Raw genomic sequence first — 105207 nt, 5'->3', positions numbered from 1 at the left:
AACAAAATGTAATGGTTTCGAGCAGTTTTGTGGTTGAAATTGTAAAAAGTAACAAATCCTTCCCTCGCGGGTCAATTTGACCCCCTTAGGAATGAATGGAATGCGAGGAATGCTTTAGTACACAAAATTATTTTATTATGTCTACACGTGTGTATATATATATATATATATATATATATATATATATATATATATATATATATATATATATTATTATTTTTTATTTTTTATTTTTACAGTTTATGATCTGAATGCATACTGAAATAACTGACTTTAGGACCCAGCGGAACAGCTCAGCTCATTTGCTCCATAGAGCATCTAGTGGCTAGAGTCATGAAATATCATGTTAGATTATTTTTTCTGCCACAAGAGACCGGCAAAGACACCCAATGTAAGATAATTTGAGCTGAATTAAAAGGGTTATGCATGAAATTGTGAGTTATTTTGAATTTAAGTTGAAAGAATCTGAGGAATGTGCTTAAATTACTATTCATTTATTATTTATTGATCAAATCTAGAAATTTAAAGGTAAATTAAATTAAAAAAATGCCAAGAAAATCTCCCAAAAAAATTACTTTAAAATATATAGAGAAAAAAAATGAAATAAAATAAGCTTTCTAAAAAAAAGAATAATAATAATAATAATTTTAGGACTTAGGGTCATTTTGACCCGCGAGGGAAAGATGCGTTACAAAAAGCGAGGGAAGGAAGAGGGTTAATCATATAAAAAAAATATATATAAAAAAAAAAAAAACATTGCGGTACTATATGGTTATCCGGACCACACCTGACCACACGTGACCACAACCGCTCTTGGTTGGTCGTAACCCCAGTGAGGGGTAGGTTTAGGGGCGGGGTTGGGGTGGGTCATCTCATGTGGTCCGGATAACTGTATAGTACCCTAATTGCTCTCACCTCATGTGTTTTATGTGGAATAGTACATTTTATTCTTAAAAAATAATCACATTATTTCTTAAAATGTTTTTTTTTTTTTTTTTTTACATATTGTTTTTTTCATGGTCTTGTGGAGAGTCACATGATGTATAGCCTATATGAATATAAAAATAAAAAAAAGATTTTGAATTGTTTTATGTGGTTAGGAGATTCATAAAGATAATGCAATGAATGTATGAAATACTCAAATGGTGAAACATTGTTTCAGCATCGTGTACATTACAGTAAAATAAGCAGAAGACAACATGATGTGATTTTATTCAGAAGCAGTTTTATCAGTGTTATCCTGGACATGTGGCTGTTTATATTCATATTAAACACACATCAATCAGCTAGTGTGCACACACAGCTCAGCACATCTCGTGTACAACCTCAGGAAATACTGGAAAATAATGACACAGCTCCAAAGCAAACAAATCAATGAGCATCAGTAGCAACATTATGAAACATGTATATCCACAGAAGGGCATGGACGTAAGGCTTCCACATCAGGACATTTCAGTGACGTGGACGGTTTCCAAACAAATACAAAATAATGGATGGTTGGAACCGAGTATCCTTCAGATTTTACACACATATGCTGTCCATTAATAACTTCATCTGCTGGTTTTACTTCTTATGTAGCAAATACAGGAGACTGGGGCTAGTTGTCACCAGTGTTTGGGTAACGCATTACAAGTAACAAGGTATGTAATCAGATTACTTTTTTCAAGTAACTAGCAAAACTTTTAAATTACAACAAGTAACTCAAGTTACTTTGTTTTCCCATGTATTGATTGACACCTCTTCTGACCCCATGATGGCATGTACTCATCTCATTTGCACAAAAATAAAATCTGTTTTTCTCGAAAAAGAATAAAAACAGTGAAATGCAAACTCAGAAATTCTTTATGTATTTAATCTCACTTTATTGACCAAAGTCTTTGCTGCTGACCTTTGACGATCCAATTCAACCATACTAACAAAAATGACTTTAGATAAAGATCACATTTGTTTAATTTTCTTTTTTAGTTTATATTGCTGAAATTTCTTCTGTGATTCAGAATGTCAGCACAGCTGAAAGGTTTGTTTGCGCTGCGCCCTCTACTGTACAGGAGTGAATTTGCATTTCCTTCATTTCACTTTTGGTGTGAAAGGGCCTTTACATTAGTCAAAAACAAACTTTTTTTGTTGTTGTTATTAAAAATCAAACAAGCAAGCCCAGCCCAGGTGAGAAAAAGTAACGTAACACATTACTTTACATAAAAGTAACTAAGTAACGCAATTAGTAGTAACTTTCCCAACACTGGTTGTCACATATCGTCACCTTCCTAAAATAATTGCCCAAGTCATTTTTTCAGGTTTCTCAGAAAACACAAAAAACTGAACCAATAATTGAGAGGTTGAGTAGATTTTCGTTCTTCTTGATGCAGCTGTCAATTTTTGTCATTTTTGTCAAAAAATGAAATAGGCAATTATTTTAGGAAGGTGACGATATTGAAAAAGTGGTAAAAAAAATAAAATAAAAAATAAACTGTTTAAAATGCTCTGAAGTCCAATGTAAATGAATGCCCAACTAAAATTTACTATTCAAATTTTGTAATGCACATTGAACAAGCGAACTCAATAAAAGCGCCATTACACTCATCTTACATTTTCACCGCTTTTTTTTAAACTGCTTTACAGTTTGAATTATCTCGAAAAGGCATATAACAGCCTATAATATTTGCATTGCATTTATTGCATTGCATTGTCCGAAATTTTTGCACGTTAAAAAATAAATACGACCTCACATTGTGTCAATCACGTTTCAATAAAAAATTAAAAAGTGACAACTAGCCCAGATTTAATCTAATGGACCTGTCTTGACTATAAGCAGCACACATTCATCATCACATTCATGTTGTTTTCACAGATTATTTTTATCTGCTTGTTATTATATGTAAACACAAACTCTTCTTCCAAAATTTGTCACAATGCAATTGCGAGTGCGTTCTCAGCTGTGCCGCAAGGGGCTCTATAGGACATTAGCATGAATGCTCGATTTTTCCTTCAAACCAATAAAGTAAGATGAAATAAAGCAGCAGTCCTGTGAATGAACTCAACTTATAAAGATCTCGCAGGCTTACTGTAATGCACACGGCACAGACTGTAGCCGATTAAAAGCACTTCATTGATACCGCAGTAAACACACTTTTATGCTGCCGTGAAGTCGGTTGAAGTGTACAAACATCTTGAAAATATCTGATTCACAAAAAATTCACAATCATAAACTGATGAATCTCAGTATATAACATCAGACAGGACACGTTTTAGAGACGTATGGCAGATGGAAACTAACACACGCTGAGCTTGTGTGCTGTCAGGGTGGTAAAAAAGGCAAAATATCAGCAGATAATTCTCTGAACACGAGCCTGAGTCAGACATGTTGTTTGCCGATAGAGAATAACAACTCATGACACCGCAGCAGCAACTACACTATCTTTTACAAATAATGAAGAAAATGATTAAGTTTGTTAATTAAGCCTGCAATCGAGTGCATAAGTCTGTTAGTGTGCTGTGATGCCATTTAAATAACCATCTCTAATGTGTCAATGAAGTGTTCACTTTGGCCTCTCATTACGTATTATTGCCAGTCCGATGAATGAAGATCCCTGTTTATTACACTGTTCACATCTGCAGTGAGAATGAACACATTTCCAACTACTTCACAACACACAACAACTGTGTCGACACAGAGACTGAAACCTTGAATCCAGAGAGAGAGAGAGAGAGAGAGAGAGAGATTGCTGATATAATGAGAGCTAGATAATTAGACACACATATATAGAGAAATATAGACTGTTAGAGAGACAGAGAAAGAAAAAAAAATATATATATAGACTGATTGTTAGATATAGGCAGACTTACATAGATTGTTAGACAGACAGGCAAATTATATATAGAGAGAGACAAACAGATATAAAGAGATTCAGACAAATTGTTAGATGGATATATAAACAGATTGTTAAATAGATTGTCAGACAGACAGAAGATTGACAGATATAGATCGAGGGATATAGATTGTTCGATAAACAGTTTTTAGACAGAGATAAAGACAAATTATTAGACGAAGCATTGACAGAAAGAATGATTGTAGAGATGAAAAGAGAGAGAGAGAAAGATAGAGGCATAAGGTCAACAGATAGGTAAACAAACCAATATATTGATACTCAGAGTCAGATGTTAGAAAAGGTAGCAAAGAGACAGGCTGGCAAATGGTTAAACAGTCAGAATGAAAGATAGGTTGACAGATGGAGAGACCGATTCAAGGCTTTAATCTGAAGTGCATCAGTGTTGTTGTCCATTTTTAATAAGTAACAACAGACATCATTTATTCTAGAAGTTTCCATTTGCTGAATCTGCTTGCCTTCTCACAAAAGTGACTTGGAATCAACAGTTTAATTCTCAGCACTGGTGTCAAACACCTCTGATAAAAGTCTCGTCAGATCCCTGAATGAATGGATGATCACAAGCCGTGCCTCCTAATAACCCTGCGTTCTCAGTTCCACTGAACGCATCCGTAAAGGTGCTGTCACACAGAGCTCCAGGATCAGCTCGTGGCAGTTATTGTTTCGGTTTCTTGGACAATGTGCTCGGCTAGCTGTTGTTATCCACTGTCATGTATTTGAGCGCGGCGAAACCGTAGCGCCGAGACATGTTCTGCTGAAACTCTTCCTTCAGCGTCTTCAGACAAGCACGGTACTGTTTGTTTGAGCGAAACTTGGTGATGTCAAAACTGGGAGCGTGCGGCATGTGGATCATGTAGGCGTTGGGCAGAACCACAAACTCGTACTCCTGAAAATACACAACAAACAACATCACATGCTGAAAGATCTATTTATTCTCAGAAAATAAGATTACAGTTATAAATATAGCTGATATTATCGAGGTCCAAGTGGTTTAAGGCCTTTAAGCACATGCATAAAAAGATATGTTTTATTTATCAAGCCTGTTGGAAATGACCATTTTCAGCCAATACAGGAAATTTACCATAGGAAATATATGGATTTAAAGTTTTTTAACAGTAATTCATTGGCCGATGGCAGACATGTTTTTTGATAGCATTGTTGACGCATAGACAGCCTTAGACTTAGACGGCCTTAAAATCTTCGAAAGTCAAGTTAATAAACAGATCACTGAATATTTTGAATGCCATCGTATTTTCTCTGCTAATGCAATCTGGTTTTCGAGTTGGTCATGGATGTACTTCAGCTACGCTCAAGGTACTTAACGATATCATAACCTCTATCGATAGAAGACATTATTGTGCAGCCGTCTTCATCGATCTTGCCAAGGCTTTCGACTCTGTCAATCATCGTATTCTTATTGGCAGACTCAACAGCCTTGGTTTCTCAAGTGACTGCCTCGCTTGGTTCTCCAACTACTTCTTAGACAGAGTTCAGTGTGTAAAATCGGAGGGCCTGCTGTCCAGTCCTCTGGCAGTCTCTATGGGGGTGCCCCAGGGTTCAATTCTTGGGCCAACCCTATTCTCTATATACATCAATGATGTTGCTAGTGCTGCTGGTGATTCGCTGATCCATTTGTATGCAGACGACACCATTTTATATACATCCGGCCCCTCTTTGGACTCTGTGTTAATTAACCTTCAAACTAGTTTCAATGCCATACAACACGCCTTCTGTGGTCTCCAACTGCTTTTAAATGCTTGTAAGATTAAATGCATGCTTTTTAATCGAACACTGCCCACAGCTGCCAACCAGACTACCATCACTACTCTTGACAGGACTGATTTAGAATATGTGGACTCTTACAAATACCTAGGTGTCTGGTTAGACTGTAAACTCAATTTCCAGATTCACATTAACTATCTCCAATCCAAAATTAAATCTAGAATCGGCTTCCTATTTCGCAACAAAGCCTCCTTCACTTATGCTGCCAGATATGCCCTTGTAAAACTTACCATCCTACCGATCCTTGATTTTGGCGATGTTACTTACAAAATAGCCTCCAAAACTCTACTTAGTAAACTGGATGTAATTTATCATAGTGCTATCCGTTTTGTTACCAAAGCCCCATACACTGCTCATCACTACGATCTTTATTCTCTCATTGGCTGGCCCTCACTACATATTCGTCGCCAAACCTATTGGCTCCAGGTCATCTATAAGTCTTTATTAGGCATATCCCCGCCTTATCTCAGCTCGCTGGTCACCGTAGCAACATCCACCCGTAGTATGCACTCGAGCAGGTATATTTCACTGGCCATCCCCAAAGCCAACACCTCTTTTGGTCGCCATTCCTTCCAGTTCTCTGCTGCCAATGACTGGAATGAAGTGCAAAGAAGCTAGAGGTTCCTATTTCCCTCACTAACTTTAAGCATTAGCTGTCAAAGCTGTTTATCGATCACTGTACCTGTTAATAGCCCTTTTATTTCCGTTTATTGTGCACTCCAGTATTTTTATTTGCACTTCATTATTTGCATTTTCATTTTTCCAGTGTCAATTTAGTGTAAATGTGTAATTTATTTCGCCACTATGGCCTATCTATTGTCCTATTTTCTTAATTATATTGTATTTTGCACTACACTTGTACTTTGTATATGGATTGGTTTATTGTTTGTATGTTTATTTATTTCTATGTGTAATTCTGTGTTGTTGTTTTTGTCGCACTGTTTTGCTTTGTCTTGGCCAGGTCGCAGTTGTAAATGAGAACTTGTTCTCATCTGATTTACCTGGTTAAACAAAGGTGAAATAAAAATAAATAAAAAAGACACCTTTCCTATGTGATTACGTAATGCGCGGTGCATTGCAGTGCTAGTGCAAGATGATCATTTGTGGTATAAAAGTATATATATTTTTAGGTTTTTTAGAAAATGACAGATGGTTTGTCTAGATAAGACCCGTATTCCTTCGGCTGGGATCGTGTAGAGTCTTTTAAGCTGCATTGAAACTGCAATTTGGACCTTCAAACCGTTGATTCACGTTGAAGTCCACTATATGGAGAAAAATCCTGGAATGTTTTCCTCAAAAATCTTAATTTCTTTTTGACTGAAGACAGAAAGACATGAACATCTTGGATGACATGAGGGTGAGTAAATTATCAGGAAATTTTAATTCTGTAGTGAACTAATCCTTTAAAATGATGGGTTCTGCTATTTAAAAAAAAATACTAATCTGTCACACCATCCGTCTAGTCAGAGACTATTATGAAATCCAAAAAAGCTTTTTAATGAAATTTAAATAGTATTAATGCATACAAGTGTTACCTGAGCGTCCAGCTCCATGATGTGAGCTACTTTATTCCACCCAAACCCCACAAAGCGCCGGTCGTACTCGGGGCTTTCTCGTCTGACCATCACATACGGCTCAAAGTCGGCCTCCCACTGAACTCGGTATGGTGTTGTAGCGGTTCTCCATTTGGCAAAGTCTGTGGGAGCATGACCTTTTGTCCAGACATGATATCTGTGGACAAGTAAATGATTATTATTTTTTATAAAGTCATCGTAAAACGGTCAAGAAAGTGCAAAAACTTAAAAAATAGCAATAATAAATATAGCTAAATATATAATATTCAGATAAGTTTGGTTGGTTAAATCGATTAACTGAAATGAATTGATTCAAAAGAATCATGAAAGATTCAGTCACAAATCTAAGAAAATATCATCTGCCATAAATTTAGAAAATTTCTGAGAATTTTTTAAGTATTGTTTTTACCTGAATGTGAACAGAGTGCCCATATCGAGCTGTGACAAGAGCTCTGCTTTAGATTTGGGAAAGGACAGCCGATAGCGCAGTGTTTCAAACGCCGGAACCACAAGAGCCTTTTTAGTGTTCGCCATATCAAGCTGAACAACTGATTTCCTAAAACAGAAACAAGATGGATTACTTGTGGAACAGATCACTTGTACAAATCACATTCACAACCTGAGAACATTTTGCTGACACCAATAATGGAAAACATGATTTAATGTACATGGGTTGGCACTCTTGTATTTCTTATTTTATTTGTTTTTTCTTACATCATATCATCATATTTTAACAAAGTGACATCAAAAATGTTTATGAGCACATGGTTTAATCTAAGGCAAATTTCTCTTACAGTCTTTATCAGTATTTCCTTAACAAATGTTCAACAGATTTTTTATAAAGAAGTGCAAGAATGTTGACAGTATATAATGTGTTGATACAAAAGTATCAACACCTGCTTGCACTTGCCAAATAACCCCGAAACATTTTGAGAGTACCAGGGTTGGCAAAACATTTTAAAAGACAACTGTCATGTTTTTTGTTTTTTTGTGTTTTATTATAATGCATTATTGCATAGCACACCAAAACGGGGTGACAGTACCAGAATGGACCCTTTTCACTACGGATGTCTTGATCAAGTTTTTTGTGCTCCCAATCCGATTCGAGGAATTGAATTTTGAGTATCTGCTGATACCGAGTCCCAATCCGATACTCCGGTACATTAAAGTTACCGAGATCCAGAGCTGAAATCTAAAAGGGCCATCTATCACTACGTAGTATTATAACAATTACCTGAGTAACCCATATCAACGTGTTATGACAACGATGTCTCAGTCTGATAGGTAAACTTTCGAGTTATTCATTACAAAACTGTGCATCAAATATGCACGAAGGCTTGAACGTCACCCAGACAGCAACATAGTTTAGGCCCAGATCCGGCCCACATCTAGTACGTGTGGAATCAATATTATTTCATTTATTAATTAATTGTTTTAATTATTTCGTTAATTCCTTTTTTTTCTATTAGTGACAGTAGGCTAGCCTAATAAATAAAACACAACGCCATTTTAACAAGGCCTTTATTTATTTGTTACATTATCTGCAATGATAACGGAAACCTGTGCAGCACAACTATCAATTTATTTATATATTCAGTTTAATTTTCTTTTGATTAGATAGAACTATATACTATATACTTTATTTATTCAAATTAAACTGCACGTTTCCATTGATTGTGAAGTTAAACATCAAAAATGGAAGATCAATCTTAATCGTCTGTCATTTTCTTCTTGTTATGAATTGTATTCTATTTTCTGTTATTACAGTTAACTACGCGAAGTGATATGGAACTGTAATGCGGTCAAGACCTGCCTGGAACTACTTTACCCGTGCGTTTCCCTGAAAATAATTGCACACCTTAGAACGTTCGTCAACCAATCAGATTCAAGCATTCAACAGCCCCGTAGTATAAAAAGAAACGTAATCGGCCCCAATACAGATCCTTGAGATCGGCTCGGGACATCCCTACTTTTCACATTTCCGGGGTTCTCAGAAGCAGAAGTCATCATAGTTGTGTAAACTTCTATAGCGATGAACGGGAGACGACACCAAATATAATTGTTGCATTTGCATTTAATCTAAAAGAAAAAGAAAAATCTGCATTTCCACAACTTACTTTCTTTTTCTTTTCTTTTTTGAGAAATTGATTACAGATGTCAAATTTGCCATCGCTCCCTCAGCTGTTGCATTAGAAACACCCTCACAGCAGTGTTAATTAGTTTTTGTCATTTACTGACAAGGTAATATAACACAAAGTATAGCATTATAAATGTATTACGTTTAAAAAAAAAATATATATATATATATATATTTAAAACTTTATTAGATTTGCGATGTTGATAACTGTGGAAACACATCATCACAGTCTTTGAAAAGGCTCCATTTACACAGTTTCCTACTCAAATTATAAGTATATGAATTTAAAATATACTGTTACGGGGTTAAATAAAGTAGCACATGGGGTTAGTTTTAGAGTTTTTAATGATAAGTAATAACAATCTGTAACCACATATTTAGGTTTGTGGTCAACAGTTGAGATGAGACCAAACCAAAATGGACCAATGTTGTTTTACCATTCCATATTTAGGTTTTGTCTTACCTGAGATACTCATAGAGTCCATACATGGGCAAGAAGTCAATATCCGACAGGAACATGTAGGGTGTGTTGACCTGCCCCAAAGCAACATTACGCAGCAGGTTAACAGGGTAGAACTGGCCTTCTTTATAGACTATGTGGTATCCCACGTTGCTCCTGCTCATCAGAACCTCCGAGCCCTGAGCATATCGCAGAAACTGCTGGGCTTCGGCATCGGAGAGGTAGAGGGCCAGACTGATGGGCCCTTCCCAGTGTTTACAGATGGCCTCTAGCATCTGCAGCCTGGAACAAAGAAACACTCCAGTAACTGACCAAAAACATAACAACATACAATCTGATTCAGTGGGTCCATTTATTTTATTTTATTTAAATAGAAATTTTCCCCAGCGTGATTTAATAATGATTCAAAGAGCATAATGTGCTTCAATGGAAGCAAGGACAAGGTTCCCACCCCTTCTGACCAATTCATTTCCATTGTTTTCTTTCCAGACGTTTGTAATGACAACATTTAATAAAAATAATTTAAATGGGGCACCGATTGAACGGCCACTGATCTCTATTCAGTTTTTGGTGACTGGCATGGAGAGCTGGAGGGCAAAACATCCATAGAACTGCAGCACAGGCCTGTCAATTTTTCAACCCTGTTCCTGGAGGCAGACCAACAGTGCACATTTTGGATGTCTACATTATCTGACCCATATATGTCTGGTCTTAGAGTCTCTACTAAGGAGCTGATGAGTTGAATCAGGTGTGTTTGATTAGGAAGAGTTTGAAAAAGGATACACTGGACTAAACGTTAATAGCAGGGTTTCAGTCATGTGATTATGATGATGCGCGAAGGCGGCGCGATTTTAGACGGAGGGCAGGAAGTAAACATGGAGAATACGTCTATGGAGGAAACCGTTGCGGAAAGTCCGTATTGTACGGATTTAGATCCAGTTTCAAGACATAGATACAAGGAGTTAATTAACAGATATGTTGGACATAACCCGTACCTCATGAAGATGAATGAGTTTTCGGTACAACTTAATGATTTGCCGACAGTCGAGGCTGTTGACATCACCAACTATAGTTGTATAAAACTTCGTTTTTTGGTAAATGACGTTGGCCCAGTCTACTGACTCAACGTCACCCAAAGCGCTAGGGCAGCCTAAAAAATCCCAATGAAGTCCATTTTAGACTACCGATAACTTAATAATCATTACTAGGTAAATGAGCATTTAACGAGAAGAGGTTTAGTCGACCAAATTTTAATTAGTCTGTTAGTCGCAGAAAAGAAAGAAAAAAACTCCACAGGAAGTGGCGAAGTCATGCTGCCCTGACGGACAGATTGTTAACACGTCTGGTCTCTGTGGAAATTACACTATGTCCGGCAGGAAATCCAAATGTTCATCTTATCATTTGAAACATGTAAGGAGTAGCCTTACGTTAGCTACTTTACATGGCCGCTCGCTCTAATGTTAAGCTAGATAAATGTGTGTTATTATTTGGCGCATATCTAAGTGTTCATGTGAAGCTTGCATTTTTTCCTGATAACAGCGAAAAAAAGTAAAGATTCTGACTTTGTTCTTGAAATCGCAATTTTATATCTTCCAATTCGGACTTCATAACTCGCAATTGGCAGTCTACGTCAATTCAGAGGAAAAAAAGAAGAACTGTGGGATATAAACTCGCAATTCTGAGGAAAAAAGGCAGAATATAAAAAAAAAATGTTTGTGGCAAAACATAATGAAATGCAATAGAATGGTGCAGTGTGACATCACTTTGTAGGCCAACCGGCAGTTAGCATCACACTGGTTTATCACACTGAATTATCTCTAAAAACAAGCTCTGTGATCAACAAAAGTTTATACTTGCACTTTTTGTCCATCAAAATAATTATCACAGATAAACACAACTTCTATGAATTTTGAAGCATAAATGCAGTTGCTGGAAGTAAAAAGCTAAAGATAGGCTATAAACAAACTACACCACGGTCCCACGACTTCAACGTCACCACCACTAAGATTCCGACAACTCTTTCAGTTTTTATCTGAAAACATTTTCCCAGAACGTTGGAGCTAGAATTGTTTATAAGAGCAGAATTATAAGTATAATGAGGATGTAAAAGGGGACTAAGTTTACTTGTTCGGTGTGATGACGCTTAATCTCCTCAACAGCCTCTGTAGTCCCATTTAACCTCTTGTTAGCAAAAACAGGAGTGGGGTAATACTGATGTATTTTATGTTGTAGAATAAAACGTGAAAGTGTCTTGAGCTTGTGTTCACCACAGATCTTATTTCAGCCATTTAACAAAAAAACTCATTCAAAAAACCCATTGACTTCGGGACGATGGAACCAGAAGTGCTAAAATGCAACTCGCTTTCGTGTTTTGGCCTACAAAGGGAAGTCATACCTGCACCACTCTCTACAATGGTGATTAAGAGATGAGCAAACAAATGTTCCTCAACAGCCCAATACTCAAATTTTAACATGATTTTTCTAAGTACAGTAAAGCATTCATCTTAAATATTACTAACAATATTAAAATGTTATTCTTACATTTACTTTATAAAAATCAGCAAATCAAGATTAAATGATTAAATTAGCTAGTTAGATTAATTAGTAAAAAAAAACTGAAGGGGGATGCTTTTAGAATTATACTAAAAGGCCTTTTACTTGCAAAAAAGAAAATCTACTAAATATAAACCATTATAAACTATCAATTAAACAAGAGAAAGCATGTAGCAAATTGTGCACATTTTTTTGATCATGTTGATAATTTATAGGCTTTTAGGCTTTATAGGGTTAATAATTAGTGGTTTGCATTACAACAAAATACCAAGACGGGAAACAAACCACTGATAATAATGATTAGTTTAGTTTTTAGAGTAGTTTTAGAGCTTGTACTGGATATATTCTCTTATTTTTTTGCGTATTACTGATGTGTGTGATCTCATGATGTTTACACAGTATATCACAATGATCTTTGATGGTTAAAAAAAAAAAAAAAAAAAAAACGAATCAAATCAGCTTTTAATTGTATTATTTCACAAAATATAAATCCTCAGAAATTTTAGAGTGTGGTACATTTTAATGCAGCATGTTAACTTGAAAAAGTGTGGCACGAGGCACTTTAAAAATAAATATTGGTGATCTCAAATATCCTTATCTACTAATAATTACACTACTAATTACTTTTACAGAGCACTCACATTTTTATTAATTTCTAGTCAAATAACTACTTTATAACTGAGCATAACAATAAACAAAATAATAAATCACTATAGATTTTACAGACCTAAATATACTCTGATATTTCAAAGACTATGGGAACCCTGAATATTTTAATCTGTACAAGAAGATATATATATACACACTAAAAGTCAAAACTGCTTACTGATTAGTAACCAAGAAAGTGCATTGTGTAAAAATTCCATTAAAAAAACAAAACAAAAACATTTTCAATATATCAATGGTTGAATTATAAACACCTAAGTATACACAAACAGCATGACGTACTAAACGGACTGCACTTCTATCCCTCAAAACACTTTCATTCAAGTCGAACTAGATGTGGCATCTACTCTGACAACCTTATTGCTCTTGAGTGCTATACTTGGCCGTCAAAGAGGTCATTCCCTCCAAGATGACAGCGGATTGCATCCGTCACTGTTGACAAGAACGATAACCCTCCGCCACTGGTACTGACTGATGAGTTGTCTGAAGTAGCCCGAACATGCCTGACTAAACAGAGCCATCCCTCATTACACTGATCACAAAAGCCGTGAAGCTTTGACTCAAAACATTCCAATGCGGTTCTTTCCAGAAGCAGTTTGCTAGTTAATGTCATCAGGATGATGAATGATGACAAGGCAAATCATTTTAATTGAGTTCAGGCCAAAGCGTGAATGCCATTGCATATGATCATGAGTAGAGTATTAGGATACAGTGCGGTTCAATTAGCAGGAAACTCATTTCAGTGTTCATTTACAACATTAAAGGGGTCCTATAATGCCCTTTTCACAAGATGTAAAATTAGTCTCTGATGTCTCCAGAGTGTGTATGTGAAGTTTTAGCTCAAAATACCCCACAGATATTTTTTATAGCATGTTAAAATTGCCACTTTTTGGGGGTGAGCAAAAGCGCACCGTTTTTGTGTGTATGCAACCGTCCTTTAAATGCAAATGAGCTGCTGCTCCCGACACAGAGGGCGGAGCTTCAAGAGCGTGTGTGTATGTGTGTGTGTGTTTGTGTGTGTGTTAGCAGCTCCGATTACCTCACACAGACAAGCACTAAAATGGCAGAAACTGTTCTTCCTTTTATGTTTAAACTGCATATAATGGAGAGACTTAACAAGAAGTGACAATATATAGAATACAACAGGACGTTTCTGAATTCTTAGTTGATGAATTTATGTTGCTGATGTGTAGTTAACTATCTTCAATTAACATATTCTGTTATGATAATCTAAAAAATTGGTTGTGTAGGAACTGTTGTAAGATGCCTACAGAGTGACATGCTATTGCATTTGTGTTACGTACTGTATTGCATGTGAAAATGCACATATATAAGGCCATATATAAGGCCACTCTAAAATGTATAGTTTTACTGTATTGGGGGGGTCCGGGGGGTCCGAAAACCAGTCAGTCTAAGGCACACCTGTGCAATAATCACGCTGTCTAATCAGCATCTTGATATGCCACACCTGTGAGATGGATGGATTATCTCGGCAAAGGAGAAGTGCTCACTAACACAGATTTAGACAGATTTGTGAACAATATTTGAGAGAAATAGGCCTTTTGTGTACATAGAAAAAGTCTTAGATCTTTGAGTTCAGCTCATGAAAAATGGGGGCAAAAACAAAAGTGTATCGTTTATAATTTTGTTCAGTGTAGATATATATTGTTCAGTGTAACTAATTTAATTTTGTTCAGTGTAACTAATTTATCATCAAAAATATGATTGCAGTTCATTATTTATTTGAAATATTTATTGTAGTATAGTTGTATTTATGCATAAATAACTAATTGATTTCTTTTTTCAGAAAATGAATACAGCAATATTTTATTGGAAAGGGCAATAGGAAGAGTGAAGAGTTAGCTCTATGTGATGAGAGTGAGGATGAGTTAGCCAAATGATAGGGATCTACTTATTTTTGGTTTGCAAAGAGTTCCAAGTATATAAATCTATCAATTTCAAAAAGAATTGTGCAATTAAATAGAAAATAAAATCATAATTTTATAGAAATTTGACCATTTTCCATTGTGGATATGATCCACTTTTTTTTTTTTTTTTTTTTTTTTTTTTTTTGATTTGTATGATTGAAGCTATTTCAAGTAATTAAAAACTTATTTGAATAATATTTCATGGCTAGAACATAATGCATATCATAGAGGGTTAAATGGCATCATCCATTAATGTGCCTTATATTGGCATGATGTATTAAACATCTGTTGGTGAGGGGGTGTTGTAAGTGGGCCTATGTTTTCTTACCTGTCCATAGAAAGCTGGGCCACCAGCGTCACGTCTGTGTTATCTAAGGTTGGTTCATACTCATAGTGCAGGAAATAGACGTGTGTGCGGTGCACAGTAAAGCGCTCCCGACGAAACTCGTAACATGGATCATCTTCATCCAGCTCGGATAGGGTCTTTTGGAGCTGCAGGAATATTAGGAAAACAAGTGTTATTCTTTCATGCTGCCTGAACAAAGAAATCATTGCAGACCTTTACAACTTTAAAAGTTGCAGTTGAAGTTGCCAACATGAAGCACAGTGAAAAAACTCACATTCTCTGAGTTGTGGTCTGTTTCACTGGGACAGCCAAAGAGCTCGCGCCTCAGCAGATTCCCATCATACTCCAGGAACGTCAGATAGAGATTCCTGAAGAACTCCACGTGTTTGTTCTTAACACGCAGTTTCTTCGGAGAGTTCCAGTGAATCACCTGGAGTTCAGAAATGTGGGAAATTATATGAATCAACCCTTTGCTTGATTTGGTCTCTTGTTGTTTCTTTCAATATTAAGCACATACACTATATTGCCAAAAATTTTGGGACATCTGCCTTTACATGCACATGAACTTTAATGAACATTCTTAATTCGTAGGGTATAATATGTAGTTGGCCCACCCTTTGCAGCTATAACAGCTTCAACTCTTCTGGGAAGGCTTTCCACAAGTCTTTATGGACCTCACTTTGTGCACTGGTGCGCAGTCATGTTGGAACAGGAAGGGGCCATCCTCAAACTGTTCCCACAAAGTTGGGAGTATTAAATTGTCCGGAATATGTCTAGGTATTAAGAGTTCCTTTCACTGGAACTAAGGGGCCAAGCCAAACCCCTGAAAAACAACCCCACACCATAATCCCCCCTCCACCAAACTTTACACTTGGCAAAATGCAGTCAGGCAAGAACCGTTCTCCCGGCAACCGCCAAACCCAGACTAGTCCATCGGATTGCCAGACAGAGAAGCGTGATTCGTCACTCCAGAGAACACGTCTCCACTGCTCTAGAGTCCAGTGGTGGCGTGCTTTACACCACTGCATCCGACACTTTGCATTGCACTTGGTGGTGTAAGGCTTGGATGCAGCTGCTCAGCCATGGAAACCCATTCCATGAAGCTCTCTATGCACTGTTCTTGAGCTAATCTGAAGGCCACACAAAGTTTGGAGGTCTGTAGCTATTGACTCTGCAGGAAGTTGGCGACTTCTGCGCATGCGCTGACCCCGCTCTGTGATTTTAAGTGGCCTACCGCCACGGTGGCCTACCGGCTGAGTTGCTGTTCCTAATTGCTTCCACTTTGTTACAATACCACTAACAGTTGACCGTGGAATATTTAGTAGTGAGGAAAGTTCACGAATGGACTTTCACCTATCACAGTGCCACGCTTGAATTAACTGAGCTCCTGAGAGCAACCCATTCTTTCACAAATGTTTGTAGAATCAGTCTGCATGCCTATGTGCTTGATTTTATACAGCTGTGGCCATGGAAGTGATTGGAACACCTGAATTTGGAGGGGTGTCCCAATACTTTTGGCAATATAGTGTATGTAGATGAGGTGTTTATCCCGTCAGCTATCCAACTTATTTTTAACGTAAGAGATGCACGGCCTCTGTCTGACTTCCTGTGTCATCAGCTTCCCTATTTTTAGCTGTAAAAACAGCTCGTTATGCAGCTTAATATTGAAAACTTGTATGTCTTACCATATTATTTGGCGTAATTATGAACACACTGGTATAGTTTCACCATCTACTTCACTTTGTTATTCTTGTAGTTATTTACCTATAGCGGTCAATAAATGGAAGTCTCACATATTCACAGAATAAAGTGTTGCAAAATAAGGTGGATACGTGTGAAGAAATTGTGTGCTCCCCCTTGTGTCAGCTCCACAGTGATGTCACCTTGAGGTCGGACACGTCTTTGTAGCACTTCTCAGAGCGGGTGTGATCCGACAGCTGAACATTCCAGAAGCAGGGCAGCTGGTGCACCAGGAACGGGTTCTGCTTGATCACAGCGTTGAAGATGTCCTGCAGGCACAATATTGTTCATAAAATTGATATTATGTTAATCTTCTAAAGCAGCTCTACTCTAAAATAAAATTGCATCTGCATTTTGTTGTTTATGATGATAGAATTCACAGTGCAAAATTCATTCAGTGAGTACACAAAAACAAACGCCTCTGATTGGCTATTGCATTCATATACTCAACAAAAACGTGATTTGTTATGCTCAATGCTGCAAAAAACAATGTATAAAAAGAAATCTTTGAATCAACATGAGCAGATATATATGCATTTCCGCATTCAACACTTTTCATTCATTTTCACATCACTTTCATTGCGACAGTCATTGATTTGTTTAGTTGTTTATGAGCAATTTTTTGCCCCTGTATCTTAAATTTTGGGGGCATTTTGGTGCCATTTCTTGCCTCTAGTCTGTTCATTTCCGACTCTGATCTGATCTGAACTGCACTGCACTGTGCACGGCCTCTCAGCAATCCAACTGGCGTAAATCTGTTGTAGCGTCGGAGAACTTTAATCCCTGTGTACTTCTTATTTATTGATAAACAAATCAATTGAGGGTCTCCCATGTGCTTTTTATGTGAAGCGCTATTGGTATTGCTGCATGTAGCATCATACAAATGTGCATAATTGAAAATTAGTCACTTATAATGTTATACTGTCTAAGTAGACAGCAGGGCAGCTCAGGGAGGATTGAAACAGAGCCCATGTGTTTACCTGATCAGCAAGTGATGTAGACAGCATGCTCATGAGCTCTCTCTCTGCCGTCAGCCGCCACATCTGTTCCCACTTCAGCTTCCTCAAACGATCCAACAACAGCAGAATCACACCTTCAACACACACACAGCACTTATAATACAGTGGATGTTGTATAATCTAAAAAATGACTATTTCTATTTATCAGAATCTTTGGTATTTGTTCTAAAACTGGTCTTCCCTTCAAGCGTGATAATCAGAAATCTGGCTGACGTACCGGTGTTAAAGCCTCTGCCTAATGCTGGCCAAGGCCGATGGTTTTTCCACAGGTTCCCCAGGTACCAATCGCTCTGATTCTCCACTAAACCAAGAACCTGCTGACCTGAAACACACAAACACCACCACAGTGACTTAGCATCTTAATTTACATTACTGATCGGTAGCATCTGAGTTACTAAACATCACTAAGAAAAGTAGGAGAAGCCACTGTATAAAGTAATTTTCATATTTAATAAATAACTTGCTTCTCAGAGCGCACAGACGAAATGAAATAAACACGTTTCAGAGGAAGCCTGATGTTTGGCTTTGACGACAGACTTTGCTCAGGCATTTCAGAACAACCAAAACACCATTTCAGACACTGTGCAAAAAGATTGTTTTTTTGCGCTGGTTAGTCCAGTTATGTCATCCAATCGCAAAGTCACATGTTTTATTGATGTGCATAGAGGAATTTATTTAGTAAATGTGTTTCCATTGTAGTTTATGCGCATTTTTCTTATCGGATTAAAAAAATATCCGATTCAAACGAGAGCACAATTTTTTTATGCGCATTTTTAGAATGTATGCGCATCTTGGCGTTTCCATCCAGTGGAAAATTTGCAACAAAATACGTGGATAATGCTAATGATTGTGTCTTGCTCAAATGTTTGATATACATTTCTGAATTCATCATATATAAAAATTTTGCACCAAATGACATTTTACAAAATGACCTAACATAAAAAAATTATTAAAGGTCAAAATTATCAGATTTTTTGTTTGTTTTAATTGAGATTGAGTAGAGATTTATAATTTTTCTGCATGCTGGATGGATGCACTTTTACCAAATATTAATAAGCAGAAGAAAAAAAAATTTAATTATGCAGCTACTTAAGTTTTTCTTTTCAAGAATTTTAATCTTTTTTTCAGGTTTTTCTCTTCACTGTGATATCAGAACAGCTGTGTCACCCTGACATTTCTGACTCTATGCCCCCTAAAAACATGAACATGAATTTCAATACAGAAATAAAAAAAATAAAAAGTATGTGGTGTGAATTAGCATATTGAACAAAATAAATAAATAAATAAATGAGTGTCACATCATTGATTTAATTGACATGAAATCACATTTGTGTGTGGAGTAACAGACGGGTACTGAAGATCCTAACAAACGGTCAATAAGACATGCACTTCTCTAGCTTTCCTTTCATCTGTTCTTCAAGACACAATAATCAAACATATTCAACAAGAGCGTGTCGTTGTTTCTAAGCAACAGGGTTTCATGTCGAAGGTCAATCCGGTATAGGTTGCCCATCCACATCTGGCTGGTTACGTGAGTACAGTACATGCGAGTAACATGCGAATAACACTTCAGGCATGAGACGAGTCATCTGAAAGCTCACCAGCCACAAAACTTGCATTATTTCATTAAAATACATTTGTAAAGTGCAATCGACACAAAAACAGCTATCATTTCAATGAAATCTTATTCAAAAGTACCTTTGAACTTGTGGAAGACGACCCACAGCTCAGCGATGTCTGTGGCAAAGGTGATGTCAGTATCCAGGACGATGACCTTCTGTAGGTCGGAGGGCAGCGTCTTGGTCAGCACCAGCTTCATCAGGCCATAGATGCCAGAATAATGCTTGTTAGGGATCCAAGACACCTCAGACTGGAAAACACACAGAGAGCAAACAAAAAACATCAAATTAATTTAAAAACTTCAAGACTGCAAAAATGAAAAAGGCAGGAAGTATGTGTGTTATTTCAAATTATTTACTCCGTAGAGCAGCGTTGCACTGTCTAAAATAAAAATGGGGTCCTTGGTAAATTTTCGGATTGTGAAAAAAATAACTCCCAATCGAAATGCCAAATAAGGCAGCTGCAATACTTTTTGCCACTGATTTAAATGTCAGAAAGTATTACATGTTTGGACTAACCAAAATGGTGCTGATTCTAATGCTGGTGCTGGTTCAGTGGTTTGGGGTTTAGTCCCGGTTGAACTGCCCAAATGACGGCCATGTCTGTATGTGCATGGGCATTCTGATCATTGATGATGATCACTGAGCATTACAAAGCTCCAACAAAGCTTATGAAGATTACTGTTAGAAATGACTGTTATATATAAATGTTTTTTACTGCTCTGATTCAATTATTAACCGTTTTAACTGTTACTTTATTTGATTTGTATAATAACACAACATAAGACCAGAATATTATTCTCTACACTACTCCATCTCCTAAAGATTCGACAAATTGAATCGCCTTGATCACGGTTCTCTGTTCCTCTTTTAAAATGTGCTGTTGATATCTTCTATAACAGACGCGATGGCGGAATCTACACATCTCAATTCTCCAGAGGCAGTCATCAAACGAATTCAACCCAAGCGCTCTTTGGTGACGTGGATGATTACATTACTGTTGATCATCTGTCCATCATCGTATAAAGCCCGCCCTGACAATTTGATTGGTCCGAACAGCTCTGGTTCGAGCATAGTTGTTCCACAACGGATCAAGTCCAGACCGAACTTCCCGACCTAAAATGTTGTGGCTAAGTTCAGCTGGCATCCAGGCTAATGGTATACTGGAACACAATGAAAAGCATTTCATGAGTTTTAAAGGCTTTCATTGGCAAAAACTTTCAATATATGCAGAGTGTCAATATTTACAGTGTTGACCCTTCTTTACAACCACTGCAATTCGCTCTGGCATCCTGGATACCATGTTTTGGGCCAAATCCTGACAGGTGGCGATCTGTTCTTGCCTTATTAGTGCTCGGAGTTGATCACAATCTTTAGGCTTCTGCTTGTCCACTCGCCTTTTGAGAATCGATCACATGTTCTCTATGGAATTACGATCCGGGGAGTTGCCTGGCCACGGATCCAAAATTTCAATGCAATAATATCCGAGCCACTCTTGCCTTGTGACATGCTGCTCCATCATGCAGGAAAATGCATGAATCATCACCAAATTTTTCCTGGACTGTTTGGGAGAAGTTACACGTGCAGGATGTTTTGATGCATGGCAGTGTTTGATACATGGCAGTGTTTGATACATGCCAGTGTTTTGGGGCAAAAAAGTAAGAGCCCAGATCCTTGGATGAAAAGTGCAGGGCAGGGAAGGGAAGGTAACCCATACCTGGAATTTGTCCTCTACATTTAACCCATCCACATTATAAGTAGTGAGAAGTGAACACACACACCGCGAGCAGTGGGCAGCCATTCACTGCGGCGCCCAGGGAGCGACTGTGGGTTGAATGCCTTGCTCAAGAGCACCCAAGTCATTTCCTGTCGGTATTAAGAATCCAACTCGCGACTTTTGGGTTACAAGTCCAACTCTCTAACCATTAGGCCACAACTGCCCCAAAGCAACCTTACACATGGATGGTCTCAGGATGCTTCACTGTTGGCACGACAAAAGACTTGTGGTAGTATTCACCTTTTCTTCTCAGGATAATCGAATTTCCAGATGTCCCAAACAGTCGGAAGGGGGCTTCATTAGAAAAAATTACTTTGCATCAGTCTTCCATTGTCCAATCCTTGTACTTCCTGCAGAATTTTATTCTGTCCTTAATGTTTTTCTAGAAGAGAAGTGGCTTCTTTGCTGCCCTTGTTTGCACTAGGCCGTTGTCCAAAAGTCTTCGCCTCACTGTGCAGTAATGGCACTGTTTGGGAGAAGTTGCTCTTGCAGGATGTTTTGATACATGGCAGTGTTTGATATATGGCAGTTTGATAGATGGCAGTGTTTTTGGGTAAAATTGTGAGAAAGCCTAGATCCTTGAATGACAAGTGAAGGGAAGGGAAGGAAAGTGAAGTGAAAGCAAAGTATGGTAACACATACTCGGAATTTGTCCTCTACATTTAACACATCCAAGTTGGTGCACACACATTCGGAGTAATGAGTAGTGGACACCTGCTGCCAATATTGAACGAGCTCTGCACTGATCGTGACATGATTCTGTAGCTGACTACTCAGGACAAGACTGTCCTGGTGCTTGCTGGACACTCTGGGATGTCCTGAAACCTTCTTCACTGAAGTTGAACCTCTCTCCTTGAAGTTCTTGATGAATGGTTCTTTCGGGTGCAATTTTCTTTGCAGTGATTCCTTTTGAAGTAACCATTGCTAACACAAACACAATGATTGGAAGAACTTCTTCCCTTCTTTTATAGCAATCAGTCTGCTTCTATAATCCAATCAGAGTGATAGAGTGATTTCACCTGACTAGTACTCGTTCACATTTTGAAATGATTTTAGTTGGTCATTTTGTGCCAGCGCCAAAAAAGTATGAAATTTGAAGTCAATTAGAAGTCAATAGTTTTATATTGGTCTGACATTTATAACAGTATTATAATTACAAGTAGTTTACTCATTAATAAACACTGCTTTAAATCCAAGTTGTGATTAATTTTACAGCTGGGTGATTTAGTTTATGAATCAGAATCTTCATTAAAGTTTTAATCTCTAAAAAGAAAATTAATCAAGAAAAATACTTCTGGCATCAAGGCTGCTGAAAATATGCATCACCGTTGAGCTCTACTGAGCAAAGCAGTGGCCACACAAACCTTCAGCTCATCAGCGTCATAGAAGTTGACATGAACGGCCGGCACCATCCAGGTGTGAAAGAGGTCAGCCAGGATCTTCCGAGCGATGGAGTCCGTGATAATATGGAAGTGGAGTGGGTTCCGTCTGACACATAATGGGAGAACAAACATTCGTTGTCACACTCGGTTTTCAGCATTCTTACTTTTATTACTCCAAGCCTACCTTAAATAATAATAAATAGGACTAATACCTATGATAAAAAGAGTGAAAGATTGACTCGTGATTCCAGTTGGGTCACCAACATTTTTGATGCAGTTGGACACTCAAGCTCTGTTCAAAAACGTACTTCACTCTAAAAAATGCTATGTTGGCTTTAATTAACTTTTTCATGTCAACAGTTGGCTTTCATTAACTTTTTTTATGTCAACAGGTCCCACGTAACTAGGTTACGTTGGATTTATGTAACATTATTTATTTATAACAACCTAACTGAATACTGCTCACTATAAGGAGCCGTGAATATCCTCTGAATGTGGACAACCACAATGACTCTAAACTTACCTGTGAAACAGAACTGACTTGACCAAAGTGACGACATCTCTGCTCGCATTGTACCCCGCACACACGATGGCAATGTGAATGGTCTGTGATGAGAAAGACAAGTAGTGTTCGCAACAGTCTGAAGCAGCACTAATGCAATAAATAATGGTTTTAAAATATGATACTAAATCTTCAAAATCAATTTTATAAAATGTAAAAGACATAATGCTAGGTTGTTATGCAGTTTCTCAATGGCTGCTAGAGTGTTATGCTTTTGTTAGAGTGTTCTGGATGGTTTCTAGGGTGTTGCTATGTGGTTGCAAGAGTGTTTTGGGTTATTTCTATTTTCATAGCCATTTCTACTGTATGCAGTTACTTGTGTGGTCATTGGTATGTAGATGCTAGGGTTTTCTGGATGGTTACTAAAGTGTTCTGAAGTGGTTTTTAGGGCATTGCTATGCGTTTACTAAAATGTTCTGGATGGTTTCTTGGGTGCTCATATCAGCATGCACTTTCACCGCGGTTCATAAGAGATGACATCTATAATATGGTTGTGCAAAAGTCTTAGGCCACCAGATGTTTTAGTAATGGTATAATGACCTCATATATATTTATTTCTCAGTCTCTTAATTAGAATATAACCAAAAAATACAGGAAATTTGTATGTAGTATTAAAAAAAAAAAACAGGAAAAAAGCCTTCTATGGGCTAAAAAGGCATTTTTTAAGAATGGGAAAAAAACTGGAAGACAAAGAAAACTTTCAAAATCTGATGAGAAGTTTCTCATAGTTTCTTCTTTGAGAAACTGGAAGAAGCCCAGGAGGACAGGTTTTTTGCTTAAAGAAGACATTTTGTTCTGAATTTTTTTTTATCCATGATGCATCCCTGAAGTGCCAGCCTCATCAGCCCTGTGAAGGCCTCATCGACACGACCAATCTGACTTCTGACCTGTAAAGCTGCCTGGATCGTAATCATACACTGTTCGCTCGTTGGCCAGAGGAGAACTGGCCCCTGACAAGGTTTTTTTCTCCATTCTGTCACCTGATGGATTTTTGGTTCCTTGCCACTGTTGCCTTGGCTTTTGGCTTGCTTAGTTAGGGACATTTAATATTCAACAATATTATTGATCTGCCTTACTTAGGGTGGACGATGATGCAATTTTCTTCTAGAAACCAACTTTGTTGTATTATATTCATGTTATCACTGAAAGCGCAATATAAATAAAGGTGCCTTGACTTGACTTAAACAGAAAATTATGTCAATCAATGGATATGTCTTAAATCAGCGGTTCTCCACTGGTTTGAGCATGGGACCATGGGCATCGAAATTTGGCCTAATTCCTAAAAGATTATATAAATAATTGTAAAAATAATAATACATTTACTATAAAAAAAAAACTAGCAAATTTATTTCACAAAAATGGTTGACACACAAGTACCATCCCACTTTACCAACCAGTTTTTGTTAATTGGATAAAGTTAGTAAGTTGGTACCACAGTCATTTAAAAATATACTGAAGTAATTGAAAATAAAGTGTTATTTTACCATGGTAAATACACAATACTAACATGACCTGTTAATGCAACTTACAGACACTAATCCTGATTAACAGAAAGAACATAAATCCTTCACAGCGAACACACTACATATCAGTTACAAAATTTATTGGTACTTTTTGGTAATTTTATAACTTACTAATTGACAACGCATGCTCGTAATTTATTTTGCACATTATATATAGTGAAGTGATATACAGTGCGCCTCCACATTTGCCTGAGACTTTTTATTTCGTAACAAGTTACGAAAATGACAATTACATATAGCCTGACAACATCTCATCTGACCGCAGATACTGAATCAGGACAACGTGTTTTTCTCAGGCACTCTTTACTTAAACTAATCAAAAAAACGTTCACGTACGTCTTTCAAAATAAAAGTCTTGATTTAGAAACCAACCAGTTGAGAAACACTGTCTTAAATTAACATAATGTTACGTCCGAGGACGTGTGTTGTAGCCTGTGTGTACGTGTCTTGTTTGTTCTCTGCTTGCTCTGTTTTTCTCTTTTGTCACGAGACAGGTGTTGTAATCAGCTGCGTGCAATCTGGGGATCCCTGCGGTGATTGGCTAACGAGGAAGAAGCGGAGATATAAGGAATGGTGGATCTGTGGAGAGGAGAGAGACTTCTTTTTGCCAGGACTTTTCTCCCTTCCGTTCGCTCAGACTCATTGTTGTTTCTTTTTTGTTGATCTGGTGCTGAGTAAGTGAACTCAGAACTTTGTGGTACATTTAAACAGAAAGTGAATTTAACTTGCTTGATTACTTCCCTGATTTATATTAAGTATGTTTGTCTCAATATTTTCATTATTCTTTTGAAGTAAGGAAATGTAGGGGGAGGGTGCCATTTTAGTTTGTACTTTTTTTTTTTTTTGTATCTTTAAAAGATACATTTTATTTGTATCTTTGTTCTGTTGTATTTATTTGTGCTGTTTGATTATTTGTTCCTTTTTTCTTTATTTTTATTTAACAGTAGTTCTTTTTTTCACCCTTGAACATAGCACATACCGATCCGTACCAAAGCCGTGACCCTGAAACTATAAATTGAACCGTTACACAGTTGCTAGAGCATTCTGGGTGGTATCTAGGGTGTTGCCATGCAGTTGCAAGAGTATTCTTGGTTTCTAGGGCCTTTCTATGCAGGTGCTAAAGGGATCTTTCTGACCAGTTTCTGATACAAATTTGACATCACAAGCAAGTTTTAAGCAAGTTTCCATCCATCCCTCCTTCAGTGTAACTCTGTGGGATTTGTTCACTTGTTTTGCCATCCAAAATCATAAAATCGTAAGCCTGATCAATAAGTTAAGTAACAACACACCTGACCTCTCCTCAACAAAACATACTGTATGACTTGAGGACAGGATCAAGGTCAGGGTATTGATAATGTCTGAATCTGTGTAAGGTATTAATTCAGAATACTAACCTCACATTTGTTCACCACAGGCTGAGGCACACAGTCCGAGCTGTTGCCTGAGGCAACTCCTTTTTTAGCCTCGCTATCACCTGTACCCTCTTCAGTGGAATGGGTGTGCAAGTGGTTGCCTTGGCGACCGTTGCTATGATGGCTGCTATGGGTCGGGACCCTGGGCAACAGGCTAATCTCTCTCCGCAGCGCATGGTTATGTTCCTCCACGTCTCGAAGCCGCAGCTCCAAAGCCTGATGCTCGGCGGCCGCACCGATCAGCACCGATGACTGAGCATCCAACGGTGACAGAGACAGCGGTTTGACTGAGGAGGAAACAGAGACAGTCGAGGATCATTTACTAGTTTAACATCTGTCCATCAACACACACTGCTGCAATAAAGTTTGTCAAATGTCCAAATTATGAGTGCAGATGCACTTTTTCTAAGGATACACAAACATAATGCAATAAACATAACTGCTTCAAAATTCACATTTTCGGTAGGAGTGTGTGTAATTTACGTAGGAGAACAAAACAAAGTATCATCAAGTTAACCACAGCCTTTATTTGACTTGATTTAATTAATTTAAAGGAAAAACCCCAAAGGAAAATTTCAAGGGAACCACTAGTGAATTAGTCTTGTTTGACGTCATCCCTGCAGCACTCTTTTGCTCTGGGCTTTTTCTTTCTCTTTTTCTCTTTTTCTCTCTCTCTCTCTCTCTCTCTCTCTCTCACACACACACACACACACATATCCTGTACAATTAACTATATGTTTTATTAACTTTTTTGTAACCAATTTAAGTGTAACCATAACCAAATACTGTTATTAAACCCTTTCAACAATAAATAACTAGTTTTGATTCAGTATTAACATTAAAGTGCTACCTATTGGTTTTTCATCAGATATATATATTTTATTTTCTTGTTCAAGTAATTTCACTTGCATATACATCACAATAGAGAAGAAAAGACTTTATTTAAATGCCGACTTTAAAAAAAATATATTATATATAAGTTCTTTTCATGAAATACATTCAAAAAGATGTCAATACAGATGTCAATTTCAGACTGAATTAACTGTTGCATTTATTTTGAAATATTCAACTCAAATAATCAAAGTAACACTGAGAGATAATGTTTAAAAAGGTTTCAAATATGTGCTGATAACTTTTCACACAAAAAAATGTTTGCCTACAATTTGAAAGCAGCAAAACAATATATAAAATACAAGTATTATATTTGTCTTTAAAAAGGACATTTAAGCACAAACTGTGTTAACAGCTAAGATGTCCCTAGTGAAAAATAAATATATTTCAATGTATTTGAAATACGTTTATTTTATGCTAAGTATACTACAAATACATTTACATATTTATGTACTTAATATAAATACGCAGCAATTGTACTTTTAGTACACTAAATTGAAAAAACTTAAATTATATGCTACTTAAAAATATTAAATTATTTATACTGCTAAATTAAACTCATTTTGTACTTAATGTACTTTAGTTATCCATAAAGAGTGCTGAAGTTCAACTTAAGATATACTTAAGTATATTTGATTGTGCTAAAGTGTAACTATTGCAAGTATAGGCTACTTTAGGTACACTTTAAATATCTTGCATTTAAAGAGTGATATTAAACAGAGATCATACTATCCTTACTAATAGTAATATCAAAACACATTTTAGGCTTAATATTAAGACATGTGCAATAAAGTACTCCAAATAAAGTTTAATTATAATTATATAAGTAAGTCTTAAGTGATGAGTCAGTAAATAGCCTATGTTAATGGTTTGTAGTATACTTAGTATGACATAAATGTATTTTAAATACATTTTGGTATAGGTTTTTTTTTTTTTTTTTACCAGGGGTAGAATGTATTGCAAGAACACATTCACATGTCAAACTTCAACACATTATTTGAGCTGTTCAACATCAGTGAGCATGAATCAGAGCAGTAAATATTTAATTCACAGTAATAAAGTGACAGCAAAGACATTAACTTTCAGCCAAAAGTCATTAAAAGCCAGTGGAGTAAATCATCAGTTTTAGACAGGCTACAGTGACTTCATTCATTCAGCACACAGTGAAAATACACTTCACTTTGGTCAACTATAAAGTACGAGGTAGTGGAATGAACTAGAACAAGAAAATTCCGTACATGTTTATATCACTGTTACATGTCAACATTGTCAAAAATCATTTAACTCTCACATTACTCTACAAAATTATCTTTTTCAACTTTTTTCTTCATATTTTCAGATTACCCAAACTGTTTTTTGTTTTTGTTTTAAGTTCATGTCTAACAGTTGCAATTATGTAATTACGTTTTTCTTTATCAGTATATAAACGGCTTAAGCATAAACCGATCGACACAGGTAGATTTTGCCCATTTACTCAGATTTCTTCTGGCATGGAAACAACTTATCCTGCATTCTTAATGAAGTATTTATTGAATTTTTCAAATACCGCCAAACAATTGCTGCATCTATTCAATGGTCACAAAGAGCGCTATGTAGACACTTTATTTCAATAGTCCACTTTAGACATTCTAGTAACTTTGCAACTACATGTTAACTACCAGTCAATAGAGTATTAGTAGACTGCTTAATATGTGCTGTACTATATTTTGAATGGTCCCCCAACATACATTCTATGGATTATAAGTAACTTTGCAACTACATATCAACTTTTTCTACTAACCTGAACCCCAACACCTAAACTAGTCTACTAATACTCTAATGCAGTGGTCTCAAACTCAATTCCTGGAGGGCCACAGCTCTGCACAGTTTAGCTCCAACCAGCTCCAACTCACACCTGCAAGGAAGTTTCTAGTAATCCTGAAGACCTTGATTAGCTGGATCAGGTGTGTTTGATTAGGGTTGGAGCAAAACTGTGCAGAGCTGTGGCCCTCCAGGAATTGAGTTTGAGAGCATTGCTCTAATGAGAGTATCACTGACAAAATTTATTCAGACACCTTCAACATTTCTCACATTATCACAGTTTATTCGCTATAGTTAAGAAAATGGTAATAAAATATGACAAGAAGAACTCAGAGTTATCAAATCAGGTGATATTTCACTAGTTTTGGCCATCCTTCTGTTAGACTGTCTCACAAATGAATTAGGTTGAACAGCTGTCAGCTGTTCAATTCAAGTACACAATTAGATAATACCAATTTAGGTCAACCAATTACCAAGCGATGCTTAATTTTGTTCAGTCTGTGGTGTAAAAAGGTTGCATGTGTCCTGCACCCACTAGTAAAAAAAATATAAACAATTATACCTGGTGTCTGAATAATTTTTGGTTTGACTGTAGTTGCAAAGTTCCTTATAGTTAGTAAAATGTCTAAAGTAGACTACCAATATAAAGTGTAACCGGGACTCTACTAACTGCACCACCTTTTTACTAATGGTTATAACCCACATAACTAACTCACTTTAACATGGCAAATGACATGTAGAGATATATACTGTCGTGAATCAATCAATTAAAACAAACTTTAGCTGGACAATAACTTTATTCTAGAGCTGCTGTAAAGCCAAAACAATCTCTGTTACTGTAATTTCCTATTTTCACTGTAAAGCTGCTTTGAAACAACCTATATTGTTAAAGGGATAGTTCACTTTGAAATTAAATTTTGGTATGTTTTAGCTTACCTCAAGGGCATCCAAGATGTAGGTGTCTTTGTTTCCGCAGTAGTTTCAATTTTGATATTTTTAGGTCACACCGTTCTTGTCTGTCAGTCATATATTGCAGGTCTATGGTCACCACCTCAAAGAGCATGCACAGAGAAGTCCAAATTAAACAATTCCCCATCGTAAGTACACATTGATGGCCTAAGACACGAAACAAGCGTGCGCCCTCAGATCACTTGGACATGGCTGTGTACAAGAGGTAAAAACGATATAAATACTGTTCGTTTTCTCACACAAACCGCTCGTTTCGTGTCTTAGGCCATCAATGTGTACTTACGATGGGGAATTGTTTAATTTGGACTTCTCTGTGCATGCTCTTTGAGGTGGTGACCATAGACCTGTCACCTGCATTATATGACTGACAGACAAGAACGGTTTGACCTAAAAATATAAAAATTGAAACTACTGCGGAAACAAAGACACCTACATCTTGGATGCCCTTGAGGTAAACTAAAACATACCAAAATTTAATTTCAAAGTGAACTATCCCTTTAAAAGTGCTATATAAATGAGGGTGACTTGACTAGAGCCCTATGATTTCCACGATGCAAATTATATGGACGGAATCCAGTCACAAATGCAACTTACTGTATAAAGAGGAATGTTTCAGAATTTTGATATGGACTAGTGTCTGTGAATATTAAAGCTCAAAAAGACTGCTATGTAAATCTGAAGTCTGCGTGTGTCTGTGTATGAGCGCTGCAGTTTCGTCTAGTACACACACACAGAAGTACGCATGACGCTCATGGTGTTTTTAGCCTCTGCCATCTCACTATATGAGGACATGAACTTCATCTACAGAACACTTCACTGAGAGTCACTTCACCAGCATTTCAGCATTTCACCATTTAATTTGATATCATATACAAAAAGAAAATCTAAAAAAGTGGTTTAACTTGAAGAAATTATAACAGAAATATAAATTGCATAAAAGAGTGTGCTATAAATAATATTAATACAATTTATTAAAACTTTATTTTTAAGAAATATAGCATGGTTTTATGTTTTGAAAAAATAAAAGGAATGATTACATTTGAAAAGATGAACTACATTGTTAATTTTATAAATTGATGTGATTACCTCAATTTTTTAAAGTAAATTTGTATTTGATATTACTATGTTTATTTACTATACTCCTGACAGTGAAATAAGCCACTATAAAATAAACTTATGTAAATCCACTCTTAAAAAAAATAAAATACTGTGATATACCATGTAACCTCCTGAATCTTAAAAAATACAGTGATAAAGATTTTTGCTCATACCGCCCAACACTAACAATAATGGTTTCTATTTTAATTCACGTGCCCTCGTAATCTTTAATCAAAATAACTTTCCCTCCCTCTTGCAGCGACATCTCTTCCCTTCTCTGATGACGAGGGGAGGACAACCAGTCACTCACATGAGATCCACCAATAGCAAACCAAAACCATTCAATCAATTCCCCATGGACAAAACCAAGTCCAGCCCAACATTTGTTCTTGTTCAAGAAGCTGTTTCACTCAGATATAAAAATCACAATAGGGAAGAAAACACTATTCAACATGAAAACTTTCACTTAGACCACTTGGATAGCCTTCAAAATTGAGATACGCACAGAAGTATTTAAAAATGTATCTTGACCATATTTCATGGAAAAATAACTATTTCACAATTTTTTTTATAGTCCAGGTGATATGTGCAATATTTGAGGTGATATGTTAACTTTTTCATAAAAGCATGAAACTTTGTTTCATGAATCTAGTTTGGGGCCCTGAACATTTTCAGAAATGGAGCCATCGCAAAAACGCCTCGTGGTTCCCATGGCGGCCATTTTACTCTTCGCCATAACCAAATTATGTATTTTGTATCATATCTCCTGAATCAAACATGATAACACAGAAAAGATGTCTACCCCTATGTTTTGATGAGAACGGTATCATTTTCAAAACTCGTTTTCAAGAGCTTGCACTTTGAAACCTATTTCGGGGTTTGCGTTCTCGGGCCACAAGGACTCCGTTGTCGTGTGGATGAACGGCTGGAGTGCATTGAGTGTTTTCTGTTTTCAGTTGAGAACGGAGTTGTGTAAGCGTCCCCTAAATTAACACTTAATGATTTTTACAACGGAAATTAATCAATAAAAAAAACTTAATTAAGCTGGGCAATGATTTTCTCCTAAAGGTGCTGTTCGGCCAAAACAATCTTTGTTGAATGAATTTCCTATTATCACTGTAAAGCTGCTTCAATCAATCTATATTGTAAAAAGTGTTATATAAATGAAGGTGACTTGACTTGACTGCACCAGTGCATCCTTAGTTGGGGGGATTTGCTCCATTCTTCCTTCCTTTCTTTGTGAACAACTCAAGACGAGCTTGATTGATGTTGAGTTCGCTGCTGGTGCGATCGTAAAGGGAGAATTGTGAAGAGCTCCACAATGGAAATGACCTCCTCTGGAATGCTTTTTGGAGCCTTTGACAGAGCCATGAAGGCCTATGTTGCCATGCCATCTGCATTCCAGGTATCCCATACTGTCTTCTTGCCCCTGGTTGCAAATGCAGAGACTGTGTCACAGCCAGTGAATGATGGAACACAGGAAGGGCCTTGAATTTGTCAGGACCCAGATACTTGGCAATCTCATGGGCAGGTATGTGTCTGAAGTTCTTGCCAGTCCCAAATGCCACCCACAACTCCTCAATGTCCAGCTGTGACACATGTGCTATGGCTATAACCACAACAGTTGGTCCACAGTGCGCAGGTTGATCTTTTTAAATCCTTTTCTTGCAGTATCCGCCGCATGGAGTAGCATCCTTGTATCTGCCTCTTCATGTGTGCAAGGGGTGCAATCTGATCTGATTCTTGTGGGTGAGATGATTAGGTCTGCATGTCTAAACAACTTGTTTGATAGTCGACATTTCCTCATTTGCTGGCCAGAAAGTAAAAGAGCTCTGTTTTGTTTTTATCCACTCCCAGGAAGCCTTTACAGTTGGTTTGTTAACTTTTTTTACTTGTTCTTGTCCCCCTTTCTGGGAATTTAAGCTGTTAATTTCATAGCAGTCCCATACAACATCTACTCTGTTCACCCTTTCAAGTTTTTCTTTAATAAAAGGTATGAAAATCTTGCTGGAGAAGTCATTGAAGGTTTTAGCTATGCCTAATTTCAGCATGTTGATGACTGCTGACCCATCTAATATTTAGACCTCACTGTCTGGGGCACTGTTTCGTGAGGCACTGTCTGGGGCACTGCTTATACTGTTTTCTAGGCAGATTAGCCTTGTATCCCAAGCGTAGCCCACCATGAAGTGAGAGTGATGGAGGGTAGGCCTGCATTTTCTTTTTTGAAGAAGTTTTCTAGGTTCCCATCACTGGTCTGACAGGCAAAATAGAGTCTGGAAAACCATGCACAGTCAGTTTTTAGCGAGTTTTGTCTTGGACTGTCCTCTTATCGGAGCTGTTTTAAAAAGAGGGAGCTTGTTCCTCTTCAAAGGGGAAGTGATGCGTTTTGTGCCTTGCATCCTCTCTGCAACAAATTGTTTGTACTGCTCTTGGCCCATCCTCTCTGCAACCCAAACAGCCTCCACAACAGCTTGGTCTGCTAATTCTCTTGAGTTCAGCTTTGGAAGGTTGTTGCTGTCCTCTGCGAAGGGGTTTCCCATTTCCTCAATCATGTCAACCAGAAACATCCTTACTGCTGAACTCCATGGCACTGTCAAACCCATTACTTGTGCTGGGTACACACTACAAGATATTTGGGGTGATTTTGGACCAATTTCTCCCCTTCCGACATGCCAATGTCCCAATTATTTTGATGGTTCTATGGATTATCTTATCAGATTTTCCTTTGGTGTGAGGTGTGTTAAGAGTGACCGAATCTGCTCAGAAGAACTTCAGAACCACCCCCGATCTCGAATAGAATCAGAAATCCTGTTGTGTGAGGGGAACCATGAGGACAAACATGCGCACGCTCTGGAGATTATCACGTGAAACGAAACAATACCCAATCAGAAAGCGAGCTGACGGAAGACTCACCTCCAGCTCATGCTGTAACATGTAGGGCCCTATTTTAACGATCTGAAACGCAAGTGTCAAAGCGCAAAGTGCAAGTAACTTTGTGGGCGGGTCTTGGGCGCTGTTGCTATTTTCCCGGCGGGATAAATGACTCTTGCGCCTGGCGCAAATCTAAAAGGGGTTGGTCTTAAGTAGCTTCATTATTCATAGGTGTTGTTTGGGTGTAACGTGAAATCAACCAATCAGAGCGTCATCTCACATTCCCTTTAAGAGCAGGCGCGCTTGTTCTAAAGCGGATTCCTATCATAACGGCGGATTTGCCAGGCGCACGACAGGAGCGGTTCAAGGCCGAGGAGACTGACGTTCTCGTCAGGGACATTGGGGATGGAGAAACACACCTAAATTAACTTCGGTTAAACAGGCATCTGATAATTTGGGTAAATGTGTAAGCTAGATGTATGCTTTTATAATAAAATGTCTATCTATCTATCTATCTATCTATCTATCGTAATAATGTATGATTTGCAAAAATAACTGCTGCGTCTGTGTGTAGATGAGAGAATCAAGTGTATGCGCGTTGTGCACACGCTACATTGATTAAGGCCAAGCATGCGCCCTTAAAATAGCATATGAATAACATGCGCAACGCGCCACTGACTTTAAACAGTTTTTTTTTCGGTCAGTGGCGCAATTGTTTTCTAAACCTGTAAAATAGCATGAGGGAACGTTTGTGCCGGAACACGCCTCCTCTTTGCGCTGAACCGCCCCGGGGAGCGCAAGTGTATTTCTTAGTTAACCGACGTGCATCTGTGGAGGGAAAAGTCCGCTTTGCGCTGGTGCAAAATAGGAATGATACATGCGTCGGTGTACAAAGTCAATTGCGCTGGGTGCAAGATAGGGCCCGTAAAGTTCATGTTCACACAGTCTCCACGATTTCATCTAACATTTTTCTTTTTCTGTAAGGTAACGGACACACCCAACCCATGCCAAAGAACGAGCGCTGATGAAAGCCGACTGTGTTGACTAGAGCCAACGGTGTGGAACACATCGGAAAAACTAAGTCGGCCGACAATCAAAAACTGCCCAACTGCCGGCTTGGTGTGTCCCTGGCTTAAAAAGCAATCCATACACTATAAGCACCATTTCTTCTTGCCGGTCGTCCACCATGTTTGTTTACAGTAAAGTCACGTTTGATGCGAGAGATTTTGTGAGATTTCCCTTGTTCACAGGTGGGACTATGTTGTCTGTGAATGGAATTTGTTAGTGTGAGGTGTGCTTTCCTGGTCAAAACTCCACACACTGGAGGAACAAAATGGATAAATCTATTATTTTTTACCGTCATGTTTGTGGTCTCTCACATTTAAAAAATATTATAAGATTTTAAAAATCTTTTAGTGTGGCCCCAGCTTCAGATGATATTCTAAGATACTGCGATTTCATTGTAATCCTTCTCACAACGTCACTGAATTCACCATTAACTATTCACCTGAACATGTTGTATATGTGTACATTGTAATCCTTGACCATAAAAAAAAAAATCCATGTTATCATGTTTGGTTCAGGAGATATAATAGAAAATACATAATTCAGTTATGGCGGAAAGCAAAATGGCCACCATGGTTGCCACGAGGCGGTTTTGCGATGGCTCCATTTCTGAAAATGTTCAGGGCCCCAAACTGTATATGTGTAACAATTTTCATGCTTTTATGAAAAAGTGAACATAATTTTCACATATCACCTGGACTATTAAAGATTTACAGATAATGATGTTTGAAATGTCATTCGTATTGTTTATTTTTATATTATATTCAAAAGCAATTTTTTTTTCATAGCTGGACATGTTGATTAAAAGTTAATTAAATTAACCAGAAAAATCTTTAAACATTTTAAATAATACTTGTAATATTTATGTGCAACTCATAATTTTTTTTCAGCAACACTTTATAATTAGTATATAGTAATAAATTACTTAAAAATCATTTGCAAACTATTAGTTTATGATTATTTCATAGTTAATATATTGTAGTCTCTACGTTGTTAATATATTATTAGGCTATATACAAATAGTGACTTCTTCATTCATTGTCACTGTAATTAACACAATTATTATTGTTTAATTAGCTCACATGTAAAGAGTTAATGCTTTTTTATGCTTTGTTAACAACTTATTATCCATTAATAGCTTTCTGTGATAGGGAAGGTTTAGGGATAGAGTTATTATAAGGGGGTATACAGTTAGCCTATATATTATGCAACCATTATGCCAATGGAGAGTTACTGTAAACTATACATGCCAACATGTATGTGTGTGTGTGTGTGTGTGTGTGTGTGTGTGTGCTTAATATATTTGTAAACATTTTAAGGAACACTGATTATGAATGGAATTAATGTCCAATAAAAGTTGGTTTAAAGCACTTAATGATAGATTTCCCATTTTCCATGACCTAATCTTTTCCTAAAGTAAGAACTATTTACTCCTAATAACCATTCATCAATTCCTTTTCTATGACCTAATTAAACAATAAGAATTGTGTTAATTACAGTGACATGAATGAAGTATGTAGCCTATTAATACAGTATATTAACAATGTAGAGACTAGAATACACAACCTATGAGTAAAACTAATAATTTGTTAATAATTTGTAAGTACTTTATGACTGTATACTTATTATAAAGTGTTACCAACTTTTCTATAGAAATTCTCAGCGCCGTGTTTCCTATTCATGAAACACGTGTTTCCTGCTCATGATGCATGTTATCGTACCTGTGAAGTTTGCGGATGACAGATAGAGCCAGGTGAGGGCCGGGATAAAGATCAGGGCGAGGGAGGCAGCCACAAACTTCCTGCGCCCACGACACATTCCCAGCATCCTCTGCAGCCAGAGGGTGTCTGTTCAGAGACCTCTATGTGGGCATCAGCTTTTTGGATGGGGGGTGCATGGCACTGCTCAGTAAAAATACAAAATAAAAATAAAGTGTTAGCCATTGCACAAATTTATTGATGATAACAAAATGCTCATCTACCAGAATCAGTAAAACACCAAAAATGACTTCAACTGGCAACCCAAATAGATTTTAGAGTTTGAACTATCTGCATTATATTAAAGGGATAGTTTGCTAAATAATAATCTGTCATCATTTACTCACCCTCAAAATGTTCCAGGCCTGTATGAGTTTCTGTCTTCTGTTGAACACAAAATATATTCTGAAGAAAGTCTGTATCCAGACAGTTGACGGAAGTCATTGACTTCCATAGTTCGGAAAAAAAAAATACTATGGAAGTCAATGGGGACCAGAAACTGTTTGGTTACCGACATTCTTCAAAATATCTTCTTTTGTGTTCAACAGAAGAAAGAAACTCATACAGGTTTGGAACAAAATGAGGGTGAGTAAAGGATGACAGAATTAAAAAAAATTGGGTGAACAAACACTTTAATTTGACTGTTGAATCTCAGAGTGTTTGTCAAGCCAAGTGTACATAAAGTGTGTAATTTGGGACAGGGCACAGGTTCCAAATAAAAGAGAAAATAATCAAATGAGAGGAAGCACTTTTAATTTGTCAAGTAATTTATTAATTGTATTATCCAACAGCATGTATTACTACATATTTAATATACAAATCAAGTTTTAATGCATTTCCAGAAAAAAACAAATAGTTACTGTGATATAAAATGACTCATACTGTAATAAAAGCCACTCAGGTTACCTTTTATGAAATTCAAACCTAAAACCTTTCAGTCACCTGCCAAGATCTGCACCACTAACACCACAGCACCATCTCAAGTTAATGAACTAGTGAGCATGTTCAGATCTCTTACTGCAGTGCTAAAGAACAAGCTGGAACATTCATCATGAGGTTGGTTTCTCAGATTCAGCAGCTGCTATGTCAGCACAAAAGACAATATTCGAGCTGTGGCAATGCAAAGCATCTGAGAGTAAATCTGACTATGTTCAAATCTTCATATTCCCCACTTAAGAACAAAAATACAGATCAATGCTGTTACTCATGGCATCCTTCCTTCCAATGTGCCAATATACCACAAATGAACACCGGAAAGTCCTAGTGTCTATGGTAGTTTATTTACTACATTCATGATGACAATACTCAGCTTTTAACAAACTTATTTTATCAATACTTTTTAATCAAAATAATGTAAAGGGAACCTAAATTTTGTCATCTCAATTAGCATTAACAATTATTTACCTTTATTCAACAGTGTTAACAATTAGCAATTATTTACCTTTATTCAACAGTGTTATAAAGAATTACAAAAATATGTATTATTTTTGACCAAAGTATGCACTCTAGAGGGAAAATCAACCATGCATTTCAGTTTAAAAATCTATGTGCCTTATGTATTCATGGAAGAGTTAAATATCGTAGATCTTCCTGCCAAATTTCTCTAACTCCAAATTTATATAGCACAATTGTAGGCCTATATAATTAGAAGAAGCATCTTATATATTCAATCAATAAAGCAATTCCTTAGAAATACTTTAGTAAAAATCCAAGACATGGCTGGCTCCATAAAGCGCCATAGCTGACAGTTTGAAGAGCCTTTCACTCCAAACAAAACATTTACAGTGACATCCTCAGACTTCAGTGGGTAATTAAACTATCATAAAGCAATGACAATAAGCATGGATAGCGCAGGTGACTGGATTTAAAACCATCTAAAGAATTACCACGATAACCAGTGTCTGGAGATAAAAAAAATTACTAAAGTAACCATAGTTTCACCCAAAATACCACAGACACTATCACTGTTAGTGCAGTAAAGCTGTGGTAAATATTAGCACTGTAATAAACGGATGAAAACAAATATTCTGAAAACTTCTGACACTGTTAGAATAAGTCGTATGCATTACTTTTATGATGATTGGATGCTCTTTTTTGGGCTTAAAAAATCTAAATCTAAGGTAGGCCTACCATTCACTCACATTATAAAGCTTGGAAGAGCCAGGATATTTTTTAATATACTGTAAGTAACTCCGATTGTGTTTGGCTGAAAGAAGAAAGTCATACTCGTTGGATGGCTTGCTGAAGGTGAGTAAATTATGGGGTAATTCTAATTTTTGGGTGAATTTCTACTTTTGTCCAATTTTATTAAACTTTTCCCAGACAGCAACAGTGTCGGCCCACATCTGGTAGCCTACACGTGAATCCACACGTCCACACGCTCCTGGTCGCATTAAAAAAAAGGGATACTTCTGATCAAATTACTTTTACGCAGGCTATTGACTTTAGAGATCGTTGTTTCTTTCTGAAAACAGTGTTTTTAAACTGTTTTAATATTTTTGTTTCAACACACAGATTTAAATGTCCCACGCTCAGGTATGGCAGTGACATTATCTGTAGCAAAGAAGCCGGCCATTTTATTACAAAAATATTTAAAATATCAGGTAATTTGCATAATTGATGATCATTTGAGATGTGATGGAAATGGCATTTGTTCTTTACGGTTCAGGGGAAATGACGCACGTACGTCTTTGTTGAACAATATTAGTGAGCGAATAAAATTAACTAATGAGAGAATGGGGAGTGTTTTATGAGACTTTATTGAGGATTACTCCACAAAGGCCAAAGTGGCATATAAACATTGATTATGTATTACAGTTGAATACACTAGTAATTGGTCATTATTATGGTAGGAAATTGTATGGCTGTTATGCATGCCGTCTCACCTGTGATGCTGAAATCACTGTGACTGGACTAGTCCTTTACTGACAATAAAATATAAAACAACAGACGAAAAAATTATCTTCAGTATCCGTATGATATGTGCATGAATGAAGAACTGATGGCTTTAATGCCAACCGTCTTCACCAACCCAGTCAGAACCACCGTGAGGGTAATATCACAGATATGTCAGTGTCTCAGATCGCATTTGTATCCATTTCAGATCCAAGATTAGCGCGTGAAAATGCCGCATGCTGGATTTGATGAATGCGGTGAAATCTTTTTTAGAAAAGATATGCTGGAAATATCGTCTTCTGCTTCCCTGCACGCGAGTTATACATCACATTCCGCAAAACGCGCCGTTTATTCGATCAATTATCTGATATCATTGCGTATAATGTGAACACTGCGGCCTCTCTACACAACACTCCCTGTTTGTTTCCCATCCTCCTTCAGTTCTCATTCCCAACATATCCTCCAATCACTGCCTCAATCCACAATCCACAATCCAGTCCAGGCGGCTGTGTTTTCACTAAAACCCGGGAATGGATTTGATTCTGCTTTGCTTTCTAAAGCTTCACAGTACTGTACAAGAAAGCATCAAAAAATATAGCTAGCATGAGCTAAACTGTTTCTTTTGATAGCTTTGAAGTTTGCAGTTCCCCTTTGCAGTTTTGTCTTTGATGTAGACGCCCTTAGAATGTGTTGTTAGCCTCCTGATAGCATCATAAATTAATAATTAATAATTAATTAATTAAATTCATAAATTAAACTAAGCAAGTTTGCTCAAAATTACTTGTTTTCCATATGTATGGTGTTTTGAGAAGTTTAGGCTTTGTGCAGACAAGATATAGAGATATAACAGTCATAATGGGTCATACCAGTCACATGTAAAAACTATATCTCCTAAACTGTTTAATAGATCAAATTTATTTTGATAACTGGTCCACATGGTCTAGAGCTGATGTGTGCAAAGTTTGGCGAAGGACTGACAAACGTCCTATGGGAAAAAAGTTTTTTTTTTTACAAATTAGAATGAGTTCACAAGCTAATCTCTAAAACATTGAATAACAGCTAAATAACAAAAAAAAATAACAAACTGTTAATTGTAATTGTAATTGTAAAAACAAAGAACATTCACTCAATCAGTAAGGGAGTAATTACTCACTCATTCACATACTCATTAATTAACTTACTCTTGAAACTCACTGTTGAAGTCAGATGTTGAGCCTTGAGTCATCCGAGATTCTACAGCAGGTAGGGGAGAGTGGGGTAAGATGAGCCATTTTTTACTTATGTGGTCCTCGAGATAAGTGTAATGATTTATGTCTGTGTTCCTCTGTCCTGTCCCGTGTTCAGCAGTTCCCCGTTATGTTGATTAGTCTCCCCAGGTGTTTCTGATTAGCCACGCCCCCTTGTTATCTTGTTTAGCTTGTCTGTCTGTGTATTTAAGCCCTGTGTTTAGCTTAAGCCCTGTCTTAATCGTTAAAAAGGATTTATTGTGCAATGATCAGACCAGTAATAGATTATGGATGCATAGTATACAGTTCAGCATCAGCATCCAAGTTAAAGGAAATAAATGTTATTCAGTCGCAAGCATTACGAATAAGTTGTGGGGCATTCAGAACATCCCCTATCCCAGCAATGCAGGTAGAAATGGCAGAAATGCCTCTGGACGTAAGGAGGCTACAATTAAAATTGTCATATTGGAGTACACTAAAGGGACATGATGAGAATCACCCTGTGAAAAAGATCCTAGAAAAATGCTGGGAGTATGGAAAAGGAGAAATTAATAGTTTTGGATGGAATGTAGAAAAAGAAGCCCAGAACATAGAAATAAATAATATAAATATTAGTCCCACAGTGGTAATACCATCAATACCTCCATGGCTTTTCCCTAAACCTGGTGTAGATCTAACATTGCAAGACAAGTTGAAAAAAAAGGAAATAATCATAACAAAGGATACAGTTGTGAAGCAGCATCTAAGTCAAGAATATTACAATAGTATTCAAATATTCACGGATGGATCTAAGAGTCCAGATACTGGACATACAGCGGCAGCAGTTTTTATTCCTCATTTTAAATATAGTATTGAAAAGAGAATTACAGACCATGTTTCAGTATACACCACAGAAATGATTGGTATTTTAATGGCACTTCAGTGGGTGGAAGACGTTCATCCTATGGATGTAGTGATTTGCTCAGATTCATATTCAGCTTTAATGAGTATAAACAGTGGAAAGTCAGCATCCAGGCAGGACATTTTGTATGAAATACTTCAAAATCTGTACAGAATATACAGAATAGGAGTAAACATTTCATTTTTATGGGTTCCAGCACATGTGGGGGTAAAGGGTAATGAGGAGGTTGATCAGTTGGCAAAGAGATCTTTGAAACGCAATGTAATAGACATTAATGTATCACTGAGCAAAACTGAAGTTAAAGCAATAATAAAATCTGCTCTAAACAAAATGTGGCAACAGAAATGGGACAAGGAGACAAAAGGTAGACATCTGTATAAAATTCAAGATAAAGTTGGGGTTGAGAGAAGTAAATACGGAAGCAGAAAAGAAGATGCCATAATATCTAGGCTTCGAATAGGGCACACATGCCTTAATTATTCACTGTTTATCATAGGAAAAAGAGATTCTGAGAATTGTGTTAAATGTGGCTTGTCAGAAACAGTTGAACACGTGTTGATTCATTGCATAGGATACAACAGAGAAAGAATCAACTTTATAGAATCATTAAGATACATAGGTATTAATACACTGTCAGTAAAAAACATATTTCAATACGCACAGAAAGAGACAAGGGTTTATAGTGCTCTAATGAGGTATCTAAGAGAAACAGGATTGGTTAACAGAATATAGGTTATATGATTTTTTTTTTTTTTTTTTTTTTTTTTTTTTTTTTTTTTAATATAATTAGTTGATTTTTGCTTCACTCGATTAACGCTTCACACTCCTGTCCAGTTGGTGGCGGTAAATGCACCATTTAGCTGGTTTGCCAACCGCCATAAAACTCCGAAAGAAGAAAGAAGAAGAAGAAGCCCTGTCTTTGTTAGTTCTTGTATATTGTTGCACCATGGTGGTTGTTCTGTTCCTGTGTCTCAGTCCTGAGTTTGTATATGTGAAGTTTTGAGTTTATTTAATAAAAGACTACTGCACTTGGATCCTGCTTCCTCCTCTGCTTCAACTAAGACGTAACAGAAGAACTGACCAAATTATGGATCCAGCAGTACGCATCCTTCAACTCCGTCAAGGTAACCGACCACTCGAGGACCACACCCGAGATTTCCTAGACCTTTCACACCTCATTGACTTTCCAGATTACGCACTCATTGATCTTTATTGTTATGGGCTCAATAAATATTACCAGTCAAAACTTGTTTGTGATGGTCCTCGAGGCTCGCTTGCAGGATTTATTAACTTTGCCCTTTTTTGGAGCGGTTCATCAGTTACTGTGGGCTTTACAAATGAGGAGCCACGCAAGCTCACAGTATTACCTAAAACTGAGCCAATTCACGTCATGCCCACTTTAATATTGGCAACTCCAGTGCTCACACCGCTTGCCAGTGCATTCACGCCAGAGCCTCATCCTGTCATGGCCGTTGCCGAGACTGAGCCTCTTCACATCAGCCCTGCCGAGCCTGAGCCTCTTCACGTCAGTCCTGCCGAGCCTGAGCCTCTTCACGTCAGCCCTGCCGAGCCTGAGCCTCTTCACGTCAGCCCCTTCACGTCAGTCCTGCCGAGCCAGAGCTTCACGACATCACGTCTGCCAATCCAGAGACTGTTCACGTCACGTCTGCCAATCCAGAGACTGTTCACGTCACGTCTGCCGAGCCAGAGACTGTTCACGTCACGTCTGCCGAGCCAGAGACTGTTCACGTCACGTCTGCCGAGCCAGTGTCTCCGGACAAGATGGCCGCCGCCGAGCCAGTGTCTCCGGACAAGATGGCCGCCGCCACGTCGCCTGAGCCCTCAGCAGAGATGGCCGCCGCCACGCCTGAACCTGAGCCCTCAGCAGAGATGGCCGCCGCCACGTCGCCTGAATCCTCAGCAGAGATGACTGCCGCCGCCACGCCTGAACCTGAGCCCTCAGCAAAGATGGCCACTGCCACGCTGTCTGTTCCTGTTCCTGAGCCGGTGTCTGTTCCTGAGCCGGTGTCTGTTCCTGAGCCGGTGTCTGTTCCTGAGCCGGTGTCTGTTCCTGAGCCGGTGTCTGTTCCTGAGCCGGTGTCTGTTCCTGAGCCGGTGTCTGTTCCTGAGCCGGTGCCTGCTCCAGCCTTTGACCCCGTAGCTGCCCCCAAGAAAACATTTTTTGGGGGGGCAGTAGGTCCCACGATGGGACCATGGAGGCCGCACCGCCATGGTCTCCTGAACTGCCGTCTCCGCCGTGGCCGCCCGAAGGGTCTTCTCCGCCGTGGCCGCCCGAGGGGTCTTCTCCGCCGTGGCTGCCCGAAGGGTCGTCTCCACCGTGGCTGCCCGAAGGGTCGTCTCCGCCGTGGCCGCCCGAGGTGTCTTCTCCGCCCCGGTCGCCTGCACAGCCTGATCCGCCCCGGTCGCCTGCACAGCCTGATCCGCCCTGGTCGCCTGCGCTGCCTGATCCGTCCTGGCCTCCCGTCCTGCCACAGTCTCCAGGCCCTCTGCCGCTCCACGGGCCTGGCCCTCCATCCCACCCCCGGGTCCGCCTCCTCTCCACCACCCTCCTGAACTATTGTTTTTGTTTTGATGGGCGTCGGGAGCCGCCCATAGAGTGGGGGTTATGTAATGATTTATGTCTGTGTTTCTCTGTCCTGTCCCGTGTTCAGCAGTTCCCCATTATGTTGATTAGTCTCCCCAGGTGTTTCTGATTAGCCATGCCCCCTTGTTATCTTGTTTAGCTTGTCTGTCTGTGTATTTAAGCCCTGTATTTAGTTCAGTCTTTGTCAGTTCTTGTATATTGTTGCACCACATTGACCAAGGGTGAGCACCCCTGCTGGTTTTCTCAGGAGGTCTCCCATCCAGGTACTAACCAGGCTTGTTAACCTCTTACAATAACAAAGGTGTAGGTTGATGACGCATAAGCGGAATTATGGAACTTGTCGTCATGCCGAAAGATCTAATAATGTTTATGGATGAGTGAATACATTGATGTTTTTAACATGACTGTGGTATGAAGCAGGTCACGATTGCTAATGAGAGACAGATATCAGTGCCACATGCGAGTCCCGTGGATATAAAGGAATAAGGACATTTCATTCTACCGATCTACCCGCAAGTGCTGAATTAATAGTCACACATACCCCTTTTCCACCAGCATGAACCGGGTGCCAGTTCAGAGCCAGAGCTATTGCCAGTCCGGAGTTGGTTCGACTGACGAGCTCTCCCGGTTTGCCTTTCCACAAGGTCACTGTATACATCTCATGTTGCCCAGCAACGCTAGCATGGCAGCGCCAAACACAAACACACCAGGCTTGTTCGAGATGGTTCGGCTTCTCGCAGACCGATCGGCTCATGACATCAAAGCACTGCGAAAGCGATCCAAAAGCACAAGGAGTCGTATGCTCTCCAAACACTCCCGCAGCTCCGATCGGTCCGTGCCGCTCCGATGCATCTCGAACAAGCCTTCCATCAACAATGGAGGTCGTTGCATTACTATTGATGCTCATGGCTTTGCGAACCTACATCGGCATCCAAACACGGCGAATCCAACGTGTTCGTGCAGCTCGCCGTAACTTGCATAGACGGAGATTACAATCAAGCTGCTATTAGCTTGATTAGCTGCTATTTGAAAAATGGCGGTCACAAGTTTCTGTTCGTTTTGTTGGTCACGGTAACCCCGCCCCCAGCCCCTGACGCAAGCGGTTCTTACTTCTAGACCAGCAATGTTTTGGTGCTACTTAAGAACCACTTTTCCTGGTTCAGAGCTGGTGCTTTGGGTGTCAAAAAACAAAGAACCGATTTGAAACTAGGCTCTAGCTCCGAACCAGCACCAGCACTGCCTTGGTGGAAAAGGGTTAACAAGTCAGTTTATTTGGCGAATTAAACTTGTGAGGTAACGCAGCGCTGTTTCACTTGGTCTACACTATCACACTAAACTGCATTTGAGTGTCTTGAAAGTTATAATGTTATTCTATGTGTTTGTTTGTTTGTCTGTATGAGACTAGCAGTAAGCTAGATGAACATTAGAATAACATACTGATCATATTCTAACATTTCATCATGTTGAGCTATATAACATTGATTAGTTTTATGTACATTTGCTCACCTGTCTAATAAAGTACATGCAAGACGTCTCTGTCAAGTCGAAGTTTGTCACGGACTTGGAGCTCTCGGCATCTCGAAAACACCACGCCGATATTGATCCTCGTTTTAGTTCTCCTTTTGTCCCAAAGTCTGCTTGCCATGGTCCATAATGTTTGAACGAAACAACTCCATGAGCGTGCCGCTAGACGTAACAGTTGTCGCCATGGTTACTATGGCAGTACGAGCGGAAACCAGGGATAACGCGGAAATTACGTCATTGACAGGCGACAAGTGAACATGGACGAGCGAGCCATTATTTAAAATTGGAATTTCTCTGAAATTAAAAATCTTCTGGAACTTTTGGGATACTGGAAGTACACAACTGCAGGAAATATATCACACTTGTGCAAGTGATTTTTGATTATTTTATTACAAAAATCGTACACATTGTAGCTTTAAACACCTTACAAGAAAACCAACACATTTTAAAATAAAAAAAATTTGCATTTTGATTCCCTGTTAACTGTAGTAACAAACTGTCAGAATAATATACCCATTTGTTGACATTTAGCGAGAAACCTTATTTAAGAAAATAAAATCTTATGTCAGAGGTTATGTCTACCTTCAACAATAAGGGTGTCCTCCCTCGAGATGTAGCCACACCCTCCAGTGTCATATTGCATCAACCAAAACCATTTTAACATTTAAAGAAATAGTGTATCTTTAATTAAAGGCCATTGTCATGCTCTTAAAGCGTTAACCCATTGAGCACAGTAAATCAAACTAAACGACCCACTTTACCTGCATTCACCCTACATTTATTTTTTTAAGAGTGCATTTACTATTGGAAGCTATAGCCAAAAATCCTCTGAAAAGAAAAAACATGGGAATGTTCAGGTTATGAAATATACTTTAATGTAGGACACATACAAATAATACACAAGGAAAATCATGATTATCCCATTTGAATCTGCCCTTCCACCATATCCGACTCCCTCATCTTTGACTCTCAGTTCCTTCCTCCACATCTTTTCTTGGGGAGCGCTTCAGTCTTCTGCCACAGACTTGGAGTAGTAATACCAATCACACCGAAAGCAATTATCTGTCCAGCATTCCCACTGAGTTTACTCTCCTCATCTGAACCCATTCCCAGATCATCCTCCTTCTCATGAACCACCACCGCACGTCCCAGAATGGAATAAGGCCCAAAGAGCTTGGTGTCTGGAAGCGTCAGGAACTGCCTTATAACTCCTTGCTCGGAAGCAAAGTTGCCCAGGTCTCCAGGATGATGAGGGTGGTCAACGCCGTTTGGATTATAATGAGGACCAACAGTGATGCTGCCTTGACTGAGGTCTCCATACTGATGGATGTGCATGGCACGCTCTTGATGATCGATGGCAGGCAAACCACGGAGGTTGATTTTCATTTCTAAATCTCCATTGGGGAAGAGCTGCTTGAAGAGGATTTGCCCAATGATCTTTGGCTGGTTACGTGGCAAATTGGGGCTGGGAGTTACTTCACAAGTGGCATAGATTGTGTTGTCAAACTCCACGACTTCCGGCTGTGGAGCTTCGGCAGGCAAACAATCTGGATTTCTGGAGAACTCTTCTCCTTGTATATGCAGCACCAGCAATATCAGAGGGAATATTAGGATGATTTTCTCCATGTTGATCTTTAAAGCCTACAATGAAGAGTGGATTCAGTGAAATCATGCCGTTTGGTTTAAGAATGTAATATTTTTGATAAAAGGTCAAAGGTTTGAGAATGGAAGTTGCATTAGGTAAAATAGCACAACCAGATTAGTTTGCAACGGAAAACCATTCTTATATGGTTTTCCGTTGCAAACTAGTGTCGGCCCAGATCCGGCCCACAACTGGGCCGTGTGTAATCCATGTGTACCAGATGTGGGCCGACACTATGTTGCTATCTGGAAAACTCTATAATTTTTTAATTGCGATGTACCCGTATGAAAAAAAAATGCACTTATTGGTTCTCTTACGAGAGGTTCTCTCGTATTGCGTAAGTTGCTTACGCTACGGGTAAAGTCATCTTTTCTCGAGATCTGAAGCCAAAAATTATTCTTAATTTTGTATATATTGTCAACGCAGTGCGGCAGCCAGCAGACTATAGCAGGCTGTATAAGCGTGCTCATTGGCTGTCCTGCGGCAACTGCAGCAGCCTACCGGTGAGCCCTGTGTGACGCTTTGCACCCTCCACGCGTCATAGCCCGCCAGAATGGGTGTGGCTTAGCGCATATAAGGAAGGGCTCAACAGGCTGAACTCTGATTTTCATCTCTTCAGCGAAGCTCTTCGCATCGCTGGATCTTGAGAAGTTCAACCCGCTGTTGAATCAAGCGACCAGCAAGCCTAGGAAAGCGTCTGAGGAATCCGGCCGTCTTCGCCGCCTTCAGCCATCCGTGCCTGCCGCGCTATCCGGCGACGAGTATCCTTTTCTGCTGTGTGTGTTCGCCGCAGCGACACACACTTTCTATCTAAAAGAGCGCGAGGTGTTTTTGTAAAAATGCCTCGCTCTTCCTGTGGCTCGTGCCGAGCCCCGCTCAGCACCGGAGACCGCCATCTGATCTGCGCTCTCTGTCTGGGCCGCGAGCACGCAGCCATCGCACTCTCTTTGGGCGGCTGCCCTGAGTGCGGCAAGCTTTCAATCTCGATCCTGCGGGCTCGACTTGAAGCTTTCAACGATGAAGCTGTCACTCCGCCTGTCTCTGCTGGACCGCGCAGGAAGAAGCGCCGCTCCCAGAGGCCACCAGAGACCGATGTGGCACCTAAAAGCTCGCCGGAACCCTTCCCTCGCGCTTTCGCCGCCGCCGGACAGGCTGCCTCAGCCTTGCACTCCATGGCAGTCCTACAGATCCTCCAAGCCGATCTCCTCCGTGACCTGGATGAGAAAGGCCCGGATCCTGCCTCCATCACCGATTGCACAGTGCGACAGATCTCTCCCTTCGCGCTACTAAATCCGTTGCCCAGGCTCTTGGAAGGTGCATGTCCTCGCTGACCGTCACAGAGAGGCACCTCTGGTTGACGCTCGCCGACATAAGGGAGTCCGAGCGGGCTGTTTTCCTCAACGCCCCGCTCTCCCCCACCAGCTTTCCGCTCTGCCAGTCCCCGTAGTCATGGCTACTGCAGATGTGTATTACGCAGCCAACGAGCCGGTGATACAACCCGCTCGCCTGCATACAACCGCCGTTATTACGGCGACCCAGAGAAATCTCAAAAAGAAATCTCACGAGCGCTCACACTTACTGACAAACACTTTACCCCCGGCGCCACTCTCACGCCCCGTTCCTCGCACAATATGCTCCCCGTCCAAAGCCACCGGGACATCATGTGTAAAACGGCCAGCCATCGCTGTCTGCGAGCCGAAGAAGGACGGAGCTCTCAGACTGATACTAGATCTGAGATATTTGAACAAAGCTTTTATGAGAAGACCGTTCAAAATGCTCACAACCAGACAGATTCGCCTTCGACGGTTGGGTATATCAATACACCGTCCTGCCGTTCGGCCTGTCTTTAACACCCCGTACATTCACAAAGTGCATGGACACGGCTCTCGCTCCCCTGAGAAGTCAGGGCATGCAGATTTTGAACTATTTGGACGATTGGCTGATTCTAGCACAGTCAGAGAAAGAACTTATTTCTCACAGAACAGTGCTTCTCAGCCACCTGGAAAGCCTGGGTCTCACGGTCAACTGGACCAAGAGCTCATTACTGCCCAGTCAGTCAGCCTCTTTTCTGTGTATAGAACTGGACTCTGTGGCAATGACGGCCCGGCTGTCGACACAGCACGCGCGCCGTGTTCAACGCCTGGCCGCGTCTTTCCAGAAAGGCAGCATCGCACCTCTAAAAACATTTCAGAGGATGCTGGGTTGTATGGCATCAGCTGCAGCAGTGCTTCAGCTGGGTCTACTGTGTATGCGCCCGCTGCAACGCTGGTTGAACGCTCGAGTGCCTCACCGAGCCTGGGCGTCCGGCGGCATTCGAATCAGAGTGACTCAGAGCTGCGTTTCAGCACTGAGACCCTGGTTAGCGGCCGACTGGTACCAGCGGGGAGTGACAATGGGAGCTGTCTCGCACCGGAAGGTTATCTCGATAGACGCCTCCAACTTAGGCTGGGGCGCTCTTTTCGAGGGCAGACCGGTCTTTGGCCTGTGGTCAGACCAGGAGAAATGCCTTCATATAAACTGTCTGGAGATGATAGCGGTCGAGAACGCGCTGAAGCGTTTCCTCCCACACATACGCCCCGGCCATCATGTTCTAGTCCGCTCGGACAACATGTCCGTGGTGTCCTACGTGAACCACCAGGGCGGTGTCAGATCCAGGATTCTCTGCAAACTGACAGAACGCCTTCTTGTGTGGGCCCTTCGCTCGCTGAGAGCCGCGCACGTACCGGGCCACAAGAATGTCGGCCCAGACAGACTGTCCAGGGACAATATTCCCCCGGGAGAATGGTCCCTGCACCCTCAGACAGTCCAGTCACTATGGCTCCTTTTCGGCAAAACGGAAGTCGACCTTTTTGCGTCAAAAGACAACGCTCATTGCCCGAGATTCCTCTCGAAGAGCGAGGACGCGCTGGCCCAAACCTGGCCCAGCTGCCCGCTGTACGCTTTCCCTCCGATCTTGCTGTTACCACAGGTAATCAAGAAGATCAGGGAAACGCGCCACTCAGTGCTCCTCATAGCCCCGCGACGTCGCACGTAGCCCCATGGCCGATCCCGGTGAGGAAAGATCTTCTCTCTCAAGCCGGTGGATCGATTTGGCATCCCCATCCAGAGCGCTGGTCTCTGCATGCGTGGATAATCAACGGATACCCGTTGTTTTGCCAGAAGGGATCGTGAACACGATCACGCAGTCTAGAGCTCCTTCTACAAGAAGACTCTACGCGTCTAAATGGTCAGTGTTCTCCAATTGATGCGCTATAAAGAGCCTGGACCCACGCACGTGTGGGGTTTCGTGGGTGCTTTCCTTCCTTCAAGAGCTGTTGGACAAGGGCAGGTCCCCTTCCACGCTCAAAGTGTACGTTGCGGCTATTGCAGCGTTCGCGGAGTCGACGTGCAGCCGTGCGATAGGAAGGAACGAGCTCATCATCCGCTTCCTTAGAGGAGCCAGGAGGATGAATCCCCCGCGGCCCCCTTCGGTTCCTATTTGGGATCTTTCTTTGATCCTAGAGGCCCTGAAAGCTTTTCCCTTCAAACCGTTAGAATCCGTGGACCTAAAATACCTCTCGTTCAAAACCGTTTTCCTGATAGCTCTGTCATCAGTAAAACGTGTGGGGGATCTACACGCGCTATCTGTTAGCCCCGCATGTCTCGAGTTCGGACCAAATGACTCTAAAGTCATCCTCAAACCGAGACATGGTTACGTCCCCAAAGCGATTGGCACTCCCTTTAGAGCGCAGATCATCTCCCTATCGGCTCTGCCAGCATCCGATAGCGAGGACAGTGATAACCTCCTATGCCCCGTCAAGGCGCTGAGAGTTTACATCACGCGCTCCGCCGCCTTCAGGCGTTCTGAGCAGCTCTTTGTTTCGTTTGGTGGGCGCACCAAGAAAGCAATAAACACGTAATTGCTAGTAATACAAAATTTCAGTCATCGGTCAAGATAGTATAAGCTAGAACAGGGAGGGATTAAGGAATAATGAGAGCATAGACAAAGGAATAGTGAAAGCATAGAAGATTTTTTAGCAGGATGCAGTTAAGTTCTCACTGTTTTTTTTGAAAAAAGGACATATTTGGCTTCCAGGATGGGGTTGGGAAGATCATTCCACCAGCAAGGAACAGTGAACGAATTTCTCCCGATTTCTCTCAACATGGGGACATGTCGGTCAATACAGTTTTTGGTAAAACAAAGTAACTTATTTGAAAAAGTATTGGGTTATACTTTACTAGTTTCTTGCAAAAAATAATGTGATTACGTAACTCTCGTTACTTGTAATGCGTCACACCCCAACACTGGTTATGAAATATGTGCAATTTTTAGAGGACTGACTAAAGATCACAAATATCAAAGTTTAACGATCATAAAAGGACAAAAAGCTATTCAATGTTAAAGGAAGTGGTAAAGGTGGTAAGTGAAAAACTTACACCCAAAAATCTACAGATTAGAGAACCGTACGTCCTTAAAAATTTTCCCAATTGAAGAGGACACAACTATGCAAGTTTGGAACAAAAATCATGGGTCAGGTGTGATGCACTTGCAAATTATTTAACGTGTTTCAACTGTCCCTCTGTTCCAACTGCACAATGCACAGTCTGCCCCTATTCTTTCAAAACCCTCTACATTAGACGATTGGCTCGTAGGAACATAAGACGTCCTCCTTAAGTTACATCACTTCATTTACCAGCCCTCATAAGAGAAAGGAAGGAAGAAGTTTTTACTCGCAGAAAGAAGATGAAGATGATCATATGCTGACTGAACCCAAGAATAATCTTCAGCATTGACATCCATGTTTTATGTCAAGCGAAAAGACAGATCACATCAGTGCAAAGGTGACTCAGTTTATTTCAAATATTTTCATAAACTGGAGGAAATGTGATGTTTTCATGCTTTGTTTTTTTTTTCTTTTTTTCAGAGAAATGGGATCTGATCATGGCGTCATGGACCGAGTGTCATATGCTCATCCCTTGATGTTTGGATCGTCTTTGAACCACCAGTATTTCCCCTTCAAAGATGCACTGAAAAATCCCCAGAATGACCAAGAGCAAGTCAACGGTCAACGGTACATCGGATGTTTTTCCTACCTGTCCTACCATGGGAACTTCAGTGTGCATGACCTCTCCTTGGAACCTGCATTCATCCACAGACGTAATGAGAGAGAGCGGCAGAGAGTCCGCTGTGTCAATGAGGGATATGCCAGACTCCGTGAACATTTACCACAGGAATTTGAGGATAAGAGACTCAGCAAGGTAGAGACACTGCGGGCGGCCATAAGCTACATTAAACACCTGCAGGAGCTTCTGGAGCTCAGTCTACCTTAGGGAATGTCAGGACTGTGTTCAGAGAAGGGCAGAGGAACTCAAGGACTAGTGTGAGTGGCAGCATTGATCTGGGACACTGTATGCTTGCCATTCAATTCTTTATTGTTTCGTTACTTTTAAAACACTGATGTGATGAAGCTTGAACAAATGTAATGCTTTCCAGATGATACACTCTTTAACCAATGTCTTAGAGGTGTTTGTTTGCATACTGGTTATGATTCTGAAAATGGTTTCATGGTTTCCTTTCAGGAGCATGTACAGGTATGCTTAAAATGTATGTGAATGTTGTTTTGACTAAACAACAATTAATCAAGGAACAAACCAATAAAAAAGGTTGAATGAGCCCTTAAATGAAAAAAGACATTCATAAAACTATGCCTCTAATCTCATTTTTAAGTCTGCATCTTAACTTTTTGAGATTCCTTTGCTCATAAACTAAAAAATGTTATTACTAAACTAAAATGTAACTGAAGGTAACTAAAATGTTATAAAATGTCAATGGTAAAAAGGGTATTTGAAGAGTTTAATTAAAAAAGTTAAACACTGGTTTAAAATATGCAATGTTTTAAAAAAAATGTTAATATAGTTAAAAAATATAAAATAAAAAAGAATGTTAAAAATATTTAATGTGTTAATTTCATCATACAATTATTTTTCCTTCTGTTTTCTCCTTTCCATACTTTGTTCTAGCACAAAACGTGACGACCGTGTCATATTTTCATTAAACACAATAGACAGATAGGCTACAACTACAAACATAATATATAAAAATGTTGGTAACACTTTACAATAAGGGTTCATTCGTTAAACTTAGGTAACTACATTAGTTAACGTGAACAAACGAAGGAACAATACTTTTATATTTATTAATCATATTTATTAATCCTAATTTACATTTAAATACATTTTTAAGATCAAAAGTTGCATCTGTTAATATGCAAAAAAAAAAAAAGGTTAATCAATGCAGTGAAAACATACTGTTCATTGTTAATTCATGCTAGTTAATGCATTAACTAATGTTAACAAATGGATCTTATTGTAAGTGTTCCCAAAATGTTAATAAAAATTAAGGAACCTTATGGAATAATTGTAATTTCACATCTGATGAAACTATATCTTTGTCTATTGTCTATCTACACTGCTAGCGATATACTTTTTGACAAATACTTTTTGAAACCACAGTTTAGAACAGTCTGAAACCTAATCTAATGGTCTTGTAAATTAGTCAATGGAGCTGAAGTACCGTATTGTTCACTATAGTGTATCTACAGCAATTGAATATTAAATCAATTTCCATTGCAACTTGAGTTGTTGCGGTGCACATATAAGCAAGACCCAGTGCTACAAAAGAGAAGTTAGATAGAAATAGCCACAACATCCTAATAACATCTTCAGCTAATGTTGTGATTCAGGCCTTCGGGTGATGCAGTCATTCTAACAAATATGGTAGTGGGATTTACATTGAATCAGTCTGTAATGAGGAACTGAAAATCTTGGGAGATGCAAAGATGATGTCAAGATTTTTTTTGTGTAATAATAATATAAAATTTTAATGATAAATCAAAGGAGATTACCTGAAAGTCATTATCCTTGACAATGTTGTGTTTAGAATTGAAACTAGCGATGTCAGATTTTGGAATTTTGATCTTTTGATCTACTTGGTCAAAGGGGTTGGCAAAAAGAAATTTTCACGATGGAGGGGCTGTTTACATGACACCATTTTCAACTAAAAGCGGAAAACTTCACAAAATCGTGTGTTGTAGTTTACAAGGAGACGATAACGTTATCGTTTTCAAAAACTTGCACTTTGAAACCAAAATGCATAAAAAGTATTCTGTTTTTGAAAACTGTGTTGTGTAAAATGCCCCCAAAAGGGCAAGCAAAAAGATACCGTTATCGTCTCAGTGTAAACTACAAAAATGTTTCAAGTGGCCTGCTACTGGCCTGGCATGCATAATACAGCGCTTTTAGTCATTTTCAAGGATCTGTCTGAACAGGGAATTTTTTGACATTATCTTCTCTTTGAGAAAAACACAAAGGAAAATCTTTTCTGTTTTTAGTACATCATTGTTGTCTAAATGTGCCCTTAGTTTGATTCAAACATTGAAATACATTACATGCTGAATAATTTTCAGGGTTTTTTATTCACATCGAAATAGTAACGGGATACTTTATCAGACAGCTCTTTATTCCGCATGCAGCATGTGAACGACTCTGGACTGCAGGCAAATACAATTTATATCCATAACAATATAATAAATAAATAAAACTTATTTTAATGTGGGCATGTGCCCCAGTATTAAGAAGCACTCCTAATGCTATGAGATGCTTTGGCAGGTGGTTGTTTATTTCTAGCTTTTATTCTAATATCTTCTAGAAGAAATTGATACAATTCTAATACTGTGCACATACTGTATGGGTATGCTGTATTGTTTTTATAATGCATGGCCAATTTAAATCTAAAGGGATAGTTTATCAACAAAGATGCAAATTCTGTCATTATTTATTCACTCTCAAGTTGTTCTGAACCTGTATACATATATTTAAACTGCTGAACACAAAAGAAGATATTTTGAAGAATGTAAGTAACCAAACAGTTGTGGGGCACCATCGACTTACATAGTATGGAAAAATACTAATATAAAAAAAAGTATAATAATACTATGGAAGTCAATGGTGCCCCACAACAGTTTAGTTACAAACATTCTGTAAAATATCTTTCTTTGTTTTCAGCTGAAGAAAGAAATTCATACAGGTTCAGAGCAATCTGAGGGTGAGTAAATTAGTTTAAGTTAATTTCACTATTCTCTAAAAGAATGAGTCCTTCTCATTGTCAAGTCACCTTTATTTATATAGCGCTTTTTACAAAACAGATTGTTTCAAAGCAGTTTTACAATGATAACAGGAAAATTATGCTACAAAGCTTTTTTTTTTTTCTAAATAAGGTTAAGGATTGATATTGCTTTCATTTAAGCATGTGATATTATTATAAATCATATTCACCATCTCTTCCCCCTATAAGTACGCAAAGATTTAACACCCAATCCCTCTGTGGACAAGCCTGCCCCATCTGGATAATATGTTCTGGAATGTATTCTTTACTTTGAAAAGGAAACAGAGGAAGTATAAACCACATCAAGCCACAAAAATACCCTCTTCACCTCTACTTATTCTTCACGCTTTAGCTAAACTACTGGGAGTGGCATGCATGTTCTTTTCTTGCTAATGTACCAGCAAACTCTTAACCACCGCAACTGACCGGGAATCAGTGGGAGGCAGAAAACCAGCAAAGAGGAAAACCAATGAACCATGAAGGCTGGAAGAACGCTCTCTGTCAAGGTGGAATGAGAGTGTCAACAAAGCCCTTTCACAGCATCCGTGTGAATAGGAGCTGGTAATTAACAGAGATGCTGGTACCCTGACTGTAATGGTTCAGTGGTAGGCAGCGGGAGGGAGGAAGTTCAAATACACAAATAGCACAATAATAGCCTTCCACCAAGATCACAATCACAGAAACACCACCAAGCTAGAAACCAAATCTTCTAGCTTGCATTTTGTTTCACAAATAGAAGTGCACAAGATCTATCAGATGAAAAGTGATCCAAGTGTGAACAAACTTTTGCTTTTACGTAAAGTTCTAACTTTTCTAACTTTTATAGTTTTAAGTATACTTTATGTAGTAAGTACTTATGATACTCATAATACTTTATGAACGTTAAATAATTTACTAAAATACTTGTTGCACATTTTTATAAAAGTACACTTGAAGTACTCTCAGTAAACTACTTTTTTTTAGTTGAAGCATCTTTAGAGCCTTCTTTATACTGTTATAACAAGTATACTTGTTTACTCTAAGTGAACTTTACATGAAGGTATTAATTTTTATACTTGAAATGTAACTGTACATTAAGTTTAAAGTAAAATACTTTTTTTTTTTTTTTTTTTTTTAAGTTAAAGTTTAAAGTTAATTCCTATGTACACAGCGGACTACACAAAAATTTCACATACTCAGAATTAGGAACATTTCTATTTTCTTTATAAATCAAATAAGACAGTGTGTAAAACTATGTGAAAAAAGTATTGAATAGGCTACCAAATCAAAAGAGCAAACACAATTACAAGCCAAGTATACTTAGAATAACACACATTATACTTTTATGTATATCTTGATTAAAAAAAAAAAAGTAAAAGTATAGGCCAAATATAGGCTATGTAGAGTTTTCTGTCAGTATAAGTCAAGTAAACTTAAGTGTAATTTTAAGTATATTTCTAAAAAGTACATAAAGTATATTTCTGAGAAGTGCATAAAAGTAGACTGAAAGTATACTTTTTTTTAGTTTAAAAGAAGTGTACTAATAGCACATTTGAACAAACTTCTTTTTTGTAAGGTTGAACATAGGGAGGTAAAAGTCAAAGGCTGGATCCCAAATGGCACACTCCAGCCTTGTGGACCTCCTTCGAGTTCACACTTGGTGACGTCAGGAAGTGCAGACCTAAGGGGCGCTGGCCTTGAGTCCACAAGAGCGTATTTTGCCACTGAAAGTCAAACAGCCACGATACTCTGTCAGCAACAATACTCAGGGCTGTGGCGTTTAAACGATGTTCAATTGGTACTAAGGGTAAAGAGTGCCAAGAAAATATCCCTCACACCATTACACCACCAGCAGCAACCTGAACCATTGATACAAAGCAGGGTGGATCCAGGCTTTTATGTTGTTTATATGTCCATATGCTGATCCTACCATTTGAATGTAGCGGCAGAAATCGAGACTCATAAGACCAGGCAACTTTTTTCCAATCTTCTATTAGTATCAGTTTTAGAGAGCCAGTGTGAATTGTAGCTTCAGTTTCCTGTTCTTACAGTATATGACATTGTCACAGGGTGACAAATAAGCCCGGGACTATCCCTGCTAGAGAAATGTCCCCGCTGAGATTTGGGAAGCGAAACACCGTCCCAAAGCCTGGGTGAGTGCCTGTCGCTATGGTAACCGAGTGGCGGATTGACAGCAGGTGTGGGTAATTTGCGCTGAGCGTTTGAATGGGGCCACACTAGCTCATGAGAGTATAAAAAGTCAGAGGAAGAGAAAGAGGAAGAGAAAGTGAGGGTCGTTCTTCCCCCGCTTGGATGTGACTTGTTCCTGTTGGGAAGTGTTCTCTGAAGTGTGTCGTTGAGGGCTTGTTGCGAGGAAAAAGGAATATCGTGTGTATGAGGAATTGAAGGCGGAAAGAGAGAGGGAAAGAGGAAAGCACATCGTCTGGATGGGAGAGTGAAGATAAGTAATTGATTATTGAATCTGCTATTGCACGCTTGATACTGAGATAGATGTGGGTTGAAGTGCTTGGAGTGCGCTGTATGAATAACACTGAGTGAATTAAACTGATTCTCTGCCGTTCTTATCTCCTCCTTCCGTTCGGATGGTGAAGCGAATCCAGTTCATGCCTATGAAGAAGTGTTTAGAACTTCCTTTCTCACACCGCCGATCCTTCGCTCTTTAGATCGAGACCCAGGGTGAGTGCCGGTCTTAATTACACTTTAACGAGTGGACTTGTGGTGTTTGAATTGACGTTCCTATTGGAGTGTAATTGCTGTGGGTGTGTGGAAGACTGCTTTTAACTGCCGTGCACTCGCCCAAGAGTCAGACTGGTATATTGTACATCATCAGAGCCTGGAGAGATCGAGTATGCCCAACTGGGGAAAGGGTTTGAAAAGACAGTTGGTGTGAAGTCTCTGTTTTCCCCACGACACATGTGAGAACATTATATTGCTGTGTGAAGTTATGATTCTGTCTGCCCTAGAGAAAACCCAGCTCAGTCTGTGACTGAGTTCGCTACAGCCTTGAAGCCCACCTGCATGGTGTGAAGTTCCTGTCTTCCCCACGACACCTGTGAGAACATTATATTGCTGTGTGAAGTTATGATTCTGTCTGTTCTAGAGAAAACCCAGCTCAGTCTGTGACTGAGTTCGCTACAGCCTCGAAGCCCATCTGTACGTGTGAAGTTCCTGTCTTCCCCACGACACCTGTGAGAACATTATATTGCTGTGTGAAGTTATGATTCTGTCTGTTCTAGAGAAAGCCCAGCTCAGTCTGTGACTGAGTTCGCTACAGCCTTGAAGCCCACCTGTATGGTGTGAAGTTCCTGTCTTCTCCACGACATATGTGAGAAACACTATACTGCTGTGTGAAATTATGATTCTGTCCGTCCTAGAGAAAGCCCAGTTCAGTCTGTGACTGTGAGTCCGCTACAGCCTTGAAGCCCACCTGTACGGCGTGAAGTTCTTGTCTTCCCTACGACACATGTGAGAAACACTAAACTGCTGTGTGAAGTTATGATTTTGTCTGCCCTAGAGAAAGCCCAGCTCAGTCTGTGACCGTGAGTTCGCTACAGCCCTGAAGCCACCGGTACGGTGTGAAGTCCCCGTCTTTCCTACGACACACGTGAGCCGTTCTACCTGTGACCGCGGGTCCGCTACAGCCCTGAAGTCCATCTGTAGGGTGCGAAGTACTCACCCGCCCAAGATACCTGTGGGAGTTGTACACCGCTCCTGAGCTTGCCCCCTTCTGCCCTAGGGGAAGTCTCGTACGGTGTTTACGGAGGACCTGCTGCAGTTCTACCTGTCCACTTCTTACCGTTGTAATTGCCCTTGGTGTAGAAGGAGTTCGGTCAACCTACTTACCGTAAGATACCTACCTGCACATTATCGACTGCTGTGAGCTGTCCCCCACGTGAAAGAGGAGAGGAAGCTTTGGCCATCCGCTCATCGGAGAACTCACCTGTTCACCACCTCCCATTGGGAACCTGATACCAGCTTGGGAGAAGGAGCTCGGTCAACCTACTTACCGTAAGATACCTACCTGCACATTATCGACTGCTGTGAGCTGTTCCCCACGTGAAAGAGGAGAGGAAGCTTTGACCATCCGCTCATCGGAGAACTCACCTGTTTCACCTCCTCCCATTGTGAACCTGATACCAGCGTGGAAGAAGGAGCTTGGTCAATCTACCTACCGTAAGATACTTACCTGCCCATCATCGACTGCCGTGAACTGTCCCCTACGCGAAAGAGGAGAGGAAGCTTTGACCATCCGCTCATCGGAGAACTCACCTGTCCATTACCTCCCACCGTGCACCTGATACCAGCTTGGGAGAAGGAACGTTGACAACCTACTTACCGTAAGATACTTACCTGCCCATTATCGACTGCTGGGAACTGTTCCCCTCACGTGCAAGAGGAAAGGAAACTTGGATCATTTACCCACCTGTGAGGAACTCACCTGTCCAATACTTACCTGTCCAGTACCCTTTACTGGGAATCGCCGCCTGTGGGGAAGGGTGTGTCTGCTTGCCCCGCCTGGGATCCTCCCTGGACGAGGGAGAGAAGACTTTTAGATTAGGATTATCAATTATTTTACTCTCAATAAAATTGTTACTTTTATCCTCTGTCTCTGGCCTCGTCTCTGGCACGCTCCTCAAAGTGTTCTTGGTCTAGGGGTGGGTGTAGTCTGGTTCGGCCCATCCCGAACTGTGACAACATGAGTGGTATACCCGGTGTGGTCTTTTGCTGCTGTAGCCCATCCGCTTAAAGGTTCGATGGGTTGTGCGTTCAGAGATGCTCTTCCGCAGACCTTGGTTGTAACAAGTGCTTATTTGAGTTACTGTTGCCTTTCTATCAGCTCGAACCAGTCTGGGGTGCGTTTCCCGAAAGCATCGTTAGCCAACTATGGTCGCAAGTTCCGTCGTTATCAGCATAGTTCAACGAGTCTGTGTTTCCCGAAACCATCGTTCCAACGAACATTCGCAAACAGCATCGCAAAGTTGTGTGGTTGGAACGACAGCTCTCGAGCTGTGGTTAGAAGCATAGTTTCTAGTTTGCATGACATGTGGACTTAATAAATCCTTATCTTGAGCAAAATAAGCAAGATGACATTCAGTAAACCCTGTGTCTTTTATTTAGAATACATAGAAATGTCATTTACGTCTTTGAGTTTGTCAAGAGATTTAAAGCACCATTTTTGAAGACTGCGCATGTGCGAACGTGCTCTACTAAGTAAGAACGAGCCTATGATTGAATCTGGAAATAAAGCGAAATAACTGAGAAAAATGAGAAATAGTCCTCAGATGCCATGTCTGTAATTTATATCAAAACATCTAGCATTAATTGGATCTCAAACAGTTTCATTAAAAGAAGTCATTACTCCACCACGTGCGTGACGTCATAAACCAACGTGGTTGAACGACCACTTTGCGACAATATGGTTTCGGGAAACAGTCGTGACTAGCTAGTTGGTTTCTTAAACGATGCATTGTACTATGGTAGTGAAGCATCGAGTTACGTTGCTGTACGGGAAACGCACCCCTGGTCATTCTGATATAATCATTGTTATATAGCTCAACATGGTTAGCTCAACATGCAGAGACAACACTATTTTGTCAAGTGGCTAACACAGCATAATCAGAAAAAGCTTTATTTGTAGTAAAAGTAATACAGCATTTTCTCCACCATAGAATATTTTAAAAATGAATTACAAGCCATTTCGCAAGACAAATCATCCAGCTTTTATTAATATGATATTCTAATATCCATCTAGCTTAGCGAAACACTGCAGTGTGCATTCTGTGCAACTAGTAATGATTGTTTACATGCTGCGTTACTCCACAATTTTAATTCGTCATATAAAGTGACCTGTATGTGAATTTAAGTGACCAAACGTAACTGTAACAAATTTCAAGTTCATGGAAGAAGGAGGTGGACATTAAACGTAACTTTAATCATAAAATAAACATAAGCAACTAAATGAAATGAGCATCAGCAGCAGACTGCAGCATATGAGCACAATTAAAACAGCAAGGTAAAATGTCCCAGGCTCTAGGCCCTGCCCGACAGTACTGTTCATTAAACTTTAATAGTTCATCCATTATGAACATGGTTTCTGCCTGTTAGATGTGGAAGTGAAGACGACACCTCCCATGATTCTACACTCATACACTTTTGTTATTGTTTTGAATATGTGACCTCTAGTGGTGAAACTTACATACTGTGCCTTTAAACAAGTAAAAATGTGTCAGTTTTCAGCATGTGTTTGCAGCTACCGCCGATATTTTGTGTGATTTGTATGTCCAAAAACTTTCTGAGGCCAGTGTAGACTGTGAGCTGTGTTTGATTTGACGCTAAAGCATGTAGCCACATGTAATTGTGGAAAGGAAAGAAGTCATATTTATCTTATAGATAAGCAAAAATGGCTTTGTGTGTGTTTTGGTGTAAATGTACTATGTGATATGGAGATAGCTCTTATCAGCTGCTGGAAAATCATTGCCAGACCACCAGGGTACAAACTGTAACGTGTTCTCACAAAGGAAGGCCTTATAAACACAGCCAGTAGAAACAAGGGCATGAGGGCACAGGACGATCTCTGAACATGTGCTGGTAATATCACACTAGTTCAGTGTAATGGGTTATTTAAATATTTTATTGTTAAGTAGCAAGGGATTCATGTCTTTATCTATTGTTTCTTTAGGGCTTAGAAATCTCACTAAATGATACGCTTTTTATATATATATATATATATATATATATATATATATATATATATATATCTCAAACAATTTAAATCTGATTTTTGTTTCCTGCTAGAATGTCACTCATCGCAATGGGGACCGGACTTATGGATGTCTCATGGTATGACACATTCAGCCGGTGTTTGCATTTTTAAAAAATCTATTTGAAGGCAAGGTGATTCTCAAAGTGATTAGGGGGGAAGTTATGTCTGCCTTTTTCTTAAAATTTCAAATTTGACATGTATTCTTGTTTGTTTATGGTTATAATCAGCAGAAAGAAAATGAAGCCTTTATTAGTCATTTAGAGGAACATTGGTTAAAATTATTGACCAATTATCCCAATTCCATGCTTATTTTTGATGGAAATGTTAATGTGGCTTTAGATAGTAGGATAGACTATGGCCTCCAAAACTCCCTGACAATATTAGTTTATACTTGGAAGTATTTATGCAAAAATTCTTCTTAATCGGTAGTTGGAGGGAGTTGTGTGGAAGAAATGTAATATTAGTTATGTATTAATACAAGTTATGTATTATGTTTGCATTTTCTATATGTTTAATTTTCTATATTAATTTACTTGCTTAGAAAGGCAGTAATTAGATAGTAAGATAATTTGCACGAGGATTGCATGTTGAGTCACATGCTTCTCTGCTACTCTGATAAAACAAAGAACAGTTATTGATCTTATGAATGTATGATGTATATGACCATTGTATACATGGCTGGAAATGAGAAATGTGTGACCATTATATGTTTGTAACAGAGATTTGTGTGTCCTCTCCGCTCAAGGATAGAATATGATGAACAAGCCTAAAAATGTTCCACGTATGGCTGAAAATATTTTCATTGGCCTAGAAAGATAACAATCTGGGAGTCAAGACTATAAAGGAGGTAGGATGCCCTCCCTTCACTGTCACACTCTACAGCCACTTTGTATGACTGTATGATTGCTGACCTTTCCTTGCAAGGGAATAAATAATCTTTAAAGACAATTGGTACATGTTTGTCTCTTATTCAGTGATTGCCACCTCAGTTTGGTGTAGTTGGCAGGATTACTTGGATGTGCCTCATGGACCCGAGAGCAGTCGGTGACTGATCATCCTGGATTGAGCAGTTCCAGCCCTACCTCGTAAACTTGAGAGACGAGGGGCCGACCGCCAGGTCCCAGGAGGGACACCACTGGAATCACAAAAAGAACTGAAGTGGCATAAGCTCAGACTGGTAAGAGACAAAATTTAAATTTAAAAAGGTACCTGAAAGGGAGTGACTCATGATGGTTGATGAAACTCTGTGGTGACTGGTACTGGAAAAACTAGCTGAGTGGGTTCAGTTAATCCACGGTAGTCTAGGACTATGAAACGTAGTGGGGAAGCGACCCCAAGGGTCCAGATGACCAAAACTGAGAGAAAGCTCTCCTGCCCAATTTAGGAGAAAATTGGATCTCTCTAGAGAAGTCTAGAGTTATATAGGTGCGCCGAAAACGACCACAGAGATGAACTGGCCATCATGGGGAAGTCCCGGAGTAAAAAGAGTAAAAATTATCAATATGATACACTGGTGTTTTGTCAGATGAGAAAAGGATTAATCAAATACCACTTCCCTGAAGAGGGAATTTTAAGTGTCACTAGGCTGACAGCAGAGAGAGACTCAATTGTAGAGGGGAGTGAAAAACAAAAAGGCTGTTGTGCTAAACGTGTGTGTGAATTGTAAGCCAACAATAATGTGCTGGTTAGATGAGGCAGAGCGCAGAGAAAGAAAATCGATGCAGAGGGAACTGGCGTGTAGGGGAGTAGGGGAAATAAATGAAAATGAGAAAAAATCTACTGCACCAACACTTATTAACCCTTTTCCTGTTCTGTCCCTTTCATCACCACCACCTTATCTGTATCCTGTGGCTGAGCTGCAAGAGCTGAAAATGGATCCAGACCTCGACTGCTCTCCCCCAAGACGACAAGCGCAAGCATGAACGGAGGTGAAACAGGGCCCATTTATCAACAGGAGAAAAAATAACTTTAAGTACAGCTGGACAACACTTTTTTGGGCCTATCACTGTGCTATTCCTCAGGCCGACTGAAATGGCGGTGCAGAGACCCTGGCACCCATTCAGAATTCCAGGGATGTGTGGTATAAGGGATACCATGTGCATATTCACTGTGTTATCGTGGGGATCTGTTTGATAATCATCTACTCAACGGAGGTCATCAAGGAGACTGAAAAGGTTGACAACCACAATGTGAGTACCAACAGTTATGCAAATGTGAGTCATCACCTTGTCAAAAGGGCAACAACACTGACAATAGTAATTCCAGTACACAGTTTAGCAGGGGACATAGTCACTCTGGTTGAAGGATCAAATGCCAGATTCGAGTGTAATCTTTATGAGAAGAACATTCCCTACTGTGCAGGCTATGACAGCAAAACCAGGTATGCATCCATCCATCCATCTTCTTCCGCTTATCCTGGGCCAGGTCGCGGGGGCAGCAGTCTAAGCAGGGACGCCCAGACTTCCCTCTCCCTAGACACTTCCTCCAGCTCTTCAGGGGGGATGCCGAGGTATTCCCAGGCCAGCCGGGAGACATAATACCTCCCCGGGAAGGCGTCCAGGATTGACCGAGCTCCGGGTGACCGAGCTCCTCACCCTATCTCTAAGTGAGCGGCCAGCCACCCTGCGGAGAAAGCTCATTTCGGCCGCCTGTATCGGGATCTTGTCCTTTCGGTCATGACCCACAGCTCATGACCATAGGTGAGAGTAGGAACGTAGATTGACTGGCAAATCGAGAGCTTCGCCTTGCAGCTCAGCTTCTTCTTCACCACGACAGACCGGTACATCGACCGCATTACTGCAGAAGCTGCACCGATCCGTCTGTCAATCTCCCATTCCATCCTTCCCTCTCTCATGAACAAGACCCCAAGATACTTGAACTCCTCCACTTGAGGCAGGAACTCTCCACCAACCTAAAGTGGGCAAGCCACCCTTTTCCTTACTGACTTGGAGGTGCTGATTCTCATCCCAGCCGCTTCACACTCTGCTGCAAACCGTCCCAGTGCATGCTGAAGGTCCTGGTCTGATTGGGCCAACATGACAACATCATCCACAAAAACCAGAGACGAAATCGTGTGGTCCCCAAACTTGACACCCTCCGGCCCCTGGCTGCGCCTAGAAATTCAGTCCATAAAAATTATGAACAGAACCGGTGACAAAGGGCAGCCCTGTCAACATGCACCGGGAACAAGTCTGACTTACTGCAGGCAATGCGAACCAAGCTCCTGCTCCGGTCGTACCGGAGCCCTTTAGCCCTTAGCAAAGGGTCCCAGACCCCATACTCCTAGAGCACCCTCCACAGAACGCCGTGAGGGACACAGTCGAATGCCTTCTCCAAATCCACAAAGCACATGTGGATGGGTTGGGCAAACTCCCATGAACCCTCCAGCACCCTTGAGAGGGTATAGAGCTGGTCCAGTGTTCTATGACCGGGATGAAAACCGCACTGAATCCAAGGTTCTACGGTTTGCCAGATCTCTTCGAGGCCAACCGATAGTCCTTCTCCATGGCCTCACCGAACTCTTCCCAGGCCCGATTTTTTGCCTCCACAACCACCCGGGCTGCCGTCCACTTGGCCTGCCAGTACCCGTCACCTGCCTCAGGAGTCCCACAAGCCAGCCAGGCCTGATAGATCTCCTTCTTCAGCTTGACGGCATCCCTTACTTCTGGTGTCCACCACCGGGTTTGGGGATTGCCGCCTTAACAGGCACCGGAGACCTTACGACCACAGCTCCAAGCGGCCACGTCGACAATGGAGGTGGAGAACATAGTCCACTCAGTACGTTTTGGTCTGTCGAGTCTGTCCGGCTTCCTCCCCTGCCATTGGAGCCAACTCACCACTAGATGGTGATCAGTTGACAGCTCCGCCCCTCTCTTCACCTGAGTGTCCAAGACATACGGCCGGAGGTCGGATGAAATGACCACAAAGTCGATCATCAACCTCCGGCCTAGGGTGTCCTGGTGCCACGTGCACTGATGGACACCCAGATGTTTGAACATGGTGTTCATTATTGACAAGCTGTAACTAGTACAGAAGTCCAATAACAGAACACCGCTCGGGTTCAGATCAGGGGGGCTGTTCCTCCCAATCCCTATTAATGATCTTCCACAACACTGTCACGGAGTTATATGCCGATGACACTGTTCTGTACACACATGCAAAATATGCTCAGCTAGCAGCTAAGAAATTAACTCATGCCATGCAAGATGTTGTTGTGTGGCTTGAACAATCTTGTCTTACCTTGAATATCAGCAAGACAAAAGGTATGTTCTTTTATAAAACCAAGGGGCAGATTCAAACTGCTGACATTTTTATTAAAAATGAATCAATTGACCTAGTTACTGAATTTAAATATCTTTCATTTTAGATTTTAAATGAATTTAATAGGTATCATTTTAGATTTGAATCTTAACTTCAAGAAACACATCAATAAAATGACAAAAATTATAAAATATAACTTGGCAAACTTCAGACAGGTTAGATCATCCCTCCCTATGGATGTAGCCAAATTATTTATGCATGCTTTAATTTTATCACATATTTCATACTGTATCACCTGTTGGGGACAGGCCAGTGAATCTGCCAGTAGACCTCTAGAATCAAAATATAAGCAAGCTATAAAAATCCTTGATAAAAAGCCATTTCGGAACCACCATTGCAAGATCCTAGAGAAACACAATTTATTGAGTTTTGAAAATTTTAGACTCTTTTCAAACTTGACTCTAGTGTATAAGATTCTATACGGCCTGGCCCCTGTATGTTTACTGTTTTTTGTTTACAATCGCCCTGCAATTTCTGTAAAATATACCAGAATAGCTTCTATTTTTGTCTGCAACATACCTCTTTGCTGTTCAACCTTTAGACAATCTGCTTTTTCATTTAAAGCCACTACACAGTGGAATGCAATAACAGATGACATAAAGAGCTGCAGTTCCATTAAGAGTTTTAAATCACAACTGAAATCTTTTCTGAAGACCACTTAAATCTGTACCCACTGACACTGATGTGGTGCTGACAAAATGTGTTTTGTGTATGTGTGTTTAGGGGGTGGGGGAGTGTTCTTTGTATGTTGTTGTTTTTTTCCCTGCCTGGGGACTGCAGTTGTAAATTGGCTAACTCTGGTACAATGCATCAAATGGTGACATTTATGTTTGAAATTGTACATGGCCCCTAATAAATAAATAAAATAAATAAAAAATGACAAAGCCAGGATGGAGAGTAGGATGGTCTGAATGCAGAATCAGAATTGATGTGGAGAATGCTACAATAAACTGTTCACTGAACAACGGCACCCACACCATGACCTTTATGTGTCCTTTCGACAGACCAAGTGACACTTCAGCAGTTTGGGTATGTGGAGACAGGGCTTTTATTATGTTCTACCGAAGAAATTGTCAGGCTGTTGCTATCCAGCTTTGATGAATGTGGGCACATCATCAGTGTATTTACCAGGAGAACAACCGCCAATGGTAAGACAGAAAAGAGACATCAACAACATTTTGCAAGGAACCCTGCCAAGTAGCACAAAGGATATGTACTTTCTGACCCATTGACCTCGGGGAGCTAATGTGGGGTGGTCCATCTTTTTAGGAGGAACTACTGTAGCACTGAATAAGATCAATGGGTTGGCATGGACTGTGTTAGCAATAGCAAACAGTACTGAGAATGCTTTGACAATGGTTAATGATGAAATGAAACAAAAGAGAGATTCAGAAGCTGATTGGTGTTAGACATGTTAACTGCCGAGAAAGGAGTATGTAGGAGGGGTATGTACAATTTTGGGAACATCATGTTGTTTTTACATTTCAGACTATAGTGACAACATAACCAATATTATTGAGCACATGAGAATGGCCGTAAGAGAACCACCCAGAAGTGACAACTCATGGTTTGAATGGTTCACCAACCTCTGGGGAGGGTGGGGCTAATGGATATGTCATACAGTACTGCCAGTGATAGTGATAGGAGTTTTGGTGTTGCTGTGCCTACTATGTGTAATTCAATGTATTTCAGTTTTAGTGGAGAGACTGGTGAAAAGTACAGTCTCATACCAAATGCTTCAAATGTCTAATTATGAAGATCCAAAACCACAGAAAGTTGATGATGACACAGAAGAAGTTAAAGTGAAATGTATTAATTGAGTTTAGATATGTTTTTCCTATTCTGAGCATCTATACTATTTCTGGTTTATACTGAGGTGACTGAGGGTCTGACCTAGTGTCAGGAGTGCATTAACAGTGTTTATTAATTTAGCCCGGCTTCAGATAAAAATCTTTACATGCTTGCTTATAACAAAGGGACTATCCCCACAAAAACATCCTAAGCTTTCTTCTTTTTAAATCTTTTTCCACAAATTTAAGAGAGTGATCATTTATATGAAAATCAGAGATGAAGAGTATAAATGTGATGTAGTGACTTATATTTGCTGTATTATTATTATCAATGAATGATAAAAAGAGGGGAACTGTGGAAGAAATGTAATATGTTATGTATTTTATTTGCATTTTCTATATGTTTGATTTTCTATATTATTGGAATTGCTTAGAAAGACAGTAATTAGATAATAAGATAATTTGCACAAGGATTGCATGTGGAGTCACATACTTCTCTGCTACTTTGATAGAACAAAGAACAGTTATTGATCTTATGAATGTATGATATTTATGACCATTGTATACATGACTGGAAATGAGAAATGTGTGACCATTATAGGTCCGTGACAGAGGGGCCTCCGCTCAAGGATAGAATATGATGAACAAGTCTAAAAATGTTCCATGTATAGTTGAAAATATTTTCATTGGCCTAGAAAGACAACATTCTGGGAGTCAAGACTATAAAGGAGGAAGGATGCCCTCCCTTCACTGTCACACTCTGCTGCCACTCTGTATGACTGTATGATTGCTGACCTTTCCTTGCAAGGGAATAAGCCACCACAATTTGGTACCAGGAGTGGTGTCTGGATGTGCAGCCAGCTGCTATAGATAAGGGTTGTGAATATTCCATAATCACGAAGTAGTAGTGAAGTAGTGGAAAATAAACAATGTTATTTGTTCAAAACTCCACAATGGGCTTATGAATGGGGCATTAAAGACACAAAATGGGCTTCATTAATGTGTCAAAGGTCAAAGGACAGGGTTAAACTACAAAGTGTAGATATTATGACTCCGGCTGACTTACAATGCACATCACATGTCGTGGTTGACAGAGACAAATTTATGAAGAAAAATGGTTGGCAGAACCGACCAGTGATTAACTATATGTTCTGGAATGATCATATGTGTGATCTGTCTGTAAGCTTAACAAGGCATCAGTGTTCTTTTTATCTGGTTCTTTATCTGGTTCTTTTTATAATTTTTCCATCACCATTTTCTGCCCATAAGAGCATCTTTATTCACACACACACACCTTCTAGCTTGTGATAATGTGAGTGTGTTCTCTTCTTACTGGAAACTTAACAACTCAGTTCTCACTTATAGTGAAGTAAAAGATGAAATCAATTAGATAATTCACAAAAATTGGAATAAAGCAAGAGAGGAGAACAGTTACAGCATCAACTGGGAATTTACTATGTATGAAACTGGCAAATATCTTACAAAATGTAGTAGGGATTTGGTCAAAAAGAAAAAGAAAACTGACGAAAATACCATATGCAAAATCATTAATCTTTTGGTTACACTTTAATTTGGTGGTCCAGTTTAGACATTCTGTTGACTATAAGTATGTTGCACCTACATGTCAACTAATAGTCATTAGAGTATTAATAGACTGTCTGCTTAATATCTGCTAGCACTTTATATTGTGATGACTATAAGACTATGGGCCCTATCTTACACCAGCGCAATGCAGCGCCAAGTGCGATGCGTTTTTTTGCTAGTTTCATGTTAAGGCTATGTTAAGGACGTGTGTCCTCTTTCTTTTGTGAAATAACGGTAAACCACTTTATTTCTGTTTGACTAATGTGCAATTTTGACACAAATTAATTCATTATGATCAATGAATCACTTTTTATTGTAAACCTGTGGTAAAACATCGATGCTTCTAAATCTTTAAGTAAACAACAAAAATCCCAGCAAAAGGTCACTTTTATCATGTTCGTTTTGTGATCGCACTAGTTTCCAGTGATTTCTTTCCGATTAGTTTTCTGATAAAACTTCCATTTGTTGGTGAAATTATGGATTTGTGTGACGTTGTTCCAGAGAGGCGTGTTACGGGCGTGTTTTAGTGTTTAACAGTGGAGGCGCAGCATGGTTTTGGGCTCAGTGCTACAGGCCCAAGGCTTTTAGCCCGGCATGGCCCGTTTGAAGCCCTGGCTCGCACTGGCCCAACAGTGGAAACGCGACTAATCATTCATTAATTATGAGGAAAGCATAGAGAAAACATTACTTCCAGCCACTTTATGCCAAGGGTTAATAACTCTTATCCCAAAATTAAATAAAGATCCCCTTTTCGTAGAAAATTGGGGTTCAGTCATACTGTTGAAAAATTATTATAACATAATAGCTTTAGTCCTAGCAAAAAGATTAAAATAAGTTTTGACCTCTATCATTGACAAAACAGTCAGGGTTAATACAGAAAAGAACCATTTCCAATAATATTGTTACGTAATGCAGACAAGGAGAGAAAGATGGAAGGGTAAGAAGAAAGATGAGTTTATTGAATAACAAGTGGAGAGAATGATGGATATAACAGTGGGTGATGAGACAGATGAACACAGGAGGGAATGGAGACGCTGGAGACAGGGATATAGTCCACAATGTGAAAACGAGACCGGACGATGAGCTGGGGTGAGGTGTCTGTAGTTATAAAGGCAGTGATGAGGGTGATGATGAGGTGCAGGTGTGTGTGATCATGAATGACGTGCAGGTGAGAGCCAAGGAGGGTGATGGGAAATGAAGTGCAAATATGTGACAATTATACAGTTAGTACTAGATATGTTACACTATTTAGACTTAATTAACGGTAATGGCTTCATTTTATTTTTAGATTACTACAACTTTTGAAAAATAGGAACACACATTTTTATTTCAGGCTCTTCAAAAAAATTGGCTTTGGCGACTCCTGCAGGATGGTTAAAATGCTATGCATGGAAATAGCTCAAACGAAGTAATGGTACTTCACCCAGATTCTTTTTAAATCGAGGAGTTAGACAAGGATTTCCAGTTTCTCCTTATCTATTCTTAATTGCAACACAGTTCCTTAGCTCATATATCAATAGTAGTATTTTAAAGGGTCTAACAATTGGCAACACTAAAATAATAATTAGTCAACTAGCTGACAATACAGCTTTATTCTTAAATGATTCATTACAAATTCTAGTGGCTTTGTGCTTTCTTCAGTTTCCTATTCTGAAGTTTCAAGGTTACATTTTAATTTTAATAAATGTGAATTGCTATCAATTAAAAATTGCTCTATTACTTCAATTGCGGTTATTGCTGTCAAAACTACACACTGTAAAACCTAAGTTACAGTATATGGACTAAATAAAAATGAGGTAACTGCACTCAGATATTACCTAAAGTTATGTGGTTATCTTCATAGAACCCGGACCATTTACAAGGAGGGACAGAGCAGTGTAGAATAATGGTTAAATATGTGAAAAATAGCATGAACACATGTTACAGTGCACCCCACCACAACGCCTTGATACCAATCTATATATTTAGCTTCTAAAGACCTGGTTTGCAAATTCCAAATCGGATAAATATAATGAATTCTTGTTACAGTAAAAGGATTTATCTCACATAACAACCACAAAGCTTAAAAAAACAAGCTGTGAAGTTGAAAACCAGACTGGGAACCAAACGTTTACCTGTAGTAGAAGACCTGAAACATGCTGCATTCATTGTTTATATGTGAGATTCTGCTGCTCTCTGCTGGACTATCTGTAATTCCATTTTGGTTTTGCATTAACTTGAATTGAGCTGAATCAAAAGGATGGTTGAGTCATTAATAATAATAAAAATAACAACAACAATAATATTGAAGTTCTTGTTTCTTTAATTATAATTTCAAATGTACATAAAATGTCCAAATTTAAAAATTCCACTAATACATTGAAAATTGCTAATTTATACATCTGTTAAATTTAACAGATTATGTTGCTTATGGTAATTATGTTAGTATGAGCAGTTGGTAAAAACTGTAAGAAGAATATGTTTGCTGGTTTAGAATTTCATATAGGCCTAATAGTACTGTAGATGTCAGTGACAGTGGCAATGATTGTTAATGTAATGCTGTGTGCATTGTGTCACTGACATCTGACATGTTTGGATTTATGTCTTACATTTGGCAGATATTGTGAGCCATATTTTGTGCAATTATCAGTATTTACAGTATTTACAGCCTTTAAAGGGATAGTTACCTAAAATTGAAATTTCGGTCATCATTTACTCACACCCATGTTGTTCCAAATACGTAAACCTTTCGTTACTTCAGGACTTTCATTTTTACTAAAATCTGTGTGATTTTTGTCCCTCCATTGAATCGAGCAGTTTAGTCCAAATTTTCTGTGGAGACACGATCGCTTTATGCGCTGAACAGCTTTAATTTAGGCTTTTATCCACATATAAACATTAATCAATGTTCACTTGACACGTGAGAACCTATGAGGTTGTAACTTGTAACTGTTTATGTTCACTGATCAATGTTTATATGTGAATAAAAGCAAAGATGTAATGTCCAGGGGTCAGAAAGTAAAAGTCTTAAAGATTTTACTAATTAGTTCTATCTCCTGGCAGAGAAACTGCTAATTAGCAAATCCAGGTGATTGGAACAAAATACTGAGGAGGACTTTAACTTTCTGAACCTGGACTTTACACCTCTGAATAAAAGCCTAAATTCAATCTGTTCATCATATAAAGTGATCATGTCTCTTCAGAAAATTTTGACTAAATTCATATGGATTAGTTTTACGATCTCTTTATGAACTTTTTGAAGCGTCAAAGTGGTAGTTATGTCAATGGAGAGTACAGAACTGTCTCAGATTTTAATAAAGATATCTTAATTTGTGTTGCGAAGATGAAGGAAAGTCTATATAGACTATATATATATACAGTATAGTGTGTGTGTGTGTGTGTGTGTGTGTGTGTGTGTGTGTGTGTGTGTGTGTGTGTGTGTGTGTGTGTGTGTGTGTGTGTGTGTGTGTGTGTGTGTGTGTGTATTTCCCAAATACAGAATTACATGTAATTTTAACATTTATAAACATTTACCCCCCTCTTCATCCCCTATAAACCAACAATCCCTCAGGTTGTTAAATTCTTATATTCTAATTTCTGTTCCATGGCTGGTCTTTAGAAGATCTTGACTGTATTAAAGCAAACCTATTACAAGTGATCTTGTAATATTCATTTTACATTATATTAATTAATTGTGTCATTCTTTTAAATTACATGGTCATGGGTTTTCAAATCTTTTAAAAGGTTTTGGTTGATAATTAATTTTCTTTAATTTCAGATATAACATCATATCACAAAGTCATGCTTATGTCTAAATTATTTTTTTCTTTGAAGGCTTTACATATATATATATATATGTAAAGCCTTCAAAGAAAAAAATATATATAGTATATATATAGTATATATACTGTATATATATATATATATATATAGAGAGAGAGAGAGAGAGAGAGAGAGAGAGAGATAACCAGAAGTCGCTCACCTTATTACAGAACCAGGACATATGAATAAAGACAGCAGCATAATTACATCATCACACATTTTGTCAGAGAAAACATGTTTTGAAGTAGAATTCTCATGTAAGCCTACGTTTTTTAATCACTAATAAGTCAGACTTTGATGTGTATCAACAAATATTTTGGGAAAAAACAACAATATGGGTCTCTTTCTGATAAATAATGGAAAATTTTCTTTTAAAAGCTATTTTAACTATTTACAATTCGCTGTTTGATTTGGTTGAAACCATTTTGTGATTAAAGTTGTAAATGTGCGGATGTGATCAATCAGATGTGCTGTAAGACACCAGCTGCTGAAGTTGTGCCTTCTCAAGCTCCAACATGAAAATCTGTTGATTCCGTCTATTAACATCCTGTATATAAAATCCACACAGTGCATGTTATGCTGAATCTGATACTGCACAACAGAAACAAAAACAACAAAAATACCACTATTATTATTACTCATCATCACCTTGACCAGTGTAGCATTGCTCCACCGGAGGTCCCAATCTGAACCTCCAGTCTCTTCTGGTGCCAGATTGTTCCAGAGACAGGAGTCGCTCATCAAACTACCCAGACTCCCATTAACACGCTGCATACAGGACCGCAGAGCACAGGAGCAACTGACCTGTAAGGTACAGGATCATTATTTACGCATTTCGGACAATAATGTAAAAAAAGAAAATCAAATAAAGTACATTAAAAAAAGTTTAGTATGTTTGCTTTCATCTAAAATTAGATGAAAGCTTCTAGATGAAAGCTTCTTCTTCAAGGCATGTGATTTATTGTTCGCTACTGACTTCATCCTTTCATGTGCATACACTTCATGAACTCAGGGTCAAAGCCTGAGTCAACAGACAAATTTGATTATCAGCATTCATAGTACCAACAAAGTCATACTCGAAACTAATCCTATAACCCTGAGTTTGTTTAACTATACCATCATGATACGAGCCCCAGTTTTTTATTCTTTTCACTTGAACGTGACATACAATTACAAATACAGAAGTGGGAAGGAGGATCTTCTATGGCGGCTTGTGACAGCAACATTAAGTAACCTCTGGTTGATGCCATAATAAAACCATTATTTGGGGGAAAAAAAACTTTTTATTCATTGATAGCCATTCAACAGCAGATAATGTTTTTTAAGCAACATCAATTTCATAGTAGTATGATAGATATCAGTTACACCAGGTTGTTGTTACACAACAAACATTGTTAAGGGTTAGATTAGAGTTAGTCCATTTTTTTTGCGTGTTGGCCAGTGGTTTTCAAACCTGGTCCAAGGGATCCACAGCACCACACATTTTGTTTTGTTTTTTGTTTGTTTTTTACCTATAGAATGTTCTATGTCTGTAAAGAAAACTCTCCTTGCTAATCAAAAACAAGCCTTAGAAATCTGACTTTTGGGGAAAATACAGTGAGGAAAATATTTGAACACCCTGCTATTTTGCAAGTTCTCCCACTTAGAAATCATGGAGGGGTCTGAAATTGTCATCGTAGGTGCATGTCCACTGTGAGAGACATAATCAAAAAAAAATCCAGAAATCACAATGTATGATTTTTTAACTATTTATTTGTATGATACAGCTGCAAATAAGTATTTGAACACCTGAGAAAATCAATGTTAATATTTGGTACAGTAGCCTTTGTTTGCAATTACAGAGGTCAAACGTTTCCTGTAGTTTTTCACCAGGTTTGCACACACTGCATGAGGGATTTTGGCCCACTCCTCCACACAGATCTTCTCTAGATCAATCAGGTTTCTGGGCTGTCGCTGAGAAACACGGAGTTTGAGCTCCCTCCAAAGATTCTCTATTGGGTTTAGGTCTGGAGACTGGCTAGGCCACGCCAGAACCTTGATATGCTTCTTACAGAGCCACTCCTTGGTTATCCTGGCTGTGTGCTTTGGGTCATTGTCATGTTGGAAGACCCAGCCTCGACCCATCTTCAATGCTCTAACTGAGGGAAGGAGGTTGTTCCCCAAAATCTCGCAATACATGGCCCCGGTCATCCTCTCCTTAATACAGTGCAGTCGCCCTGTCCCAATTGCAGAAAAACACCCCCAAAGCATGATGCTACCACCCCCATGCTTCACAGTAGGGATGGTGTTCTTGGGATGGTACTCATCATTCTTCTTCCTCCAAACACGTTTAGTGGAATTATGACCAAAAAGTTCTATTTTGGTCTCATCTGACCACATGACTTTCTCCCATGACTCCTCTGGATCATCCAAATGGTCATTGGCAAACTTAAGATGGGCCTTGACATGTGCTGGTTTAAGCAGGGGAACCTTCCGTGCCATGCATGATTTCAAACCAAGACGTCTTAGTGTATTACCAACAGTAACCTTGGAAACGGTGGTCCCAGCTCTTTTCAGGTCATTGACCAGCTCCTCCCGTGTAGTTCTGGGCTGCTTTCTCACCTAGGATCATTGAGACCCACGAGGTGAGATCTTGCATGGAGCCCCAGTCCGAGGGAGATTGACAGTCATGTTTAGCTTCTTCCATTTTCTAATGATTGCTCCTACAGTGGACCTTTTTTCACCAAGCTGCTTGGCAATTTCCCCGTAGAACTTTCCAGCCTTGTGGAGGTGTACAATTTTGTCTCTAGTGTCTTTGGACAGCTCTTTGGTCTTGGCCATGTTAGTAGTTGGATTCTTACTGATTGTATGGGGTGGACAGGAGTCTTTATGCAGCTAACGACCTCAAACAGGTGCATCTAATTTAGGATAATAAATGGAGTGGAGGTGGATATTTTAAAGGCAGACTAACAGGTCTTTGAGGGTCAGAATTCTAGCTGATAGACAGGTGTTCAAATACTTATTTGCAGCTGTATCATACAAATAAATAGTTAAAAAATCATATATTGTGATTTCTGGATTTTGTTTTTTTTATTATGTCTCTCACAGTGGACATGCACCTACGATGACAATTTCAGACCCCTCCATGATTTCCAAGTGGGAGAACTTGCAAAATAGCAGGGTGTTCAAATACTTATTTTCCTCACTGTATGTTAGATGGGGCTTTAGTTCTATTTTTCTAAGTTGGTTGTAGATGTTTAGTTGTTATGCTTCCAAACTGAAACTGCATTTGTATATATTTTCTGAAAAAGCCAGAGAGGGTGTTCAGACTTATAAATGTGCAGGGTTTGAATTAAAGTCTGCAGGAACAGGCCTCTAGGTGTATACTTCGGTGACACTTTATTTTGATGGTCCCTTTTGAACATTCTGTTGACAATATATAAGTAACTTTGTAACTACATGTCAACTAACTATCATTAGAGAATTAGTAGACTGTCTACTTAATATCTGCTAGCTCTTTACTGTGGTGGTCCTCCAACAGACACTCTACTGACTATCAGTAACTTTGCAACTACATGTCAACTTATTCTAACCCTAACCCTAAACCTATACTTCTGTTTTTATGTGACAGCTTTACTCAGGTGTGTTTTGTGATGGTACGTACCTCTCCTTCCAAGTCTCCCGTGCTGAAGCTAATGTGCCTTTGTAAATTCAGCTGTAGGCGATTCTGGTACCACAGTTGTATTTGTTCCACAACCTGTAGGCCAGCCCACAGGACGTCCTTCTGTCTTTCCAGATCTCTAAGTCTCTTCAGCTGAAAGAAATACCTTAAATTAGTGAAAGAGCATAAATATTGAATCTCACACCACAATATCAACTGCAAGTGTGGTGGCACATTAGAAAGACAGAATTACGACTAGAGCATATATTGGAGAATATATTGTTTGTGATATTGATAATCAGCTGATATTTGGCCATTTTGAGATTACTGCATTGGTCGATAACCTGCCTGTTTGGCAGTAAAAACAGTTGCTCGGCATACAGGAAATATGCAAGTATTATGTAAAACTAATATTTAATTCAGCAAGAATTCATACTTTTCTTACATCCCTGGACGTAAAGTTTTCTTTTTTTGTTGTTTATTTGCATTCTTGGTGATGTGATGTATATTGTGTTTTGTGTGCATTTCTCTCTCTTTCTCTTTCCCTCTGTACAGTGCTTAATTGGGATCAGCTGCGGGAGATTGCGTTGAGTAGTGCTTAAATGCTGGGAAAGATGGCAGTTATGGAGAGCTTCTTGTTGTACTCCGCAGTGATTATCATTGGCATTCTGTCCTCCATCTCCTGCCCTAGACATCCAGTTATTGCTGTAGCATTGTGGTAGTGGTTTTTCCCTGTTTCTTTGTAACTAATATTTCTTTCGGAAGCCGTTGGGAGGAGGTTGCCCTTTTCTTTCTGAATCTTTTTTTCTCCTGTTTATTGGTTAGTCAAGGAGTAAGGGAAGGCTCTCATATTTTATTTGGGATTTTTCTCTGATAGATAAGTGATAGGTAAGTTAAATTTCATCCCTTTAGTCAGATTAAATTTGTTTATTATTTTGGCCTGAACCCCTCCTGAAGATCCACACTTCCTGTTATTTATGTTGTTTTGCAACTATACTGTCGTCCTGTAGACCCATGATTGTCTGTGAGCTTGGACAGGACAGGGGACGTAGCTGTTAAAAAACATAGTTCCTATTTTCTTTTTATCCTTGTCACTGACATCCCCAACCCTAGACTGGGGAGGACATAACACTTTTGTATCTAATTTATAATTTTATTTGAGATTAGTCACCCTGCCTTAACAACTGCTTAGCAATTCCCTAGCAATTCTCTAGTCTTGCGTAGCCAGACCTTCACGGCTGAAGAGGCCGTCTGACTGACATGTAAAACCACACAGTTTGTTTTGTTTCACAGTCTGAAAATGTAAATTCGATTTCCCTACTATAACAGACAGCTGTGTAAAATTTCTGGACGTCTTTTACAGAGTCTATGCCATGAACTTCACATATGAAAATCCAATGTTTAGTTGACCATGATAAACGTTCATTGTCACAGCTGTAAAAACATGACAGCACATCTTTGTTTCCTAAAGGACTGTTAAAGAACGCGGCACACACGTCTTGTGGAAATCCTATGGAATTTAACCAATCAGATCACAACATCAAAACTCCAGGGCTGCGTCCGAAACTCAGGCAGGCTTATCAGGCAATGACTTGGCATGCAGCGTTTGCGCACGAAGGTACCTCACAAAACTGATTTCAGACGGACTTCTGAGGCAGCGTAAGAGTTTAATGATCTACAGCAAAATAGAGTGAGCTTTGGTGAAAACTAAGCAAATATTTAATTTCTACCACAGTAATTTCTCGATAGATTGACATCAGAAGTGGAAAACATGGGCTATTTTTCATTTTTGGGTGGTATCCTTTTAAGCTTTTGGACGCAGCCCTGAAGTGTTTACAATTTTGTGTGTGCCTCAGACATCTGAGGCTGAGACTAGCAGCTGCCTTGCAGCCGCTTAGAACCTTAGCTACCGTTAGCAATTATCCAGAACATATTACGTCTAGCAACCAAACATCTTAACTGCAATGCAACCACTTAGCAATGCCCTAGCAACCAAAACACCTCAGCAACCATCAAAGACATGCTTAGCAACAACGGAGAACACCTTGGCAAGCATTTAAAATACAGTACATGGCCTACATAGTTCTCATTTTGTCTAAGCCATCTAACCTTCTAACCTCGTTTCAACCTGCCCAAGTATGCAAACTACATAAGTCTTAAACCTTCAAACTACAAATTTCAGACAAGGCTTTGACAAATTTACATTCAACATTTGTCTTTGCAATCTTTCATTTTTAAGTTTAATCACAATAGACTGTCCTGCTTTTTCCAAGAGGAGGTTTTATATGATTTTCTCCCTTTTATGAACTGTCCCATCCCATCTGAGGAACATCCCCCCCAGTCTCTTACCCATTGGAAGCAGTGCAGAGCATCAGGGCTGTAGAGGTTGTTCTGGAGAGGGATAATGAGGACGGTATAAGAGTCATCACATGCCATGTGTATAAAGATGTCAAGATATAAACACAAAATGAATATTCGGGAGAGAGAGAAACAAGAAACTGAGAAATACGGAGCCTTGTGAGAGTGAGCGAGAGAGGGAGGGACAGATGAAGAAATGCAAATAGAAAAATTCTGTCAAAGCTAATGATGAACAGTATTTGCGGTTGTGCTGGGTGCATTACTCACACTGCAAAACCAAACCAATAAACATCTAATTGCACATACAGATGATAACAGAGACCAGATTTTGGAACTGTAAGTTATTATTTCGCTCAGCAAATAACAGTCAATAACAAAACCTGAGCTGTCAGTTGAACAGTCCTCCCATCATTTTGCATTCCTGTTCCAACATGTTAGGGAATGTGACTGAACCTGGTCTGAAATAATAACAGGCGTGTTAACACAACTATTTGAAAATAAACCAATACAATTTCAGATGTAATACCAAGGGTGTTGACAAAAACTGAGCGTTTGGACCACATTTATAAAGAAGTTAAATTTATAAAGAAATGCAACTTTGCAGTTGAAACTGCAGTTCATTTCATATAACTTAAATTTTACATTGGTTGCAGAAGACTTTAAATATAAAAACATGACACAAGATAAATTATTTAAGTGTATGGTTTTATTATAAAGTATTACTCCTCATACTACTTTAAATGTCAATACAAAATACTCTTTAAAGGTACAATATGTAAGAATGTTGTCTCAAAATATCCAAAAAACACTTGCACAGTGTTATATTTCTTTCAATTATGTACCCACATTATCCTAAATGTTTCCAAGAATTCGTAAATTCAGAGAAATTCACAATTTTAAATAGTGCCCGTCACTTGTCGCCTGTCAATGACGTAATATGCGCATTATCCCTGATTTCCGCTTGTACTGCCAAAGTAACCATGGCGGCAGATGTGGACAACTGCTTAATGTTTAGCCTCACACTGTTGTTATTTCGCTCAAACATTATGGACCATGGCAAGCAGACTTTGGGATAAAAGGAGAAATAAAACGAGGATCAATATCGGCGTGGCGTTTTCGAGATGCCGAGAGCTTCGTGGCAAACTTCGATTTGACAGAGCTTCACAACTTGACAGAGACGCTGCTCTTGCATGTGCTTTATTAGACAGGTGAGCATTATAGCTATTATATAGCTATTATATACTTATATAACATGATGAATGTTGATCTAGCTTACTGCTAGTCTCATATAGCCAACAAACTAACACATAGAATAACATTATAACTTTCAACACACTGATATCTGTCTCTCATTAGCCATCTCTGTCTGTTTTATACCACAGTCATGTTAAAAAACATGAATGTTTTCACTCATCCATAAACTTATTAGATCCATCAGCTGACGGCAATTTCCATGATTCCATGGATATATAGGAAATATATTATCTTCCTGGCCAAGAAAGAATAACCATTTCCAACTAAAGTAAATAAAGTTTTAGCAGGGTAATAGCATAGGTATCACTAGATCAAGATGTTTAATGACTTCGATATGTGGCAAACATAGAGACAATAAAGCGTCGATATAATGGTTTAATAAATGAAACTAGGGTAGGCTACACACACAACTAAACTAAGCAAAGATTATATACAAAATCAAGAAAGTAAAGAAAAGTGAAGAAAGAGAGAGAGAGAGAAGAAAAGAGAATGGCAAGATTACAATCAGTTAACCACAACCTACGAGAAACATCAGATAATGAGGGTCACCATGAAGGGGCACAATAACTTAGAAACGCATCTAAAAGCAGCGAACAGGTACTTGCATTGACTTTGGTTTCAAGTCCAGATGCAGGAGATTCTTGAGATTCTTGATGATTTTTGTCAGGAAGCATTCGTTTGGGTTCTTGGGGTGGTCCGCGTTGAATCCAAAGAAGTTGACTTGATGAAGTTGCCGGAAGAAGACAGGAAAATGTTGTCTCAAAGAGATTGAGCAAAGATCTGAACTAATCAGATACTCTTAAAGGTCCTATCAGTTCACACCCCTTTTGTTGAGGTGACCAATCTAAGATGACCTGGAGAAAGTCTTTGTTCCATCTTATCACCATTTGCATGTTCGTGCTGGCATGGAGAATTTGTGCAGTCTTTACACAAAAGTATGGTACAAATATTTATGATGCAATTTATCAAAACATGTTGTACACCATTGATTATAAAATCAAAAGGAGATTATTTTGATACTAAGAAAGAGGGGATTTGAAGACATTAAAGCAGTAATACATCATCTTTGGATATCAACATTGGAAGTTACTCTAACATAACTAAAGAATCATAACTAGGCTAATAAAACATAGGGACATGCATAACACACAGGAGAAATACTATAAACATTTGGGAAAGTCTGTGGATATGAATGGAGTAAATGTCCTTTGTGTATTGGAGTTTGTCTCTATAGTCTTTAGCCAAATGGCTAGTGTCTCCTGTGTTGTCTTTGAAGCTTGTAGACACAGTCTCTTGCTGAGATCGTTCAGTGGAGCTGAAGTGATAACAGCCTTTGAAGAGAACTGGTTTTAGGGCTGATGACAACAGGGGATAGGGGGAAGGTTTTATGATGTTTAGGTCATTTTGATTAAGGCCATTCGGTACACTGTCTAACTCCAATAGAGTTAATAATGTCTTTAAATGCCAGTCCCAATGCATCTTTTTCATTATCTACATGTATATTAAAATCACCAACAATTATGACTTTATCTCCAACCAGTACTAACTCTGATAGAAAGTCAGCAAATTCTTTGATAAAGTCTGTATGGTGCCCTGGTGGTCTGTATACAGTAGCCAGCACAAATCTCAAACGTGATTTATCATTTACACTATATATTGCTATATTAAGCACCAACACTTCAAAAGAATTACATTTGAAACTAGACTTCTTAGTCATTCTAAAAATATTACTATAAATTACAGCAACACCTCCCCCTTTGCCTTTCAGGCGAGGTTCATGTTTATAACAGTAATCTTGCAGGGTGGTCTCATTTAAAGTAATGGTTTTAGCCAGGTTTCTGTCAAACACACATCTAGATTATAGTCTGTACTAATCATATCATTAACAATAAGTTATTTTGAAGTAAGAGATCTAATATTCAGCAACCCAAGCTTTATCATTTGCTCATTTGTATTATATCAGTTTTTTTATTTGTTGAACATCAATTAAATTGTTACCCTTAGATGGGTTTGGAAGTGTTTTGTATGTCCTAATTCGGGGAACAGACACAGTCTCTATATGATGATATCTAGGTGAAAGAGGCTCTATGTGATGGGATTTATCTGACCTTGGTGACGTGAGACAGCTAACAGACGGCCGGTTTAGCCAGTCTGTCTGCTTCCTGACCTGAGCCCCAATTCATGCTTGAGCTCTAAGACAATGTGCCATATTACTAGAGAGAAGAGTAGCACCAACCCAGGAGGGATGAATACCATCTCTTTTCAACAGGTCAGGTCTGCCCCAAAAAAACGTTTCCATTTGTCTATGAATTCTATATTATTTTGCGGACACCACTTAGACAACCAACCATTGAGTGAGGACAATCTACTAAGTATCTCATCACTCCTGCGAACAGGAAGGGGGCCAGAGCAAATTACAGTGCCTGACATCATACTTGCGAGTTCAAACACCTCTTTAACATTAACTGGTGATCTCCGACTGGCGGAGTCGAACATCATTTGTGCCGACGTGAATAATAATCTTAGTGAATTTACGATTAGCATTAGCCAGCACTTTTAAATTTGCTTTGATGTCAGGCGCTCTGGCTCCCGGCAAACATGTGACTATGGTGGCTGGTGTCTCTATTTTCATGTTCTGTGTAATAGAATCGCCAATAACTAGGGCACATTCAACAGGATTCACAGTGGGTGTTTCACTGAGAGGGGAGAATCTATTTGAAGTTATAATCGGAACGGAAGAGCTGTGTTTTGTCCCGCCACTACAGCACCTCACCATCACCCAGTTGCCCTACTGCATGGGCTCTACTTCAGCCGGAACCGAACAATGTAAAGAGTTCACTAAGCTAGTCGCATCCAAAGCAGTATCTAAAGCCCTTGCACTCTTACAATTAACCTCGATTAAAGCTTGGATGCGTGTCTCTAGTTCTGAAATCTTCCCCGTCAGCTTTATTATCTCCCTGCATTTATCACATGTAAATCCTGTGCTGACAGAGAAGGATATGCTAAACATGTTGCATGAGGTGCAAGTAACAATAAGAGGAGAAGATGACATGACTTACCGTGTTTGTTGACTGATCCTATTCACCTAAGTTGTTTGATGGACTCCTAAAAGGCACGCGCGTGAAAAATAAATAAATAAAGAGCGCACGGATGGCACGCTAACAGGCTAGCGAATTACTAGCATGTTGTGCTATCAATAACGATTTAGATTGCCGCGCAAACTGCGCCGTTCACAAGGGATGTCAGAAGCGGACGGTCACGGGGCTAGCTTTCTTTACGTTACAAGAAAGCTACCCCGCCCCTCGCGCCCCGTTCTGCGTCACTCACCGGCGAAAGGAAGAAAGAGAGTGTTTTTAGTCCCGCCGAGGCCGGGACCAACCTCCATTCTCACACATTTCTCAGTCCTCTCCTAAGTTCAGGTGACTGGAAATATCAATGGTGCAGTAAACAAACACGCCTGCAAACAAACACCGTCACAAGACATGATGACGCTCTCTGGCTATTCGCCTATTACGACCCCTCTTCCCGCTCTCTCTTTGTTTGAGCCCCGCAAACTGCGCCGTTCACAAGGGATGTCAGAGCGGACGGTCACGAGCAATGTTCAGCACCCCGCGTGCCTCACTCACAGTCTTTTTCAGAAAGGAGGAGAGAGAGTGTTTTTAGTCCCGCCGAGGCCGGACCAACCTCCAATTCTCACGCATTTCTCAGTCCCCTCTTAAGTTCAGGTGGCTGAAAATATTAATATTGCAGTAAACGAGCCTGTTATAATACACGCACGCCTGCAAACTAACGGCGACACAAAACATGATGACGCTCTCTTATATGCTCGCGCTAACCAAAAGCTTATGTGTTTTCCCCCTGTGGCTCAGTGGTGAAATCTTAGGCTTTCGCGTCAGAGACCCGTGTTTGAATCCTGGCTCTGGCGGCAGATAAAAATTATGCTGTTCGCTTCTCCGAGCTCGCGGCCAGCTTCCTTACTTACAGAAAGCGAACCCGCCTCTCGCACCCTCCCGCTCACATGATGGTGCTCGAGTATTTATGAGCGTCTAAACATTTCGCTCTGTTAGTCCCCTTAAAAAGGCGACTGCAGATGTGTATTTTGCAGCCAACGAAAGGGTTGTACAACCCGCTCACCTGCACCCAAACACCGTTTTTACGGCACCCCAGAGAAATCTCATAAACAGAAATCTCAAAAAGAGCATAATGTCTGGTTGTCCGGCTCACGCCGCATGTGTTTTAAGTGTAGAAAAGGTGCCCACGTCTCAGTGTTCACCCCTACACACAAGCACTATACCCCCCGTGTCTCTCACGGAGCCCACTCTCATAAAGCTGGCAAAAGCCGCTCGAGTGTTAGATGTAGGAGATGTGCCCGCGACCCCGTGTCCACACCTACTCACTGCCCGCTCCGTTACACGGCCACTTCCTACCGGTCACGTTACGAATGTAAGTCTTGTGCCCGCTCACAAGCGCTCACACCTACTGACAAACACTTTACCCCCGGCGCCACTCTCGCGTCCCGTTCTTCGCACAATATGTTCCCGGTCCAAAGCCACCGGGACATCGTGTGTAAAACGACCAGCCATCGCTGTCTGCGAGCCGCCGTATTCGAGCACCGAGAGCGCGCGCACTGCGCCCGCGCCTCCGAATCAGGTTCTCGAGCCCGCGGAATGCGGCAATCGGAACCCGGAGGCCATTCTGCCCCTAGCCGTACATGCAAAAGCATGGGAAGCTATTCCAGGCGCGTCAGAATGGGTGCTGAGCACAGTAAAGCAGGGCTATTCATTGCAGTTCGCTCGCCGTCCCCCGCGCTTTCAAGCACGAAACCGAGACGAGAGTGAATGGGGAAGTAGCACACCTACTTCGTGCAGAAATAGCAAAACTTCTGTGCAAAGGGGCCATAGAACCGGTACCTCCTTCTCTGAGCGATTTTGAACTATTTGGACGATTGGCTGATTCTAGCACAGTCGGAGGAAGAACTTATTTCTCACAGAACAGTGCTTCTCAGCCACCTGGAAAGCCTGGGTCTCACAGTCAGCTGGACCAAGAGCTCATTACTGCCCAGTCAGTCAGCCTCTTTTCTGGGTTTAGACCTGGACTCTGTGGCAATGACGGGCCGGCTGTCGACACAGCGAGCGCGCCGTGTTCAATGCCTGGCCGCGTCTTTCCAGATGGGCAGCGCCGCACCTCTAAAAACATTTCAGAGGATGCTGGGTTGTATGGCATCAGCTGCAGCAGTGCTTCAGCTGGGTCTACTGCGTATGCGCCCGCTGCAACGCTGGTTGAACGCTCGAGTGCCTCACCGAGCCTGGGCGTCCGGCGGCATACGAATCAGAGTGATTCAGAGCTGCGTTTCAGCACTGAGACCCTGGTTAGCGGCCGACTGGTACCAGCAGGGAGTGACAATGGGAGCCGTCTCGCACCGAAAAGTTATCTCGACAGACGCCTCCAACTTAGGTTGGGGCGCTCTTTTCGAGGGCAGACCGGTCTTTGGCCTGTGGTCAGACCAGGCAAAACGCCTCCATATAAACTGTTTGGAGATGATAGCGGTCGAGAACGCGCTCAAGCGTTTCCTCCCACACATACGGGGCCACCATGTTCTAGTCCGTTCGGACAACATGTCCGTGGTGTCCTACGTGAACCACCAGGGCGGTGTCAGATCCAGGATTCTCTGCAAGCTGACAGAACGCCTTCTAGTGTGGGCTCATCACTCGTTGCGCTCGCTGAGAGCCGCGCACGTACCGGGCCACAAGAATGTCGGCCCAGACAGACTGCCCAGAGACAACATTCCCCCGGGAGAATGGTCTCTGCACCCTCAGACAGTCCAGTCACTATGGCGCCTTTTCGGCAAAGCGGAAGTCGACCTTTTTGCGTCAAAAGACTACGCTCATTGCCCGAGATTCCTCTCGAAGAGCGAGGACACGCTGGCCCAAACCTGGCCCAGCTGCCCGCTGTATGCTTTCCCTCCGATCTCACTGTTACCACAGGTAATCAAGAAGATCAGGGAAACGCGCCACTCAGTGCTCCTCATAGCCCCGCAATGGGAGAACCAAACCTGGTTCCACGCACGTGTGGGGTTTCGTGGGTGCTTTCCTTTCTTCAAAAGCACACGACCTGCCCTTATAGCTGTTGGATAAGGGCAGGTCCCCTTCCACGCTCAAAGTGTACGTTGCAGCTATTGCAGCGTTCGCAGAGTCGACGCGCAGCCGTGCGATAGGAAGGAACAAGCTCATCATCCGCTTCCTTAGAGGAGCCAGGAGGATGAACCCCCCGCGGCCCCCCTCGGTTCCTATTTGGGATCTTTCTTTGGTCCTAGAGGCCCTGAAAGCATGGCTTCATCGTGGGCATGGTCCAGCAGGATTTCTATCCACGACATTTGTATGGCGGCAGGCTGGGCCTCCTCCTCTACATTCGTGAGGTTTTATAACCTGGAAGTTCCCGCCTTGCAGGCTAAACAAAGTGATGTGTATGTTCTGCCCAGTTGTCATGTGCAGGCTACTCTCATGTACTACTAGCTCTTCTGGTTGAGCTGCACTAAGGGATGAGATTCTCTATACATAGACCGGCGGAGCCGCTCTGTATTTCCCAATCATATGCTTGTGCACTTGTGCTGGCCCGCGTTGCTGGCCGCCTATTCTCCATACAGCTGCATAAGGGGGTGATACTCTCTATACATAGACCGGCGGAGCCGCTCTATTTTTTTCCATATGATGTGCTTATGTACTTGTGCTGGCCCGCGCTGCTGGCCGCCTTTCTCCACATGTTTATACATAGACCGGCAGAGCCGCTCTGTATTCCTATGAAGTGCTTATTACATGTGCTGGCCCACGTTGCTGGCCGCCCGTTCCCCGGGCTTCCCCGGGACTCATGCTGTGGATGCTCGGCGCGCACGGCGTTGACAAGGGGTTCCTGTAGCGTAAGCAACTTACGCAATACGAGAGAACCTCTCGTAAGAGAATGTACTCGGTTACCTAACGTAACCTCGGTTCTCTCTAGAAGAGGGAACGAGTATTGCGTAAACTGCCGTGCTCGCGCCACAAGCTTATTCGCTTCAGTCAATGAAAACCAGAGTTCAGCCTGTTGAGCCCTTCCTTATATACGCTAAGCCACACCCATTCTGGCGGGCTGTGACGCGTGGAGGGCGCGAAGCGTGATGCCGTGACGTCACGCAGGGCTCACCGGTAGGCTGCTGCAGTTGCCACAGGTCAGCCAATGAGCACGCTGATACAGCCTGCTATGGTCTGCTGGCTGCCGCACTGTGTTGACAATAAATACAAAATGAAGGATAATTTTGGGCTTCAGATCTCGAGAAAAGATGACTTTACCCGTAGCGTAAGCAACTTACACAATACTCGTTCCCTCTTCTAGAGAGAACCGAGGTTACGTTAGGTAACCAAGTACGTTTATTTCGGTCTCCTCCCCTTTTTTATAGAGGAAGCGGTGTTTAAACACCTCATTCTTTTTTTCAGTAAATTTATTCATTGCTTTTTTTACTGCTGGTTTTTTTCTATTTTTTTAAGAAGATGAAGTCTATATAACTCCTTAACTGACAACTGAAAATACAGTAGTAGATTAGAGTGACATAATGTAGTTCTAAACTAATTCTACAGAATTAAACTGTGGCATTTACTGAAAATCACTGAACTGTGTTTATCTGTGCAACAGAAGTTGATGGACCATCCTCCTGCTGTTCTTCCACACTCTGGGGGCGGGGGGAGAGATAAGAATACCCGTTTATACTTAGATTTAAACTTAGATTCTATAGGCTACTCCACATAAAAATGTGAAAAAATCTGAATGTGTAGACACATAATATTAACATTACCTCTGTAGGCCTCTCTGTGGCAGCAGAAACTCTTTATCCCCATCGTCCTGTGAAGATGAGCACACTTGGTTGAGTACACTTTATAACACTATTTGTCATAATTTCTGGTGCACTGAGTAGGCTACTTACAACTACCTGGGGTTCTGTTGGGACAGGAGGCTCCAAAAGACAGATATTAACATCAGAATCTGTTGGGACCAACAAAAAACCCAAACCAAAGTAAAATAAATGGAGAAATCAAAAATAGCCTATATAAAAAAACAACACATATGTAAACCTCTTACATTTTATGAAGGCCTGTGCTGGAGTAGTTTTCTCTCCCTCCAGAAGGAGGCGTTGTAGTTGTTACGAGTGTTATGTTTAACCTTTACTAGCATGAGAGTTAGAAAAACAGCACATGTTGAAATATGGTTGACAGCAGAATCCAATTCTGACTTGATCTACATTCATCCTTCTTTGTTGTCTTACAGAAAGCATTGCTTGTGAGTATTTTATGTTTAATATGAGTCTTGAAGACAATTTTCGTGAACATTTATGTTAAACAAGATTATATTTGATGGTTTTTTAGTTTTGATGAATGTTAGCCAGACTTTGCATAAATACATGTGAATATACATTAGAATACAGTCTACATACTGTTTATTCGTTTCTTTTTGTAGTTTCACTCTGTCAATAATTAAAGGATACGTCAATAAAAGGACATCACACCTGTCAATTGTCGAGGAGTTTATCTATCTGCATAGCTGTGTCTGAGTCTAACAGTGAGGGCAGAATAGTGAAAAAGCACCTATCTGTATGCAACAACAAGTGGATGTTACATCAGCCTCAGCATAATCTACTATGTCTGAAGAAGGGAGAAAAAGCTCAGCGTCCGTCTGCTCCAAGAAATCGCATCACTCCAAGAGCTCTAAAGGTTCAGTTAAATCAGCTGCCAGTATAGCCGCTCTCAATGCTCGAGCTAAAGCTGAAGCAGCTCGTACAAGAGCTGAATTTGCAAAAATGGAAATTGAAATGAAAGTTAAGAAAGCAGAGCTTAAAGTAGAAGAGGTGCGCCTGGATGCCACACTACAAGCACTACAACAGCAGTGCGATGCAGAAGCCGCACAAGCTGAGGCATATGTCTTTGAGAAAGCGGCCACTGATCTTGAAGAAGAATCTGCATCAGGGTCCGTGAAGGTAGATTCCACAGAACGTACTCGGGACTATGTAAAACACCAAATAATCCTAAAGGCAGATTCAAGTCCATTTCGCAACACAGAGCACAATGATACTCTAGCAACAACCGTCCCATACGAGCCACCAAAACAAGAACCAGGCCAGTCTATGGACACAGAGTACGTCCATCTACCCTCGAGTGCAGACAAACGTAAAGATGTTCCCCAACTTTCCCAAAGCATTCCTGTGCGGAAATTTGGAGCATTACCGACACATCATAGTACGGGATACACTCCACGAGATGGCGATATGACTGATATAGCCAGGTTTCTAGCACGACGTGATTTGCTCACTGGCGGCCTCAGAAAGTTCAGTGACAAGCCAGGTGACTATTGGGGATGGAAATCTTCATTTAACAATGTTATTCATGATTTGAACCTGTCTGCTAGCGAAGAATTTGACTTATTGATCAAATGGCTCGGAGCAGAGTCCGTTCAATATGCAAAACGTCTGAGAGCAGTGTATATTAACAGACCCTCTGAAGGATTGGGCAAAGTATGGGAAAGACTGGACGAGTGCTACGGCTCCCCCGAAGCCCTGGAGAAGGCGCTACTCGACAGACTTGAGCGTTTTCCGAGAATATCCAACAAAGACCCATACCTCTTGAGAGAACTTCAGGATCTTCTCCTAGAGATAGAGGCTGCAAAGGATGAAGGCTATATCCCAGGCCTACTGTACCTCGACACTGCAAGGGGCATTCATCCTGTTGTGGAGAAGTTACCCTTCGGTTTGCAAGAAAAGTGGATGACGTATGGGCCTAAATACAAGGAGGAGCATTCTGTATCATTTCCACCATTCTCAGCATTTGTCGCCTTCATTAGCAGGGAATCAAAAATGCGCAACGACCCAAGCTTTAAGCATTCAGTGCAACCCGGTCTTGTACCCACTAAGATGAGGTTTCAGGATAAGCAGAGTAAGAGAGAAGCAATCTCAGTCATCCGGACCGAAGTGGTCAGCACTGAGCCAAATCCAACAGCAGGAACAAACATCCATGACCCAAATAAAGAATGCCCAATCCACAAGAAACCTCACGCGCTTAAAAAATGCAGAGCGTTCAGAGAAATGCCTTTGGAGGAGCGTAAGGTCTATTTGAAGAGGAATCTGATATGTTTTCCGATGTTGCGCATCCACTAATCATCAGGCAAAAATATGTAAAGCCGAGACCTTTTGTGCAGAATGTAACTCCAACTCACACATTACTGCTCTTCATCCTGGTCCTGCACCTTGGGCAACCACCACAGAGCCTGCTTCCGACAACGGCGGGGAGTGCAATATAGCTTTACCTACGGCCACGTCTACATGTACGCAAGTCTGTGGGAGTGAAGTTGAAAGTCACTCATGTGGCAAGATCAGTCCTGTATTCATTTATCCACAGGGCTCCCCTGAGAAGAAACTCAAAACCTACGCTATTTTGGACGACCAAAGCAACAGGTCACTTGCCAGATCTTCAATCTTCGATACGTTTGGCATCACCAAAGGCTGCTTCCCGTACAAGCTGAGAACCTGTGCAGGCCTTGAGGAAGCTACGGGGAGAAGAGCATACAACTTCATCGTCGAATCTGTTGATAGCAAGTCACGCCTAAAGCTCCAAACACTTATCGAATGTGACATGCTGCCGGACAATCGCAATGAGATTCCTAGACCTGAAGCTGCTCGTAACCATTTCCACCTCCAAGACATTGCATCCGACATTCCAGATGTTGATCCTGACGCTAAGATCCAGCTTCTCATTGGTAGGGATGTTATTCAAGCACACAAAGTTCTTGACCAACGAACATTTTTGACAATGGTCGCCCGAGTCACTTCCTTCCATGCAAGAACTTCATCCAAGTAAAGGAACGCATCATCCCACAAAGCCACAATAATGTCAGTCTCCCTAACCATACTAAGAACACATCCATCGGAGAAACCGTGTTCCAACAAACAAGTTTGGATGAGAGACCAGGTTACTCTCAAGAAGAAACTGCCTTCCTGCAGAAAATGAATAAGGAAGTCTATCAGAATAATAAAAATAGTTGGGTTGCTCCGCTGCCCTTTCGTTCACCTAGGCCACGCCTTTCCAACAACAAGCAGCAAGCCGTCCAGCGCCTAGCTTCAGTTCGTCGTATGCTGAACAAATGTCCTCACATGAAAAGTCACTTCCAGGAATTTATGCAAACCCTTTTTGACAATGGCCATGCTGAAATAGCGCCACCCCTTACTGGACAAGAAGAGTGTTGGTACCTTCCCTTCTTCGGAGTGTATCACCCCCGCAAGCTGGACCAAATAAGGGTTGTCTTCGACTCTAGCGCGCGACATGAAGGAGTGTCCCTCAGTGACGTCCTTCTTACCGGTCCGAATCTCAACAACAGCCTGCTGGGAGTGCTCATGCGGCTCCGTGAAGAGAAGGTAGCTGTAACAGCTGATATTAAGCAAATGTTCTATTGCTTTGAGGTCAGGGAGGACCATCAGAACTTTTTGCGTTTTCTCTGGCACCAGAATAACGACATGGAACAACCAATCGTGGAGTACCGAATGACGGTACACGTCTTCGGCAACAGTCCATCGCCTGCTGTAGCAACCTATGGACTCAGGAGGGCATCAGAAGATCAAGAGAAAAGAGACAATACAACAAAACATCTTGTGGAACGTCATTTTTATGTCGATGACGGGCTTGTCTCCCTGCCATCAAGTACTGAGACCATCTCTGTCATTCAAAGGGCTCAAGAAACCTTGGCCTCATCTAACTTGAGGCTGCATAAGATCGCCTCTAATGACATCACAGTAATGAAAGTATTCTCCAAGGAGGATCTTGCAAAGGGTCTGAAAGATCTCGACCTAGGAGCAGACAGTCCACCAATGCAAAGGAGCCTCGGAATAAGCTGGGACATTGCAACAGATGAGTTCACCTTCCAAGTGTCTACTGCTGAGAAGCCCTACACTCGTAGAGGGGTACTTTCCATCATTAACAGTCTGTATGACCCTCTAGGTTTCGCAGCTCCGGTCAGCATCAAAGGCAGGGCCCTTTTGAGAGAGCTTTCAACGGATGCAGGTGAATGGGACGACCCACTTCCAGAACGAATGCGAGAAGAATGGAGTACATGGAAGGAATCCCTGAAGCATCTTGAACAAGTGCGAATACCAAGAATGTATACATCCATATCCTTCTGTGGTGCAGCCAAAAGGGAGCACTGTATATTCTGTGACGCATCCACCAAAGCTATTGCTGCCGTAGCTTATGCAAAGGTCACAAATACAGAAGGCAAGAGCGAACTTGGATTTGTGTTTGGCAAAGCTAAACTTGCCCCACAACAAGAGATAACTATCCCGAGGCTGGAACTATGTGCAGCTGTTCTTGCCATCGAGATTGCAGACTTGATTTCAGAGGAGATCGATGTTCCATTCCATTGTACAAGGTTCTTCACAGACAGCAAGGTAGTACTTGGATATATACAAAATGAATCCAGACGATTCTATGTCTACGTGTGTAACCGAGTTCAAAGGATTAGAAAATCATCCAGCCCAGAACAATGGAACTACGTGCAGACAGATCTAAACCCAGCCGATGTAGCTTCCAGGTCCATTCCAGCAAACACTCTGATGTCCAGCATGTGGCTCAAAGGACCAGATTTCCTGCTACGAGCGCACGCAAAAGAGACCAAGTGCTGTTTTGAGTTACTCAGTCCAGACTCTGACCCTGAGATTCGCCCTACGGTGACGGCCTTTGCAACTCGTCTCACCGACTCTTTCCTAGATCCAAGTCGCTTTGAGTCCTTCTCATCTTGGACATCACTGCTTAGAGCAATAGCAAGACTCGTTCATATCACCAGATGCTACAAGGGAAATGCTGATGGAAGCAAGTGTCAAGGTTGGCATATTTGCAAAAGTATCACCCCAGAGGACTATGGGAAAGCAAAAAGCGTTATTCTGAGCTGTCTTCAACACAAGACTTATCCTGAAGTCTTTGCATGCATCGAAGCCCAGAAAGAGATACCAAAGCAAAATCCACTCAGAAACCTGTCGCCCTTCAAAGATGACGCTGACTGCCTTAGAGTTGGAGGTCGTCTTTCACAAGCCGACATGCAAAATGATGAAGCACATCCTTTCATCATCCCAGGAAAGCACCATGTAACTGGTACAGCATTATCACCAACAAGTACAGCATCAGGGACGCCATTTTACAGAGGGCGCTGTAAGAACAGCTGGATTATGGATTGTTGGCGGAAAATGTCGCAAACTGAGATGGAACACAGAAACCCAAAAGATGTCCGACCTACCAATTGATCGCGTAACTGTCTGCCCACCATTTACTTACGTAGACAAATGTCTTCGGACCCTGGACTATCAGTTCTCGTCAAACTCGTGGAGGTCTTGCCAATAGTAAGCGCTGGGCTGTCATTTTTACCTGCTTGGGTACTAGGGCTATCCATATCGAGGTAATCGAGTCAATGGAGTCATCCAGTTTCATCAACGCCTTACGACGGTTCATCTCTATTCGTGGACCAGTAAAGCAACTCAGGTCTGATTGCGGAACCAACTTTCTGGGTGCATGCAAGGAGCTTGGTATAACCTCAAACCAGTGTGATAACCCGGAGATACGAGATTTCTTGGACAAGAATGAATGCACATGGGTCTTTAACCCACCTCATGCCCCTTACATGGGAGGAAGTTGGGAGCGCATGATTGGGATTGTGAAACGTATTCTCGACTCAATGTTAACTACCAACTCAGTTCAGCTGCTGACCCATGAAGTTCTCGTTACCCTTCTTGCAGAAGTAACCGCCATCGTGAACTCTCGACCTCTCATTCCTGTCTCATCTGATCCCGACTGTCCCTTCATTCTTACACCTGCTACACTCCTCACCCAGAAGACTGGATCTCCACCTATCCCTCCTGGAAGCTTTGGCAAGTCAGACTTGTACGGACGCCAGTGGAGACAGGTGCAGCATCTTTCTAATATCTTTTGGCACCGCTGGAGAACTCAATACTTGCCAACATTGCAAGATCGAAGAAAATGGCAGACGAACAGGCCAAATCTACAAGTAGGAGATCTTGCACTTCTAAAAGACAACCAATCCAAAAGATGCCAATGGCCCATGGGAGTTGTGATCAATACCTTCCCCAGTCGAGATGGAAAAGTCAGGAAAGTAGAGATAAAAGTTGCTTCTGGGGGTACGTGCAAAACTTTCTTGAGACCAGTTACAGAGACTGTACTTCTGCTGCACAACTCCAATGAATGTAGCCAACAGTCCTAAGAATTAAGGGTGACATCCTATGGACGTCAGGCGGGGAGTGTGCTGGAGTAGTTTTCTCTCCCTCCAGCAGGAGGAGTTGTAGTTGTTACGAGTGTTATGTTTAACCTTTACTAGCATGAGAGTTAGAAAAACAGCACATGTTGAAATATGGTTGACAGCAGAATCCACTTCTGACGTGATCTACATTCATCCTTCTTTGTTGTCTTACAGAAAGCATTGCTTGTGAGTATTTTATGTTTAATATGAGTCTTGAAGACAATATTCGTGAACATTTATGTTAAACAAGATTATATTTGATGGTTTTTTAGTTTTGATGAATGTTAGCCAGACTTTGCATAAATACATGTGAATATACATTAGAATACAGTCTACATACTGTTTATTCGTTTCTTTTTGTAGTTTCACTCTGTCAATAATTGAAGGATACGTCAATAAAAGGACATCACACCTGTCAATTGTCGAGGAGTTTATCCAGTGTTTCCCCTACCATTATATAAGGGGGGCGCCCCGCCCTCCTAACGGCTCCCCCCGCCCCCCTTGGAGGTCAAGTAAATTTGATTTGATTTTCTTTATAGCGACAGATTACAATTTGTTATTTTATAAAAAAAAAAACCTAAATGGCCCTTAAGTAATATGTTATTTATCTTATTTCCACGATGGCATGTCTTTTCTGTCTGTGTTTACAATTATCCCAATGAGTGCGCACACTCACACACAAACAAACACTTGCGTCACATACAGTTGAGCACTAGCGGACAGAGAGCGCGCGGCTGGAAATGTGTCGCTGAACTGAAGATGGCAACACTCACTCTACTGCGAGTAGCAGCCGGAGTAGCTCTCCTGCTCCAAGTCTAACGCCCGTTTCACATATATTTCGTTTGCGGTGAGTATTTTTTTTCCGTACCCATGTTAACAGAGCTTTCACACTGCACGAGGATGCAGTCCGTCGATGATCGATCTGTTCCAGTTGCGGTGCGTATACAGCAGTGCAGAGATCGTTTCTGCACTGAGTCTATTTCTGCTGTGCTGCAAACGCTGAATTAAAGTGACAGCGCATGTTTCGTGGTCAAAATGAACACCGATTGACCTGAAAATGTAGTAATTTCACCATAAGTGCGATTAATTAAATAAAATGTAGTAATCTCACCATAAATTGATTTAATTAATTACTACTTTTTTTCACTTTAAGACTGAGTTAAAGCAAGGAAAACTACAATTTACCTCAACAAGGCGACATAATGAACAACACTTGGTCTTATTCGTGGAGGTGGAAAAACAAGTTCTTTGTGACATGCAAGATTTATTGTATTAAAATACAAAAGATTTTAATATAAGTACATGGTTAAATATTTTACCACTTGCTTGAGCAACTTAATATATAATTATATAGAAGTAATGTATTGAATAATACATTGTTTAAATTGTGTTTACGTGAACGCGCGTTCACAGCAGTGGTGCGTCTGACAGGATTATTCTCTCCAATAAATGCATCATAGAAATAAAAACTTCTCATAAAAAAAGCCCATTTAAAATTTATATATATATTGGTTAGTATTTATAAATCTTTTTTTAGTTGTTAGTTAAAAAATAAAACTATTTAAGCTCTGGTCCATTAATATTAACAAATACTTCTATAAATTTAACAAAGGTTATTTGCAAAAGTCAATTTTAAAAAGATTTAAATATGTTTATTTATTTATTTAAAGAGATATCTTATGTTAACATTTTTTAACTTTTACAAACCATTACCCTCCCAGACAACCAATTTATGTGACAGATAGATAGATAGATAGATAGATAGATAGATAGATAGATAGATAGATAGATAGATAGATAGATAGATAGATAGATAGATAGATAGATAGATAGATAGATAGCGTCTGTGTCAATTTTCCCCAAACCAACCAGTTTCACCTCTGATATTATAACAGTTGGGTAAGTTAATCTAAAATAGTTATTAATTACTAACTACAAATGACATCTTCAACAGTGTAATTAGATTAATGTAATAATGACTATCTTTAGAAAGTATTGGTCTACTTATTACTAATTACTAAATCCCATATCAACCTCAACCACTTGACCAATACAAGGAGAGACAAGAAACTGCACTTTTAATGCTTTCAAATAAACAATATACAATTGCATGAATTATTCTTGAATTGACCAAAGTGTGTAGAGGGAGAAGGTTACATTAAAAATATACCTTTTAAAATGTATGTTAAATATACAGAATTGTTCTATAGTCTAATGCAATTACATCAGATTTTACTTTAAATTACAGAAGAATTAAGAGTAATCCCTTTAATTAAATTACAGTATTTAGATTACTTGGTAATTAATTACACCCATCACTGTATAACAGTAATTAAAATGTAAACTTACGCATTGACTCGAGCAACTATTTTCTCCCTAGCTAACTCTCTGTCCTTCGCTGCTGCAGCCTATATTTAAAAAATAATAATAATATGTGTTCGTACTCTCCATATGCTTGCAGAATACTTTTTGTCTGGCGCTGTTGCCATGGTGACTCATAATATCTGCACTCCATTGATAATTTTTTTTTATAGTTGTGGTGCACGCACTTAACTCAGAGTCAGTCAACTCAGAGTTGATTGAACTAACTAATTTCAGCTGTTCTGTAACCTGAAAACTCAAGAGTTTCCCATCTCAGGGTAAGTCAACTCAGAGTTCAAGTTTTAACTCAGAGTTGGTTGAACCTCCTTTCTAAAACAGGCCCCAGGTGTTGGTGGTTACCTGTTGATGGTTTTATAAATATTATGAATTATTGTGGTTTTTGAAGTTGTGCTAATATCACCTTTAGCCTACTTAACAAATTATGTCTTGCTGTATTAGTTCCACCAGTACTGCAGCAATCAATTAGAAGATTTTAATGAACATATACAAATGTAATTGTCTGTGACACACAGATATAAAAAATCTGCCTATGAATCTCAGCAATGGTGACAATGACTTATGATGTACTCGTTACATCATAAGAAGAATGGCGTCTACGCTAATATTAGTCTCTCTGTTTATACCGAGGTTTACCGCAGTCCGACGGATCCAGGCCGTATCCAGATCTGATGAAGGACCTGCGCCTGGACGCGACGACAACACAGTCCTGAAGTGTCAACTAGTCTCTCCTCTTCTGCCGGATCCAGGCCGTATCCAGATCAGATGAAGGACCTGCGCCTGGACGTGACGACAACACAGTACTGAAGTGTCAACCAGTCTCTCCGTTTACTGAGGTCAGCTGGACCCCGGCCGTATCCAGATCAGATGGTGGATCTGCACCTGGACCCAACCATGACGCATCCCTGAAGTGCCAGCCTCATCAGCCCTGTGAAGGCCTGATCGTCACGACCAATCTGACTTCTGACCTGTAATGCTGCCTGGATCATAATCATACACTATTCGCTCGTTGGCCAGAGGAGAACTGGCCCCCGACTGAGCCTGGGTTCTCCCAAGGTTTTTTTCTCCATTCTGTCACCTGATGGAGTTTTGGTTCCTTGCCACTGTTGCCTTGGCTTTTGGCTTGCTTAGTTGGGGACATTTAATATTCAACAATATGATTGATCTGCCTTATTTAGGGTGGACGATGATGCAATTTTCTTCTAGAAACAAACTTTGTTGTATTATTTTCATGCTATCAATGTGAAGCTGCTTTGATGCAATGTGTATTGTAAAAAGCGCTATATAAATAAAGGTGACTTGACTTGACAAGCAACAAAATATTCAGATAATTGGATCAACTCTGAACTTCACAAAAAAGCTACTAAATGTCACTACAAAAACAACAGCAAAAAATAAAAGATAACATTTAGGGTCAAACAAAATAATAGGACAATTCAGCTGCATAATTTATTCATGCTGCAGTGCATGCTGGGAGTTTTGTACTATGCTGGTTCCCAGCATGCATTGCAGAATGGCACTTTTGATTGCCACCATTGTTGAGATTCATACACTGATTGTTGATGTCTGTGTGTCACCATGACACAATAGATTAATTTGTTGTGCTCATGGTTGTTTAAATCTGATTGCTGCTGGATCACAGGGATTGTATCATAAATGTATTAACTGTTCAATAAACTTGTTAGAATTGGTTATATTCTAATGACATCAGTAAATCAGGTTATTTCATAATGATTATAATCCCATCAACAGGTATCCATCATCACCTGATCTCATTTCACTTTAGTTTTTTTTAGTTTTTTTTTTTTTGCTGCTGCAAATGTGTTTAACAAACACACTGTCACAGCAGCCATAAAAGACAAAAGATATAATAAGAGTTGAGAGCCCCAACTAATGGAAACACTAATCACAGTTATGGTGACTTATAATTCTGAATAACAACTTTTGTAGACGTCTGACAGAAATAAAGTCAGTCTGGTTAGTAATAAGTGAAGCTGGTAATGCTGTTTGTGGAGTTGTTTAATCCTCCTCGGCTGAGATCTTCACAGATTTAATGTCTTCTTTTCTCTTTTGATTTCATCTAAGGCTGTGGCTGAAGTCAGTTGTAGTTCTTGTGTTTCGGCTCGGCTCTATTTCTGTTCTCTTTTCTTTCTTTTTTTATCAGTGATTCTGCTTGTTAACAGGCTTATTAAGGCTGAGATGACTCCATATTTAATATACACTGTAAAAATGAATATGCTATTAAAATTCAATAAATAAATCAATAAATTCAATAAACACAATCAATAAAATTGTGGCAACAGATTACAAGCAATATTATGAATTAAATTTAACAAATTAGAATTGAGTAATAATTAATCACATTAATTCCTTAAAAGTTAACCATTTAAAATGAGTAAAATTTACAATTTTTTTTTTATTGCCAACATTGAAGACACCTGATGTTAACAAGCAGAATCACTGAAGTAGAAAACCGTAAATTAAGTCACCATTATGGTGATCAGTGTTTGTTTTAGTTGGGCTCTTGACCTTAAATCATTGACTTTAGATTTTGTTTGGCTGTTGTACCTGAGTTATAACAGCCAGATGAACAAAGAGAAAAGGTGATCTGATGGTGTTGGTTATGTTTTAACATAATCATTATTTCACAATCATTTGACCTGAATCTCTGAACTCATATAGATCCCAATTTACTTGGGAACCTAATTTACCAGTTTAGATTTACTTTATTAATTATAGCAGCACTGTTCTTGCACAGCATAATATTTTGAACTTTTACAATGTAATCCAAAGATTTCTTAAACGTGTCTCATATACAAAAAATATTTTTTTTGTTTTTATATAGTTTTTAGACACACATACATCAATAATCAGCCTGTGAATCTCAACAATGGTGACAATTATAAAGCATGTTGCAGTGCATTCTGGGTGCCACCAATCAAAACTCATTCATGGCTCCCATCATACATTGCTGCATGAATAAATAATGAGCTTATGATCAGGGGCGGGCATTCAATTGCCCCCCCTATAAGATGTCTTGTGAGTGGTTCATTTTACGGCCAATCAGTTTATAGACTCTACTGAAGTTCGCGATTCAAAGAAGTGCAGTGCCAGAGAAACAACGGTCGTCGCGGACTTGGACTTTTACTTTATCAAGTGTGGGAAGTCAAGACACCAAACAAAGAGCTGGTAGGTAACCTTTATGTATGGTTTAATATGTTTGTATGGTTTTCTCAGATCAATGTTTTTACCCCGTCAGGCTCTGCTCGCGTTGGGCGTGGTTGATTTCAATCCAATGTTCAGTCAACGTTTAATAAAACACAATAAAAGTAAAATACGCTGGGTGCTATCAAACAATAAACACTGTCATGGTGATTTGCATATTTTGTATCAGTTTATTTTGTGACAGTGACCACATAGCAAGATTGCACCAAATGACAATATGCACAGAATGTTCCAAAAAAATTAAAAATAATAATAATAATAATTGTCTGGTGACACGTTACTTGTTAATGCATGAGAGTAAGTCTAACTGACTTACTGAAGATAGTCAGTTAAATTGTCAGGCCTAACTTAGTCATTTACACGTGAAATGACATGGATGCATTCTGTGCATTTTCATTTTTCATTCACAATTTGAACAATTTTTGTTGAGATTGAGAATAACAGACACACATAAGTGTTTCTTTTGAAGGCAGGGAAGAGAGCAGTGCCAAGCCATGAAAAGAAGTAAAGATATAGGGAGTTTCTTAAAAAAAACAAAAACAAGTGTAGACGCAGAAACAACTGAAGAAAATGTTACTCAACAAGAAGAAAATGTCAGGCAGCAAGAAAAAATTGTCACTGGAACAGAATCAGCCAGCAAGGAATCAACAGGCCAGACAGACAGTGATGCCAGTGGACCCAGCCGACAGCAGTGGCCTTCATTTTCCTCTGTGCTTCCTGCAACTTCAAGTATGTGAAGTGTAGAGGGAATTGTAGGGATATTTGAGAAATATTACATTTCATTTGTATGAAGCAAACTAAACCGGTAGTATTCATTGCCTGTACATGAATTTGCCCTAAAAATACCATGAGCGTATTTATTCTGCTATAGTACTCACAGAGCTTGTTTTGTTTTATCATTGATGCAATATTTACTTGTGACATTTCATCATTTCTCAGGATCATCATTTGGTGGGGATAAACAAGCACCTTCATCTCCAGCAGAATGCAAAGGTATGTATAGTTGTAGTTGAGACCTGAAAGTTCTTTTGTTTGCACATGTTCAGCAAGTGATGTTAAATGATGTTTGATGTCTACTCTGTTGATTATTATTTTACTGTATCTGCAGATAATTCAGCTGTAAGTGACCTGTTTGAATTTGAAGACCACGAAGAAACTTTGTGTCAGCATAGGTCAGGGGGTGATCGTGACAGACCTCAGGCACTACATGCCAACATCTCCACAGATCACATTCTGCCAGGACCACATGGTATGCTCCAGTTTTTTTTGTTTACTGACATATTTCTAGAAGGTATTGTCTAAATGGGTGTTAATGATGAGCTTGTGTTTTTTTAATTAAATTCCTAAAACCTTAAAAATGACCGATTGCCTTCATATTATTGGAGGGTCTGGTTATGTAACTAACTTTCATTCAAACTTAATTTGCAGAATCAATTGTATGTATTCTAGGTTGATTTAATTGACAAACTACACCTTCTGCACTGATAATTATTTTAACTATTACTCATTGTTTAAATTGATTGAGGACCCCTGGTAGGCTAGTCATCGCTATAAGAAGACCATTCTCTTTATTTGCAGACATTTCACAGTCTCGGGCAGTAGGACCAACACAGCCGCACTTGAAGGTGTTCCCTCGAACCATGAAGGGCGACCGGAAAAGAGCTTTCAACAAAATGTGGTACACACAACACCAATGGCTGGAGTATTCTGTAAGCCGAGACTCTGCATATTGTTTTCCGTGTCGACACTTTTCTCTCCCCGGTATTCAAGAGACTTCATTCACATCATCACTGGGCTATTCTAACTGGAAGAAGGCAATGTATAAAGATGGAGGTTTCAAGGGACATGAAAAATCTGAAAATCATGTTAATGCCATGATAGCATGGAATGAACACAAAAAAAGAATCTTGACAGACACTTCAATGTTAAATGCCCTCAATAAGAAACACCAAGAAATAGTCGAACAAAATCGTACCTACATTAAAACAGTTGATGAGGTACTTTTGTTTACTGCAACGCAAAACATTTCACAAAGGGGACACCTTGAGACCGATGCATCTACAAAAAAAGGAAACTTTTTAGGCATTATGGATTTGATTGCTAAGCATAGTCCAATTGACAAGAAATTAAAAGCTGTGGGGAATGCAAAATACACAAGTAACACTATACAAAATGAAATTCTTGAATGTCTGACAGATATGGTACGGGAAAGCATCATCAGTGAAGTCAAGGAAAACAAATATTTTTCCATCATTGTAGATGAAACAAGGGATTTAAAAAAGAAAGAGCAACTGTCATTAGTACTTAGGTACTATTATAATGGTCCATGAAAGCTTCCTTGATTTCAAGCAAGCTACTGAGCTTGATGCAGAGGGACTCACTCAAAAAATAATACAATGCCTGGAGACGTATGGACTTGAGTACAGGTCAAATCTAGTGGGGCAAGGTTACGATGGGGCCTCAGTCATGTCAGGGAGACACTCTGGAGTTGCAGCAAGGATTAAAGCTAAAACAAATCACGCTTTTTATGTGCACTGCAACTCACATTGTCTTAACCTTGTTTTCGTTGACTCAACAAAATCAGTGCCTGAGTCTGAAACCTTCTTTTCTTTGCTACAGAAATTGTATGTGTACATGTCAGGCTCCTATGTGCACCAGAAATGGCTCTCTGTGTAAAAGGAAATGTATCATGGTGCCCCAAGAGAGCTACAAAGGCTCAGTGACACCAGGTGGGCATGTCAGTACCAGGCTTGCAAAAACATTAAGGACAGACTGCCTGCTGTATTGCGTGTGCTATACATGATATTGATGTGGAGAACAGAGGAGAACGCTCTGTGGAGGCACGGGGTTTACTTGCCCAACTGGATCTTACCTTTATCGGAACACTTGTCATCTTTTCAAAAGTCCTTGGAGAGGCGAAATTCCTTGCAGACATGCTTCAGTCAACGTCTCTTGATTTAGCGAAGGCCGTGGACTTAGTTGATGCATTTCAAGACACCCTCCAAGACCTAAGAAGTGATTCATCTTTTGATGAAATCTGGAAAGACACTGTAGACACTGGAAAGCAGTGCAATGTTGCAGTAGAAACTGTGGTGAAAAGACCACAAAAAATTAGTTCTAGATTGAGCGGGTTCAATTGTTGAATCCACTGTTGGACAGCAGAGGTGTAAGGAAGGAGACATGGAACTGTTCAGAAGTGGTATATTCTTCCCCATTCTGGACTGTCTGAGTGGGGAGATGCAGAGGCGTTTCAGTAAGTCAAACTGCAGTACAATGCAAGGTATACAAGCACTGAACCCTAAAAGCAGAAACTTGTTGGATGAAGAGACCATTTTTAGCTTTGCTAGGATTTATGAATGTGATACTGATGACATAAAACATGAACTGCATCAAGTAAGGAGGGTGTTAGAAAGGAAATTCCAGACTGGAATTGAATTGTCTAGTCTCCTAGAGTTTACCATCTTCCTTGAGCCATTCAAAGAAGTGTTTTATCAGCTTTTTCGTTTGTGCTGCATAGCTGTGGCCTTACCAGTCAGCAGTGCAAGTTGTGAGCGCAGCTTCTCTGCACTTAAGCTCATAAAAACACATTTATGACTGATGACAGACTCAGTAATCTTGGAGTCTTAAGCATTGAGGTGAGGAGAGCCAAATGTCTTGACTTAGATGATTTTGTTAGACGGTTTGCCAGTCACCACCGAAACAGAAGAATCCAGCTGTTTTAGTTGAGGTCTGCCTTCTTTCTTTTTCGACTGTTTTCCTCTCTTTCTGCTACTGTTTTTATTGTTTCTAAACTAAATACTGTTCTTAGCAGAGCACAATGTAATGGTTCCATATTTTATTTTTAAACTGTGGTGTTTACATTTGAACTGTTACAGTGCTAAAACTTTTACTCTGTGTTACTCAGCTTTTTTGTAAATTAATCTGAAAGACATGTTGAATGAAACACTATGATGTTTTGGCCAAACCATTTGAATTATTACAGTGGGGGGATTTTTTTTATTTTTTTATTTATTATTATTTGAAAGAGAGTGTGAA

At 40.0% G+C, this 105207-nt stretch overlaps 3 protein-coding genes and 1 long non-coding RNA gene across 6 annotated transcripts; 1 reads left to right on the top strand and 3 right to left on the bottom strand.

Moving 5' to 3' along the window:
* Positions 1 to 3575: 3575 nt before the first annotated feature.
* On the bottom strand, positions 3576 to 41041 carry large1 (LARGE xylosyl- and glucuronyltransferase 1). Of its 2 annotated transcripts, none has more exons than XM_084407880.1 (15): positions 40892 to 41041; positions 36780 to 36959; positions 26347 to 26651; positions 23391 to 23473; positions 22850 to 22973; positions 19788 to 19959; positions 18307 to 18411; positions 18051 to 18163; positions 17214 to 17339; positions 15605 to 15760; positions 15313 to 15476; positions 9841 to 10119; positions 7650 to 7796; positions 7202 to 7397; positions 3576 to 4770 (listed from the first exon to the last, which is right to left on the bottom strand). In XM_084407880.1, the coding sequence occupies exons 2-15, from the start codon at positions 36883 to 36885 to the stop codon at positions 4573 to 4575; spliced, it is 2274 nt and encodes a 757-aa protein (XP_084264006.1). In that variant the 5' UTR covers positions 36886 to 36959; positions 40892 to 41041; the 3' UTR covers positions 3576 to 4572. The 2 variants fall into 2 exon arrangements, with proteins under 2 accessions (XP_084264006.1, XP_084264005.1); XM_084407879.1 differs by lacking the exon at positions 40892 to 41041 and adding an exon at positions 39701 to 40156.
* A 5848-nt stretch (positions 41042 to 46889) lies between these two features.
* Positions 46890 to 72378, bottom strand: LOC311289970 (extracellular superoxide dismutase [Cu-Zn]-like). Of its 2 annotated transcripts, none has more exons than XM_084408243.1 (2): positions 72323 to 72378; positions 46890 to 47607 (listed from the first exon to the last, which is right to left on the bottom strand). In XM_084408243.1, exons 1-2 carry the CDS (start codon positions 72350 to 72352, stop codon positions 46936 to 46938), a joined length of 702 nt encoding a protein of 233 aa, XP_084264369.1. In that variant the 5' UTR covers positions 72353 to 72378; the 3' UTR covers positions 46890 to 46935. The 2 variants fall into 2 exon arrangements, with proteins under 2 accessions (XP_084264369.1, XP_084264370.1); XM_084408244.1 differs by lacking the exon at positions 72323 to 72378 and adding an exon at positions 47722 to 47741.
* LOC311289460 lies at positions 63455 to 67711 on the top strand. The gene is made up of 2 exons (XR_014627124.1): positions 63455 to 64442; positions 64536 to 67711. It is a non-coding gene; the product is annotated as an uncharacterized lncRNA (long non-coding RNA).
* A 1873-nt stretch (positions 72379 to 74251) lies between the features above and the next one.
* On the bottom strand, positions 74252 to 80168 carry sapcd1 (suppressor APC domain containing 1). Its single transcript, XM_084408020.1, has 4 exons — positions 79999 to 80168; positions 77653 to 77802; positions 74658 to 74813; positions 74252 to 74556 (listed from the first exon to the last, which is right to left on the bottom strand). Exons 1-4 carry the CDS (start codon positions 80083 to 80085, stop codon positions 74467 to 74469), a joined length of 483 nt encoding a protein of 160 aa, XP_084264146.1. The 5' UTR covers positions 80086 to 80168; the 3' UTR covers positions 74252 to 74466.
* Between the last annotated feature and the right edge of the window lie 25039 nt (positions 80169 to 105207).

This window comes from Rutilus rutilus (assembly GCF_951802725.1).
Source record: "Rutilus rutilus genome assembly, chromosome: 4".
Classification (NCBI taxonomy): Eukaryota; Metazoa; Chordata; class Actinopteri; order Cypriniformes; family Leuciscidae; genus Rutilus; species Rutilus rutilus.
The sequence above is the reverse complement of the archived record's forward strand: the minus strand, read 5'-3'. Positions and strand labels throughout refer to the sequence as shown.

Coding starts and splice junctions, on each gene's coding strand:
- large1 (XM_084407880.1), bottom strand. CDS start 36,885: ATGCTGGGAATGTGTCGTGGGCGCAGGAAGTTTGTGGCTGCCTCCCTC. Junction 23,474..26,346: donor CTGTGGTGAACAAATGTGAG/GTTAGTATTCTG, acceptor TTCTCATCACAG/ACCATTCACATTGCCATCGT. Junction 19,960..22,849: donor ATGACGCTGATGAGCTGAAG/GTTTGTGTGGCC, acceptor TGTGTTTTCCAG/TCTGAGGTGTCTTGGATCCC.
- LOC311289970 (XM_084408243.1), bottom strand. CDS start 72,352: ATGCAGCATGTTTCAGGTCTTCTACTACAG. Junction 47,608..72,322: donor TTTCAGGTCTTCTACTACAG/GTAAACGTTTGG, acceptor TCTTCATTGTAG/GCTTTAAAGATCAACATGGA.
- sapcd1 (XM_084408020.1), bottom strand. CDS start 80,085: ATGGCATGTGATGACTCTTATACCGTCCTCATTATCCCTCTCCAGAAC. Junction 77,803..79,998: donor CTCTGCACTGCTTCCAATGG/GTAAGAGACTGG, acceptor TATTTCTTTCAG/CTGAAGAGACTTAGAGATCT. Junction 74,557..74,657: donor GCAATGCTACACTGGTCAAG/GTGATGATGAGT, acceptor TTTTATATACAG/GATGTTAATAGACGGAATCA.